Source organism: Phycodurus eques, chromosome 3 (assembly GCF_024500275.1).
Source record: "Phycodurus eques isolate BA_2022a chromosome 3, UOR_Pequ_1.1, whole genome shotgun sequence".
Lineage (NCBI taxonomy): Eukaryota > Metazoa > Chordata > Actinopteri > Syngnathiformes > Syngnathidae > Phycodurus > Phycodurus eques.
This window is the reverse complement of record NC_084527.1, coordinates 28,943,184-29,087,362: the sequence shown is the minus strand read 5'-3', so window position 1 is coordinate 29,087,362 and position 144,179 is coordinate 28,943,184. Positions and strand designations below refer to the sequence as shown.

General features: G+C 41.9%; 2 protein-coding genes across 2 annotated transcripts in view; one reads left to right on the top strand and one right to left on the bottom strand.

Moving 5' to 3' along the window:
* Window positions 1-20,901, bottom strand: part of piwil2 (piwi-like RNA-mediated gene silencing 2) — a 76,517-nt gene extending 55,616 nt beyond the window's left edge. The window contains exons 1-5 of the mRNA XM_061671040.1: window positions 20,841-20,901; window positions 13,045-13,389; window positions 12,873-12,978; window positions 4,045-4,162; window positions 271-446 (exon numbers count right to left, since the gene is read on the bottom strand). Of these exons, the coding sequence (XP_061527024.1) occupies window positions 271-446; window positions 4,045-4,162; window positions 12,873-12,978; window positions 13,045-13,362 (718 nt within the window). The 5' untranslated portion in view covers window positions 13,363-13,389; window positions 20,841-20,901. The remainder of the gene's footprint in view (window positions 1-270; window positions 447-4,044; window positions 4,163-12,872; window positions 12,979-13,044; window positions 13,390-20,840) is intronic.
* Window positions 20,902-25,575: 4,674 nt separating this feature from the next.
* htr7c (5-hydroxytryptamine (serotonin) receptor 7c) lies at window positions 25,576-74,791 on the top strand. The gene is made up of 3 exons (XM_061671039.1): window positions 25,576-26,034; window positions 57,778-57,838; window positions 74,438-74,791. The coding sequence occupies exons 1-3, from the start codon at window positions 25,685-25,687 to the stop codon at window positions 74,726-74,728; spliced, it is 702 nt and encodes a 233-aa protein (XP_061527023.1). The 5' UTR covers window positions 25,576-25,684; the 3' UTR covers window positions 74,729-74,791.
* Window positions 74,792-144,179: the final 69,388 nt, after the last annotated feature.

The window sequence follows — 144,179 nt, the reverse complement described above, 5'->3', positions numbered from 1 at the left end:
CATTCATACCGTTATATGAATTTTAGGCCATATCACACAGCCTACATTCTTGCTTTACACCTCTCACCCAAAATCAGATCAGACAGGCTACACCTCATCCAGCCCTAGTGTGGATAATCAGTATAGAAAAAGAATGGAGTGACGCCTTATTATTGATGAATTGAAGGAGACATTTCTGTAGTCCCATCTAAGATAGAATGCGTTTAATGCGTTGGATGTTGTCCTTCTCCTACAGGCAATTAAGACCAAACAAAATTTTAGGCTTATTACCCGTGTCCGAGATGTTAGAGTGATCGTATGCTGTCGGCTCAGAGGTAAGAGAACCAGTCTGAACACTTTCAAGAGGAAAATTGGAAAGAAGTAAAGGGCTTCCTCGTCCCATTCCAAGCGCAGGTGCTCTTCCAACTCCCACCATCACGCTAGTCGAAATTTCTTGGCCAAGAAAGCTGTAACAGGTCACAGGCCATGCCAGCCATTAGTATAATTTATAGTGATAACAGAGCAAAAATTACATTTAGTACGTAATGGGGAAAACAATTGGTGACTAGGAAACTGGTAGCCTAAAATCCTTCAATTACACACCAACTGTACTTCAAAACTTTATGGTAACATCATGAACTGTCGCACTACAGATAGTGTGACACTGCACTTCCGTGTTAATTTAAATTGTAAATGCACGTTACACCATTTTGTTAAGCATCCTAAACATAACACGCAATATTAAAAGTTTTCTAAAACTTAATAGAAATTGTTTTTTTTTAAGGAATTTTCAATTTCCATTACTTTTCCAGGTCTTCCATGACCGTACGAACCGTGTATAATGTTTTTAGTTCTTGTGGTAGACTTAAAAAGATGAAGAAATAAATGAATTAAAAAAAATCTAAATAATAATAATAATATATATATTTTTTTAAATCCACATCGGCTCAGAGAATGAATGGCTGGATGGATATTCAGGTAACATTATTAGTGGGCCTGCTGTAACTCGTTGACAGCGTAAACTTGAAGGTGGCGTCTCGGGTTAGGGATGATGTCTGCAGGTGTTAAGTAATTTGTAAAGCGACAATGCAACAGCAACTTCTAATGTCTGTAAATTGAGCATTTTGCGTCAAACTGAGATTTCTGTTGTTCATTTCAAACTGGACAAGTTCGTCTATATTCCGACCTACCCTGAAATGAAATTTGATTTGTGACTAAATGTGAAGTGACTTTTTAGAAGTGGAGTTAAGCGCTCTAGTTTTACTTCTACAGGGCTGCGCTTTGTGAAACGGACTTAACTGCCCATTCAAGATTATGTACGAGAATTATTATTATTATATATATTTTTTTAACTGCACGAAGTGGAATCTGACATTAAATTTTTTAGATTTTTGTCATTTACAAACACCATTTACAATTAAGTTGGGACATGTATTACGTAAATAGAAACAGAAGTCAATGATTTGCAAATTATTATTTAAGAAATATTCTGATGAATGCCACTTTTTTGCAAAAGTTCTCTCATTTTGAATTTGATGCCTACAACACATTCCCAGAAAGACAGGGGGAACAAAAAACTGGGAAAGTTAAGGAATGCTACTTAAAAAATAAAATAAATAAATAAATAAAGTTTGTAACATTCCACAGGTGAACAGGTTAATTGGAAACAGGTGAGTGTCATGATCGGGTATAAAAGGAGCTTTCCCGAAAGGCTCAGTTGTTCACAAGTAAGGATGGGGCGAGGTTCATCAATTTGGGCCATATTTTCCCATATGCTTAAGTCAGAAAATGTGCTTTTCTGACTGCACCCATTCTGCCATCCACTTAATTCTATAATTTGCACACCTCCTGGCCATTTGCGCACACTGGGTGGAGTAACCCTGAAGTCTGGGCATGTGAGGCCTATTCTTCCAAACACTTAAGCGCGTTTCCTCATCCGCACTCCTGAAGCTGTAATAAGTCTAGCACCACGGGAAGTTGAAACATCTTCATATTGCATGTTTTGAGTAGGTCCAATGCACCGAGCCTCTGATGACTGGTGATAGGGTGGCGGCTGACTTGGGCCCATATACTGTACGCTCACAGACTGCCCAACGGCCGTAAGGTGTCCCTATAACTTTACGCCGATCGACAGCTGAATATTGACATATTAGGTCACATTTATTGGCAAAGACGAATTCAGCGGCAGCAGACATTACGTGTTGTCTGTCTCAGACGTGTTGTCTGTTCCAAACCGCTGACATTTTCTTTTTAAATAACTTTATTGGCCGTCAGATATTTACAGGACTACGCCAAAAGACACGTGACAAGGCTAAAAATAAACTAGCTTTTGGATTCAAATATACTGTGCATGATCGCGACGTGGCGTAAATGTCTTTTGAGGAGCTGATCAATGACGTCATTGATCGGATCGGCGAATTATGACAAAGCTGATCAGCATAAAATGCTAATTATCGGCCGATACCGATAAGGCAGAGAAAATCGGTGTGAAGTCTATAAATAATGCATCTTTGTTCCTCTATTTATGCCAGTGAGGCATAGTGACAGAGAGAACAAATGAATGGTCTTCTATTAGATGGCAGGGAGTACATACAGTAATTAATGTATCCACTTTTTGTGACATTTTTGTTTGTTGGTGTGCCGTGAGATTTTTCAATTGTAAAATATGTTCCTTGGCTCCATAAAGGTTGGAAATCATTGCTCTAGTCAGATGGTGTATTCTAATCAGTCAGGTCAAACCAACATTACATGACAGAAATAATGGGTGCTAACTTACTGTAATTAAATTGCTTTATTTTTAATTAAATTACTTCACCCACACCGAAACTTTTGAGCATGATTCGACAGAACGGCAGCATGTTTACGTCCAACTGCTCGTGCTACCACTAGGTTGTTAGGCTACATAACATATTATTGCCTGCTTGTGAGCCGTATCATATTAAAAAGCAAGCCTTAAAAGAACGTCCTTTCCTGTCCTGAGCACCGGTGACAACACACGTTTCCCCCCATTTTGTCCTTATAATATAGTCGGCGCGATCCACTCGTCACAGTAACGAGTGTATCCGGTCGCATTTGAGTTGACAAGATAAAGCCCAATGATCGTAAAAAACGGGATGCGGTGGTATCGGAATACAAGATTTTATGGTAGTAGTCGGACAGTGCAATAGTGAAAGAGCTAATTTTTCTTGTAGTCTGATCCGTGCGTGATGTCTGTCACACCGCCAACGTTTTTCTTTTAAAATTTTTTTTAAATAACTTCTTTGGCCGTCAGATATTTACAGTACTATGTCAAGACACGCGACAAGGCTAAAAATAAACTAGCTTTTGGATTCAAATATACTGTGCAGGCGGCGACGAGGAGTTAATGTCTTTTGCAGAGCCAATCAAATCGGTAAAAAGTCTAATAATTAATGAGAAAATGGTGACCTGTTAAATACTTATTTCAGCCACTGTATATCCAGCCATAGATACACTGCGGTGCAGATGTTAAAATTTCTAGTTGATAAAATATAAATATTCTGACAATTATCAAATAATGTAAAGTAATGCTGAAAGAACAAAAAACGTAAACGTGAGTGCAGCGGTCACCTAACAATGTGTCACACAAAGAGTACTGTAATTAAGTGATAAGGTTGTGCCATATCATACCGTCCATAATAATAATACAGGTAGTTTCTTTACATGATACAACATTCTAATGACTAACGTGTAAAAGTAAATAAGAACTTTTATCGTGGGTGCACAGTTAACAGGTTAAGCCACATGTCTGGCAGCATAGCAATTTACGTTTTATCAGAAGGCTGGCGACCTAATACTCACAATTGGGTCTCTATAGTCAGAGATAATTTTCAATACATTAAAAGGAGACAATGTTTCTTCCGACAATGTAAAAAGGTTCCCAGGTTTCTAAATGTCTTTGACAAGTCATGACAAAAAGATGGTTTAAAAAAAATTTTTGGGATAAAGCTGCACCCAAATAAAAGTGAAAAATGTGAATGGGACTACACTGTAGATTATGAATCCATTGCATGTAGGTGCTGGAGTACGTCATTTTCTCATTCCTACCTGCGCCCTCTGCCAATCACTTTTGGTGGGAGCCCACTTGTCTGTGGGCTACTGGCTACCACTCCTACAGCCGTACTTGGCTGCTCCAACTCTTTCATCTCCCCAACTACTTCTCTTCCTGCAAAAAATATTGAAATCAATCACAGTTAAAATTGGAACAGAGATAGGGGAAAACAAGAAAATTCCAAAGAAATGTGCAATGCATTTTCCACCACTTATCCTTTGTGAAGTAGGCTGTACGTCTATGACATTTGGTTTGTCTACACACACACACATCGGAATTGTTCAAATTTTAAAATTTCGGTTCCATGTTTCGATGCCTACAGTCCGCTGACCCCAAAGAAGGAAGTGGCGAAAACCAACAAGGAAGAACTTCCACGAAGACGTGCTTGTTCCCAACGGTGGTGACGAACGAAAGTATGTCTTAACTTTGTTAAAAAATAAATAAATGCTAATATTAAAAGGGTATCTGCGTGCTAGTGACAGAACACGAAATCAATCTGTATGCTGATGATATTCTTCTTTATTTACAGGAACTTAAGTATTCTCTTCAGGCAGTCTTCAATCTCAAAACATTCACAAATATCACATTACTTCATCAACTGGACAAAATCAACAATGCTCCCAATAACTCCAAACTCATGGACTCCTGCAGATCAAATCCCAGATTACCCCATTCCTATCAGAAACATTATGTATTTAGATATTAATATTTGGCCAAAACTCACAGAGCTAACCGATCTAAGTTACACACAACTTCTGGGAAAAAAAAAAAACTCCTCTGATTTAAGACGCTGGAATAACCTGCCTATATCACTACTGGGAAGAATAGCCACAATAAAAATGAAAACTACCTCTAATAAATTATTTATTCTCAATTATTCAATTTAAGACCACATTTAAATGGTTTCAAACGTTAGATTCTGCTGTCATAAATGTTTATTAAAAAAATAAGAAAAATAGAATTAGTATATCCACTCTTCAGAAAAATAAACAGGAGGGAGGCCTAAATGCTCCCATCTTTAAACGCTATTATTTAGCTAACCAATTACAATACCTCATCAAATGGTTGCACCACAATGAGGAGTATCATTCTTGGCTAGAATTGGAGCAAATAGACTGCAACAACATAAAACTCCCATTTATTTATTATAGTCTTAAACGCCATAAATGCTTCAAGAACCTAATAATTGCATCCAGCTTAACGGCTTGGTGGAAAAGTTTAGAATCTACAGGATCTCAATTAGCTCCCAGTATGCTCTCCCCAATCTGGCGTAATCCAGATTTCAAAATTAATAATATACCCCATTATTTTAGTACATGGGAACAACATGGAATTGACCACCTACAACAACTATTGAACGATAATGTTTTTAGGACACGTGATGAACTTTTCCAAGAATTCCAAATAACAGATGGAAACTTTCTTCAATACAATAAATTAAAAGCAGCAATTATAAAAAGAATACCAACACTCCAGAGCACCCTCGAACTGCTGGAGTTTGTCAAAAAAATAGTGAAGCTTCTTCCGCCAAGTAATCTATCAAAAGTTTATAAATTAATTTCCATCCATCCATTTTCTGAGCCGCTTCTCCTCACAAGGGTCGCGGGAGCCTATCCCAGCTATCATCGGGCAGGAGGCGGGGAACACCCTGAACTTGTTGCCAGCCAATTGCAGGGCACATACAAACAACCATTCGCACTCACATTCACACCTACGGGCAATTTAGAGTCTTCAATCAACATGCATGTTTTTAGGATGTGGGAGGAAATCGGAGTGCCCGGAGAAAACCACGCAGGCACGGGGAGAACATGCAAACTCCACACAGGCGGGGCCGGGGATTGAACCCCCGGTCCTCAGAACTGTGAGGCAGACGCTCTAACCAGTTTCCACCGTGCCGCCTATAAATTAATTTCATGCACTAAATCAATGCACTTACCAATCACTAAATGGGAAGAAGACCTTTCCATGTCCGCTGACCGTGACTACTGGATAAAGATATGTAACAATACGTTTAGAATGACAAAAAAAACCCCACAAATTTACAGCTTATACAATATAAAGTGCTCCATAGATCACACTTTACTGAGTACAATATGCATAACATGGACTTCTCTCCATCTAATATATGTGCGCAATGCACCAAAAATACCCCAGACACCTATTTTCATGCAATACGGGAATGCACACCAATTCAATGCTTTTGGTCTTAAGTTACAAAGAAACTCTAATATTTTGATTTTCAGGATTCCACTTTCCCCAAGATTGTGCATAATTAGCGACTTAAGCATAATCGACCTCACTAATAAATATTCACAATCATTACTTGTCACGTTAGCTACCGATAAGAAAACAATTCTAATAAAATGGAAAAACAAACAACGTATTAACATCAATCACTGGCTAAATCTCATCATAGAATATATTGAATAAAAAACAAATCAGCAGAACAAAAAAAATCAATTACATACGGGTACGGAAAGTATTCAGACCTCCTTAAATTTGTCAGTCTATATTGCAGCCATATGCTAAAATCATTTAAGTTCATTTTTTTCCAAAATGTACACACAGCACCCCATATTGACAGGGGAAAAAAACAATTGTTGAAATTTTTTGCAGATTTATTATTAAAGAAAAACGAAAATATCACACAGCCATAAGTATTCAGACCCTTTGCTCAGTATTTATTAGAAGCACCCTTTTGAGCGAATACAGCCATGAGTCTTTTGGGGAATGACTTTCTAGAACTTTCTCCCATCTCCCGACTGCATCTTATCTCTGGAGCTCAGCCACAGTGATCTTTTGGCTCTTCTTTACCTCTCTCGCCAAGGCTCTTCTCACCCGATTGCGCTAGGAAGGGTTCTTGGTCATCCCAAATGTCTTCCATTTAAGGATTCAGATCTGTGCCTTGCCACAATTCTGTCTCTGAGCTCTTCAGGCAGTTCATTTGACCTTATGATTCTCATTTGCTCTGACATCCACTGTAAGCTGTAAGGTCTTATATAGACAGGTGAGTGGCTTTCCTAATCAAGTCCAATCAGTATAATCAAACACAGCTGGACTCCAATGAAGGTGTAGAACCATCTCAAGGATGATCAGAAGAAATGGACAGCACCAAAGTTAAATATGAGTGTCACAGCAAAGGGTCTGAATACTTACGGCTGTGATATTTCAGTTTTTCTTTTTTAATAAATCTGCAAACATTTCAACAATTCAGTTTTTTGCTGTCAATACTGGGTGCTGTGTGTACACTAATGAGGAAAAAAAATAAATGATTTCAGCAAGTGGCTGCAATATAACAAAGTGAAAAATTTAAGGGGGTCTGAATACTTTCCGTATCCACTGTATATACGTAGATAGCTGGTCACCCTTCCTCAACATGCTGAATCTACTCTTGATTCCTTTGCCTGGGTAGTGTGTCATCTGACAATAACAAGAATATTTTGTTAAGTGTAAAAATAAACTTGACTTTCGTATTCTTTGTTGTCGAGGTTGTTGTTTTATTATTATTCTTCTATTTGTCAGTCTCTTTATTTTTTCTTATTCATTTATGTACTTGTGTTTAGTTTTTTTAAATGTTGGCACGGTAGAAAACTGGTTAGCATATCTGCCTCACAGTTCTGAGGACTGGGGTTCAAATCCCAGCCCCACCTGTGTGGAGTTGGCATGTTCTCCCCGTGCCTGCGTGGGTTTTCTCCGGGTACTCCGGTTTCCTCCCACATTCCAAAAACATGCGTGGTAGGTTGAACACTTTAAATTGCCCGTAGGTGTGAATGTGAGTGCGAATGGCTGTTTGTTTATATGTGCTTGCGATTGGCTGGCGACCAGTTCAGGGTGTACCCCGCCGCTCGTCGTCACGTCAACAAGCATGTGTACAACTGCGAGGTGCCGTGTTTACGAAAGGAGCTCTCGTCATGACGCATTTGCGGCAATTTCTAGGATTTTGTGCAACAGGAGCAAATATTTTCTCTTTATCAGTTCTAAAGCAACTTTTTGGCACTGACTCTTGTCTGGTGCTTCGTCCGCCTTTTCCGTTTTGTGACGTTTGTTTTGTTTGATGTTTGCTGCGTTTTGATGACATATAAGTGGGGTTGCATGCCCCATGAGCACCACTACTGCCTTTTTCATATACATAACCAATTTATATCCACATATGAAAAAGGCCCAGGTCTGATGTGAAAAAAAAATAAAATAAAAAAAATAGAAATTTTTTTAAAAATCGCATCACACGGGGCAAAAATCTGAATTGACCTGCAGTGTGAACGTAATCTCCTTTTATTACACTCCGCAAAAAATATAGAATTGTGTAGCGAACATTGGGTCAGAAATTATATCGAATCTTGAACCCGTTGTATCATTCTAGCCCTAGTGGCAAGGTACAGACGGTTGTGTTTCTGTGAGAGAACACAGACTCGTATTCCGATTTATTGGTTTGTTTATTGTGGGCCTTCGGAATCCATCTACACAACAACAAGCGTGAGGGAGTACAGGTAATCTTTAATTGTAGAGTTCGCTGCGTGAACAGTTAATGGCTGCGTCAGGAGAAGCAAAGGGAGATCATACTTACAAAGGAACCCAGTTTATAATATAAGACAGGGTGTCAAACTCATTTTTGCCATAGGCCACATCGTAGTTATGGTTCCCCTCCAAGGGCCGCTATCACTGTTAACTCATACAAATGTATGCTCATCTAATATTACATATACGCAACAAATTGATGGATAACATATTTTGAAATCAGAAGCCAGTAAAAAAAAGTTGGTTCAATGATATTGATGATATTTTTTCTTTTAAAAGGTTTATTGGTGACAAAAAATGTTTACACTATCTCAATGTTATTAAAGGTGGAGACAAATTGCAATTTTGTATTTTAGCAAAAAAAAAAAAAAAAAAAAGCCACAAAAACGATGTCGTGGGCCAGATCTGCCCCCCGGGCCTTGACTTTGATATAAGATACCCGTTATTAATCTCACAATGGGGAAATTTACATCGCTTCAGCAGGATACAAGAAAAAACAAAATAGTATGCAAGAGAAGACATTTGGCAGCATCTCAACCGCTATTACAAGGTTGATGAAATAAATGCATTACAATAAATGCTGAAGCCAAAATGTATTAATCCCTCCTTGAGCAGTCACCTTATCGTGGTAGAGGGGTTTGTGTGTCCTAGTGATCCTAGGAGGTAAATTGTCTGGGGATTTGTGCCCCTGGCAGGGTCATCCTTGGCAATCAGGTCCTAGGTGAGGGACCAGACAAAGCATGACTCAAAAGACCCCGATGATTTATACAAATATTGGGAAACACTTTTCCTTGCCCAGACGTGGGTCACAGGGACCCCCTCTGGAGTCAGGCCTGGAGGTAGGGCTCGAAGGTGGCCAGGCCTGCATCCATGGGCCACAGCCAGGCACAGCTTGAAAGGGTAACGTGGGTCCCCCTTCCCATGGGCTCACCACCTGTGGGAGGGGCCATAAGGGTCAGGTGCAGTGTGAGCTGGGCGGTGGCTGAAGGCGGGGACCTTAGCGATCTGATCCCCGGCTACAGAAGCTGGCTCTAGGTACACAGAAGGTCACCTCTATGGCAGAGAAGTTCTGACTAGATATAGTCGGGCTCGCCGACACACATAGCTTGGGCTCTGGTACTAGTCCTCTCAAGACGGGTTGGACTCTCTTCCACTCTGGAGTTGCCCAAGGTGAGAGGCACTGAGCAGGTGTGGGTAGACTTATTTCCCCCCAGCTTGGCGCCTGTATTGGGGTTCACCCTGGTGGACGAGAGGGTAACCTCCATTCCGGCTTCGGTTGAGGGGACGAGTCCTGACTATTGTTTGTGCCTATCCACCAAACACCAGTTCAGGGTACACACCCTTTTGGGAGTCCTTGGAAAGGGTGCTGGAGAGCACTCCTGCTGGGGACTCCATCGTTCTACTGGGGGACTTCAATGCCCATGTGGGCAATGACAGTGAGACCTGGAAAGGCATGAGTGGGAGGAATGGCCCATGTTCAAGCGTAAGGGTGTCCCTACATGCAATTGGCACCAGGACATCCTAGGCCGCAGTTTGTGGTCGCGTCATCGGACTTGTGGCCGCATGTCTTGGACACTCGGGTAAAGAGAAGGGCGGCGCTGTCAACAGATCACCACCTGGTGATGTGCTGGCACCGATGGTGGGGGAAGATTCCGGTCGGACCTGGCAGGCCTAAACGTATTGTGAGGGTCTGCCCGGAACATCTGGCAGAATCTCCTACCAGAAGGAGTTTCAACTCCCACCTCCAGCAGAACTTCGCCCACATTCCGGGGAGGTGGGGGACGTGGGTGGTTGTACCCCGCCTCTTGCAAAGGGTCAGCTGGGATAGGCTCCAGCACAACCGCGACCCTAGTGAGGATAAGCAATATGGAAACTGGGTGGATGGATGGAAAAAAATAAGGACGGGCCTTATTTTTCATGATTTCAAAGCCATTTAAAAAAACAACAACTATCGTTTGTTGTTTTTGGGAAAATATCTAGTCTTCGAAAAACGTATCGTGAGAGGCCTAGTGACAATTTTAAAAATATGGAAATTCAATTAACTTGTTCTGGAAGTGAATTTCTATAGAATCAGAATCATCTTTATTTGCCAAGTATGTCCAAAAAACACACAAAGAATTTGTCCCCGGTAATTGGAGCCACTCTAGTACGACAACAGACAGTCAATTGACAGAACACTTTTGAGACATAAAGACACTGAGAAAAAAAGTCACTGAGCAATAAACGGTTGCTAGTTATCTGGTAATTCCGGTACATTTTTTTTTTTTTTTTTGACAATTGTGCAAAAAGATGCAGAATCCTCTAGCACTTAGAGCAGTTCGAATGACTAATATTGCAATATTCCGGTACAATGAACATTGTGCAAAGGGCGCCAAGACTTCAAGCGAGAAGTATGATAATCTGGGACAAAGTTGATTGTGCAAATGTTTCAGATAGTCCTCAGTCAGTGTGCAAATGGAGCAGATGTTACTCTGGCATGAGTGGCCAGTATTGGTCAACAACAGATATGCAAATAGTGCAGCGTGGTGAGACTACTACAGCGAGTGCACGAGTAATATATAATTGACCTGACAGAAATGTGACAACAAACAGACAAAAAATTGCCAGCTTGTTGCAATGGAATTGTAGGTTAGGTGTTTAAGAAGTTGATTGCAAGAGGGAAGAAGCTGTTGGAATGTCTGCTACTTCTAGTTTGCATTGATGGGTAGCGCCTCCCTGAGGGAAGGAGTTGGAAGAGCTGGTGACCAGGAAGTGGAGGGTCCGATATAGGTTGGCAGCTCTGCAGCCATGAATGCAATTTTACTAATAGTATTTTCTTTACTTTTCGGCTTGCAGCCTTCCTCAGTTTCGGTCAAGAATTTTCAGTTCGGTGAAGCACTAGTTTAAATGACAGCAACAACAAATATGATCACTCTGTTTTTTACTCAGTGCATTTAAAGATGAGAAATATAGTGCTTCTTAATTAAATACCACTTGTAAAAATATTGCAATCAGTTTTAAAATTTTCTATAATGCCAATTTTATTACAAAAATGCATTTTGCAAACACTGCAACTTTTTCAAAAAGATCCAACTTTTTTTCTTCCACTACTACAACAATCACAAAAATAAACCACAAAATCCTGGATGGACAATCACAAGGGTTCTCATTTGATGTGCATCCCGCATCTGAGACACACAAAAATTAGTAGGTATGCATAAATGAAGATCAATCTGCATCCAAAGACGCAATGCTATGGATTAGTATTCGGGCGGGGTGCTAGAAATCCGGCGTTTGAATGTTTTTGACAAGACAGGGCTCTAGAGTGTGACTAATTTAGTCACATGTGTGCCCTAATTTCTGAATGGTGCTGCTAAAAAAGTAAGAGAGGGGGTCCACATGTAAAAAAAAAAACACCTGTTTTTTTAAACCAATAAGAGATAGTGAAGGGCGGTGCAGGACCCTCAGAGGGAGCCCATCCTCCCTCTGATCAGCCGTGTGCGTGCCTAAATGTGCATGAGCCTTTGTGCATGCACATGCTTTTCAAAAGCGAGCAATAGCGTGATCAAAGCTCAGTTTTCTGATGGCGAATTGGTAGCTCCACAGTTACTGAAAGTTCAGCAGCATGAACAGAATTAGTTGCAAAGCCCAACGCCACCGCGACGATTTGGGAACATTTTTAATTCAAGCCAGATGAATGCAGCCATCCCGCTAACACCTACAAGCTGGTATGTCGAATTTGTATTAAATCGGAAGACCACACAAGTTAAAACCTCAGTGTGACAAAATCCATTTTAAACACAACCATCACACCAACATATTGCCTGTTAAGGCATAAAAGTGTGTAATCTGTGCCAATTTTTTTTTTCAAATGCAATTTTTGTGAAGAGATCCATAGTGTGTTTTCTTTTTTTTTCATCTGATATTTGATTCATTGTTCTACATTACAATGCCAATGATCAATATAGTCTAAGTTAATTGTTCTGAAAAAGGATGTACTTGATGATCTCATATCACTAAATTTTTGGGAAAATATATTGCCCTAAAAAAATTTAATTAAAAACTAAACAATATATTGCGAGAGCAATGGATACAAATATTGCACAAACAGTATAAAAAATAAGAGTAACAACTGTTATATAAATCTGCAATATAGTGGGACAGTGAAAAAACAACAGTGAAATAGCATAGGACTACTGTATCTGTACTGAATGATGATAAGTTGCAGGGACTAAGTGTTCCAGGGCTGGGACTCATTGTTTCTTGATACATGCATCCTGAGAATCACATAGTTTCAAGTGTAAAATGATCTATGCAGTTATATACACACCGACTGGTAATGTTCCTCTTCCCCATGAGGCCACTGAGGGTTCAAACCCCATTCCTCTGAACATTGAGACCAGCGTAGAACCTTGACCATTTGAAGGGGAATCAACCTGTAAACCAAGTAAAAAAGTAATTTTCAAAAACGATAAAGACAAAACATTTTTGCCTCCAATTACCTCTTTCGTGGTCAGGACTTCTGTAAGGTCTTTCCGAATCTCCGTGCTAGCCAGGATTGTCCCTCTTGACATGCCCATCTTGGATCCTGTTGCAGAAAAGAGCCCCACTCTTGCTCGACCAAGTCCTCCATCATCAGAATGAAGCCCTCTACCTTGTCGAGCTAAAGGCTCACAAGTGGGTACCCCGGGTGCTTGTCCTTGTAGTATATTATCAGGAGTGAAAAAACCTCTGGCTCGTCCTATATCACGTCCTCGACTGCGTCCCCGCCAGGGAATGCCAGCCATATTACTGAAGTCAAGTGGCCTGTTTGGATCCATTTTTCCACTCGAAATATTATGAGTCAACTGCAAAGGGGAGAAATTCCTATTAAGAAATCGATGTTTTACAGGATTTGTACACTGTTTTAGTTAGGGGTGGAACGGTTCACATCTCGGTTTTGTGGTGACGGTTTTCAGTTTGGTTCAGTATCCCTTGACTATTAAGAACATTGTTTGTACTGTTTGTATTTTAAATTCCATCCATCCATTTTCTGAGCCGCTTCTCCTCACTAGGGTCGCGGGCGTGCTGGAGCCTATCCCAGCTGTCATCGGGCAGGAGGCGGGGTACACCCTGAACTGGTTGCCAGCCAATCGCAGGGCACATAGAAACAAACAACCATTCGCACTCACATTCACACCTACGGGCAATTTAGAGTCTCCAATTAATGCATGTTTTTGGGATGTGGGAGGAAACCGGAGTGCCCGGAGAAAATCCACACAGGCACGGGGAGAACATGCAAACTCCACACAGGCAGGGCCGGGGATTGAACTCGGGTCCTCAGAACTGTGACGCTCTAACCAGTCGACCACCGTGCCGCCGTATTTTAAATTATTTTTGTTAATCAGAAATATTGTATCTTTGTTTGTCTAGCTAGCCAGCGGTGTTTAATGACAGGGAGAACAATTAAAATGCTCTGCCACTGGATGGCAAACGGTGCAATACAGCTGTGTATCCACCTGTTGCTATTCATAAAACAGTAAGTTGGCTTCCTGCAAATGTATCAGCTTTCTGTTCAACTAAACAAGATCAGATTTCACACAGAGTACATCAATCCATCCATCCATCCATTTTCTACCGTTTATCCGAGGTCAGGTCGTGGGGGCAGTAGCTTTAGCAGGAACGCCCAGACTTCCCCCAGCCACTACATCCAGCTCTTCCGGGGGGATCCCAAGGTGTTCCCAGGCCAGCCGAGAGACATAGTCTCTCCAGCATGTCCCAGAGGTCTCTTCTCGGTGGGACATGCCTGTAACACTTCACCATGGAGGCGTCCGGGAGGCATCTGAATCAGATGCCCAAGCCACATCATCTGGCTCCTCTCAATCTGGAGGAGCAGCGGCTCTACTCTGAGATCCTCCTGGACGACCGAGCTTCTCACCTTAACTCTAAGGGAGAGCCGGACACCCTGCGGAGGAAACTCATTTCAGCCACTTGTATCCGGGATCTTGTTCTTTCGGTCACGACCCACAGCATAGGTGAGGATAGAAACGTAGATCGACCTGTAAATAGAGAGCTTCGCCTTTCGGCTTAGCTCCTTTACCACAACAGACCGATACAAAGTCCGCATCACTGCAGACGCTGCACCGATCCACCTGTTGATCTTCCGTTCCATTCTTCCCTCACTCGTGAACAAGACCCCAAGATATTTGAACTCCTCCCCTTTCGGCAGGATCTCATCCCCGATCTGGAAAGGGCATGCCACCCTTTTCCGACTGAGGACCATGGTCTCAGATTTGTAGGTGCTAATTTTTATCCCAGCCGCTTCACTCTGCTGCGAACCGCTCCAGTGAGAGTTGGAGATCACGGCTTGATGACGCCAGCAGAACCACATCTGCAAAAAGCAGAAATGCAATACTGAGGCCACCAAACCGGACCCCCCTCTATGCCCCGGCTACGCCTAGAAATTCTGTCCATAAAAGTTATGAACAGAATCGGTGACAAAGGGCAGCCTTGGCGGAGTCCAACCCTCACCGGAAACAAGTCCGACTTAGTGAGGACCAAACTCTGACACCGGTCGTACAGGGACCGAACAGCCCGTATCAGGGGGTTCGGTACCCCATACTCCCGAAGCACACCTCACAGGACTTCCCGAGGGACACGGTCGAACGCCTTGTCCAAGTCCACAAAACACATGTAGATTGGTTGTCTGAACGCCCATGTACCGTCGAGGACCCTGCCAATACAAATCTGTTATGACTTTATACAGGGTTTTGCGCCCCCTAGCGGTCAAACTCTCCTCCATTTGTCTCACAATAGTTAATAATTTTGTTATTATAAACGCTCTGAGGTTTTCGAAACAAATTTCGTCAACCGACCACATCGAACGGACAGATAGACTGGACGTCCCTGTCGTGCTATTGGCCCAAAAAAGGCAGAAGGCTTTATGTCATTGGTTAACGCTACCTGCCAATCGTTCACTGCCAATACAAATCAGTTATGACTTTATACAGGGTTTGGCGCTCCCTAGCGGTCAAACTCTCCTCCACTTGTCTCACAATAGTTAATAGTTTTGTTATCATGTAACCGATAAGGCTATTGACTGTTGTCAAACATATTTTTAATGCTCCTGGAAGTAATAGGTCTATAATTACTCTTTTTTTTCCACACACTTGTTTTATTAATTGTTCCCACAAAAGCCAAACATCAATCACATTGACACACTACTAAAATGTTCTGAAATTACCTGACCTTTTGATGCTCTCGAGATGTGACTACATCATTGTATCACTATCTGTTGACGGATTAAATCACATTTTACAAATGACCGAGGATGTGTTGCCATCTACTGTTACACAGAAGTAACTACAACATCAATCCAAATTGAAAAACAAACCAAGCACACATGGGGGGATTAGCGCATTTTCATGATTATCTACAATGTTACATATGAAATAATCCAATAACATTTATAGATGCAAAGAAACACACACATACACACAATACAGTATATTTATTCTAAATGAAGGTCCTAAGAACAATACTATACTCAACATCAGTCAACATCAATAATTCGCTAAGCATGTTTTAAGAAACTTACACTAAAGCTATATTAACACGAGAGTGAGTCCAAAACATTGAAGTTTCTTTCCTTTCTCGTTCACTAGGTTGTGACCTAGGGTGCCCTGGTGCCTAGAGCATGTGTGGACACCCTTATGCTTGAACATGGTGTTCATTATGGACAATCCATGATGAGCACAGAAGTCCAATAACAGAACACCACTTCGGTTCTGATTGGGGGGGCCGTTTCTCCCAATCATGCCCTTCCAAGTCTCACTGTCATTGCCCACGTGAGCATTGAAGTCCCCTAGCAGAACGATGGAGTCCCCAATGGGAGCGCTCTCCAGCACCCCGTCTAAGGACTCCAAAAAGGGTGGGTAATCTGAACTGCTGTTTGGTGCATAGGCACAAACAACAGTCAGGAGCCGGCCCCCCACCCGAAGGCAGGCTACCCTCTCATCCACCGGGGTGAACCCCAATGTACAGGCGCCGAGCCGAGGGGGGTAATAAGTATACCCACACCTTCTCGCAGCGTCTCACCATGGGCAACTCCAGAGTGGAAGCGAGTCCAACCCCTCTCGAGAGGACTGATACCAGAGCCCAAGCCATATGTGGAGGCGAGCCCGACTAAATCTAGTCAGAACTTCTCGACCTGACACACCAGCTCGGGCTCCTTCCCTGCCAGAGAGGGGACATTCCACATCCCTAGAGCCAGCTTCTGTAGCCGGGGATCGGATCGCCAAGGTCCCTGGCTTCGGCCACCGCCCAGCTAACACTGCACCCGACCCCTCCCACAGGTGGTGAGCCCATTTGTGACATTTTTTAAAATTATTGTTTTGTGGTTAACCGTGTTTTTTTTCCAAATGTAAAATAGGTGCCTTGGTTCAGCAAAAGTAAACTGATCATATGTAAATGTGCTTGGATTACACATTAAGTTCACTCTATAAACATCTTTGGTTTACTAGCAGCATTGACTTATGCTTCTTGTCAAGCCCATAAACAGGGTCCATGTTGCGTGTTTTTGTTTGCACATTAAGGACAAATGTCTTTTTTTTGTTTTAATTCCCCATTTAAAAAAATATTTGCTCCTCTATTTATGCCAGTGAGGCATAGTGACAGACAGAACAAATTAATGGTCTTCTATTAGATAGCAGGAAGTAAATACAGTAATTAACGTATCCACTTTTTGTGACATTTTTGTTTGTTGGTGTGTCATGAGATTTTTCAAATTGTAAATTATTTTCTTTGCCTCCATAAAGGTTGGAAATCACTGCTTTAGTCAGATCGTGTATTCTAATCAGTCAAGTCAAATCAACATTACATGGCAGAAATAATGGGTGCCAACTTACTGTAATTAAATTACTTTATTTTTAATTAAATTACTTCACCCACACCGAGAGCATGATTCGACAGAACGGCGGCATGTTTACGTCCAACCGTTCGTGCTACTGCTAGCTTAGCAGGCTACATAACATTTTATTGCCTGCTTGTGAGCCGTATCGTATTAAAAGTACGTGAACATACCACAAGCAAGCATTAAAAGGAACGTCCCCTCCTCTCCTGAGCACCAACACACGTTTTCCCCCATTTAGTCCTTATAATACTGTCGGCTTGTAGTGGTACACTCGCCTGACTTTGGTGCAGGCAGCGTGGATTCAGTTCCCACTCAGTGACGGTGTGAATGCAAATGGTTGTCCGTATCTATATGTGCCCTGCGACTGACTGGCGACCAGTTCAGGGTGTAGTCCGCCTTTCGCCCAAAGTCAGCTGGGATAGGCTCCAGCGTCCCGTGACCCTAACCAGGATAAGCGGTGTTGAAAATGGATGGATGAACGGATAATACTGTCGGCTCGCCCCCCTCTTGTTGTCGTCGCCACGGTAACGAGTGTAGCCGGTCGCATTTGACTTGACAAGATAAAGCCCAATGATCGTAAAAAAAGGGATGCGGAATACAAGATTTTATTGCAGTAGTCTGACAGTGCACTCGTGAAAGCAAATTTGTCTTGTAGTCTGATCCGGCATTACGTGTTGCCTGTCTCCGACGTGTTGTCTGTCCCACACCGGCAAGTTTTTTTTTGCATTTATTATATATTTTTTTAATAACTTCTTTTGCCGTCAGATATTTACAGTACTACGTCAAAATACACGCGAAAAGGCTAAAAATAAACTAGCTTTTGTATTCAAATATACTGTGCACGCGGCGACGCGGAGTAAATGTCTTTTGCGGAGCCGATCAATGATGTCATTGATCGGATCGGCGAATTATGACATTAAAACAAATCATCATAAAATGCTAAATATGGGCCGATACCGATCCGGCAGATCAAATCGGTGTAGTCTACTGTCAATCTTTATTATGTACAAAGCTACATTATGCCAATTACATAAGACTACACTACATCATGCATGGTCCAGTTCTATCAATGGAAAAGTTATTGTAGAGCCTTGTATTTGATTTTACACTAATTCCTTTGTGTTTTTTAATTTCTTTATGTGATTATATTTTTTATTGAAATACTTGAATTTGTTCAAGTTATTCGGTAAGTGTTCGTTTAACTTTAAACCCCGCCCCAAATCCCCAGCCAGCCACTGGATACGCACCACCAAAAATAGATTTTGGTCCTGTGGGAAGCACTGCAATGCCATATTGTTTTAATTGAAGTAAGAGCCAATCAAAATCAGCGATGACCTCAAAAGTGAAAAATCTGTTGGCAGTGCAAATGCAACTGGTAGATTTTGAAGCAAAATCTTTTTTTTTTTGCCAATCAGATTTTCCATAAATTGTTATTTGAAAGTTGGGATACAGCATAGTGTAAAACAGGAAAGAAACCTCATGCCATTTTGATTTTGTGGCAATAGGAGCAATTTAAAATCAGCGTTTTTTTAACTAGACGAAAAAAAACGATCATCTGTAGCCGTGAAAAACTGTGGCAAACAATGCCAACTGTAGGGTAAAAAGCACTATTGCAATCTTTTAAGGTGGAACGCAGTCTCGAATACAATGGGTCGCGACTGTGGAGCCAACTTTAGCATCGTAATAATAGTAAACCAGGGACTTGAACGTGTGATTTTCTACACCAAACTCGGGGAACAGTTTCATCTTTGTCAGAACCATGATTATTATAGTGTATGAAAACGAACAAAACTAAAACTGAACACATTTTTGTCTACGAAATAGAAACGGGAAGGTTTCTTCTTCATCTTCCGTTACGCTTATCCTCACAAGGGTCACGGGCGTGCCGGAGCCTTTCCCAGCTATCTCCTAAAATAAAATAACTAAATGAACCAACTAAAACGCCATTTTACATTTGCAAATCTAACTATAATAACATCAAAAATTTCCTCATTTTTCATCTTTGTCTTTCGGCATTATTAGTAAAAGTATTTATTTCTGATAAATACATAGATACATAACGGATACGGAAGGAGGGTCGAACAGTCATTTGGAAATTGTAGTTCACTAACTGTCACCTAGAAGTGACGTCATTGGGCACCGCCGTCGTATTGACTGTTCGCCAGACTGACAGCCACACCAAGCGCAGGTTTTGCCACAAAGCCAACTTTTACGTCCAAGCTGTTTTTGTTGCTACAAGTTGCTGACGGAAATGGCTTGACGGATACCGAATAGCTAGCGCCTTCACGGAACCAGCATGTTGGTTATTCATCTTTTGGAGGAAACGCCACTGTTGCCACCACGAAAGGCAAATGTGAAAGCAAAAAAAGGAGGTGATTGAACTACTGCAACAATAGGACAATTTCACAGCACTACTTGGAAAACTTGAAAAGCTTTGTCACAATAATTATCAACAACAATTCAAAAAAAGACAGGTAAAAGCAAGCTTACTTCCAATCTATCTGTCCATCTAACAGTCACAAATTTGAAAGTCCACTTGAGAAGTTTTCCCATTTAGCAACAAAGGATGGAAAACACGCCTAATAAAACTTGATTTTACACATAAAAAAGGCCATACTACAGCATGTGTCTCGTGAATGTTTATACTGTATGTTGTGATGCATCTAATCTAATCTAACAGTAGGGTTAGAACAAGGGTTTGGGTTAAACTAACCAACCTGCTCTAAAAGCTAATTAAAACTAACTGAATTTGAAAATGGAAAGTCAAAATGAAATTAAAAAAATATATAAACTTTATAGAAAATCCCCAACTATTATAACCCTGGTCAGGACCACATAAAAAATCTCATGTGAATTAAAAATGTCAAAGACAAGGTGGTAAAGGGATTTCCTAACAACGGAATCTGAAAAGAACAAGGATTACCTTGCTCGAAACAATGAGAAAACGCGATTTTGGTGCCAAATCCACGTGCCCGAAATCCGGCACAGAAAAATGGAAAGAAAATGGCGGCTCTTTTTCAGGATTTAGTAACATACCTTGAACATGCGCCAAGGTTAGTGGCGCCATATTTAGTCCACGCCTTTTTGTTTTTATAACCCTCAGTTTAGATTAAAAACAAAACACCCGTATGTTAATTCCCCATTCTTTCCTTACGTTTAAATTTTATGAATTGCGTAGATTTAGTCTTCAACATATTTCTCATTCGTTGTCAAAAAATTACCACAGCTGGGCTGTGACATTAGCGTCAGCTAAAATGAACATGTTGAGACGGGTGGCCGCCGCTGTTGACTAGGCAGCAAAGTTTGCAACCGTAACCTGATACACTGAACTAACTACTAAATCTATTTCAGTGTCCATCGGTAAAGGGAAACAGTCTCGAACATTTATAAATGGGTAATGAAACTTACATTTAGTTGCCAGTAAACGTTCGGAGGTTTTCAAAACAAATTTCGACAACCGACCACATCGAACGGACTGATAGACTGGACGTCCCTGTCGTGCTATTGGCCCAAAAAAGGCAGAAGGCTTTATGTCATTGGTTAACGCTACCTGCCAATCGTTCACTGCCAATACAAATCAGTTATGACTTTATACAGGGTTTGGCGCTCCCTAGCGGTCAAACTCTCCTCCACTTGTCTCACAATAGTTAATAGTTTTGTTATCATGTAACCGATAAGGCTATTGATTCTTGTCAAACATATTTTTAATGCTCCTGGAAGTAATAGGTCTATAATTACTCTCTTTTTTTCCACACACTTGTTTTATTAATTGTTCCCACAAAAGCCAAACATCAATCACATTGACACACAACTAAAATGTTCTGAAATTACCTGGCCTTTTGATGTTATTGATGCTCTCGAGATGTGACTACATCATTGTATCACTATCTGTTGACGTATTAAATCACATTTTACAAATGACCGAGGATGTGTTGCCATCTACTGTTACACAGAAGTAACTACAACATCAATCCAAATTGAAAAACAAACCAAGCACACATGGGGCGTTTAGTGCATTTTCATGATTATCTACAATGTTACATATGAAATAATCCAATAACATTTATAGATGCAAAGAAACACACACATACACACAATACAGTATATTTATTCTAAATGAAGGTCCTAAGAACAATACTATACTCAACATCAGTCAACATCAATAATTCGCTAAGCATGTTTTAAGAAACTTACACTGAAACCTAAAGCTATATTAACACGAGAGCGAGTCCAAAACATTGAAGATTCTTTCCTTTCTTGTTCACTAGGTTTCATTAAAAATCAGCCGGATCCTGATGCTGCAACAAACAGACTGACTGTTAAGGATGATAATTCAGTCACAGAGGATGACTCCAAAATTGGCCAAGTAAAAGTCGCCTTCAATCCAAATTTACAATACAATATAATCAAAATTTATTGTCTCTGCGAGTGGTACAATCAAAATCAGTTTGGCATCTCACAATTTACAGCTCTGAGGTAAAAAATATAATTGACCAACAACCACCTTGAGAATTAAGAAGGTGACTTTTAAACAAATGTCACATTAATTTCTGGCCACCTATGGACTGTGGAAGATCAGAACAAATTGTTTTCACTACACCACAGCACAACAGCTTCACCAGCTGTGGCGTAATCTCATATAATACCTCTCTTTAGTATTGTGTCTCAATATTCTGTTTATTTTTAGCCTTCTTATTACGAGACCCAAAGAAACACTGAAAAAGGCCCTGACATGCAGAATGGTTGCTTTGTGTAAGCAGTATGAGTTAGCCTCACAGTCTTATCACCCTGGAAGTCTGACCCATCTTCCCTGACATATACAGATGATTAATAACCTTAAATGGACCTGTAAATGGACCAATTTTTCTTGACAGCAGGAGGCCTGAGAATTGTTTTTATTTATCTGGTGGGACAGTCATTACAAACACGCCTGTCGGACTGCAAAGAAGATATTAAGGAGTCAGCAGCTGAAGCTGTTGTGGCCTGCGTCTTCAGGTGAGGAACAGAGACGACAGGCAGGATCGTGGGTCATGCCACAACTGCTTCTGCCTGGATGTTAATAATAGCCAGTCATAGTTGTACACCTTCATTGGAGTACAGCTGTGTTTGATGATACTGATTGGACTTGATTAGGAAAGCCACACACCTGTCTATATAAGACCTTACAGCTCACAGTGCATGTCAGAGGAAATGAGAACCATGAGGTCAAAGGAACTGCCTGAAGAGCTCAGAGACAGAATTTTGGACTCCAATGAAATGAAGGTGTAGAACCATTTTAAGGATGGTCAGAAAAAGTGGACAGTCCCTGAGTTAAATATATGAGTGTCACAGTAAGGGGGTCTGAATACTTATGGCTGTGTGATATCTAAGTTTTTCTTTTTCAAGAAATCAGCACAAATTTCAACAATTACGTTTTTTTATGTCAATATGGAGTCCTGTGTGTACATTAATGAGGAAAAAAATGAACTTAAATTATTTTAACAAATGGCTGCAATATAACAAAGAGCGAAACATTTAAGGGGGTCTGAAAAATTTCCGTACCCACTGTATATATATATATCCATCCATCCATCCATCCATTTTCTGAGCCGCTTCTCCTCACTATGGTCGCGGGCGTGCTGGAGCCAATCCCAGCTGTCATCGGGCAGGAGGCGGGGTACACCCTGAACTGGTTGCCAGCCAATATATATATATATATATATATATATATATATATATATATATATATATATATATATATATATATATATATATATAATATTAAATATTAAATAAGTGGCTCACACTCATCCCTTGGACTAAAAATGCTGAGGCAGATTTTATCCAACGGAAGAAACTCCTTCAATTGCCAGACGAGTCAAAACCCTTCACTTGTTATTTGCATGCCCTCGTTTTGACACACACAGAGGTTTTCGGAGGAAAGGAAAAGTACCTAGCTGGAGATACTATTCCACCCAAATTTTTGTAATGTGTCGAGAGCACTTTTGATGTATTCACATTTAGTAATGTTTTGATTATCAGTCTCAATGATAATGATAACATACAAATGTATTAGTATAATGCTGATAATGGATAGTGGTTTTGACCATATTGACGCTATACTGATAATGTATATAATGAAATAAAGATTAATGCGCTTACAAAATACTGTCTAGAGATGGTAGACATGTTTCAGTAACAATTGAAGTAAGTGGTAGTAGCACAATTAACCAAAATTATTCTCAAGAATTTTATTACAATTCTTTGAAAGCTTTCCTCTGACAACAGCTTTCTGACAGATTACAATTTGAACTCAGAACACATGGTAGCTACCACCCGTAAAAAAACAATACTGGGAAGTCAATTAAATTAGGTCAAGTATATATGAGGATGTGTGTGCCCCCTATTCCTTTTTGAGATTGTTTTTGCAGGCACTTCATTGGACTGGATCCATTTGGGTATACCAAAGCCAGATCTGCCGATGGGCATACAAATCATTCAGGTATTGCACATTATCAACTAATCAATTTCAGGAAACAAGTCCAATCAGGACTCCTAAGGCTGGGCGACGGACCCTAGCATAATATCAAACCTGGTGATTTTGTGCTGATTAAAAACGTCTGGCGGAAAACGTGGAGACATCAGCGCTAGCTGCGACCTTTCCAAGTCCTCCTCGTAACCAACACTGCAGTGAAAGTCGCTGAAGAGCTACGTGGGTTCATGCGTTACACTGCAGGAAGGTCCCAGCGCCTCCTATGGTCCCGACTCCTCCACTTCCCTCACCTTCTACGACGGATGACCGTTTCCCTCAATTCGACTGCTTGGATGACAATGACGACTCAAATGATGACCATGGTTCATATTCCTCCATCTAACTTTGTTGCATAACTGACTTACAACCTGCTTATGAAGGATTTTCTTAAACCTGAGCTGTGAATTTCTGGATGACTGTAGGGTTGTTTTGTTAATACATATTATACTTTGATGTAATTTTGATTAACTTTTAATGTTTTTAATTACTTAGTGTTTAGCCATATTTAGCAATTGTTTATGCAATTAGCAATTAGTAAATTTTAGCAATATTTAGTTTGATTAACTTGTGTTTTGATTCCTTAGTGTTCAATTTTAGGTACTTAGGATGTAATAATGTTTAGTGATTTTCCTTTTTTATGTGATTAATAGTAGATTGTGAGATATAATTAAAAGGGGGGCAGCTGAGTTGGAAAATGTATGCTTCATATTTACCAAATATGACTTCTTTTAGTTTATACGACCTTCACATGCTTTATTGTTCTATGTTGTGACTACTAGCTGTTTTTGATAAAGATAATTTGAGTGCAGCTGGACAAAGATAATTGGTTTTCTTTCCTTTTCTTCTCTTTCTCTCTCACTTCTGTATATTGGAGGTGATTGTTTGCTTGGACCTTTTCCTCTCTTTGCAAAGACCTTTCTTTTGTCCTTGTAATAAAACTCCACAGACGAGATTGCCTTCTTACTTATTCTGTAAGGAAATATATATATATATATATATATATATATATATACACACACACACATGCATATGTTTGTACGTTTTTTTAAAAATTATTATTACAACATATTTAGGGGGACTTGACAATATATTAGGGGGGGTTTCAGCCCCCCCCCCCCCCCCCCCCCCCCAATATAGGCCTGTCGTGATGGCACTGCATCTTTTTCCACTTTCCCATCCGTATTTGTAGTGTGCTCTCTCGTCATCATATGAATCACTGAGAGAGAGAGAGGGAAAGAGAGAGAGAGAGAGAGAGAGGCAGACAGAGAGACAGACGCAGGGAACGAGAGCAGCACTTTGAGGCGCTTTGTGACCAAGATTTTTGTGTGTGTCAAGCTCAGCTCTTCCCATTCTCTTTCCCATTGTGTTGCTTTGGCGTTGAAGTGACCCTGTGGAGGTGCGGAACAAGGTCACGCGCTCCGCCGAATGGACCATGTTTAGACCGAAATGAAGCCATTAGCAGCCCAGCCCAATCTGTGTTCTGCTTCGATATAGTGAACGTGCAACTGGCTGGAAGTGAAAGCACGGACTCGGACTGGGAAGCAGGTCACAGACATCCAAATATGCGCGTTGGTGTGCGCTGGCGAGTCGTCCCTTTACTTCATTCAGTGGTCGCGTTGTCGTGATGTTCAACACTTCAGGCACTGAGCTCCCTTTGATCAAGAAAGAGCCTATTTCTGAAGTTATCAATGGCACTTTGCAGCTTCTTTACAACGTCCTGGAGAACATCGGTCCCGCAACCATGCGGAATGAGTCGTGCGGGGAGCAGCTGCTGGTTTTCCGGCGCCCGGAGAAGATCATCATCGGGGTGATGCTGGCCATCATCACAGCGGTCACCGTGATGGGAAACACGCTGGTCGTGATCGCGGTGTGCGTGGTGAAGAAATTAAGGCAGCCCTCAAACTACCTCTTGGTTTCTTTAGCTGTGGCCGACCTGTCCGTGGCCATCGTGGTGATGCCGTTTGTGATAGTGACCGACCTCACCGGCGGCAAGTGGCTTTTTGGCGAGGTCTTTTGCAACATATTCATCGGCATGGATGTAATGTGCTGCACTGCCTCCATCATGACCCTGTGCGTGATCAGCGTGGACAGGTAGGATATCATTCAACGTCAATTGCGCGCGCCTTCCTTTCGAGTCAGATATTACCGACACCTCCTAGATGACCTCGATGAACCGCTAACTCCCGAACTGAGGGTAAGCGCAGTTCATCTGCCATATCAAATAATGAGCCGTGGTGTCCAATCCATCCAATAACGGGGCGCCACGCGATGCAAAATGCAAGATCGGCTGATATTTACTTATTACAGTCACCGGAGCAGCAAATGCGCACGCAGGCTGTGATTCTTCATTCATCTGCTTGACCAGATCATGGGAAGTGTTTAATCAGGCATTTAGAATCCGCTGCCAGGACTCTGAAAGATGATTTACGACTGTCCTACATTTGTACTCGGGACATAGGTCCCACCTGCATTTCCAATTCATATATGAATTGGAATTGCATTGAATTGACGTAGTGCAATCAAGTTCTAGCTATTTTTTTTTTCACTTATTGCATACATCAATGCAAGTTTCCTCACTGACAAAACAAATCAATTATTAAAATGGCTAAAAGTGCAGCGTAGCTGAGTTGCAGCCAGCACTAATAATTGGGAAACTGAATAATATTTGGTCTGCTTGTGACAAACGAGTCTCCTTTCCCCGCTGTAATTCGTATAAAAAAGAAAAGTCAAGATATTAGTATTTAATCAGTTGTGCCCAAAGATTTTCCGATCCAAATTGAAAATCCAATTTCGTAACACTGTTGCACAAATATGTGAATTTGAACAAAAGGAATCAAGTTTTAATGAGTGGGTTGGTAAGGATTCTAGAAATGTATGTCCGACTGTCTCTCCGAGTAAGTTAACGGTATGGACATCATGGAGTCAGAAGTTGACCCCTTGTGAATAGGCCCAATAAATATTTAATCCCACAGGCTTACATGGCTGTTCTCCAAGAGAGCACTGTGGTGGAATTCAGCATCACTGATCTTCCCTGCACAAGCTAATGACAGCCAGATAATACCACTGAGATCCTGAGAGAATAGCAAACTATGGCCTCCGTAATCGGCACCAGGTCATCTTTAAGTAAATACATGTATTCGCAAAGGTGGAACGGTGGACGAATGGTTAGCACATCCGCCTCACAGTTCTGAGTTCGAATCCGGCCTCGCCTGTGTGGAGTTTGCATGTTTTCCCCATGACTGCGTGGGTTTTCTACGGGAATTCCTCCCAGATTTCAAAAACATGCATGGTAGGTTAATTGAAGACTCTATATTGCCTGTGGGTGTGAATGTGAGTGTGAATGGTTGTTTGCTTATATCTGTCCTGCAATTGCCTAGCGACCAGTTTAGGGTGTACCCTGCCTCTCACGCGCAGTTCGCTGGGATAGGCTCCAGCATACCCTTGACCCTAGTGAGGAGAAGCGGTGTAGAAAATGGATGAATGGTTGGATGTATTAGCAATGAAGGTGCGCCACATAAACATAAATATTGTACTGTGGATATTGGTATTGAAGTATTTTACAATATTTTAAAGAGACTTCTGGTTTGCTCCTTCCTGTTTTAATAAACAGGTCTTTTTCCCATTAAGTGTCCAAGGGGCTACAGGTAACTCACATTGTCTCACTTTAACAATCAGATAGATCAAGAAAATCACGCGACCCTAGTGAGGAGAAGCGGCTCCGAAAATGGATGGACGGGCATTATCTGTCAGGTACTTTCAGAATAGTAAGACAATAATTTGGCTCGGTTCATTAGAGGGATTCCAGAAAGGAAAGTGGGTGGAATTAAATGATTTTAGTCATCTGATAAATCATCCAATAAATCATCACAATGTCATAATAGTTCCAGACCGCAACATTATTCAACCCTGCACATCTAATGAAATACAACACAAAGGTTTCAAAACTTTACGGCTTATTAAATCAGCTGACACTATCAGTTATCAATTCATATTTTTATTGTTATGGAGCGTCAATGCATTATAATTGTGTTGCAGACTTCTGAAATACACAGTATCTTGTAACATCTATGTCAGAAGGGCATGACTAAAAAACACTCTTAAAATGACGCTCAGACAGTGTACCTGTAAATCAAAGCTATGAAGTGGTTATAATCCACTGGCGGAAGTTTGCATGGTTCTATGGATGCATATTAAGCATATTAAATTTTGTTTGGATCACAAATTTGTGTGTAAAATACTTGAGATCTCAACATGTGTGAGAAATTGTATCTCCTTGAATTAGGATTATTTTGTTTCCCTCATATATTTTATTTAATTGAAAAATCACTTTCTGGCCATACTGTGCACTTAGGGGAGGGGTTACAAAAATGAAAATGCCTCCACAAACGAAATTGTTATCGTTGGTCTGTATCATGTTTACTGACACGTAAAAAGGAAAGGAGACCAAAATCATCAAATATAAACAAACCCCAAAGAGTTATTGTTGAACAAAATTTTAAATCATAGTTACAGTATTTTGTCCTATTAAGACCCTTCTAACATTAGAGAATGAGTAAGCAACATTGAACATTAAAACAACAGGAGACTGTGAACATGAGTGGTCATTTACTTAGGCAATGTATTTCCCATTTGGAGTCACTAATGGCAAGGGTCAGCAACCTTAACCATGACGGCTGACGGTCTAAGTGGCGATTTTACTCAAAGAGCAATTTGGAGTGTCACCCCCCCCCCCCCAAAAAAAAACAACTAAAAGAACAAAAACAAAAACAAAAAATATAACGGGAGTCAGAAAACCCTTTCGACAAGTGAGTATTACACTGTAGATAGTTTTTCTTTTTATTTACTTGCATTTATAAAAACAATGTGTTGCATTTTGGGCATTAATAAACTGCTACAATAGGGCTGCACAATTAAATGGAATCCGCTTATATAGCGCTTTACCTACACCACCACAGTGTCCAAAGCGCTTTAGAAAGCCTCACATTCACCCATTCAATGCACCAATGGGCAGCTGCTGCCATGCAAGGTGATGCCAGGCCCACTGGGGCCAAATTGGGGTTCAGTGTCTTGCCCAAGGACACGTTGACATACAGACAGTCGGAGGCAGGATTCGAACCGGCGACCCTTCGGTCACTGGACGACCCGCTCTACCAACTGATCCACAGCCAATGAATCGAATATTAATCATGATCACGATTCTGGCTGCTACAAATGAATTAGCCTGTTGGTGATTTTAACAATTTTTGCTTTGCTGCATATGAACTTGAAGCACTTTCTCAACCAGTAGTCAGGCAACCACTATGGGGTAAAAGCATTATTATCATTAAGCTGCCTGAATCCTTTTGCCCAAAGTCAGCTGGGATAGCCTCCAGTTTCCTGTGACCCTGACAGAGGTGTCAAGTATTAAGGTGTACTTAAGTAAATTTTTCAGGTATCTGTACTTTACTTTAGCTTTTATTTTTCTAGCGACTTTTTACTTTTACTCCTTATCTAACACAAACATCTGTAATTTCTATTCTTTACAATTTAAAATTGAGCTCGTAACTTTTAAAACCTTGTAACATTAGCGATAACACGGCGTAAAAGACGGGGTTATAAAATAGCCTTCTTATTCCAGCGTTTATTTTCAAAAAAGACCTTAATTCCTATAAAATGGGTATTTTCAAATGGTGGGCATCGTCAGGCGGACATATTTTTCTCACGTACGCCGCTGTAAGAGTCTATAGTCTATATTCATTATTATGGTAGTTGTTGTGATCAAGTGACCATAATGAGTCAATCAAATAGTTTGCTTACCAGAAGAAATTTGTGGACTTGCAGAAGCGGGATGCTGTATTGCCGGTTCAAAAGGAAAGTTAACTCAGAAAAGAGAGTTTTAAAAAATGAATGGATAGATCTGTACTTTTCTATTCTTCCAAAGCCAGCTAGAAACTGTCGTGTCTCATATGTTGCGAGTTCGCAGCTTTATTAACATTAAGCAGCTCTTCCAAATGGTAAATGGACTGCACTTATATAGCGCTTTATCTCCACCATCACAGTTCCCAAAGCGCTTTACAAAACCTCGCAATCAACCACTCACCTCCACATTCATACACCAATGGTTGGCTGCTGCCATGCAAGGCGTTGCCAGGTCCACTGGGCAGCAGATCAGGGTTCAGTGTCTTGCCCAAGGACACGTGCAGACAGTCGTAGCCGGGATTCAAACAAGTGGCCCTTTGGTCACTGGACGACCTGCTCTACCTAGTGAGCCATAGTTCAACCAAACATATCCAATGAACCCGGTGGCAAGAAAAAGCAAATGAATGTTCCTTCCGGATAGTGTGGAATTTGGGGCAACAATGAGCATTTAGGGACGTTTTGGTCATAAAGGAATGTAAAGGAATGTGCTAATGCACCTCTCGAGACTACTCAAACACAGGTAAACCTAATAATTTTTGACTTGAAATGTGCATCAACCCTTGTGAGGACAAAGCGGAACAGAAAATAGATGGATGGATTGTGCATCAATGAATAACTTATTCTGATTTACTCGAGTGCTGCATGTTTAGTGTTACTTAAAATTTAGGCTTGTTATGCCTGTGCTGTTTAACTTAAAATGATTTAACTCCCGAGATGCTGCCATGACATTAGTATGGGATATTCCCATTCCCATTTTTTTTTTTTTTTTTTTGCTGCTGTGTCACCTCCTCCTCCTTAAAACAAGCAAAGTTAGGGCTTTCTTTTCCAACAATGACATATATTATAACATAACATATACATTATAAGTCAAAAGTGTATTACCGCACATGTGGCGAAAGCAAATACTGTTCCCACCATATACTGACAGTAAAAAAAAAAATCACTGAATTGAACTTTAATTGTTAATTTTGCACTTTAAAAGTATAATTTGTATTGATTATTTATTGAGGTTATTTTTCATGGTTTTCTAATTTATTTTTTATTTAATCTATTCAAATATGCTTATGTGTAAGTTAAGCAGTGGTTATGTTAAAATTTAAAGATATATTTTGTTAATATTGGCTTAATTTCTTATTATTTAAAGTTACTTTATGTAACCCATTAGTTAATAATAAATGGTGAGTTTTTCTCATACCTCCTGTTGCTGATTATTGTTCTCTGAGTAATGTCACTTGATCGAGCCTTTTCTAACGTTCTATACTACAAAATACGATAAGTATGCATGATTATTGCTGATATCGGATTGGACCAATATCTGTATCAGCCAAAACTCAAGGCTGCAAAATTGGTATCGGATTTGAAGTGAAAAAATAGGATAGGGACATCCCTTTTACAAACAATTAAGAGACAGCCAAGCACAGACAGGTATCAGCACGCACAGGTGTTCATAAAGAAACACCTGTCAGCAATACAAGTCGAAATCAGAAAAATGTACATATATAGAATTATAAACAAAATGGTAATCTGTGGCCATGTATTTCTATTTCAACAGGTTGTAATGGATTTCCCACATCTAAAAAAAAATACACACAGGTTAACTGAGGACTCTAAATTGTCCATAGTTGTGCATGTGAATGTGAATGGTTGTGGGTCCTATGATTTACTGCTCATCAGTCCAGACCACCTTTCTCTCCCCAAGTCAGCCGGGATAGGCTCCAGCACAGATATTTTTTTTTAAAATTTGGAAATCATTGTAAATATGATATTACTTTTTAAATTCAACCATATCTGTTAAATAATGATGAATATGATTATTATGTATTAACCAGGCGGCACGGTGGACAACTGGTTAGCAACCGTGTTGAAATCCGGCCTCCACTGTGTGGAGTCTGCATGTTCTCCCCTTGCCTGCGTGGGTTTTCTCCCTGGGTGCGCCGGTTTCCTCCCACATCCCAAAAACATGCATGATAGGTTAAGTGAAAACTCTAAATTGCCCGTCGGTGTAAATGTGAGTGTGAATGGTTGTTTGTATGTGCCCTGCGATTGTCTGGGCACATACAAACAACCACTCACACTCGCACTCACAGTTACACCTACGGGCAATTTAGAGTCTCCAATTAATGCATGTTTTTGGGATGTGGGCGGAAATCGGAGTGCCCGGAGAAAACCCACACAGGCACGGGGAGAACATCCAAACTCCAAACAGGCGGGGTCGGGGATTGAAACCCGGTCCTCAGAACTGTGAGGCTGACGCTCTAACCAGTCCTCTTTCAGACACAGAAGAAGCATTATGTGCCTGTGGTATCGTCATTAACATTGCACTTTGAATTTTAAGAAAGTTCGAGATGTATTGAGAGCCACCCCCTTAAAAAGTAAACATTTGTTTTGGCTTTACTTTTTTTTTAACCTTCCCTGTGAGTAATATGTTACACATTCAATAATTCAAAAGTAAAACATGAATGATTTATTCAGAATGTTGGGAAGAGATGGTGCTTTTCTGTAGTTCCTTGGATGTCTAAGAAAAGTAATGCTGAAAGAATGAAGGAGCTCGTGTTGCAGGTTGGATGATATTAAGTAAAAAATATCACTTAACTGTAAAAGTAGATAGACTCTTGGTCACACTCAGCACGGTAAATCAAACAAGTGAAGACCTCTAAATGGTATTTGGTTGAGAAATTAACCTTCACGTCTTTTGTGCATATATGCAGCGTCAATAAGAAGCAGTAATCATGTTTAAAAAAAATTGTGAGGCAAGTAAGCTTGTTCCTGCAGAGAGAGTGCAGCTGGGGAATATCCACCCCCAGGAACACACACACAAGACTTGACATAGCTGACATATCCTCAGGTAATGTGATGTGATGCCCAAGCTCTGCTCTCAGGCAATTTTCTTTTCCAAATTCCACCTCGTGAAGGATTGGATATTTTCGTGCAAGGCAGTTCATGTTTGGGAAGAAATTCTTTGAAAAATGTGTAAAGAGCGTGTGTTCTAGTCAGGAGATACAATATTACTTTGTATTCCTGAATCCTATGATCACAAGCATAGTTAATGCGACAAACAGTTATAACTATTTCATGCTGAGTACAAACAGTTTTCATCTTCAAAGGGGATACTAAATAAAATTCCATCGGTGCCTGGGAGCTTGTGGCAATCACTTGCAAAGTTCTGTCAATGAAAATATTTCAGATGTCATGAAATAAAAATGGTGGGAGAATGCATTTGGCTGGTTAATCATTGATAACTGCCAACTGCAGCTGTTTCCGTCCTGTTTGACTACCTGTTTGACTTTTATTACAAAATAACCTGAAGTCAAAGACAAATTGTACTCAGAGAAGGTGTGCACGTAGAACGGTTTGAAAATAGAAAATGAAAAGGTGACAACCAAAAGGCATAGATTGAAACCTCTGAAGTTGAACATTATCTGTTTTGTTTCACCTCTTTTTCAAAACCTTTTTTCTCTCCATAGGAAATAATGGAAAGAAAAGGGTCAAACATATTGTAACATTCTTAACTTTAATTCATCAATCACAGTTAATTTTAAGATTTCAAAAAGAAAAAGTCTTAACTTTAATGATATAGCTAGATATATGCAGCCGATCTAATTTTTAACATTCTTACTAGTCACACGAGTGTAAAAACAAGCTAACCACGATCAAATAATTAACAATACATTAACTTTGATTGCAAGTAAATATATGTATGGATGGTTAGACAAGTATTGCTCCTTTGAATGTGAGTAAATACTGGTGTATTTTTTTCTTTTTCTGTTATTGACACTTGTCCAGAAAATGTGTGGCGTGATGGAATTCGTTTTTGTTGTTGTTAAACAAATGTTTTTAATTTTGCTAGCGTGTATATTTGTCTTTCTCTGTGTGTCAGCCCTAAGATTAATAGTTGTTTAATCACACCACTTCTCACCGAGCAATACACATCAGATGGAATTTTATTTGATAATGGATGAATAATATTCATGATTTATTCTTTGTATGTAATTTGTCTTTATACTGTATGCTAGGAACTGCAGTACTGACATGGATGTAAAAATAAATAAATAAATCACTTAACTCCTAAAAATAAATAAAAATAAATCTTGCTCTTTGGACTGATGAGTGATGAATTTAGCACAATTTCATAGCGCTGGCAGGTTTCAATTCATTCATATTTAATTGAGCTGCAGATGGCCAATAATATGTTGTAGAGCAGGGGTGATCTCAAGTGGGCTTGACCAGTATATTTGTGGCCTAATAAGCTATAAATAATGACAATTCCAATTGTTTTCCATTTTTATTTTGCTGCAAATTATCACCAGTACCATTTGGAAAATATTCACATTTATTGATTATCTTGTTGCTGATCTGTTTTAAATCATATGCACAATCTGAAATTTCTTAACAAAATGAGTGCAATTTCAACATTATGAATCAGTGTTTTCATTTACTCATGAAACTTACAGATCACACTGGATTTACATACTGTATCGACCTATTTAAAACAACCTGTTATGATCTAGAAATCATTTTAAATTTACATGAATTTCCACATCCATCTGGAAATCTTGACAACCTCAACTCACTAACCCATCATATAAATTAAAGTGGGAACTTTTTAGGAAAGTAGGGAGGAACAGTTGTCCCCATGCCTCATAAATGTACTCATAAATATACAGACAAGTTGTGGCAGTGCATGAAAAAAAAAAAACACATAAAAGGGTGCCACCAAAGCAGTCTGTTTTGAACTGAAGCGGTTGACTGATATTGTCCAATGTTCAGTCTCTTAAAATATTTCTACAGGAGGTATTGTACTGTACTGTATTGTTCACTGTGCAAAGGTGGCACAGCATTTTATGATGTAGACTTACTTTGCTCCTGAAACATGACGTCGTTTAGCCTTAAAGTTGATCAATATCAGGCATCTAAAAGTCTTATCCATATTAGGCATCAAATCCTGAGCAACAGCCAATTTCAGAATATCATTTAAGTGGTGGTCAGTGCACCATCCAGTGCCCAAAATTAGCATCAACAGTTACTTTTCTTGAGCAATTGCAGTAAATGTGTTGTATTCCCACGGGCCGGCTCAGCCTTCTATTGGGCAGTCATTTACTGCAGTTATTAATAGTAGTCTGTCTGCAGGAGTGGTTTTCATTAATTTGAAACGTGCCGTTGTGCGAGCTTTGTTAAAAAACAATCTCAAAGGTCAATCATTGACAACCCGGGTGTAAAAGTGGACATTGATCTTTCGTTTGACACCCAAATTAAAGCAGTTGTTAAATCTAGCTTTTTCCAATTAAGGAAGCTGGCAAAAATCCAACCGGTCCTTCAGAAACGGCACTTTGAAATCGTAATCCACGCCTTTGTGACCACTCGGCTGAATTACTGCAATGCGCTATAAATGCGGGTTAGTGGGTCCGCCATTGCTCGCCTGCAACTGGTTCAAAATGCTGCGGGTTGTCTTAACTGGCACAAGAAAGTATTAGCGTATATCACCTATTTTAGCTTCACTCCACTACCTGCGTGTTCGTTTTAGGATTCATTTTAAAATTCTTTTATTTGCTTTTAAAGCCTTGAATGGCCTTGCCCCATCGTACCTCTCTGAGCTGCTGCACCCCTACATTCCCAGCCGCTCTCTCAGGTCAGCTGACCAGCTGCTCCTGACAGAGCCCAGAGCCAGGCTCAAATTTAGAGGTTAACGAGCGTTTGCTGTTGCAGCTTCAAAACTGTGGAATGTTTTTCCACTCCACATCAGATAAGCCTCATCTTTGTCTCATTTTGAATCCTTGCTTAAAACCCGTCTTTTTACCCTGGCTTTTAACACTAGTTAGGGGGTCTCATGTGATGTGTATGTGTTGTGTGGGCAGTGCATTTTATTTTATGTTGATTTTTCCTACTTTATTTGATATAGTTTTTATCTCATTTAATTTTATTTGATTGTTTTTATCATTATTTTGTCTTTTTGCTATGTTTTTATTGAATTGTACAGCACGTTGGGAACCTCATGTTTGTTTATATTGTGCTATATAGATAAAGTGGACTGGATTGGATTGGATTGGATTGGATTCTTCCAGGAGCATATTTGTGAGGTCACACACTGATGTTGGGCGAGAAGCCCTGGCTCACTTTCCACTCAAAATCAACCCAAAGGTCTTCTGTCAGGTTGAGGGCCGGACTCTGTGCAGGCCAGTCAAGTTCATCCATACCAAATTATCTCCTCCATGTCTTTATGGACCTTGCTTTTGTGCACTGGTGAACAGACATGTTGGAAGAAGAAGGGGTAACTTTGACCAAACTGTTTGACTGTCCAAAATCTTCATTACATTTTTTTTCACTGGAACTCAGGGGCTAATATTTTGGACATTTGCAACTTTGTGGGAACAGCTCGGAAATGGCCCCTTCCTGTTCCAACATAACTGTGGATGTGTAGGAACTTGACTAGCCTGCACAATCCTGACCTCAACCCTATAGAACACTTGTTAATAAGTTGGAGACTGAGAGCCAGGCCCTCTTGTCCAACATCAGTGTGTAACCTCACAAATTCCCATAAACCCACTCCTAAACCTTATGGAAAAATCTTCCCAGAAGAGCTGAAGCTGTTTTAACTGCAGAGGGTGGACCGATGTCATATTAAACCATATGGATTAAGAATGGGATGTCACTTAAATTCATATCTGAGTCAAGGCAGGTGAGCGAATCCTTTTGGGAGTATAGTGTGGGTTAGCATACTAGCATTTTCTTAACAGAGCAAAAACAAAAGAAACAAAATTAAGCTGATTAAAGTGACACAAACCTTGCAGTATTTTTACCAACTGATGAAAAATTACAGGTTAAATGAGATCATTTTTCTTGAAATTAAGAAGAGGAGAAGAATCATCTTTTATTGTCGTGAACACGTTTCCACATGTTTTTTCAAAATGTTTCCTCTGCATTAAACCATTTGTGGACACATCAAGCACACAACGTTAGTTACACACAGTGGAGCAGGGGATACTTAAGTGTTCCCGGGGTGCTGTTCAGGGTATGAAATCACACACTGGTAATTACTAGATTTGTATATGTCAGATGAAACCTTTTATTTATTAATGGGAACCATTTATTTTATAAATGGTTCCCATTTTTATTTCTAGCAAATAAAAGACAGACAGCTACACCATGAGCGGCAGCAGACTTAAAATGTTCCACTCTCTTGTAAAACTTGACAAAAAAAAAAAAAAAACTTGTAAAACTCGGATGATGGATTATTAACAACGGGCCAGCTAATAGTGATCTGAGTTTTATTTTACTATTGTCAACATACCACTCTATTTATTCAACAATCTCCGGGGACAGGAAGAATAAAAAGGGTGAAGTGCTGAGTGACTTCAGTGTTGCATAAATCAAGCTCCAAATTTGGCATTATAATAATGGGAACCATTATAAGTCGATACGAAACAAGAGGTCGACAAACAGTTACAAATCAGAGAGATAATAGGCTTTCTGAGAAAAACAATGCCATCGTACAAAATTGTTTCTTAGTTGAAGGTTGTTTACTTTTAACATGTCGCATATATTTGAATGCAACTTGGTGTGCAAAACTTTGTTTCATTAATATTTTCATTGTATATATTGGAAGGAATTATGAATATAAATAGATGTTTAAAAAAGAGTTACCCTAAACTGTAAGCATGCTTTCTTTACTTGGAACCTGAAAAGTTGGTGATTTTAATCTTTGGCATTAAACAGTTTATATTCTGCTGGTGAAATACAACATTGAGTTATGATGCTTACATTATTGGTCAACTGCACTTGTGGAAGACTGTGTACCTCAGAACTGATCTCTAACTGAGTTAATCTGTTGTAGGCCAGTTGTTTTAAACTGTTGTCACCCTGGGACCCACATTTTCTTATTGTTGCAAAGTCACGACCCACTTTTATAAAAGTTAAGAATAATAAAGCATTTTTTTTTTGTTTAAAAATAGCCTTTGAAAACACATGTACAGTATGTACATACCGCTAAAAGCACCCGCTAACCAGAGTGAGCTGATTTTTGGATTATTATTTTTTCTTTTAATGGATAAACTACTGAAATACAGCATTGATTTATAATGATTACATCATTGTCAACTGCGCTTGTGGAAGACTGTGCCTCAGAACTGACCTTTAACTGAGTTAATCTGTTGTAGGCCAGTGGTTCTCAACTACTGTCACCCTGGGGCCCACATTTTCTGATTGTTTCAAAGTCACAACCCACTTTTATAGAAGTTAAGAACAAGAAAGCATTTTTTTATGTTTAGAAATAGCCCCTGAACCACATGTACAGTACGTACATAACACCAAAAGCACCTGCTAGCCAGAGGCTGAGCTGAAATATTTTTTTTTATAGAGTAAACTAGTGACTAGAACAAAGTGAATAACATTTCCTGCCACTTATCTAATATGTTCCATGTAGGAACTTGGTACACCTCTGTATTGTAATGGAAAAAAAAAATCTGAATATGAATATGACCAATATAATTCTTTACTCGGTCTCCACGACCCACCCAAAATGGGTTCGTGACATTTGGGTCCCGACCCACCATCAATATGCAGCACTTTCCTATGAGATGCACAGGACAATAAACCCACTCTGGTCTCAAATAATGTCCAACATACAGTCTATCAGCAGTTGATAAGCGGGTTAATTATTCCATACTGTAAGATATACTAATGATGACTGGCAAGGAGTTTCACAATCAGGACAGTTGTAACAGCTTACTAACGGACCCCATGGTGAGATTGTCAGCTGTTGAAGCATTCTTGCACCACTAAACTCTTTGCACATTTCTTGGAGGTGTGAGGTCACAATATGTTCAGAAGTGCTAGCTAGGTCCCAACTTCCTGCAGAGAATGAAAAGAACACAAAACCAAACAGTAATTAGGAGATGGTCAGTAGTGGTGGTGTGCGATATTGCATATTTTGGTATCACTCTGAGACCAAGTAAATACTGGGTCAGTATTGCGGATTACAATATTATGCAATAATTAATCTAGATGCATTTCATATTGCTAAATCTCAGTTAATTATCATGATGTTTAAGTGTTTTTGTGAGTTTTTTTTTTCTTAAATAGTTGAAACCAAGGACATAGTTACGAGAAAGCTTATTGGTGAAGATACAATATTATAACTTTTTCTTTTTTCAGAAACAGTCGAACAGTAACAAAACATCCATCCATGCATTCTCAACACCGCTTATCCTGTTCAGGGTCACGGGAAACTGGAGCCTATCGCAGCTGACTTAAGACAAAAGTCAGACCAAACCATGAACTGGTCACCAGTCAGTCACAGGGCACATATAGACAGACAACCATTTGCTCTCACATTCACAGTGTCACTGAGTGGAAACTGAACCGATGCTGCCAAACTCAAGGCCTGGGGGCCAGAGCTGTCCCGCCACATCATATTATGTGACCCGCGAAAGCAAATCATGAATTGTCATATGGAATAAATATTTCCAACCATGTTTTTGTTACAAAACCTCTTTTTTACAATACAGTAACTTAAACAATAGTTACAAAGTATTACCCTTGAATTTCGATTTCCAAACTATTCATCTATCAATTTGTTGTCTATGTAATAATATCAGGAGGTGATTCAATATTTATATGATTTCAAAATCTTAACGGCCCTCTGATACAAACCATAACTACAATGTGGCCCGCAACACAAATGAGTTTGACACCCCTGCACTACACCATCAATGACTTAGTAACAAAACATTTTCCCCCATTCATTGTCATGTCTAGATTTTTTTCCCAAGTACAATTCCAGTACATTTAAATAACATTTCAATGGGATTAATGTATTACGTCAAGGTCTTAACATAATTTACTTTTTGAGTTGGCTAAAGTAACAAATGGAGAGTTTCACTTTGAAATTTAATTGCTGGTGGGCTGGCGGACCCGAGCTGGCAGCTTGCATGCTTCTTATCATGTGATGGCACAATATCGAAACACAAGAGGTGGGAGGAGGAGCAAAGTGTCCCTGCTCCGCGCCGAGACAGACATGGCGAGTCTGGCGTCACCTGATTGCTGAAACCGAAGCAGTGCATACAAAAGCGAAACTGAAACTACACTATATTTTCACGCTAGTATCGATCTGATACCAATACAGCTTTGGTATCAACATTTGGATCGATCCATCCACCACTAGTTAGGAAGTAATCATTGACCAACGAGTGTATGTATCCGTTGCTTGTTATTGTGCACAATCTGTAACATAAGCCATGTTACTGCATAGTCAACGTGTCTGGTCAAAAGGCTGTGACCTCTGTCACCACCAAATCTGTCTTTTCAATGTAAGTTTATATGATGTATTTAGATTTAGACGTCCTGCGTATGACATCACATTTGAGTTCCATTGGGGGAGGCAATACTTTGGATTCATAGTTGTCTATGAAGTACCATATCCTGTTCACGAGTAACATGAAGTGATTGCTTCTCCCGTGGTGATTTTTGTTCTCCTACCTTCACTTGTTGGTTGGCAGTGTTGGGCAGCGCTACATGTAATGCCCCCAAGCCATCCAACACATTCCAGGACACAGATTCAGTTGTTTCCCAAAGTCAGCAGTCAGTCAACAATCGCCAGCTAAGGCCTAGATCAGACTACAGGATTTTAGCCGCGTTAGTGGCCTTATATGCTATCATGGGCAATTTCCAAAATCGAGCCCAACATACGACAGAACTTCTTGTAGTGTGACATCATCCAATACCAACGATTTGGCCCTACGATAAGCCCTACGATGCCGAAATTAAAAGTCGAGCATGTGTAAGTTTTTAGAAATCTTCCGTGTAGTATGACATATCAACGACAACTCTCCAACAGCGCACCTTGACGTCGATCAATATGATTCTGTATTGTGGCACGCTTGCCGTTGTCAACATAATTGGTCGCCGTTGTCAACATTTATCCATGCGCACAAACCAATGTTTACCGAAGGTTGAGAGCGTGATTCAACAGAACAGCGGTATGTTTACATACAAACGTTAGTGTTAGCACTAGTTTGCGAGGCGAGATAATGTTTTGTTGCCTGCTTGTGAGCCGTATTATTATTTTTATTTTATATTATTAAAATTGAAATTTAAATTCTTGAATGGACAGCCCAAAACATTCTTTTCCGGGCAAGTTTTTTTCCCCTCTTTTGGTTCTTTATTTTTTTTCACATTCCATGGGCGATCCATTGTTTACAACAACTTGTCGCCTTGGTAACGGTTATATCCGGTTGCGTTGAAAGGTGACACGTTTTCTGGGCACGGCTCCCCGACAGTGCTTTTACAAGCTACAAACAGAACACAAGATAAAGCCCAGTGATTGTAAAAGACGGGATACGATGGTATCAGACTACATGTGTAGTGTTGCCACTGCCTGACGGAGATAAGGCAAGATTTTATGGCAGTCGTGTGACATAGTTGAGTCATGAAAGACCAAATTTTTCTTGTAGTCAGATCCAGGCACAAGACACTGACATTGGAGATGAAGCATGATTGTCCAAAAATTTTAGAATTAAGTGTTCATTTATACCCAAATAGTACAATAAAAAAAAATATTCTCGTAAAAGACTGACTGAAATTGCTTTCATGTGCATTAGCTACTTCTGTCATTATAATGTATCTTAGCTTGCCACATTTCTCTAGTGGCTAGCTTCAGTGTAGGGAAGCTTCATTTAACGTGTAGTATAACTTGTAGCGGAGCACTTTCCAAGTAGCTTGCCCAACACTGTTTGTAGGGAGGTGTATCAAAGTGTGCACCGCTGTTTTCCCCTGCAAGGTCAGACAAAACCAAATCAGAAGTCCATCCATCCATTTTCAACACCGCACATCCTGGTTAGGGTCGCGGGGCGCTGAAGCCTACCCCAGCTGACTTCGGGCGAAAGGCGGACTACACCCTGAACTGGTTGCCAGTCAGTCACAGGGCACATATAGACACGGACAACCATTCGCACTCACATTCACACCATCACTGAATGGGAACTGTACCCACACTGCCTGCACCAAAGTCAGGGGAGTGTATCGCTACACCATCAGTGACTCAAAATCAGAAGTGGAAATTACATTATTACAGTGAGACTGTGCACAAGAGTGCTAAAGTTTATCATTTGTAGCATTTTTAGCCATTTAATGTGTCTTTGTTGTCTCTGTAACTCTAAATGTGGTGTTAGCGTTCCTCTTGCAATATAATTTCCAATTTGCATAGACACACTTTGATTCCAAAATTCTGGACATATGAGCACATATTAATTCTGGGGGCGCAATGATTTATTAGAATATTTTTCCTTTGTGTTGTATTCTGGTCAAGTTTGACTGATTTCAAAGTTTTATGTCTGAAAATTGTAGTTTATTTTTTCAGATTGACCTAAGAGATCAAAGATATATCATTGTCTACAAAGAGGATTTGAACGCAGAAAATTAATTGTATTGATATCTAATTTTGTATTGATATCTAATTTTGTGAGTTTTATTCAACTTTTGTACACTCTTCTTCATGTTCACTGTAAAAAATTACTGGCCATTAGAAATGAATGGGAGAGTCAACAATTAGCGTGAAAAATTAGCTCAGGCACATCCTAATTTGTCAGATGGGGGATTACTGCCCCCCAGAGAATGCTGCCCTGGGCGGCTGCCCAAATCGGCTATATCAGAAAGCGTCCCTGGTTGCTGTCATATTCAAGTCAAAGAATGGGAACTTATCCTGGTCTTCTACCAATTGAAAATGTCATCAGGATAACCCCAGGACCTACGAAATATGCCGTATCCTGGACTGATGGCATCAAATCCTGCTTTGAACTCTTCCTGACTGAGTCCACTGTAACCACTGTGGTAAACTAATTTATAGGGGAAACATAGACAACTGGAAGTTTCTCACCCAGAGAGACACCAATGCAAACATGGGTCTTGGCTAGTGTGTACACATCCAAAACCAAATCTACAAGCAGTTTATGGAATACAGAGTCTTTTGTGGGGTCACCATTTCTTTCCCAAAATTCCACGTTGTCACGGGCGATTCGCTTTAACAACCTGGACAAAAGCCCAGGAGGAAACTGGAGTAGCCGGACAAAACCCAGGCAGGCACGCATGCAAACTCCACACAGGCGGGGCTGGAGTTTGAACCCCGGTTCTCAGAACTGTGAGGCAGATGTGCTAACCAGTCGCTCACTATGCCGCCTGCTATCGAACAATGCAAACTAAAACCAGCAGACATTCCAACAGCTTCTTCCTTCTAGCCATTAACTTCTTCAGTAGTTGACTTACAATTTCATCCATCCATCCATCCATTTTCTTTACCGCTTATCCTCACTAGGGTCGCGGGCTGCTGGAGCCTATCCCAGGTATCTTTGGGCGGGAGGCGGGGTACACCCTGAACCGGTCGTCAGCCAATCGCAAGGCACATAGAAACAAACAACCATTCACACTCACATTCACACCTACGGGCAATTTAGTCTTCAATCAACCTACCACGCATGTTTTGGGGATGTGGGAGGAAACCGGAGTGCCCGGAGAAAACCCATCCAGATACGGGGAGAACATGTAAACTCCACACAGGCGAGGCCGGGATTTGAACCCCGGTCTCCAGAACTGTGAAGCAGATGTGCTATCCAGTCGTTCACCGTGCCGGCCTTACAATTTCATTATAATTTAATTCAACGGGACACTTCTAGATTATTTGTACACTCACTGTTATATCACGCTGCACCCGCTTGCCATTAACTTCTTAAACAGTGAACTTAGAATGTCATTAGAACATGCTGCCAATTTTACACATCTGTCAGGACACACACATTCTACATTATTTGTACACTCAATCAGAATCAGAAACATTTTTATTTGCCAAGTATGTTAAAAAAAACACAAAAGGAATTTGTCTCCGGTAATTCGAGCCGCTCGAGGACGACAACAGACAGAGAACACTTTGGAGACATAAAGATATTGAGAAAAACAGTCACTGAGCAATAAAGGGTTCCGAGTTATCTGGTAATGCCGGTACATTTTTTTTTTTTGACAATTGTGCAAAAAGATGCAGAGTCCTCCAGCACTTAGAGCAGTTTGAATGACTAATATTACAATAGTCCGGTGCAATGACCATTGTGCAAAGGGCGCCGAGACTTCAAGCGGGTAGTACGATAGTCTGGAACAATGTTGATTGTCCTCAGTCAGTGTGCAAATGGAGCAGATGCTACTCTGGCATGAGTGGCCAGTATTGGTCAACTACAGCTATGCAACTAGTGCAAATAGGGGGGTACTGACAATCCTTTCAGCAGTTTTGATTGTCCGTTGCAGTCGGAGTTTGTCCTTTTTTGTAGCAGCACCAAACCAGACTGTGATGGAAGAACACAGGACTGATTCGATGACCGCTGTGTAGAACTGCCTCAGCAGCTCCTGTGGCAGGCTGTGCTTACTCAGAAGCCGCAGGAAGTACATCCTCTGCTGGGCCTTTTTGAGGACGGAGCTGATGATCCTCTCGTAGGTCCCTGCATTGTCGAGGTGTTCTAAGATGAAGTGCAGTCCAATGTTGACTGCATCATCCGCAGACCTGTTTGCTCGGTAGGCAAACTGCAGGGGTCCTTTGAGGCTCTTGAGGTGGTCCAGCACGAGACGTTCAAAGGATTTCATGACCACAGATGTCAAGGCGACAGGCCCCTAGTCATTTATACCCGAGATTGCAGGTTTCTTGGGGACTGGAAGGATGGTGGAGCGTTTGAAACAGGATGGAACTTCGCACATTTCCAAAGATCTGTCGAAGATCTGAGTGAAGACTGGAGCGAGCTGATCCACGCAGACTTTGAGGCAGGATGGGGACACATGGTCTGGGCCTGCCGCTTTGTTAATCTTTTGTTGTTTGAAGATGCGTCTTACTGTTTGCAGATGGCAGAAGTCGGTGGTGTGATAGTGGTCCGTGGTGCGGCTGGGTGGGTGTGGGGTGTGAAAGTGTCCTTTTCAAATCTGCAGTAGAAGGTATTCAAGTCATTGGCTAGTGTGATATTGTTCTCAGCTTTGGGGGATCGTCACTTGTAATTTGTCAGCGATTGGAATGCATGCCAGACTGATTTAGAGTCGTTAGCGCTAAACTGTTTTTCCAACTTTGCTGCAGAGTTCCTCTTTGCAATGTTAATTTCTTTAGTCAGATGGTTTCCAGCTCGATTATACAGGGCCCTGTCCCCGCTTTGATATGCGTCCTCCTTAGCTTGTCAAAGCTGCTTAAGTTTGACAGTGAACCACCCCTTGTTGTTGTTGAATGTGCAAAATGACTTTGTTGGTACACAAACCTCTTTACTGAAACTGATATAGGATGTGACAGTGTCCGTATATTCATCCAGGCTGCCAGTTGAATTTTCAGACACTCCAGTCTGTGCAGTCTAAACAGCTTTGAAGTTCCATCTTTGCTTCATTGGTCCACTTTTCCACAGTTTTCACTGTAGGCTTCAGGCATTTAAATTCTTGCCAGTACGTCGGTATTAAGTGAATTAAGCAGTGATCAGACGAGCCCAGGGCTGCATGAAGTTTGGCATGGAATGTGTTTTTTAGCGTAGTATAGCAGTGGTCCAAAATGTTGTTTTCCCTGGTAGGACAGTCGATGTGCTGCTTGTATTTAGGGAGTTCGTGGTTGAGTTTAGCTTTGTTAAAGTCCCTGAGAAGTGAGCCCGGGTGTTTTTTTTCAATTTCATTAACTTGTTGGGGGAGCATTAGCAGTGCGGCGTTCGTGTTAGCTTGGGGCAGAGTATAGGCGCCAGCGAGAATGAATGATGCGAACTCACGCAACGAGTAGAATGGCTTACAGTTCAAAAACAGCGACTTCAAATGCGGGCTGCAATGTGTGCTGAGCTCCGTGACGTCCGTACACCATTTTCCGTTGATATAGAAGCATATCCCGCCGCCTTTTGTTTTCCCCGATGATTCCATGTCGCGGTCTGCCCGGTGAAGATGGAAGCATGACGGTGCCATCGGGTACAGCGTCACAAAGCCAGGTCTCCGTAAAGCACATGGCGGCGGAACGTCCGAAGTCTTTACTGGTCTTTATCAGAAGATGAAGCTCGTCCATTTTGTTGGGTAGGGAGCGTACATTCGCGAGGTGGATCGACGGGAACGCCAGGAACTCCGACTGCAACGGACAATCAAAACTGCTGAAAGGATTGTCGGTACCCCCCTTCCCACCATTGAGGACTTGCACGCTGCCAGAACTAAGACAAGAGCGTGCAAAATCCTCTCGGACCCTCCGCATCCCGGTCACCGGCTCTTCCAGCTTCTTCCCTCAGGTAGGCGCTACCGATCAATGCAAACTAGAACTAGCAGACATTCCAACAGCTTCTTCCCTCTTGCAATCAACTTCTTAAACACCTAAACTACAATTTCATTACAACATGCTGGCAATTTTTTGACTTGAGTTTGTTGTCACATTTCTGTGCGGCCAATTATGTATTACTCGTCCACTGTAGTTGTCTCGCCATGCTGCACTATTTGCATATACTGACCACTCATGCCAGAGTAGCATCTGCTCCATTTGCACACTGATTGAGGACTATCTGCAACATTTGCACAACCAACATTGTCCCAGACTATCGCACTACTCGTCACTTTAAACTGCATGCAGTCCTTGAAGTCTCGACGCCATTTGCACAATGGTCATTGCACTGGACTATTGCAATATTAGTCATTCGAACTGCTCTAAGTGCTAGAGGACTTGAGGACAATTGTAAAAAAAAAAAAAAAAATGTACTGGCATTACCAGATAACTAGCAACCCTTTACTGCTCAGTGACTGTTTTTTTTTTCTTGTCAATGTCTTTCTCTCTCCAAAGTGTTCTGTAAATTGACTGTCTGTTGTCGTACTAGAGCGGCTCCAACTACCGGAGACAAATTCCTTGTGTGTTTTTGGATATACTTGGCAAATAAAGATGATTCTGATTCTGATGCGCCGAAGACCGCGGACGCCGCTCCGGTGAGTAACTCGCAGAAAAAAACTGAGCGGATTTGCGAAAGTTGGTGAAAGAAAGTCCGGAGTAACCTTCTTGATGGTTAGCAAGTCTCCCATTGTGTAAGTGAGTCGTGTAATGTCTCCAAAGACTAACGAAAAACATAAACACAAAAACAATACTAAAGCGCGTAACCGAGGCGACCACACTGGTAGGCGCCATTTTGGTACAATATCTATCACTGCACTATTTGTATACTGTTGTTGATTACTGCTTGCCACTGTGTTTGAGAACTCTGCAGCATTTGCACAATCGTCGCTATACCAGATCATTGCACTATTCGTCACATTAAGCTGCTGTAAATTGCTTGAGCACTGTGCATCATTTGCACAATCGCCATTGTATCAGTATCACCACTCAAGTGGTGCACTTTCATTGCTCAATGACTCTCCACACGCATTTTTTTTAAATATCCTAATGTTTCTTCATATTTGTTGTTATACTAGAGTGGCTCCAACTTTCGGAGACGAATTCCCTGTGTGTCTTGGAACATACAGTACTTGGCCAATAAAGCTGATTCTCATTCTGATTTTGAGCCTGATTAATACAGTGTTTATGGTGAGTTTTAGTGGAACAGTTATTTCTAACCGGGAACACCAAATTGTTTAACACGAAATGAATACAACACAAGAGTACATCCATTTTCAATTAGTTATAAAAACACGTAGTTTCTTTCTGATCAACACCGGGTGAAAACTACAAACTCAAATTTGGTTTAATGTCCCTTAACAAATTTCCCCTCAGCCAAAGTCTTCTGCAGGAAGCAAGGCAGGGCTGATTTACTGTATTTGCATACATACAAAAGGAATGCTTGGCCCATAGAGGGCGCATTTCAAAAACTGGGCTGAGGTATGGAAGCTGCTTCCTTGGACACCCCTGACCACTGCCCAAAAATTGTACCGTTTCCTTTACTATATATGGAACGGTGCATAGTGAGTTCAATACGTTATTAGAATCTTAGCTGCTTATCCATCATTATGTTGACTGCCTAGGCCTTTACTTCACTGGATCTGTATCATCAATGTATTCGACCCTCTTCACAGCTGTGTTTACATGTCTGTAATGCTGTGCTATTTGCCAGTCCATCTTTCAAACTGGTGTATGTGGAAATGAATCTGGAGAATGCATAAATGTGACATAGAGTGTTAAAATGTGCTTTGCAAGCTGAGTAACTATGAATCATTTTCATTTTTTGCTACACAGAGCAGGGATAAACATCAGAATATGCTGTTGTAATGAAAATCACGTCATCAGTCATTGTTTTGTGAGTAAACAGTGCTCAGACAGGAACATAGATTCCATCTCCATATTTAATGTACTGAGAAACATCTCTATTAATCGTGTTCCAGTATCCATGTGATTATAATACATTCCACTGCAAAGTGTAACAAGAATAACAAAATCAAAACTTAGCCATTCAAAACTAATCATTTAATTTTTTTGTAAATACAGACTTCTTTGGACACATCTGATCTAATTAGACTGTTCAGATGACATTTAAATGCATGCCAGACTTCAATTGTTATGTATTGGACTTTTTTTCCAAGTCAGAAAAAAGCAATAATACCATTGATCCATCGATCCATCCATCCATCCATCCATTCGCTTATCCGAGGTCAGGTCGCAGGGGCAGCAGCTTCAGCAGGGAAGCCCAGAATTCCCTCTCCCCAGCCACTTCATCCAGCTCTTCCGATGGCATCCCGAGGAGTTCCGGGGCCATCTGAGAGACGTAGTCTCCCCAGCTTGTCCTGGGTCATCCCCGGGGCCTCCTCCCGGTGGGACGTGCCCGGAACACCTGACCAGGGAGGAATCCGGGAGGCATTCTAACTAATCAGATGCCCAAGCCACCTCATCTGTCTCCTATCGATGCAGAGAAGCAACGAATCAACTCTGAGCCCCTTCCGGATAACTGAGCTTCTCACCCTATCTCTAAGGGAGAGCCCGGACACCCCGCGGAGGAAACTCATTTCGGCCGCTTGTATCCGCAATCTTCTTCTTTCGGTCACGACCCACAACCTGTGATGATAGGTGATGGTAGGAAGGTAGATTGACGGGTAAATTGAGAGCTTTGCCTTTCAGCTCAGCTCCTCCATTACCACAACAGACCGACCGATACAGAGTCCGCAACATTGCAGATGCTGAACTGATCCGCCTGTCAATCTCCCGCGCCATTCTTCCCTCACTCGTGAACAAGACCCAGAGATACTTGAACTCCTCCACTACGGGCAGGAGCTCTTCCTTAATCCCGAGAGGGCACTCTGTCCTTTCCAACTGAGGACCATGGCCTCAGATTTGGAGGTGCTAATTTTTATCCAAGCCGCTTCACACTCATCTGCGAACTGTTGCAACTAGAGTTGGAGATCATGGGTTAATGAAGCCACAAATACCACATCATCTGCAAAAAGTAGTAACATGATACTGATGTAATCAAACCGAACCCCCTCAACACCCCGGCTATAAATTCTATCCATAAAGGTAATGAACAGAATCATGACAAAGGGAAGCCTTGGCGGAGTCCAACTCTCACTGGAAACTAATCATACTTACTGCCAGCATTGCAGACAAAACTCTGACACTGGTCGTAAAGGGACTGAACAGCACGTATCAGGGAGTCCGGTACCCCATACTCCTGGAGCACCCCCTAGAGGACTCCCAAAGGGACACGGTTGAATGGCTTCTTCAAGTCCACAAAACAGATGTAGACTGGTTGGGCGAACTCCCATGCACCCTCGAGGACCCCGCTGAGGTTGTAGCGACAGCCAGGACCAAAACCACAGTGCTCCTCCTGAATCTGAGATTGGACTTCCTGACGGACCCTCCTCTCCAGAACCCCTGAAATAGATCTTACCAGGGAGGCTGAGGCAACCTCGCACACCAGCCCCCAGCCGCTCCTTCTTTGTCAGAGAGGCGACATTCCACATCCTTTAAGCAAACTTCTGTGGCCGGTGATCAGACCGCCACCCATCTCACTACACCCCTGACCCCCTTGGCCCCTCCCACTGGTGGTGAGCTCATGGGAAGGGGAACCACGTTGCCTCTACAGGGCTGTGCCCGGGCCGGGCCACATGGGTGCAGGCCCGGCCACCAGGCGCTCGGCTTCGAGCTCCACCTCCAGGCCTGGCTTTAGAGGAGGACCCGGTGACCCACATCTGGGCAAGGGAAACTGAAGTCCTTGTTTGTTCATCATTATCAGCTCAGAGCCTGTCCCAGCTGACGTTGGGCAAAAAGACGGATTTCACCCCAGATTGCTCAGCAGTCAGTCGCCAAGCACATAAAGAGACAGACAACCATTCATTCTCACATTCACAGTCACTGAGTGGGAGCTCAACCCACACTGCCTGTATCAACGTCAGGTGAATGTACCACTACAGTGACTCTAAACCCTTCTATATTATTTATAAATACAGTACTGTCTAAAAGTCTCACTAGCTTTGTTTATATGTGACTGATTTCATCGCAATCAATATGACTTGTAGTTTTGCATAAAAAATACAAAATCAATGTCAAGTCAACAAAACTTTGTAGAGGAATGGTGCATGAAGAAACAACTAATTACATTTAAACACCCAATTATATATCAATCCATTTGACCCGTTCAACCCTCAGAATCATGTTGGCATCCCCTGTCTGTTCTCCATCCTCCATTAATTCAGATGTAAGTAGCCGGATGACTAACAAACAACTGGACAAGCAAACCCAAAAACTAAGCTCGATGAATTGTTTTCATTTGTATTACTAGTTCCGCCTGAGTGGAGGTCTGTATTTGTATTAGTAGCCTTCTGGTTATAAACACTTCTCACAAAAGGTTAGGGATTTTCGGGTTAAATATCAGGTTAAATATCAGGATGAACCTAGCATGCAGTATAACCTTTATAGGTGAATTTAAATTGACCTTCTAGAGAACTTTTAATGCACGTCCAACTGATCAATGTTTCAGTCCTTTTTGCACCACTTGCTGTTCACTAACAAGGAGTTGAACGTCAGAATTCACAACAGGTGTTTGTTCCATGAATTAGAATTGGTATTTAAACAGTCTTCTTCATATTGCTGTTTTGACATAACGAGACCAGGTCAACAATTTATCAACAGTACTTCTGGCTGCAAACAGGATGTTCTGAGAGGGAAGTGGTCACTGAGCTTAGAGTGCCAATGTCATCTGCAGGTTGCAACAGAGGTACAGAGAGACTGAAAGAGTCACAGTTTGTTCTCCTTGGAAATCTATTGGTTGATTCAGGGGTGTCACTAGGTTTTATGGATAGGGGGGCTTAGCCCCCCAGAAGATGCACAGGATGTGAGTGAAAAAACAGTACAATACTGGGTAAAAGTTCAAAGGCACCGCTAGGTTTGCAGAGGTATTTAAATCTGTTTTTAATACAGTACACAAAAATTTGATGTATGTTTACAACATTATCCATCTTTTCAATTTCTCACCAATTTCCCTCCTGCGGCCACATCACGGGAGGTTGGCTACAGTCCCGTCGATCCGTGCAACTGTGGTCACAAGAATATCAAGCTGCTTGGAGATGGTCTTATAGCCTTTACCTTTAACGTCTTTGTCTATAATTTTCTTTCTAATCTCCTGAGACAACTCTCCTTCGCTTCTTCTGGTCCATGATTAATGTGGTACACACCATGTCACCAAACAGCACAGTGATCACTCTTTAAATAGGCCGACTGAGTGATTGTTTGTACATGAATCTATGGTCAAATTATTTTCAATCTTTTCTAGGGATATCATTTTTGTCCAGGGCTGTTTCATGAGTATAATAAATTATTTCTTTTAAACCGCAATTCGAAAGTAATGTGTGATTTCCATTGGTTAACTTTCATTATTTTTTAACTGTATTATTACTTTTATCAGATTCAATTTATTTCTGTGACAACTATGGGTTTTTCTGTTTGCTTTATTGTTTGTTTCTTTCTTTCTCTTTCTTTCTTTCTGAAATATCACACAGTCATAAGTATTCAGACCCTTTGCTGTGACACTCATATATTTAACTTGGGTGCTGTCCATTTCTTCTGACCATCCTTGAGATGGTTCTACAACTTCATTGGAGTACAGCTGTGTTTGATTATACTGATTGGACTTGATTAGGAAAGCCACACCCCTCTCTATATAAGACCATGTCAGAGCAAATGAGAATCATGAGAGCAAAGGAACTGCCGGAAGAGCTCAGAGGCAGAATTTTGGCAAGGCACAGATCTGGCCAAGGTTACAAAAAGAATTCTACTGCACTTAAGGTTCCTAAGTGCACAGTGGCCTCCATAATCCTGAAATGGAAGACGTTTGGGACGATCACAACCCTTCCTAGAGCTGGCCGTCTGGGCAAACTGAGCAATCGGGGGGGGGAAGAGCCTTGGTGAGAGAGGTAAAGAAGAACTCAAAGATCACTGTGGCGGAGCTCCAGAGATGCAGTTGGGAGATGGTAGAAAGTTCTAGAAAGTCAACCTTCACTGCAGCCCTCCACCAGTCGGGGCTTTATGACAGAGTGGCCTCTCCTCCGTGCAAGACACATGAAAGCCTGCATGGAGATTGCTAAAAAACAACTGAAGGACTCCAAAATGGTGAGAATTAAGATTATCGGGTCAGATGAGACCAAGATAGAACTTTTTGGCCATAATTCGATGTGTGGAGTAAACTAGGCACTGCTCATCACCTGTACAATACAGTCCCAACAATGAAGCATGGTGGTGACAGCATCATGCTGCGGGGGTGTTTTTCAGTTTCAGGGACAGGACGACTGGTTGCAATCAAAGGAAAGATGAATGCGGCCAAGTACAAAGATATCCTGGATGAAAACCTTCTCCAGAGTGCTCAGGACCTCAGACGGGGCCAAGGGTTCACTTCCAATAAAACAATGACCCTAAGCACACAGCTAAAATAACGAAGGAGTGGCTTCAGAACAACTGACTGACTGATCTTGAATGGCCAAGCCAGAGCCCTAACTTAAACCCAATTGAGCATCTCTGGAGAGACCTGAAAATGGCTGTCCACCAAAGTACACCATCCAACCTGACAGAACTGGAGAGGATCTGCAAGGAGTAATGGCAGAGGATCCCCAAATCCAGGTGTGAAAAACCTATTGCATTCCCAAAGACTCATGGCTGTATTAGCTCAAAAGGGTGCTTCTACAAAGGATCTGAATACTTGTGGCTCTGTGATATTTCATCCGTCCATCTATCCATCCATTTTCTGAACCGCTTATCCTCACAAGGGTTGTGGGCGTGCTGGAGCCTATCCGAGCTATCTTCAGGCGAGAGGCGAGGTATACCCTGAACTGGTCGCCAGCCAATCACAGGGCACATAGAAACAAACAACCATTCACACTCACATTCACACCTGCGGGAAATTTAGAGTCTTCAATTAACCTACGATGTATGTTTTTGGGATGTGGGAGGAAACCGGAGTGCCCAGAGAAAACCCACACAGGCACGGGGAGAACATGCAAACTCCACACAGGCGAGACCGGGATTTGAACCCCGGTCCTCAGAACTGTGAGGATGATGTGCTAACCAGTCGTCCACCGCGCCGCCCTGTGATATTTCAGTTTTACTTTTTTTATAAATCTGCAAAAATTACAACAATTCCATTCTTTTCTGTCAATATGGGGTGCTGTGTGTACATTAATGAGCAAAAAAATTAACTTGCAAGATTTCTCCAAATGGCTGCAATATAACAAAGAGTGAAAAATGTAAGGGGGTCTGAATACTTTCCATATCCACTGTAATATATATGTTTTTAATTTAATAATAATAAAAATGAACACATTTAAAATGATATTTTAATGCACTTAAAGTTGTCTAGTGTTGTCTAGTTGTCTTAAATAATGATGTGGTGAATTGATACACCACTACAAAATATGACCACAATAAAGATCCATGTATTCTCTGAACTGCTTATCCTCACTATGGTCATGAATGTACTGGTGCCTGCCTCAGCTGACTTTGGGTGAATTGCAGGGTACACCCTGAACTGGTCATATAGCAAAAAAAAAACATGCAGGTACAGGGAGAACATGCAAACCCCACAGAGGAACGCCGGATTTAAACCCGGGACCTCGGAACTGTGAGGTGGATGTGCTAAACCAGTCACCAACCGTGCCGCCCAGAGTAAACAATATTGTCAAAATAATACTGTAAAACTGATGTAGTGGATCACATTGGATTGCAGAAGTCCTTAAATATCCAAGTGAATGTTTCACTTATCAGCATTACAGTAAATATTTCATTCAAGCAACTACAATTATTAGTAGGACAGCGCCTGAATTTCCAGCAGCATTTCGAGGTGAAAGTTATTAGCATAATTTGTTGGTCTTGGCTGAACTGTTTTCACCACCAGATCAACAATATTTTCTTGTCTTAATTTAAAGGGTCATAAAAGCAATAGGCTGAATAAAAAACACAAAGCTCTACATTTGTCGATATATTTCAGACTTTCAAGACTTTTCAGATTTTCAGACTCAGTAGGAAGTTATACTCCAATCATCAGTGTCATGATAAACAACAAATTGATGACTTGTAGGCTACACAACTATTACAACCATATTAATGCCTGGGTAGATGCGTCTCCTATCCCTTGCTCAACATTTTTCCTTAAAGCTCAGGAGTAAATTGCGTGGACATGAAGTTTTCCTCCAAGCTTATTTAACGTTCAAGTTTTTCTTTGAGAAAGAAACCGAAGGGAAGGTGACAATGATGGCGGGGTGCTTCACACTCCCACGCTCACATTAATATGACAGGGAAACAGAGGAAGATGTCCTTGCTGGCTTCTGCATTTTTGCCTGTGGCGCAAATACTTTATTGAAAGACACGTTATTCAGCTATGATGTGAGTGTCCTTAATGGATTTGGTTATTTACAATCAGTTTGCAAAATTGAAGCAATAGGGGGATTTCGTTTCTTGCAGGAAAATGCAGTATTAATGGATGAATCAACATTTACATTCATTCTTTGCATTTTCCTCTGAGACAGCGTGGATTTCTGTTGTGTAAAGAAAGCTTTGGATACAGTGGGAATAGGCGACAAGCCCAACCGCAAATAGCAAATTATCGTGAATAATTGATGCTCACCTAAGAGATTATAATTGCCTACATCAATAGTTTAAACCATAAACTTTGCACAAACTATGACCCCAAAACACTTTAATAAAACTGTTACAAGCATCTTCACACATAGGTGTAAAAATACGGTAGGCCTACAGTAAACAGCTTACAGATAAGGATGCAGATATACATTGTACAGTACCTGTACGTACATCCATCCATCCATTTTCTGTACCGCGTATTCCTGACGTGGGTTGCGGGCGTGCTGGAGCCTATCCCAGCTATCTTCGTGCGAGAGGCGGGATACACCCTGAAGTGGTCGACAGCCAATTGCAGGGCACATAGATACAAACAACCATGTGCTCTCACATTCACAACTACGGGCAATTTTGAGGCTTAAATCAATCACCACGCATGTTTTGGGGATGTGGGAGGAAACTGGATCACCCGGAGAAAACCCACGCAGGCACGGAAAGAACATGCAAACTCCACACAGGCGGAGCCGGGATTTGAACCCCTGTCCTCAAAACTGTGAGGCAGATGTGCTAGCCAGTTGTCCGCCGTCCTGTACGTACATGTCAACAATTCTTATGCTGCTGATGATCATGACAATGATGAGTAATTGCTGTAGCGATGAGGTCCCGTGTAAAACAATGACAATTTTGACTGCACCGCAAACACCAGGGTTACATCGATGGTGCTGATGTTCTTGGGGCAACCTGTGCTGGTGGGAAACTAGACAGTTTCGTAGGCCGCTGGGTCTGACATAGCAGTTAGTGCTAGCATGGTCAGAGCTTCGGCGTTTACTTACAGTGACAACACAAATTGGTGAGCTGTTTTTACAAATTTCACTGGGTTTGATACAATGTCTTAGTTTGGCAAAACTATTATGAATCAAAGTAGCTACAACAAATATGGGTATCTATGTTTGATCGCCTTCCACTGACTGTTAATCACAAATCTAACAGGGCTGCAGTTAGATTTGTGATTGAGTGAGCGAGTTGGGGGCTGGGAGCGGGGCAAATGAGCATGTGTGTAGGCGGAACATCTGCTCGTGTCCAATCCATTATCCCCGATGTCTTAACGAGTTACATTGAACTTTTATCTTGGCATGCGGGACCAGCAGATTTTCAAGCTTTTTGGGTCAGTATCTTGAGCCCTGTACACAGGGGTCTTCTGATACCTGGGACTCCAGGTTTCTGGGGTAGCTGGTAATTGATTTATAGTCCGGGTGAAGACTCAGGATTCCTCGTCTCCACTTTGACTGGCTGGTAATTCATTTAGCGTCCGTGTGAGATAAACCAGGCATCCCCGTGGCCGTCTGTCTCGGCGGTGGAGCGGAGACAGGGAAAGCAGTCCCAGTCCGAGGTTGGGGGGTCATGGTGCCATCTGGCGAGAGCCTGTCTATTACCTATCCCCCCTTCGTCGGCTTGATCCGGCTCGATGGCAGATCTAGGTGACGTCTCTTTGGAAGATGGCACAGGTTGGCAGGAACACACAAAAACGCAGTTACCAAAGTACAACATTAGTGTATATCACTCCCCTTATGGCTATAACAGTTGTGCATGACCACTTCTTACTTACGGTGTGCAGCGGGTGGGCAGGTTTGGTAAAATGGCACTGACGTGCACTTTGCAAGGTCCAGAGAAGAAGTGCACGGAAAATCCGAGATCTCTGCGAAAAGACAAAACCCACATGTCCTGTGCTGTTGAAGCCATGCATATGTGAAAGTCACGAAAGAAGCAAGATGATTTACCAGCCATTGAAGGAGCGGGCCAGCTCTGTAGAGAAGTCACACACACACAAGCTCAGTGTGATGGCTGAATATGCGGTCCATCGTACCTGTTTGGCACCCGGCTGTGTGGAGTTTGCATGTTCTCCCCGTGCCTGGGTGTGTTTTCTCCGGGCACTCTGGTTTCCTCCCACAGCCCAAAAACGTGTGGTGGGTTGATTGAAGACTCTAAATTGGCCGTAGGTGTGAATGTGAGTACGAATGGTTGTTTGTTTATATGTGCCCTGCGATTGGCTGGCGACCGGTTCAGGGTGTACCCCCCCTCCCGCCCGAAGATAGCTGGGATAGGCTCCAGCAGCCCGTGACCCGAGTGAGGATAAGCGGTAAAGAAAATGGATGGATGGATGGATGGATGGATGATTATACCCTAATTTGACTGACGTTTGCAAAGTGCAGGTATGGAACCAGAACACTGTCATTAGGTTATGACATTAAAAGTAAATGTTGACATTGTTGAAAAGATGTAATGAAACTGAACATATTGGCAGTAAAAATGATTCTATTATACATTTTAATACTGAACTGTCTGTGCCATGCTTTCATCAAAATAACTCAAAGGTCAAGAATTAACGCAGACTTTATACACCCTATTTCTTTTGCTCAAATTATCCCATAATCAGGGGCCCACCTTTTCTCATTCAGATGAGCAACTGTAAACCCTATATACTGCTGAACCATGATGACTGGGGGAAGAGTCTGAGCCTTGTGACAAGAGTTGCTTTTATTTGGAGGAGCAAAGCCCAGAGAGTGGTTAAGAGGAAACACACAGCAAGAAAATAAAGGCATTTTTCATTGCATTTTATAGAGGCAGCACTTCATACATTACACTGTGTGTATGTTCCCCATGGACATATCAGCGAACACAAATAACTCCCAACACCAACGTGTCGACAACTTCACAGCACAATCAAGTATTTGCCAATTATCCAAAAAATAACCTTATTAGCTAACACTAATCTGTTTATCCAACAATGCTCAATGCAGTTCTGCTTACCTTTTGGCTTTGACAAGATAGAAGGGGCATCACACGCATGGGGAATGTTGGCGCTTTTGCATGATAGTGTTTCATCGGCCAGGATCGATCTGTCACTTGAAAGTGTCTCTGTGGCCATCTTCAGATTCTCCTTTTTGCTTCAGAACTTTCCGATCCTATCCGAACGAGATGAACAAGAAGTCTACAAAGCAAAGCAAAGCAAAGGTATTTATATAACGCATTTCATACACAAGGTAACTCAATGTGCTTTACATGATTAAAAGCATTGAAAAACAAAGAAAAAAAAACAGCTTATATGTCACGGTTGGTAACCAAACAATATTGGACTGGACCCAAAAGCAGACTGAGACTGAGGAAGCAGTTGGTAGGGGTTTATTCGGGTGGAGCGCAGGGTCAAGAATTCCAAGGCTTGAACTGGGTCCGGAGGAGATGGGAGCGTGTGGGAGACTGGAGCGTGAGCAGGTGAGTGAGCTTGGCAATGTCGTTGGGGCAGGCGTCGTGGTAGGAAGCACAGCAAGGCACTGGAGGAGGAAAACAGAGAGTAAGTTCAGGAACGGGTAATCAGGGAATGTTTTCTTACTAGCAGAAGTAACAAGTCAGCCGGTGTACCACGTGGAAACGAGAATACTCTGGCGCTGGAACTCTGGATCTGGCAGGCTTAAGTGCAGGCAGTGATGAGTGCTGATTGGAACCAGGTGCACAAACGAGGAGGTGATTAGTGCTGGAGAGAGAGATGGAAAAAAGCAGCACAAAGTGCCACCCATGCTCTGCATAGTAACTGCAGGGCACAGATCATTACATTATAAACATTTAAAACATAAATTAAATATGTTCTGACGTTTTTGTTCTGGTCAGAACCCAAGCTGCAACATTCTAAATGAGCTGCAGCTGTTTAATGCTCTTTTGGGGCAGGCCAGTCAGAAGACCGTTACAATAAGAGTCTTCTTGAGCTAAAAGCATGGTTGACCTTCTCCTGGTCTGCTATTTTCTTTATTGCCATTTATTTAATTCAGTGAAGAAAATTTTGGCTCATCCAGTTATTTACTACCGTAATTGTAGCCAGTAATAATTGTTTTAATTTATTGTTTTCACCAGGATTTTCTGCTTATTTATATAGCACACTTACAATGTCCACAGTCGCACAAAGTAATGCATGGCTATAAAAATATATAACATACACATACCATTCATATACACGTGAAAGTAGTGCTATCAAGAACAATATAAAAAGTGTACCGCGATAAAACACTTAAAAAAAGAATTAAATAAAACCATATTGAAAAATGGCGGCACGGTGGACGACTGGTTAGAGCGTCAGCCTCACAGTTCTGTGGACCCAGGTTCAATCCCCGGCCTCACCTGTGTGGAGTTTGCATGTTCTCTCCGTGCCTGTGTGGGTTTTCTCTGGGCACTCCGGTTTCCTCCCACATCCCCAAAACATGCATTAATTGGAGACTCTAAAATTGCCCGTAGGTGTAACTGTGCGTGCGAATGGTTGTTTGTTTGTATGTGCCCTGCGATTGGCTGGCAACCAGTCCTGGGTGTACCCCGCCTCCTGCCCGATGACAGCTGGGATAGGCTCCAGCACGCCCGCGACCCTAGTGAGCAGAAGCGGCTCAGAAAATGGATGGATGGATATTGAAAAATCAAAATGCCAATGACAGTTTTGCACAAGGCCACTTGAATATGGACTAGGGAAGAAATAGGAGGCCTGTTGACTGTTTTGCCATTATTTTGTGAAAAATAATCATCAACTTGTCGATGCTATTTTCAACATCACACAAGGTAGTGTTGACCAAAACTTGTTTTGATACACCTTTCTTTTTTTGGTTAACCCTAACCCTAACCCTAAACCCTTACAAAAGAAAGGTGGCAAATTGTATGCCTTTGAGTTGTTAATTTTAAACCACAGAGCCTTTGGGCTGTCCTCTTGACATTGCAGCAGGTATAAGAAAACCTTGGGTTTTCTAGTGTTAAAATGGTATTACTGCTAGTTTCTATTAACCACATTTCATTTAGTAGCAAAAAGTCTCGAAGAAGATATTTAGACAGAAACCGTCTGCCTTGTAAAGATGTTCCAAAAAACACTGAATTGTCAATGCAGCTCACGGATAGCTCAGTACACACTTCTTTGAGCCACTTATTTAATTGACTGAGCCGCCTGAAACGTTCATCTCCAAATCATACCATTGGGAGAGGTGCACTTTTGTAAACCTCAGCATCTAAACATTGCACTTTCTTTCGGAGATCAATGAAATCTCACTTCAGTACCTCTGATCGCTGCTTGACAACAACCAGAACCCCTGTGTGTATAATGACAGATTTTACAGTTGGGTTCTCATTAGTGATCGCCAGGATTTTTTATTTATTTATTTATTTTTTAAAGATATCAGACACCATATCATTGAATGCAGCCCTATGGGGGGCACAAGTCAGTGCAAACTGTAGGCCGGTCCCAAGCCCGGATAAATGCAGAGGGTTGCGTCAGGAAGGGCATCCGGCTTAAAACCTTGCCAAACAAATATGAGCGTTCATCCAAAGAATTCGATACCTGATCGGTCGTGGCCCGGGTTAACAACGTCCGCCAGCGGCGCCGTCAACCTGCGGGGCGCCGTTGGAAATTCAGCTACTGTGGGTCGAAGTCAAAGAAGAAGAAGAGGTGGAAAGCGGGTTCTTCATCAGAAAGAGAGGAGGAACGCACAGAGCCTAGAACTGAATGTGGGGACTTTGAATGTTGGGACTATGAAAGGAAAATCTCAGGAGTTGGTTGACATGATGATCAGGAGAAAGGTTGATATATTGTGTGTCCAGGAGAGCTGGAAAGGCAGTTAGGCTAGAAGTTTAGAGGCAGGGTTTAAATTATTTTACCATGGTGTAGATGGGAAGAGAAATGGAGTCGGGGTTATTTTGAAAGAAGAGTTGGCTAAGAATGTCTTGGAGGTGAAGAGTATCAGAGTGAGTGATGAGGCTGAAATTTGAAATTGAGGGTGTTATGTGTAATGTGATTAGTGGCTATGCCCCACAGGTAGGATGTGACCTAGAGGGGAAAGAGAAATTCTGGAAGGAGCTAGACGAAGTACTTCTGAGCATCCCAGGCAGAGAGAGAGTCGTAATTGGTGCAGATTGTAATGGACATGTTGGTGAAGGTAATAGGGGTGATGAAGAAGTGATGGGTATCCAGGAAAGGAACTTGGAGGGACAGATGGTGGTAGACTTTGCAACAAGGATGCAAATGGCTGTAGTGAACACTTTTTTCCAGAAGAGGCACGAACATTGGGTGACCTACAAGAGCGGAGGTAGAAGCACGCAGGTGGATTACATCTTGTGCAGACGATGTAATCTGAAGGTGGTTACCAACTGTAAGGTAGTGGTAGGGGAGAGTGTGGTTAGACAGCATAGGATGGTGGTGTGTAAGATGACTCTGGTGGTGGGGAGGAAGATTAGGAAGACAAAGGCAGAGAAGAGAACCATGTGGTGGAAGCTGAGACAGGACGAGTGTTGTGCAGCTTTTCGGGAAGAGGTGAGACAGGCTCTCGGTGGATGGGAGGAGCTTCTAGAAGACTGGACCACTGCAGCCAAGGTGATCATAGAGGCAGGCAGGAGAGTACTTGGTGTATCTTCTGGCAGGAAAGGAGAGAAGGAGACTTGGTGGTGGAACCCCACAGTACAGGAAATCATACAAGGAAAAAGGTTGGCTAAGAAGAAGTGGGACACCGAGAGGACCGAGGAGAGGCGAAAGGAATACATTGAGATGCGACACAGGGCAAAGGTAGAGGTGGCAAAGGCCAAATAAGAGGCATATGATGACATGTATGGCAGGTTGGACACTAAAGAAGGAGAAAATGATCTATATAGGCTGGCCAGACAGAGGGATAGAGATGGGAAGGATGTGCAGCAGGTTAGGGTGATTAAGGATAGAGATGGAAATATGTTGACTGGTGACAGCAGTGTGGTAGCTAGATGGAAAGAATACATCGAGGAGTTGATGAATGAGGAAAATGAGAGAGAAGGGAGAGTAGAAGAGGCAAGTGTGGTGGACCAGGAAGTGGCAATGATTAGTAAGGGGGAAGTTAGAAAGGCATTAAAGAGGATGAAAAATGGAAAGGCAGTTGGTCCTGATGACATTCCTGTGGAGGTATGGAAGCATCTCGGAGAGGTGGCTGTGGAGTTTTTGACCAGCTTGTTCAATAGAATTCTAGTGCGTGAGAAGATGCCTGAGGAATGGAGGAAAAGTGTACTGGTGCCCATTTTTAAGAACAAAGGTGATGTGAAGAGCTGTGGCAACTATAGAGGAATAAAGTTGATGAGCCACACAATGAAGTTATGGGAAAGAGTAGTGGAGGCTAGACGTTGGACAGAAGTGAGTATTTGCGAGCAACAGTATGGTTTCATGCCTAAAAAGAGTACCACAGATGCATTATTTGCCTTGAGGATGTTGATTGAAAAGTACAGAGAAGGTCAGAAGGAGCTACATTGTGTCTTTGTAGATCTAGAGAAAGCCTATGACAGAGTACCCAGAGAGGAACTGTGGTACTGCATGCAGACGTCTGGAGTGGGGGAGAAGTATGTTAGAATAATACAGGACATGTACGAGGGCAGCAGAACAGCGGTGAGGTGTGCTGTAGGTGTGACAGATGAATTTAAGGTGGACGTGGGACTGCATCAGGGATCAGCCGTGAGCCCCTTCCTTTTTGCAGTGGTGATGGATAGGCTAACAGATGAGGTTAGACTGGAATCCCCGTGGACCATGATGTTTGCAGATGACATTGTGATCTGCAGTCAAAGCAGGGAGCAGCTGGAAGAACAGTGAGAAAGATGGAGGCATGCACTGGAAAGAAGAGGGATGAAGATTAGCCGAAGTAAAACAGAATACATATGCATGAATGAGAGGGGTGGTAGGGGAAGAGTGAGGCTACAGGGAGAAGAGATAGCAAGGGTGGAAGACTTTAAATACTTGGGGTTAACCGTCCAGAGCAATGGTGAGTGTAGTCAGGAAGTGAAGAAACGGGTCCAAGCAGTTTGGAACGGGTGGAGGAAGGTCTCAGATGTGTTATGTGACAGAAGAGTCTCTGCTAGGATGAAGGGCAAAGTTTATAAAACAGTGGTGAGGCCAGCCACGATGTACGGATTAGAGACACTGGCACTGAAGAGACAACAGGAAGCAGAGTTGGAGGTGGCAGAAATGAAGATGTTGAGGTTCGCTCTCGGAGTGACCAGGTTGGATAAAATTAGAAATGAGCTCATCAGAGGGACAGCTAAGGTTCGATGTTTTGGAGATAAAGTTAGAGAGAGCAGACTTCAATGCTTTGGACACATCCAAAGGAGAAATAGTGAGTATATTGGTAGAAGGATGATGAGGATGGAGCTGCCAGGCAAGAGAGTGAGAGGAAGACCAAAGAGAAGGTTGATGGATGTCGTGAGGGAAGACATGATGGCAGTTGGTGTTCGAGAGGAGGATGCAGGAGATAGGCTTACATGGAAAAGGATGACACGCTGTGGCGACCCCTAACGGGACAAGCCGAAAGGAAAAGAAGAAGAAAGAAGAAGACACCATATCATTGGTAAAACCTAGTACTTTGGTGTTCTTCTCACTGCAAAAAGTTATACATCCTTGGCAGCTCCATCACCAACTATTAATCTTTGGGGTGCCATTTTCTTCTTATATGATTTAGTTTCATGCCTTTCAGTGGTGGGGATGAGCATTCATGGCCAGGGTCTTGTAAAAGTGGCTCGAATCTATTTTTAAGTGATGTCAATCTTTTGCATTGACTCACGTCCTCTTTTCTTGCCCTTTGCTGTAGTGACCGTCTCGGGGGTTGAGGAAGAACGCAACGCAGGCCAGCCGGATTCCTCGGTAATGCTGCTGGTGTTCTGCTCTGCCTTTTTGATGTTGTTACATATATGTAGGCTATGCTCCCAGTAAATTCCATTGAGAACTACTGGAGGATCCATTAGTTTCCACGGTCCACATCCATCCTCTTTGTGGAGCTAAGTGGCTGTCTGTTAGCATGCTTCTGCTCATCATTTTGAGAGATCGGTGGAGTGGTTTCATTCCCTGACTGTCCATTTATATTCACATATAAATGGACAGTCAGGGACAGTCAGTCTCCAGGACTGCCATCTTATGTAGCAGTTTGTGATAGTCTTCAGTGGAAAAAGGAGGCATCTTGTTGCTGGTCTCGTTGCTAATAGCAGGCTTGTGCTAATAAGCATGCCACGTTCACGTAATGGTAAGGGGGTATAAAAAAATATTGGAATATGGCAACAACAGACTGTATCTACAAAAAAGGACAGTCCCACAGGTTTAACCATATCCAGGAGTCGCTGCTTCTAATTTCTTTGGAAGAAGAATAACAAGCTTATCAGCAAGAAACAGAGGCGAAGCAAGCAGAGCGAATAGAAAAGTGTTTGCACTGTACGAGAGCGTCTTCTACAAAAATCTTAGGAAAGGTGCCTCGATGCCACCTTTAAGCCACACTCTTGAGCAGGCGGCACGGTGGACGACTGGTTAGAGCGTCAGCCTCACAGTTCTGAGGACCTGGGTTCAATCCCCGGCCCCGCCTGTGTGGAGTTTGCATGTTCTCCCCGTGGGTGTGTGGGTTTTCTCCGAGCACTCCGGATTCCTCCCACATCCCAAAAACATGCATGGATTGGAGACTCTAAATTGCCCGTAGGTGTGAATGTGAGTGCGAATGGTTGTTTGTTTGTATGTGCCCTGCGATTGGCTGGCAACCAGTTCAGGGTGCTGCCCGATGACAGCTGGGATAGTCTCCAGCACGCCCGCGACCCTAGTGAGGAGAAGCGGTTCAGATAATGGATGGATGGATACTCTTGAGCAGAGGTGGGTCGTAACGCTCTACATTTACTCCATTACATTTACTCAAGTAACATTTTGGATAAATAGTACTTGTCAGCGTAGTTAAAATGCACCATACATTTTACTTTTACTTGAGTAGTTATGTGAAGAAGTTGGATATATGGAGATATGGACAAAGTAGGTACAAAACTGGGTCAAACAGAAGTTGTTAGAGGGGCCATATGACAAAACCAGTGTTTTTTTTAAAATGAAATTGACACGTTTATACTAAGTCACTCTATGGGAGTTCTAAATAGCCAAAATACGGGACCTTTAATGTCCAGTAAGAAATTAAGACTATGGTTGAATACATAAGTCCTAAAAGTGAAAGTAAATTTTAAGCGTTAGATTGCGTTCTTTACTCTTGTAGACCTGAGTGATGCAGGAAACATGCTCTCTTGCTTTTTTTCAAATGCACTAAAATACGCTGACCCAGTTTTAACAGACAGTGCTCAAGACCTGAATGGCCAAATCACACAGTTTATGTGAGCTACAGTGTTCCATAAATCATACACGGATGAAGTAGTGCATACAAAATAAGTGGTATTAAACCCGAAGATAAGAAGATCACCAGCTGTGTTGTAGTATTTCATATCTAAATCCTCTCGTAATAGGATAAATACAACCTAACGCAAAGCAGTTGTTCATACTGTAGATACAGCAGTTCAGATGAATGCTAGCTAGACCAATGATCCATGGATCACTGATCATGCGGTTTGTGTGACTGCATTTAAAATATCATGATGTTGAGAAGAGTTCAGAGATGCTCTCTCAGGCTGCCATTATTAAAATAGAAGGATCAAGACCTCAGTGAAGTATCAAGGTCTGAGGATGTTGTCAGAGTCCACTGGGACAGGAATTCTGAAGAGCGACACAAAACGAACAACAAAAAGTTAAATAACGTGTGTGATGGGAATTATCATTGCCCTTTTCTTTATCCATCAATTTCCTAAAAGGTGTGGCCTCTCATTAGTGTCAGAGGTGAGCTTGAGCCTTTCTTAGCTGATTTTGGGCATCTGTTTTTGCTGTATATTAACATCATGACAAATAGAGCAGTATGTTTCAACATGTGATTTGTCTTGGTGACCACAAGGTGTAATGACAAATACAGACACTCAACACAATATTTCCTATGCACTTCAGAAAACCAAACTATCGGATTAAATCGATTGAAAACAGATTTCAGAATACTGTACATGCCAACACTTTATTGTGACCTTGATCAACGATTAGACGTGGATTAACACAACCAGACTATTCAATTGGGAATCAAATTAATTTTGCAAGTTACACTTGGATCAATTGGAAATCGGATTAGTCTTTCACATGTCCCAGTTTCTGTGGCAGGACATTTAATTATACAGTCACAGAGTGGTAATCATTTCCACACTGGCTGCCCCAAAGTCAGCTCTTTGTACCACTCCACTATCACCGATGTGGAAGGAAACGAGACTTGTTTAAAGTGTGGTGGAACTTTGAGAAAAACTCAGTTTTTAAACGGACACCAAGCAAATATCCATCCATCCATTTTCTACCGCTTATCCGAGGTTGGGTCACGGGGGCAGTAGCTTTGGCAGGGACGCCCAGACATCCCTCTCCCCAGCCACTTCATCCAGCTCTTCCGAGGGGATCCCGAGTCGTTCCCAAGCCAGCCGAGAGGCATAGTCACTCCAGCGTGTCCTGGGTCGTCCCCTGATGTGCCCGGAACACCTCACCAGGGAGGCGTCTCGGAGGCATCCGAATCAGATGCCCCAGCCACCTCATCTTCCTCCTCTTGATGTGGCGGAGCAGCATGTTAGATGGAAATGAACGAAACACCAAAACGGCATTTTTAAACAAAACAGACAGAAAATAGTCCCTACCATGTCCATGACCATTATATATGAATATTTTTTTAAGAAAATGGCTCCTTTAAGTACAGTAGTCTGTTAAATCAAACTTTATTTAGTGAAGAATGACCCTGATACAACAAATGAGTGAGGATCTTGTGGAATTGATGGAGTCTCTAACGCATTCAACAATTTTTCTATGCCTTTGTGTCATTATAGCCACAACAGGCAAGGCGGAGCCTATTTGGACAAAAATCTCAATATTAACGTCCATAGTATATTTACAGCATCTTCCTTTGGAAAAAGAAACACAAAGAGGAAAGTGAAGTTTGACCAGAGGTTAACGACATTAATTTGAGGCACTACATGTAAACTGGGAAATCAATGTAGCGTATATTGGTTTTGGATAAAAACGTAATTAATTTTGGACAAAGAACACGCCAGAAATAAACTCCTGCCTCACTTCCGGTTTAGTTCGATTTACGTTTTAACATTAGAATCAAGCTCTTTTTCTTGTAGATTTTAGGAAAAGTGACAAAAAACCTCTGTCTCATAATCTGAAGTTTGCTACGGGAATGAAATATGAGTTCTTGATTTCAGCGGTTTTACTATTAAACTCAAACACACACAAAAAACACAACAGGAAATGGAATTTTACAGAAAATTGAGTTAAATTTAAAAGGGGAAACTACTGGGTAACATATAGAGGCACTCTACCACAAAAAGAAAATAATTATGGTAATAGAAATAAAATAGGCATATGTAAAGAAAAATAGGACAATGTGTGTTGTTGGACTAAAAATGAATAGGTTACAGCGTGTTGAGCAAGTACAAAGTTAGAACTTGTGTGAAGCTGGTATTTTACCCCAAATTAATAGGCACTAATTTTGTACATTCTGGCAACGATTGTCATGCATTACTCACGACCATAGATCAGTTGGCCCTGGTGAAGGTCTTTCGCTGAGCATTTCAGGAGGAAAGGGGGCAGGTTTAGTTGAAGAAGAAGATGCACAAAAAAGAAAAACGCAAAAAATGCAAAAGGGAAAGTTGTTGTCCTGTTGGGGCACGCTTGTATCTTTTCCTGGCATTTTGAACTTTTGCGGGCCCCACTCTTGCTCTCAACTGGGGGCATGACCGGTACGGAATGTCAGTAGTTACTTATTGAGGCTCCGCCAACAGATCTAGACTGGGAAAACGGGCAAAGCCACATGACTGGCTTCCTCGATTGGAAAACGTCGCCATCTTGATCCGGGGACGAAGCCACCCCGTAGCTGAAGAGATGTTAGCCAGGAAGAAGAGCCAAGAGACCAAAAGCGAGAGAAGGTGAAGGTTAAGGGTTATATCTAAGGGACAGGAAGTAGAGAAGACCACACCCATCAGCTTGAATTTAGTCTACAATTTTGACCCATAAAATGGGTTTAAAAATCATATATATATCTAAAACACTCCCACCTTTACACTCTTACTCATACTGTAGACCAAGCATATAGAATGATTGTCTAAACTTTAGTCTTGGCAAATCAACTAATTGTTCAATACATCATTTCATACTTTGCGTTCAAATCAAGAGGAACAGTCTCACAGCTGGACCTGTAAGATTGACACAGACCTCAAGGCATACATTTAGAATATTTCCAGAGGTTTGTTTGTTACAAACAATGTCCACAGGCAGTGTCTCTAACCTCCACTGGGGGGTGAGCGTGTTCCAGCACTTGTCCAGCAGTCATCAATCACTTCCTTCCCCTCCCTCACCCATGCTGTGCCAGTCATTGAGGAGACATTTATAGCTCCAAATGATACAAACCAGGTTTCCTGTCTTTTGTTGAAGCAAACTGGCTGGTTGAGGTTCAGGATGCAGGAATGCAACAGTTTCAGTTCTTGAGAACGAATGTCAACTGGGACATTGGGCGTCGTCACTACATCAGGCTAACAAATTATTAGAGAACTATGTCTATACCTAAATGTTTGCATGTATGGATATGTACTGACTGTTTATGATAAGTTTATAAAAGTTTAGTCCTACTTAACATAAAAATCCCTCCTTGCTTTGCCCCACCACACATAATTGCTCTCAATTCCTAAACCCCATCCCAGAAGCTGCCACCATCTGACACTGGCCTGCTCTCTCGAACGCCATACTACAGACGTTCTGTGACAGAACTTTTCAATGCCAAAGCGGCGACATATGTGAATGAGGTGACAGTCAAAAAGGACTATGAAGGTAGAATAGCAAAAGTGATTTTGTACATGAACATGAACATGTAATCATGTTGTCATCTCTGATTCAGAATATAAAGCAAAACACGGGGGGGGGGGGGGGGGGGTCACTTGATCTTAGAAAATCAATGCACATTGCAGGTCGCTAGTAGATTCAAACATATGTTATAATTATGGGTGTTGGCTCTGACATGCAATGTGAGCTGTAAGGTCTTATATGGACAGCTGTGTGGCTTTCCTAATCAAACAATTCCATTTTTTTCTGTCAATATGGGTTGCTGTGTGTACATTAATGAGGAAAAAATCAACCTAAATGATTTTAGCAAATGGCTGCAATATAACAAAGAGTGAAAAAATTAAGGGGGTCTGAATACTTTCTGTACCCACTGCATATATATATATATATATATACATATATATGCTCCAGCAGGATGTCAGGACATAAAAAGCCATCGAGACATGAGTAGTCCGATTTGGTTTAAACTGTAACTGCAAATCATTTTAATACATTTCTAATGCTCAGTGCATAATCACTACCGTAGTTGTAGTACATGCAAAGAAGTCCTTACTTGCGTCATGCACGTGCTGCTTTTCCCATTACCATGTCGGCACATTCCAAGTTACATTTATCAAATAAACTGCTGCATAACTGCTATAAAATCACCTCCAAATGGCAGTTGTAAACCTTAACTGCCAAATTGCCAAAGGGGTTCTGGAGGTATCAAGATATTTATTTATTTTTTAAAAGCTTTGCTCTTTCACCTTTAAACTAGTATGCTGCTACTTGTATTGCCACAACTGCCCAACACTGGATGAGTGTGTACCTACAATATATCATCTTGACCTTTATATCTTAAATCATTTTGGATTTATTTATAGCTTTCTAGTTTGCCCTATTCATTCTTTTCTATTTCACTCTAATTTGAAAATGTTGCGGTTCCAGCACAATGTTTGCTTTGTACACCATGGAGACCAGGCTGACAGTGATGTCAGTCATTGTAGCTCTAATAGTTGTCATCTCTATTACTATGGGAGCCAGTAAAATGCTGATAGGATGGTTTACAGGACAGGTAGTGAGCTTTACTACAAAGACTCTCAAATACATACACTTACTCCTTTCAGCTAAGAAGAGGAATCAATGAAGCAAAATAAAATAAGAAGAGCAATATGCAATATGTTGTCATCATGCAGTGTCTGCTGTCAAGGACAGTTTATAGCAAATACACAGTGTAAAAACAGTATGAAACTAACTACTATACAACACTAAAGGGTAATCTTATACTCGGACATAGTCTGGGTAGTACAACTTTATGACTGTGGAACAAATATCAGTAAGGATCCATTCATCCATCCATTATCTTTACCGCTTATCTTCACTATGGTCGCGGGCGTGCCGGAGCTTATCCCAGCTATCTTCGGGCGGGAGGTGGGGTACACCTTGAACTGGTCGCCAGCCAATCGCAAGGCACATAGAAACAAACAACCATTCACACTCACATTCACACCTATGGCCAATTTAGAGTCTTCAATCAACCTACCACGCGTGGTATTGGGATGTGGAAAGAAAGCGGAGTGCCCGGAGAAAACCCACCCAGGCACGGGCTAAACATGCAAACTCCACACAGGTGGGGCCGGTATTTGAACCCCGGTCCTCAGAACTTGAAGCAGATGTGCTAACCAGTCGTTCACCGTGCCGGCTCAGTAAGGATCTTCAATCTAAAATAAGTAGTGTCAATGACATCTATCACAAAACATTTATTGTTAAATAAAACCAAGCATGAGAAAATGTTGGCCACTTCTCATTTTCAAAAGCACATTTAGCTCTCCCCAGTTGCCATTATAAGTCTGAAGTGAAAATATGAGTCGAAGGTTTCTGTGTAAGTAAATGGACTTTCTCTCTGCCCTTATCCTCTTTTTGCTGTTCTAAATTTACCACACTGCCACCCAAACCAACCGCAGCTCTGTAAATATTTCACTGAGTATTCCCTCTCAGACATAAAAGGTTTGAGAGATACCCCGAGAGAAAGGAGGCTGTAACACGCTATGGCCGATTACAGTGTTATGCCGCAGAAAATAATTTACTTCACTGTGCCCTCGCTGGTAGTCCAATGGAAGTAATGAAATTCTCCATTAGTTTAGCTACACTTTTGTTCTGTGACAGGAGAATCCCTGTGGCTTCTGCATGAATATGTCCCAAATCTTTGTGATACATCTAAAAAAACAAACTTCTTTTGGTCCAGACTGCCAATGTGTGTCACTCTGGGGGAAGCTTGGCTCAGGATGAAGAATGGTTTTCTCTTTCTCGTCCGCCTTTCGCCCGGAGTCAGCTGGGATAGGTTCCAGCACCCCGTGACCCTAACCAGGATAGACGGTGTTGAAAATGGATGGATGGATGGATCAAATGATGAGTATGCGGACAGAAGATCAACATTTGATATTTTAGGAATTTGAACCAGTTACCCTTCGGTCACTGGTCGCCCTGGTCTACCTACTGACCCACAGCTACCCAAATCATTTATGAAGAATAAGACCAATTTTAACTTAAGCTACTAATGACTGATTCCCCTCAGAAATATTCCCGGTTTGTAGTTTACGTTTTTGAAGGTTCATTCAAAAGAGTTTGGTTTAAACCTTTCCGCTTCCGGTCAGCCATTTTGGAAATGACGTCATTGTTGGATGCCCATCAGAAGCAGAGAGCATTTCTTGCTTTACACGGGGAACCGCCACTTAACATTTTCAAAAAGTTGCAAATTGTGAATGGTTCAATGTTCAAGTGTATTCAGAAACATGCTCAAATGTAAAAATGAAATAACATAAACGACACAATCAGTGGACATTTATCTCCACTCACGAGTGACCAGAAGTCCTCACCTCAAGCTCTTGCATTCAGTGTTTGATACAAAACCAACTAATTGACTCATGCTTTGTGCCTCCATAAATCTGTGAACAAATTATGTTACTAATTGGTTCAGACAGCCACACTCATTGAAATTAACTCACCGTCTTGTATGGTTACTTGTGGTAATAAAAGGCTAACTCGGAAAGAAACCCCTCAATGGCGCCTCCAACTGAATATCTTCATCCTCCTCATCATTGTTGATGGCAGAGATGGGTGGCACAACCACAAAAAAAAAGAAACTTCCGAGTAGATTGCTAATAAAAATTAGATTAGTCTAAACGTGATTTATAATAAAAAGTAGATAAAAATAACATGAAATATTTTTCACAAGATTATAAAGTACAGTCCCCTCCAAATGTATTGGAAGGGCGACATGAATACCTTTGTTTTTGTTGAATAGTGAAGACATTTGGGATTCATATCAAAAGTTGAATATGACACAAAAGTTCAGAATTCCAGCTTTTATTTCATGCTATTTACATCTAGATGTTAAACAACTCAGGACAGAGCACCTTTTGTTTGAAGCCACCCACATTTCAAGTGTGCAAATGAATTGGAACATGTGACTGATGGGCGTTTCTAGTTGCTCAGGTGTTGCCTTTTAGATTGATTGCTGGTGGGCGACTGGTTAGAGCGTCGACCTCATAGTTCTGAGGACCGGGATTCGATTCCTGACCTCGCCTGTGTGGAGTTTGCATGTTCTCCCCGTGCCTGCATGGGTTTTCTCGGGGCATTCCGGTTTCCCCCCGCATCCCCAAAAACATGGATGGTAGGTTAGTTGAAGACTCTGAATTGGCCGTAGGTGTGAATGTGAGTGTGAATGGTTGTTTGTTTCTATGTGCCCTGCGATTGACTGGCAACCAGTTCAGGGAGTACCCCACCTCCTGCCCGATGATGGCTGGGATAGGCTCCAGCACTCCCGTGACCCTAGTGAGGATATGTGGCTCAGAGAATGGATGGATGGGTTTTAACAAATGGCTGCAATATAACAAAGAGTGAAAAATTTAATGGGGTCTGAAAACTTTCTGTACCCACTGAAAACCTTCTGTACAGGCATTAGATGAATACAGTGTTTGTTATGTGAGATTAGGTGAACTAATTTCAATCAAGATGTCTTGGAGACACGTTAATAATATCATTTGAAGCTGCGAGTGAATACACACTTGCTCAAAATGTTAGAATCATATTTTCAGGAAATCGTTATAACGATCAGTATTTTTTCTTGACAAATGATTTAATCCTTAGACCTGATCAAACTTTTTCCACAAATGCATTTAAATAGCAATTAACAAAAGATTGTGTCTGAAAACAAATACAAAATATTCCAACTTGTAGGTTTGTGTTTTTCAATGTGATAATGTTTGTATTCCGTGTACTGTTAATTTGCTTGTCATTTGATCAAATCAAAGTAAAAAAAATAAATATTGAAAATCCCTGTATAGGCTGTGTCAAAAATTGAGATTTGCATGCGCTTTTAATAATGATAATGATGATTGTGATGATGATTTGGTCACGTTGCAGGAAAAGGTCTGATCCAGAAGAGATCTTTGTAGAATATGAAACTGATCAGGAAACTTACGCTCTTTGTAGGATGGGGCGGGGGGCTCTTAATTGGGTGCTTTCAGCTTCCTTATGCAATTTTTGTGATATAAAAAAAGGAGACTGAGATAAATAACTTTAAAACTGTACATAAAAGTTGTGGTAGGCTTTTCCTGTCATTTTTTTTGTCACATCTTAGAGGACAAGGCATGGTCCCAAGAGAACTTCCACAGTATCAGAGGAATCTCATTGTTCAAAGGTATCAGTCAGGAGAAGGTTACAAAATGATTTCCAAGGCATTAAATATACCATGGAAAATGGTCTTCATCACATTTTGAAAATTTGGCAACACTTTGACATTATCAAGAACTCGCCATCCCTTGTAACTTGCTGAAAAGACGAGAGGAAATCTGGTCACGCAGGCTACCAATAGGCAGAAAGCAACATTGAAGGAGCTGCAGGAATTTTTAGAAAGTACTGACTGTTTAGTACACACACTGCTTTTTTTTTTTTAACCGCAGAGCTGCTTACTTGATTGATAGCTCCCTCTTTAACAGCAATGCGCATTCATTCAGTCATAGAACTACTGCTAATAGTCCTCATAGCAATTCTAGATTGCATGATGTCTTGAATGTACATGTGTGTTTGACGCTGCACTTTCAGCATTTTTCTTAAAAAAATTAAAGGTGAGAGATTGGTTTGACCCACATAATGAAGACAATGTAGTAAGGTACAACCCCAATTCCATTGAAGTTGGGACATTGTGTTAAACATAAATAAAAACAGAATACAATGATTTGCAAATCATGTTCGACCTATATTTAATTGAATACACTACAAAGACAAGATATTGAATGTTCAAACTGATAAACTGTATTTAATTTTATGGCTGCAACACGTTCCAAAAAAGCTGGGACAGGGTCATGTTTATCACTGTGTTACATCACCTCCTCTTTTAACAACATTCAATAAAAGTTTGGGAACTGAGGACACTAATTGTTGAAGCTTTGTAGGTGGAATTCTTTCCCATTCTTGCTCTATATTGCATATATTGTGGTATTGTATTTTTGTATTTCAGATTGCACTTCATGATGGATAATTTACCTTAGGTAATGATGAAAGGGGTAGGATTTAAATAATCCTTATCCTTTTCTGATGGGCAGTACACGGTGTTTTAATATGGGATATTTATATTGTAAATTTCGTAACTTCTTTTTTTGTAATGTATTATGTTCAAAATAAAAATGCTTCTGGGGTGTTTGAAATCCACTGTACGAAGTTTGTAATCCCTACTCAGTATTAACAATTGAAGTACTAGCCTCGAATGTGGAGTTCAAAACATGGTGTGCATGGGTACAAAACATTTAAGGGCACCACCCCAGGGACATGTCATTGTACTTCATAAGGTCCTTTTTTTCTGAGCAGAGTCAATTTGTAATGCTGTTTTTGTGTCCCTCTCACAGGTATCTTGGGATCACACGGCCCCTAACCTACCCTGCCCGACAGAATGGTCAGCTGATGGCAAAGATGATCTTGGGCGTGTGGTTGGTGTCAGCATCCATCACTTTGCCCCCCTTCTGCGGCTGGGCCAAAAACGTCCACACAGCCGGCGTGTGCCTCATCAGCCAAGACTTTGGCTACACCATCTATTCCACAGCCGTAGCCTTCTACATCCCTATGCTGGTAATGCTGTTTATGTATTACAAAATATTCCGGGCAGCCCGCAAGAGTGGTGCCAAACATCGCTTCACTGACCTTTCCCGCCGCGAGCGCCTCGAAACAGTGGCTAAAGAGGCGCTACGAATGCAGGGCCTAAAGCCCCCTGGTGTGGCAGAGGAGTGCGCTGCCCTGTCCCGACTGCTGAACCGTGAACGGCGAAACATCTCCATTTTCAAACGAGAGCAGAAAGCGGCCACAACACTGGGGGTTATTGTGGGGGTCTTCACTGTGTGCTGGCTGCCATTCTTTATCCTGTCCACTGCAAGGCCCTTTATCTGTGGGGTAGTGTGCAGCTGTGTGCCCATCTGGCTGGAGCGCACGCTGCTCTGGTTAGGTTACGCCAACTCCCTAATGAACCCCTTCATCTATGCCTTCTTCAATCGAGACCTGCGCTCCACATATCGTGACCTTCTTCGCTGCAGGTATCGGAACATCAACCGCCGTCTGTCGGCGGTGGGCGTGCACGAAGCCCTCAAGGTTTAAAGACGTTTTACAGCTGACATTGACTCACAGACTGAGACGTGTTGGCCCTGCGCTAGTACTCGCGCACCTCGTGGATTGTGGCGTGTATGCAGCAGGCCTGTAGATTCAACACATTCTGACAGAATGTGAGTCACTGTTGGTAGCTCTCTGGTCCCACTGCAAAGGCAGATCGACAGCGTTATCATTTCTGTCTGTGTGTGCATGTGTGTTTGTAAGAGCGAGTGAGACTCAGTTATGCTATTTTTGGAAAGAAAATCATAGACTGAATTTTGTGAAATGTTCAAGTCGACACTGCTTTTGTGCATTTGTTGTTGTGGGGCACAAGTTGGGTTACCCAATCAATCATCTTGTGGATTTCAAAGATAATTGAGGCTAATCAATTTCTGTATAATACAAAAATCATGTTCAATAAGGAACCTTGGTCGAGCACAAGGCATACTAAGTTCTTCTGTTGAACAAATCCTGTATATTTTACTGTGCACTTAAGTATCAGCTGCATCAAGTCCTAGTTTCAAAGTGGTTGTATCACTGAATTAATGAAAGAACATGATAAATGTTTCACATTTGTTGAAACTGTGGTGATGAAGGATGAAATAGATTTTACCTGTGAAAATGTCTTGTGGTCTGTTGGGTGCGTGCCTGAAAGATTTGTCCCACATGCTACTTTTAGATTTTAAATGCCCAAACGTCACCATAAGTGTCCCATGTTTCACACTGTCACACACTTGAATTCTGTCTGTCTTGAGTTTGTTCACTGCTGTTATTTTTCACACCACAATTGTCTTGTTGACCTTGATAAAACAGAAAGTAAACTTTTCGCTGTAAGACATAATATGATCCAGAGACTGCTCCACTGGTAGTCAACAGTGTCTCTGGCTTGTGTGTGTGAGATGAACAGTCACCGGACAACACTCCCATTTCAAGTCTTTGGTGACTTATACAAACTTGTGTCACATGCCATCAGTCAACCAGTGTGTGCTGATTCTACCTCGACTTTTGAGGTACTTTTCTGTACATTACCTCCAGGCTGATGTGACTCAATATTCTTCTTTTTGTAATCAACAGCTGTTTTTCAGTCATGTCAAGTGGATCTCCAACTGCTCTGTAATTGCCCTCGTTCAATGCTTTGACATCAGCTAATGTGGCATAGCATCTGTTAACTTTGTAAATAAAGAAATTCCCTGGTCATAATGTCACTGTGCTCCCGACCAATTTTCTTGTTATTTTGATTAGTGCATCTCACCCCCCCCCACACGCACAGTCAAACTCCAGACACACTCCACAGAGGGGATATCTATCCTCTGTTGTTATTCCCACAGGAGCTTGTCGTTATCTTGATCAAGATTACCTTCATATAAACTTAATCACTCTTCTAGATGAGATTGATGGATTCGTACAGACAAAGGCACACCTAAAGGCTTGTTTGATGTGTTTGACAATATTCACCCAAAACAACCGCCCTTATTATTTGGTTTGCGTGCAACTAAATATTTATATTTTATGGGTGACAGCTGTCTGCTAGTTTTTTGATGAAACTATTTTGCAGTGCATGCAGTAAAAGGAAGTGGTTTGATATGTATTGCGGTTTGATTTGTGCAGAAGTGCTTTTCAAAACCTCCAGCAAGCGGGGAAAATGTCACACTAAACTTCAAATACTGTCTTCAGCGCATCACTCAGGTGTAATCCTGCTGACTTGCATGTTTAGTGTGAGGATTATGAAACATACAAACAAAAAGCAATGTTGCTCAGCTTTGTTTGGACATAGCTGCAGTGTCAGAAACCTTAGTTGCTGGAATATGACCCTTCCCTGTCAGTTAACTAACAAATACGTAAAGGAGGGTTAGAGGGTTTTTTTTCCACAATGACTTTCTCCTGCAGTGCTTCCCAACCTTTATTGAGCCAAGGCATCCAGTTTACTGTTCATGAGTAAAAAATTCACAGCAACCCACCAGACAAAAATGTCACAAAAAGTATGACTACTGATGAGGATGATGAGGATGTCGTCTCAATGTACTTCACAAATTGACATGCTCAATGTGAAATGTTGGCCTGTTTAATCGAATGCAAAGCTGATATACTCGCAACAGGTTTATTGTACATTCTGCCATCTAACGGAAGAGCATCCATTTTTTCTGCCTGTTATGTCGCTGGCATAGATAGATGGACAAAGTTATATTTGTAAGTAATAAATAATAATTTTCGGACAATTTATTTTAAATGTAATTATTTCGCACCCTGTTTAGGAACCACTGCTCTACTGCCAGAGTGGTCTTGGGGATGTAATAAATGCATAAATGTGATACATATGATAAATGTTCTAAAAGTGTTGTTTTGGGTTGCCAATTTTTGTGTTTTAAATGAGGAAATAAGAACTTATCAAGTTATAATTTTCTGCTTCACAGTGAGAATCTGTCCAATTCCAGGGAACACATTTATAAAATCCCTATCAGAGTTTTTATGGGCAGTACTTAAAAGACTAGCGTCTAGTTTGATGCTTGACTATTTGGGGCAGACTGACATGGAAATATTTGAAAGTCCCTGAAGTGTAAATTAGGGACTTCTTCTGCCAACATGTCTTCTGCCAACATGTTGACATTTTGCTTGGGTACATGAAATAGCAGGCTGCCTCAATGCACCTTGTGCAGTCCCGTGACAATGTCTAATCTCCAAGCATCCATGTCAACAGGCATTACACTTCGGCGAATGAGCGACACTGCATTTGACTTGCGGTGAATGTGGTTTGTATCCTGAGCCAGCTCTCAGTGCAGTGTGTGTTATTGTGGGAAAAAGTGGATGTGATGATGTATATTCAGCGTAGAGGAGCAGAAAAGTAGCAGATGATTCTTGCACCCACTGGATGCTGCCCAGAGGCATTACTGACAGTGCTGACATGCTGACAAGAGAATGCTCATACTCACTTTTTGCTATTTTTAATATGCTCCTGTAATTAAGTGAGGAAGATTTTATTATTTTTTGGGGGAAAAGAGAGCTCTGTTAGTTGACTATCTTGCACTGGGACACAGGGCAAAATAAGAAGAAGCATTTAGATTTAGACTGTTGTGATAAGAAAGTATGCAGTAAGGGTAATTTGATCGAATGATTTTGTGTCGGAACAACAACAATAATGATAATATTTGGTAAACTTTTATACATTTTTGCGTTCACTATTCCAAATTAATAATGAAAACATGCAAAGATTTCAGAGTGAAAGGGCATATGAGCTGAATTTGGAGTGCATTTGTCAACTTCCATCCATCCATTTTCTGAGCCGCTTCTCCTCACTCGGGTCGCGGGTGTGCTGGAGCCTATCGCAGCTATCATCGGGCAGGAGGCGGGGTATACCCTGAACTGGTTGCCAGCCAATCGCAGGGCACATACAAACAAACAACCATTTGTACACACAGTCACACCTACGGGCAATTTAGAGTCTCCAATTAATGCATGTTTTTGGGATGTGGGAGGAAACCGGAGTGCCCGGAGAAAACCCACGCAGGCACGGGGAGAACATGCAAACTCCACACAGGCGAGGCCGGGGATTGAACCCGGGACCTCAGAACTGTGAGGCAGATGCACTAACCAGTCGGCCACAGTGCCGCCCATTTGTCAACTTGTCTCTCATTAAAACATTGAATGATCTTAAAAGCAGATCAAGTTTAGGCATGAAATAAGGAAGACAAAATGTTTTTTGCTGTTGAATAGATAGAATATTTAAATTAACTCAACCAGAACCAAAACTCATAGAGGCTAACACGTAAGTCATCTTGCACTTCATCTGAAAGTAGTGACAATCAAAAGTGATGTTTGCAAAACCATGAATGAGAAGGAGTGGATTGAATGATGTTGGTGTGAACTGCAAACCAAAAACAGTTACTGTTTTTGGTTTGCAGTTCTGTACTTGTGGTTTAAACGGCAATCAATCAAACCTTGGAAAAATAAATCTGTCCCACAGCAATGACAACACATAGTCGTTTCTTACCCTGTCTACACAGCACAGCCTTTTGAATTTTTAAATGGCTGGATATTTTCCCCTGAAACAGCTTCTTCTTCTTTTCCTTTCATCATGTCCCGTTAGGGGTCGCCACAGCGTGTCATCCTTTTCCATGTAAGCTTGTCTCCTGCGTCCTCCTCTCGAACACCAACTGCCCTCATGTCGTCCCTCACTACATCCATCAACCTTCTCTTTGGTCTTCCTCTCACTCTCTTGCCTGGCAGCTCCATCCTCATCATCCTTCTACAAATATACTCACTGTTTCTCCTTTGGACGTGTCCAAAGCATTGAAGTCTGCTCTCTCTAACTTTGTCTCCAACACATCTAACCTTGGCTGTCCCTCTGATGAGCTCATTTCTAATTTTATCCAACCTGGTCACGCCGACAGCGAACCTCAACATCTTCATTTCCACCACCTCCAGCTCTGCTTCCTGCTGTCTCTTCAGTGCCACTGTCTCTAATCCGTACATGGCTGGCCTTCATCCTAGCAGAGACTCTTCTGTCACGTAACACACCTGACACCTTCCTCCACCGGTTCCAACCTGCTTGGACCCGTTTCTTCACTTCCTGACCACACTCACCATTGTTCTGGACGGTTGACCCCAAGTATTTAAAGTCCTCCACCGTTGCTATCTCTTCTCCCTACAGCCTCACTCTTCCCCCCTCCATCCCTCTCATTCATGCACATATATTCTTTCTTACTTCGGCTAATCTTCATTCCTCTGCTTTCCAGTGCATGCCTCCATCTTTCTAACTGTTCCTACACCTGCTCCCTGCTTTCACTGCAGATCACAATGTCATCTGAAAACATCATGGTCCACGGGGATTCCAGGCTAACCTCATCTGTCAGCGTATCCATCACCACTGCAAACAGGAAGGGACTCAGAGCTGAGCCCTGATGCAGTCCCACCTCCACCTTAAATTCTGTCACACCTACAGCACACCGCACCACTGTTCTGCTGCCCTCGTACATGTCTTGTATTATTCTAACATACTTCTCCGGCACTCCAGACTTCCAGTTGGACAGTTCCTCTCTGGGTACTCTGTCATACACTTTCTCTAGACCCACAAAGACAAAATGTAGCTCCTTCTGACCTTCTCTGTACTTTTCAATCCATCCATCCATTCGCAACACCGCTTATCCTGGTTAGGGTCATGGGGCGCTGGAGCCCATCCCAGCTAGCTTCGGGCGAAAGGCGGACTACACCCTGAACTGGTCGCCAGTCAGTCGCAGGGCACATATAGACACAGACAACCATTCCCAGTCACATTCACACCGTCACTGAGTGGGAACTGAACCCACGCTGCCCCGTACCAAAGTCAGGCCAGTGTACCACTACACCATCAGTGACCCACTACTTTTCAATCAACATCCTCAAAGCAAATAATGCATCTGTGGTACTCTTTCTAGGCATGGAACAAGACTGTTGCTCGAAAATACTCACTTCTGTCCTGAGTCTAGCCTCCACTACTCTTTCCCATAATTCCATTGTCTGGCTCATCAACATTATTCCTCTATAGTTCCCACAGCTCTGCACATCACCCTTGTTCTTAAAAATGGGCACCAGCACGCTTTTCCTCCATTCCTCAGGCATCTTCTCACCCGCTAGAATTCTGTTGAACAAACTGATCAAAAATTCCACAGCCACCCCTCCTAGATGCGTCCATACTTCCACAGGAATGTCATCAGGACCAACTGCCTTTCCATTTTTCATCCTCTTTAATGCCTTTCTAAGTTCCCCCTTACTAATCATTGCCGCTTCCTGGTCCACCACACTTGCCTCTTCTAGTCTTCCTTCTCTCTCATTTTCCACATTCACCAATTCACCAAAGTATTCTTTCCATCTGTCCAGCACACTACTGGCACCAGTCAACGCATTTCCATCTCTATCCTTAATCACCCTAACCTGCTGCACATCCTTCCCATTTCTATCCCTCTGTCTGGCCACCCTGTCGAGATCATTTTCTCTTTCTTTAGTGTCCAACCTGGCATACATGTCATCATATGCCTCTTGTTTGGCCTTTCCCACCTCTACCTTTGCCCTCCGTCACATCTCAATGTATTCCTCTCTCCTCTCCTCTCCTCTCCTCGGTCCTCTCAGTGTCCAACTTCTTCTGAGCTTACCTCTTTCCTTGTATGATTTCCTGTACTTTGAGCTTCCACCACCCAGTCTCCTTCTCTCCTTTCCTGCCAGAGGATATACCAAGTACTCTACTGCCTGTCTCTCTGATCACCTTGGCTGTAGTGGTCCCGTCACTCTCCCCTACCACTACCTTACAATCGGTAACCTCCTTCAGATTACATTGTCTGCACAGGATGTAATCCACCTGGGTGCTTCAACCTCTGCTCTTGTAGGTCACCCTATGTTCCTGTCTCTTCTGGAAAAAGGTGTTCACTACAGCCATTTCCATCCTTTTTGCAACGTCTACCACCATCTGTCCCTCCAAGTTCCTTTCCTGGATGCCGTACTTACCCATCACTTCTTCATCACCTCTACTTCCTTCACCAACATGTCCATTACAATCTGCACAAACCACGACTCTCTCTCTGTCTGGGATGCTCAGAACTACTTCATCTATCTCCTTCCAGAATTTATCTTTCACCGCGAGGTCACATCCTACCTCTGGGGCATAACCGCTAATCACATTATACATAACACCCTCAATTTCAAGTTTCAGCCTCATCACTCGATCTGATACTCTTTTCCCTTCCAAGACATTCTTAGCTACCTCTTCTTTTAAAATAACACCTACTCCATTTCTCTTCCCATCTACACCATGGTAAAATAATTTTAACCCTGCCTCTAAACTTCTAGCCTTACTGCCTTTCCACCTGGTCTCCTTGACACACAATATATCAACCTTTCTCCTAATCACCATCTCAACCAACTCCCGAGACTTTCCTTTAATAGTTCCAACATTCAAAGTCCCCACATTCAATTCTAGGCTCTGTGCTTTCCTCTTCTCTATCTGCCTAAGAACCCACTTTCCACCTCTCCTTTATCTTTGACCTACAGTAGGTGAATTTACACCGGCGCCCTGCAGGTTAACGGATGTTGTTAACCCGGGACACGACCGATCCGATATGGAATTCTTTAGATGAAGGCTTATATTTGTTGAGCAAAGTTTTAAGCCGGATGCCCTTCCTGACGCAACCCTCTGCATTTGTCCGTGCTTGGGACCGCCCTACAGTTTGCACTGGCTTGTGCCCCCCATAGGGCTGCATTCATTTCCCCTGAAACAGCACAATGTATTAATCCTAGTGGTCAATACAGTGTTAAAAAAGGACTGATGTACTTATTGTAGATCCTGATCATATTCGCTTAGACCATCTTGAGTCACTCTCTCTCTGAATTTGACGAGACAGGTCAAAATGTTGTTATAACAGATTCTATTCTGCTTTGAAATGTCTCCTAATGCAGATTATATTGTCAGCCTGACTGTTTCACTTCCCAGAAGACATAGAAAAGTTGATGCACACCTTTGTCTGAGGTTGGATTGTTGTAACAGTCTTCTGTTTTTTTTTCTTTTCTCTTTGCTGTTGGTCACTTCCAGCCCACACAGACTGCCGCAGCAGCACATGTTCTCGGCCCACAATTTTCTTGTCTTAAAGCCTTTGCATTGGTTGCCTGCATTGTTAACCTCAACTTGTAAAATAATGTTTTGTGTGTGTGTGTGTGTGTAATATTGTAGAATACGAAGTTTTGCACTGATAAAGAAATAAAGTATGTTGTATGTTATAAAAAATATTGCGTTGCTTATTTTTTCAATACATAAGATACATATTGTTAGATGCCACTAAGGGTTACAATTTAGTTTGCATGAACATAGAGAGGTATACTACACTCTGATGGAGTTAATGATTCCATCCCGGGTTTGTAGGCAGAACGTTGATTGCTGCATAGGATCTGTAAATAATGTGACATCATGGCTGTAGGACAAAGTGTACCCGGCCAGTAAATTAAACAAAAAAAGAATAAACACTGTAGTGTGGAGTGTGCGGATATCTAGAAACACCGACATCTTTAAATCATTGTTGTAGTCCACAGCGTTTTAAAAAAAATATTCTCCCATTCTGTAGCATCATCAAGTTGCACGCAAAGCTAGATCGGATTAAAAAAGGGTTTTTATTGTGAAGGAAAACAAAACTGAGTTCTCTCAGTTCCATTGAAAAATCACTTTAATAAGTGATAAATTATTAATAAACAAAATTCAACAAAACAAAAATACGGTACAGCTCTGCTGCAACACTTAATTTTAATAGTCTTCGGCAGAGACTTTGTGCTTGTTTCCATTGGACTTGCTTGTCAGGCAGGTGCATCTATTGTTTGTGATTGTAAATTGGGGAAACTAAACAATATATCTATTCTCTCAGATCACTTAGTCTTAAAATATAAAAGATATTCTGAGGAGATCGTTCAAGAATTTTAAGTGTTGAGAAGGGAACTCCGAGCAATGCTGTACTACAGAGTATATCACAGAAGAATCAGTAGGATCTTACACAACAAAGGATGCACATTGTTTTCAGTGAAGACATATTCGCATCTTGTAAAATCTCAGACAAACCTGGAAAAAAGGACTGAATACGAATGAAGGAACATGAAAAAGACAGAACATGCAGTGATACACGCTGAAACTACAGTGCCGTGTAGAAACAGATTACCTTAAAGAATTTCTGCTCATGGAACTGTCATAGTTGAAGCAGTCCTATATTGAGTATAGCTCATTCTTGGAGTGTTACAAAAATAGAATAAAATTAATTTACTGTCTCAATCAGCCATTTGATTTGAAGATCTGTTGGGGTATTCAAAATTGTCCAGTATGATGGGGTAATTAGGTACACAAAGCTTGGGGGTAAACGTGATTCTTACAACAAGCATCCAGAACAACCAACAACAACAATGCAATCAAAATGGCACTCTGTAGAACATATATCCCTCCCACGGCCCAACGCCCCGCGTCAAATACACCACTCATATTTTATATATGTATTCCATCCTGCTGCAGTTTTAAAGGTGGCGTCATGTTTGGCAACAAACAAAAATGCATTTGTCTCCTGTATTCTGTTTGTTGACCACACGCACATCCCACTTACACAGCCAATAGCGATGCTACGTTTATACTATGTCCCTGGCAGCCACGGCAGCCCTGTTTGAGGCCGCTGTGGAAAGAATGCAGGGTAGACGGGATGGGAAAACGTGACTGACCATGATTGCTGTGGATTTCTGGCGAGAATTTGTCAAATAAATTGCCACTGCAGTTGCAGATGAGGAACCTAGTCGGGCGTAGTATAACGGGGTGAACGTAACTAAACTCGACAGTCCGTAGTAGTCATGGCCCTGTGTTTCCAATTGTTTTTCATTGTGTTGCAGTGTCTGGGTGAGCGAAGGTGGGCGTTGACATCGGTGACGCACCTGTCATGAATTGTAATCATCAGCCTTTTTAGGGGGCACCGTGACAGTGTGTGGGCATCGGACGGAATATTCACTCGTTTTTGCCTCGTTTGCTGCCGATATCTGTCCTCTGTCCCAATTTAGGTTCTCTACGATTATACCACACGGACCTTTTGTCGTGTCTCCCTGGGTTATATGTTTTTTTTATTATCTCTGGTTGTGAGTCCCTTTAGTAATTTCGCCATCACATGCTCTGTCGTTGAATTAACATTTTTCAGACTTCTTACCTACAGTCTATTTTTTAGGATCTGCCCTTACGGCATTGCCGTCCATGACAGAATATTCCGACCAAAATGGATCCCACAGACTCAGACTCTTTTCGCCACGCGTTGGCAAGTCAGGGACACTTGGTAGCAAGACACAAGACATCGTTACACGAGCTCGTTAACGACCCATCGCAATACGCTGAGTTCTCGGGTTCATCTCTCGGTGTGTGCACTTGGATCGTGACTTCACTTGGACTTGAGCCCTTTGGCTAAAAAAGACTTTTTACCAAAGCAGAGAGAAACGTACACTCTACTTGCCACTTAATTTCGATGACAAGAAATTACACATTTCATAACCATGACAATTATGTTCTCACTGTGTCCACCCAGGTGGAAATGTCCCATGTTATAGGTATTAATACCCTCATGAGGCTTATTTTATTGTAACATCCTACACCCCAATAAGCTCACTAATGTAGATGCATTGAGCAGGAGGTCACTGTTTCACACACTATCTAAAGTAAAGGTTTCATTCAAATAAAAGACACAGCGCAACATAAATCCATCCATCCATTTTCTGAGCCGTTTCTCCTCACTAGGGTCGCGGGCGTGCTGGAGCCCATCCCAGCTGTCATCGGGCAGGAGGCGGGGTACACCCTGAACTGGTTGCCAGCCAATCGCAGGGCACATACAAACAAACAACCATTCACACTCACAGTCATGCCTACGGACAATTTAGAGTCTCCAATTAATGCATGTTTTTGGGATGTGGGAGGAAACCGGAGTGCCCGGAGAAAACCCACGCAGGCACAGAGAGAAGCATGCAAACTCCACACAGGCGGGGCCGGGGATTGAACCCGGGTCCTCAGAACTGTGAGGCTGACGCTCTAACCAGTTGGTCACCGTGCTGCACAACATAAATCAACAATAAATTTAGAGATGTCAAAAGTACTGGCATTCAATACTTACTTTAAGTAAAAGTACTGATAGTCATGCCAAAAAACAACTGGTAAAAGTACTGAAGCCACTCCCTTACCTAAGTAAAAGTAAAAAGTACACACTCATAAGTGTACTTAAGTAAATAAGGAAACTGTAAATTGATATTTTTCAACCCAGTAATAAAATGCATATAGTGAGATTTTTGTACCTCTCCAGATGATTGGCATGATTTCACTGGGGGCAACAATAGACAAAACAAGCACAAATTAAAACAGGTAGGCTTAAATGAAAAGACGAACATTTATTTGTACTATTGAAATACAGTATAGTTATATACATCCATCCTATCCATTTTCTGAGCCGCTCATCCTCGTCAAGAAGATGCAGCTGAGTTTCCGCGGAAGCAAGGCAAGGTGGCCCGAGTTGGAAGACCAACTCGAGCAATGGATTAATGAGCAAAGAACAGCCGGGAGAAGCGTCTCTACAGTCACCATTCGACTGAGTCGAAGTTTTTCTGACTCGGAGTTTGCCGTCATTCCGGGAGGCCTGACGAAGGAACTCCAACCGCTGGACATCGGTGTAAACAGGGCGTTCAAAGTGAAGTTGCGAGTGGCGTGGGAGCGATGGATGACGAACACAGCTTTACTAAGACTAGGAGGCAGCGCCGGCCGAGTTATGCCACAATTTGTGGATTGTGGATGCTTGGGCTAACGTGTCTGCTTGCACTGTTGTTCGAGCTTTCGTAAAAGCCGGCATCATTTCTGAGGAACCGCACGGCTTCTGAGGAGCCGCACGGCAACGAGACTGACTACGACGAGTACGAGAGGGAACCTGGCTTGTTTGATTGAGAACTTGCCTAGCTGTTCATTTCGGATACAGAAGATGAGGACTTTGATGGATTTGTGGATGAGGATTGATAAAAAAAAATAACGTGAGTACATTGTTAAATACTTCAATAAAGTACAACCGAACTCCTTTTTAAAAACATTGTTTTATCGTCCATGCATGCTACCATATGTTTTAAGGTAGCGTATGTTTTACCATGCCTGCCCCCAATAATACTGTGTGCCTTGTGTATGTCTTAAATACAGAAATAGACCCCGTAACAGAGACTGTGCCTTTTAATACAGTGCGCCTTATTGTCGTGAAAAAACGGTAGTCAAAAATAAGCAAATTATGGCTATTTTCACATTTTTTTACAGTTTTGTTTTGGCAATAGACAAATGCATTGGAAGCATTATATATTAATGCTCAAACATGACAATTTACTGCCAGCAAGCCAGACTTCAACAAGAGTGCTTTCTAAAAAACTAATGTGGTTCATTAATTGCAGGCACCTTTGAACTTTTGAAAAAAGAGCCCCAAAAAAATTATTAGCCATGGAAGGTTATTCCCAGTTCAGAGTTCCCTTGTTGTGATGGTATGTCTTGTGAGCAATTTTATGCAGCACAATGTGCAGGCAGCTTTGTTATTTTGGTTTCCGACCGTGCCATCCACAAACATGGACTGCGCCGACACTTTGACCCCACTAGCTTAGTGTCGCCGTAGGAGAGTGATCAATGACTCACTTACCTCTGGTTTTTTGGTGTTCTGCTTTTGACGTGGCGTTGTCACTAAGGTGAATCAAGAATCTCAGGAATTTTAAAACTCGAGTATAGAGCATTGGTTCTTAAAGTGTGGTATGAGTATACCACCAGTGGTACTTACTACTCAGTCTCCTTCTAGTTGAGTGGGACATCAAAGAATCACTGAGTTATGAGTATAAATAAAGTAGCTCGAACTTTTGTTTAATCCTGTATAGTATAGTATTTGTTAAGTACAGTTCATCTTGATTTAGCTTTTAGGGACAATACATTTGTATTTAATGTTTTCCAATGTTAATTTAGGTACAATCTTTATTTAACTTTTATGTGAAATACATTTAAATTAAGTCAGTATTTAAGTACAGTTATTTTATTTTGCTATTTCTGCCTTGTTTTTGATTAACACTATACGCTACTGTATTTATTATCATTATTCTTATCACTATTTTACCCTTTAACTCTATTCCATCTATTTTAAAGTGAATTTTAGATCATTTTTATCCATGCACCATTTAGGTAGTTATTGTGGACTGAGCTACACTACAAATATTTTTTTATATATTTTGTTGTTCTCAAATAAATGGTTTGAATTGTTTTCAAGCCTCCTGTAACTCCTTGGTCACCTGAGGCTGTATTTTCCTGTCTAGCACAAATATGGGACAGCGCATGGCGTAACTTTGCAAGTGGGCATGTTGGAGAGGGTTTTTATAATCTCTCAGTCGCGTGCATATTTAACAAAAGGCTGGTGTCTGCGCCGGTGGGTGTAAACACATCCGACTTTATTCGCCGCCGAACAAAGCTTCTTAATTCATTCATTCCCTTTAAGTGAGGCCCAATGCATGGAGAGAGCAATCTGTGCTGACTGGTTGTTTGCCTGCATGTAAAATTTATTTATATAGCGCATTTCACACACAAGGTAACTCAATATGTACAACGATCAGATTCACCAATTTTGCGTTAGATCCCCTGTGCCACAACTTAGATGTGGTATGAGCAGACATAGGTTTAGGTAGGTATTTTTACCTGGCTTGTCTCAAAAATGGGAACTGAAATTGTAGACCTGCATAGAAATGTAGTGTTACTTAAAGTGGAATTAAACCCCCATTTTTTTTGTGTTTGTTGTTGTTGTTGTTGTTGTTGTTGCAAGAATACATTATATGTGCCACCAAAAGTCTAAACACAGTATTTTGATTGATATTGTGTTAGTGGAATAAGAATTAAACTGATTAATTCATCAATTTGCATCCATTTTAGGGGGACACCATGTTTGGCAATATCGCCCTCTGCTGTCACCTCGAATTACCATCACAACTTCACAACCCATTCAAACCATCATGTCATTAACCGGTAGTTTTCTTAGTTATCGCAGCACACACAAGGGAGCCCACTACCTATTTTCCTGGTTTGGTCACATGACGTTTGCAACGCCAGCACGAGAGCAGTTGTGACGTTAATTTTAGTTGACAGAAGAGGACGGTAATTGCCCAATCGGACCCCTGAGTTGGGAAAATTGCTTAAGTAATCTGTTTAATTCTTATTCCACAAACACAATATCAATCAGAATACAGCGTTTAGACTATTGGGCGCACATGCATCCCCTCAATTGTACTTTTTGCAGGCACCTGCCCTCCTCTGCTGTCCACAAGCCCGAGTGCACACAGAGGCAATATTGTTGGTACACTTCTGTTAAAGAAAGAAAATGGTTTCCGTTTAATAACATGAAACAAACAGGACTGAAATCAGCATTACAAAACACATATAGGCAAGCTACAATGCTTCTGAGAGAATGTCCTTTGGACAGATGAGATAAAACTACAGCTTTTAAGCAAGTCACATCAGCTTATTGCTTATAGATGGAAAAATGAACCATACCAAGAAAAGAACGCTGTACTCCACTCTATTATTTTTTGGGGGTACTTTGTGTTTTATAGTGTTTCTTGAATCTGTGCAGAGTACCGTGTTCCCCCACTGTATTGTGGCTCATTCTTGGCATCGTGGCAATGTGTTTAAAGTGTCCGGCAACAGTAAAACTACGTAAAAAAAAACAACATTTATCTGACGTCTCTAAATTGTGGATTTCACCTTCAAACTTGAGACAGCTGGAGCAGTTTACTGATGAGGGGTTTGCCAAAATACCAGTCGTTTGATTGCAGTGATTGCCTCAAAAGACCTTAACATCAGTTGTATCCAGGCCAGCTTGATTATTTGATTATTATTATTATTATTTTTTAATAATCGCACGTGACCACAAAAAGAAATGTCTGATTTTCATTCATGTTGAGCTTTTTCTTTCATATATTCTTACTTGTGTTACCTCAATCAGTGACCTTTATTTACTCCACTTTAAAGGAACGATTAAAAAAAAAATAATTGTCTATTTGCATTTGTATCTGTTCATACTTTGCTTTAAGAGGTCACTTATTCAAACATATCTGTGAGAAACATTTCATGAAAAATTAGCTTTGCCTTATCGAACTAATTTCAACACAGAACAACACAAATAAAATCAGATAAGGTGGTGTGTGTTATGATCAGCGAATCTCCTCTGCGGAGTGTGGGCGGCGCCCTGTTCTTCTTTCTCCCTCCCTCTCCAGCACTGATGGCCTCCTCGCCTGCGCACCTGCCTCCTATCTGCACTAATTACACCCTGCACTTAAGCCTGGCAGTGCCCGTGTTCCAGCGCCAGAGTATTCAGTGCACCTCTGTGTCCCTTCCTGTGCGTCCTGACCCGGCGCCTGCCCCAACCACACCGCTTAGCTCCATCACCTGCTCACGGTCCCGTCTCCAGCACGCTTCCTGCTCCTACGGACCACCATCACGCCTTGGAATTCTAGACATCCCGCTACCCCCAATAAAACCCATACCAACTGCTTACTCCATCTCAGTCTGCAATTTAATAAATCTGGTTTCAAACCATGACAGAGTGGGCACATTTCAAGCTAATAGTTATTTCCTCAAATATCATATGACAATGAAGGTAACCTCATTACCCACTTTTCAGTCCAACGGAAACTATAAATACCCTAGTAAACATGTCATATACGTGCTAATCCAATTTTTGTTTCATGTTCTGAAATATCAACTTCCTCCCACGCCCACTATAAGCGGTCAATCACAGCTTGAGTGACTGCTCTTAGCTCATACCACTTCCTTCACTTAGCTCATACCACTTCCTGCAGCAAATTAATATGCAGAGAAGTGTCAACCCAAATAATTTATTTTCCCACCTTTTTTCTTGAAGCAGCTTTCTGTAATTAGCGTTTGCTGGAAGGTGTATGCATGCTTATTAAGGTTGCCAGCATCAAAGGAGCGACACATGAGGCCAAGCGGCCTGTACACTTCAAAGTGAACAGAGTATATTTCCTCATGTGTTATATTCACTTCAACGCCATATACGGTTGAACCAAAAAAAAGTCTCCACACTCCTGTTCAAAGGCCAGGTTTTTGTGATATATATAAAAAAAAATTAGACCGAGATCATTTGCAGTACTTTATTACACCATTAACATGACATATAACGTGCAAAATAATTGAAAAAAAGAGAAATCTTTCAGAGTAGAAGTAAAAATAAACAACTGAGATTATCTAGTTACATACACATACAGTACATATACACATATACTGTAACTGGTGGAGTGGCTTTTTGAGGATTAACCAAATCACATTCATATTCATGTTAAATTGGAGTCTGAATTCACCTGCCACAATTTAAAGTACCTCTGATTATCAACAAATAAAGTTCAGATGTGCGAGAAGGTCTTTCCTGAAATTTCCTGACACAAGCCATGGTCCGCAAAGCTTCCACAGCATTAGAGGCAACTCATTGTTCAATGGTATCGGCCAGGCGAAGGGTACAAAAGAATTGCCAAGGCATTACATATGCCATAGAAGATAACCATCATCATATTGCGAAGAATTTTTGAGTAGAAACCAAATTCCTCTCGGATGTACAACCCCAATTCCAGTGAAGTTGGGACGTTGTGTTAAACATAAATAAAAACAAAATACAATGATTTGCAAATCATGTTCAACCTATATTTAATCAAATACACTACAAAGACAAGGTATTTAATGTTCAAACTGATAAACTTGATTGTTTTTAGCAAATAATCATGAACTTAGAATTTTATGGCTGTAACACGTTCCAAAAAAGCTGGGACAGGGTCATGTTTACCACTGTGTTACATCACCTTTTCTTTTAACAACATTCAATAAACGTTTGGGAACTGAGGACACTAATTGTTGAAGCTTTGTAGGTGGAATTCTTTCCCATTCTTGCTTGATGTACAGCTTCAGCTGTTCAACAGTCCGGGGTCTCCATTTTCGTATGTTACACTTCATAATGCGCCACACATTTTCAATTGGAGACAGGTCTGGATTGTAGGCAGGCCTGTCTCGTACCTGCACTCTTTTACTATGAAGCCACGCTGTTGTAACACGTGCAGAAGGTGGTTTGGCATTGTCTTGCTGAAATAAGCAGGGGCATCCATGAAAAAGACGTTGCTTGGATGGCAGCATATGTTTCTCCAAAACCTGTATGTACCTTTCAGCATTAATGGTGCTGTCACAGATGTGTAAGTTACCCATGCCATTGGCACTAACACAGCCCCATACCATCACAGATGCTGGCTTTTGAACTTTGCGTCAATAACAGTCCGGATGGTTCTTTTCCTCTTTGACCCCGGAGCACAGGACATCCACAATTTCCCAAAACTATTTTAAATGTGGACTCGTCGGACCACAGAACACATTTCCACTTTGCATCAGTCCATCTTAGATGAGCTCGGCCCAGAGAAGCCAGCGGCATTTCTGGGTGTTATTGATAAATAGCTTTTGCGTTGCATAGTAGTTTCAACTTGCACTTACGGCTGTAGCGCCGAACTGTATTTACTAACATTGATTTTCTGAAGTGTTCCTGAGCCCATGTGGTGATATCCTTTACACATTGATGTTGGTTTTTGATGCAGTGCCGCCTGAGGGATCGAAGGTCACAGGCATTCAATGTTGGTTTTCGGCCTTGCCGCTTACATGCAGTGATTTCTCCAGATTCTCTGAACCTTTTGATGATATTATGGACCGTAGATGATGAAATTCCTAAATTCATACGTTGAGGAACATTGCCATTAAACTATTTTCTCCCGCACGTGTTCACAAAGAGGTGAACCTCGCCCCATCTTTGCTTGTGAATGACTGAGCAATTCAGGGACACTCCTTTTGTACCCAATCATGGCACCCACCTGTTCACCTGTGGGATGTTCCAAACAGGTGTTTGATGAGCATTCCTCAACTTTCTCAGTCTTTTTTGCCACCTGTCCCAGCTTTTTTGGAACATGTTGCAGCCATAAAATTCTAAGTTTATGATTATTTGCTAAACATAAGTTTGAACGTTAAATATCTTGTCTTTGTAGTGTATTCAATTAAATATAGGTTGAACATGATTTGCAAATCATTGTATTCTGTTATTATTTATGTTTAACACAACGTCCCAACTTCATTGGAATTGGGGTTGTATACACATACATCAATTAAACAATAGAGCCGGCTTTCAACTACAACATTTAATTCACAGGAGAAGAAGAGGAAACCGGGTTCCTTGCGAATCTGAGATAGTGAAGAAAATGCAGTGAACATTTAAAAAAAAACCTCTGCTGTGAACTGTGTAAATTCAAGAATCCACATGCCAACTGGGCTTATTTTTAAAAGAGTGTTTGACTACTCACTATTGAATAAACAATATCAAAATAATACTTAATAATAATAATATTTTTGTATTTAATTACACTTTGTTAGCCCATGACAAAAAATAAGACCAGTAATCAAACACGTGTTACTTCATCTGTGGCTCTCATTACCCTCATGAAAATTTGTTGTATAAGTGGTCAAATTTATTGTGTTAAAACATTCCAGCAGCATTCAGAATTATTGTCCTTTATAACTCACACTTGCAAGAGATAGACAGTAAGTTCACAATTTAGTTAGTTGCACCGCCACCTTATGAAGCACTTGCGCATAAGTTACTGGTATATGTAGGATTCGTGCCTTAAGTAACTCATGTGCGTGAGATGCTCACGGTAATGAGAGAGTTTCAGTTGTGCGTGTGTGAATTAATCCTGAATTATGTCCCTGACGACACAACGTACAGTGGGTACGGAAAGTATTGAGACCCCCTTGAATTTTTCACTCTTTGTTATATTGCAACCATTTGTTGAAATCATTTAAGTTCATTTTTTCCTCATTAATGTACACACAGCAACCCATATTGACAGGAAAAGAACAGAATTGTTGAAATCTTTGCAGATTTACTAAAAAAGAAAAACTTAAATATCATCCCATAAGTATTCAGACCCTTTTCTGTGACACTCATATATTTAACTCGGGTGCTATCCATTTCTTCTGATCATCCTTGAGATGGTTCTACACCTTCATTGGAGTACAGCTGTGTTTGATTATACTGAGTGGACTTGATTAGGAAAGCCACACACCTGTCTATATAAGACAGTGCATGTCAGAGCAAATGAGAATCATGAGGTCAAAGGAACTGCCTGAAGAGCTCAGAAACAGAATTGTGGCAAGGCACAGATCTGCGCGGCACGGCGGCCGACTGGTTAGAGCATCAGCCACACAGTTCTGAGGACCCGGGTTAAATCCCCGGCCCTGCCTGTGTGGAGTTTGCATGTTCTCCCCGTGCCTGCGTGGGTTTTCTCCGGGCACTCCGGTTTCCTCCCACATCCCAAAAACATACATTAATTGGAGACTCTAAATTGCCCGTAGGCATGACTGTGAGTGCGAATGGTTGTTCGTTTCTATGTGCCCTGTGATTGGCTGGCAACCAGTTCAGGGTGTACCCCCCCTCCTGCCCGAAGACAGCTGGGACAGGCTCCAGCACGTCTGTGACCCTAGTGAGGAGAAGCGGCTCAGAAAATGGATGGATGGATGGCACAGATCTGGCCATGGTTAAAAAAAATATCTTCTGCACTAAGAGCTCAGTGGCCTCCATGATCCTTAAATGGAAGACGTTTGGGACGACCAGAACCCTTCGGAGAGCTGGCCGTCCAGCCAAACTGAACAATCGGGGGAGAAGAGCTTTGGTCAGTGCAAGACACATGAAAGCCCGCATGGCGTTTGCTAAAAAAAACACCTGAAGGACTCCAAGATGGTGAGAAATAAGCATCATGCTGTGGGTGTATTTTTCAGCTGCAGGGACAGGACGACTAGTTGACATTGAAGGAAAGATGAATGCGTCCAAGTACAGGGATATCCTGTACGAAAACCTTCTCCAGAGAGCTCAGGACATCAGACTGGGCCGAAGGTTTACCTTCCAAAAAGACAATGACCCTCAGCACACAGCTAAAATACCGAAGGAGTGGCTTCAGAACAACTCCGTGACTGTTCTTGAATGGCCCAGCCAGAGCCCTGACTTAAACCAAATTGAGCATCTCTGGAGAGACCTGAAAATGGCTGTCCACCAGCAGTCACCATCCAACCTGACAGAATTGGAGAGGATCTGCAAGGCGGAATGGTAGAGGATTCCCAAATCCAGGTGTGAAAAACTTGTTGCATCATTCCTAAAAAGAATCATGGCTGTATTAGCTCAAAAGCGTGCTTCTACTAAATACTGAGCACAGGGTCTGAATACTTATGGCTGTGTGATATTTCAATTTTTCTTTTTTAATAAATCTGCAAAAACTTCAACAATTCTGTTTTTTCTGTCAATATGGGGTGCTGTCTGTACATTAATGAGGGAAAAACCCAAACTTAAGCGATTTTAGCAAATGGCTGCAATATAACAGAGTGAAAAAATTCTGAATACTCTGAATACTTTCCGTACCCACTGTACCCACTGAATTTGGTTGTTGGCAACCAAATTCTGTATATGGCATATTTCCTTTGCGTACAAAATAAACCTAAACAAAAACGTTGTAGAGAGTAGGTGCAGGATGTAGAGAGCAACCAATATACTCGGTCGATTTATCATTTTTTAACCTACAGGTATGAATCAAGGCCCAAACAGAATAACTGTCAAATGAATCCACAAAGAGGCCCTTTGAATCACTTTTGAGGCAATGTTGTGATTCAGTGTTTGGGCAACTTCAGTACAACACATAACCCTCAACTAAAGAAGAAAAGTAATATTAAAAAAACATTATCACAGAGTAAGACATGTAAATACTGTAATGCTCCAAATATCTGTGTTTAAGGTTACTATCTGGTCATACTGTAAGTGGCTTATCCCCCCCCCAGGAGAGAACATCATATTTTTAATCTACGTTTTGTTTTTTTGTTTTTAAATCTATCTTGCTTGCGTTTCTGGAGCTGGGAAAGCAAATGCATACGTGTTGAGTTCATGGATAATAGATGACCTTTTGCACTCAGCAGCCTCAATCCACTGCTTAAGAAAAGAGTGAAACATGAATATTATATGTTGTAAATAATTCCTCATAAGTAACTGTCTGCCAGACTAGATGGCGATGTTAGCAATGCAGAGGAAAAGTCAAAACACATCAGGTTGTATAATGCAAAAACTGCTTATTGCATTGTTAAAACCAATGACAAGTGTAAGACATGATAGGAGATTTAATCCTTCATAACTCAGCTCACAGGAGCTTGGACGTTCATTTGACATGCAGCACAGAGCAGACTAGTATGATGCACTTTCTCATCACTACATTATTTACGATGGCATTTAAATGAGTTTTTCCTCTTCTTTCTATAGTATTTAATGTATGTATCCAACTTTAACTTCATTTACATTTTGAATGCTTGTTAGCCAAACACAAAGCAACTTTGACCTCTTCTTGAATAATATTTTACACGCAACAGCAAACAATTCCCATCTTACTTTCCTCAGGCTTCCCCCACTCATTTATGTAAAGAGAGTGCCGAATAATGTGCGCATTACTCAAACCATTTATCATATCCAACCAGGACACTGAGCATCTTTTTACATTTACACCATTTTTTTTATTTACCATCCATCCAATGAACTGGCATTGTGTGTACAGACTGAGTATGTGCCTTGGTACAAGTTGTGTGGGGACAATTCCTGAGGGTGGAGGGCATCGTGATGTAATAGGAAATCTGGCTTCCTAATAAGATTTAAAATGAATAAAGGACAAAGAGTTCGGTGAGCATGTCACGTTTGTTATTTCAAGAATAAAATGATATACAATTTAGGTGGAACATGTCGTTTCAATTTTAACCAGTACTCTTAAGATACCCCTGCACACTCACACGATCCAATACAAAACTCGACCAAATGTTCTACCTTTACAAAGATAATAATACTCATGCATCCTGATCCTTTGCCATTTGCAGCATGCACCTGACCCAACATGTAACCCCCTCCACCCACGAAGAACCAGGCACGGGCACATACAGACCCCAGTGATGCTCAAGAACCTGCCCTTTGCCGTGGCTGAAGATAGCGCCCTTTTTGCTGCAGCCCTTTTTCTTCAATCATCAATATTAAAAAATATAAAGATTAGCCTGTGTGTCATCAATTCCATCAATCAATCAATTGATATCTGACAGGCATTTATTTGAGTCCTTTGGATAATTATACATATTGTATGATATGATATATATCAATGCTTTGGAATTTTTGGGGTATCATTTTTTCCTGACTAATATTTTTGAACAATGAGACCCCTCTGATGCTGTGGAAGTGCTCTGTGGACCATGGCTAGTGTTTGAAGATGTGACTACAAAAATGTCAGGAAAAGCCTGCTAGATCAGATGAGATTTATTTGGGGTTAATCAGAGGCACTTTAAATGGTTGCAGTTCTGCGGTGACTCCCAGGTGATTGCTTCATTCTGAGCACAGCCACAACTTCATTTATAAGAGGGTGTGTAAAATTGTGCAACCACATTATTTCAGTTTTTTTTTTTAACTTCCCCTCTTTACAATGTTGTATTGTCTTTCAATTGAGTTGTATGGCATAAACCGTAAATTAACTAATAGTGGAAAAAGTGTGAAAATGAGTTTTCATTTTTGTATATCATGAAAAATCTACCATTTAAACAGCGGGGTGTAGATATTTTAGTTCCACTGTAGCTTTCCTTTACCTCCTTTGTTAATAGTTGCATTATTGACAGGCGCTGAAATTAATACTAGTGATGCACTGGAATTTCAGTGGCCAAAATGTTTCGGCTGAATGTAGCCTAAGAGTGCCTTTTCGGTTTCAGATGTGAAAGACTTTTATCACTGAAATAAAACAGCCAATATAGTACCTTGTTTACTGCTGCTAACTCATAGCTTTGCCGCGACCGACGCATGAGCTTGTACACTTCACAGTTAAGAAATGTTTGCTATGAACAAGCAACGCACATTGGACTTCACTGACTATGTAGTTGAATTGACTAGGACGTTATTATTTTACACACAGCCTACAGTCACGGTTTCATAATGCCATAGTCGTGCACCATAAATCAACCATAAATGTGGCAATTCAATTAGGCACACATTCAATTAGTAGTAACAAAAATACACATTACAACAAAAATGAACATCTTTATTATGGCAATAATTCCAATTTGCATGTCACAATGAATTGTGGGAACCACCTGGCTTTAAGGTCATTATGGTAGCGGCTAGCCCAAACTGCAGGGTCCCTATTGTCATCCACGCTTGCTGCTTTCCGCTGTTTGGCCACTAAGGTGGAATGCTTGTTGCATTTTTTATTATTTTTTTTAAATCAGTTTATTTGAAAGGGGACAATGCAATTTCATAAAACACATGAAATACACATGGTTAAAAAAGCCAGAATTAGCCAGAAGGCTAGTTTTCATCTGTAGTCCCCTGGCCATGATGTAAAAAAGCAGTAAAATACATCTACAAGACAATAGAATACAGGATACATAATCAAAGACTTACTAGACTATTAAGAGAGAATAAAACCACAAATCATTTTGATCATAACAAAAAAAAAAAACCATCATAACATACTTGTTTTTTACTGTTGGCAGCTATAGGTGTTAACTAACCACATTTTCAGTTTTTTCGTGAAGGCCTTGTATGTTGTAAGCAGTTTAACCTCCTCAGGTACTGAGTTCCACTCACCAGCGCTCCTCACTGACCAGGCTGACTTACTGAAAGTGCTCCTGCGCAGAGGAATGAGACAGTCACCTCTGACAGAGCCTCGAGTGACACGCTCAGAGCTGTTTCTTTGGCTGATGAACTCAGCCAGAGGAGCTGGGGCCAAATCATGCAGTACTTTATAAATCAAATTTAAATCTGCAAATATGTGAAGACTGTCCCAGTTTAAAAGACTGTATTTTTTTTAAATTGCACAGTGATGATAGTGCCTTGGTTTTTTATCCATCACTTTAATTACTTGTTTGTACAAAAATTCCAATGGTTTTTTTGCATTCTGACCAGCCTGGGACCAAAAGGTTATGTAATAGTTAAAGTGACTAAGAATAATTGAATATAAGTACATTTTTGCGGCTTCAGTTGACATTTAATTTCGAATTGCACGAAATTTTGCGAGGTTTAATTTTATATTTCTACACAATTTGTCAATATGGGCTTTAAAGGAAAGCTGTGAATCTATTATTAACCCAAGATATTTGTATTGGATGACAATTTGCATTTTTTCTCCATTAACAAGTATGTCGGGGTCAGGTGATACTTTGTTTTAGTGAAATACATGCCTACAATTTTAGAAACGTTTAGCTGTAGACAGCACTCCTGCAACCAAGTTGTGACACAGGACATTGTATTAGTGAGTTTAGCAGCAACAGTATCTTTGGAGCGACCATGAACAAAGAAAACCGTGTCGTCTGCATACATTACGCACTCTGCTTCAGAACAAACAGTGGGCAAATCGTTGATAAAAAGACTAAATAAAAGGGGGCCTAATATTGATCCCTGAGGGACTCCGGAGGTTAGCCTAAGAGACTCTGATCTGCAGTTGTTAACTGATACTGATTGTGTTCGGTCATGCAGATATGATTCAATCCAGCTCACAGCTTTGCGAGAGAAGTTAAATTTTGAGAGCTTGGTAAGAAGAACAGAGTGATTTACTGTATCAAAAGCTTTCCTGAAGTCCAAGAACACCGCCCCTACAACTGCACCCTTGTCGAGAGAAGATTTTATTTTCTCAATGAAGAGGCATGTAGCCATTTCAGTGGAATGCTTGGATCTGAAACCAAACTGCATGGCGTGGAGAGAGGGGGAGCTGCTGTTTAAATAATGGTCAATCTGCTCTGACGCTCATTTTTCTGCAACTTTGGAAATGGTCGGAAGAATGCTTATAGGTCGGTAGTTATTCAGAGAAGTTGAGTCACCGGATTTAAAGACAGGGGTAACAATAGCAGATTTCCAGGCCTTTGGAAAGTGACCAGATGAAATTGAAAGATTAATGATTGAGGCAATAGGAGTAGCAAGAGTTGAACCTAGATCTTTGAGCATGTTTGTGTCCATTCCAAAAACATCCTTTGCCTTAGATGGTTTGAGTGAATGAATTAAATCGATAACTTTGGTCTTAGTAATATTTGTAATAGTAAAGAACTGTGTTGCAGACAATGCAGGGTATTCCTTCCTTTGTTTTAGTGCAAACTTAGAAGAGATTTCTGACACAGATTCAATGAAGTAGTTGTTAAAAGCATCAGCCATCACTTGAGGTTCCGTCGGGATGTTTCCATTTAATTTAATTTGCATTAGTTTTGTTTTGTTATTTTGTGTATCACCCAATAATTTTTTAATATAATTCCAGGTTGTTTTTGAATTTCCCTTTGCACTATTCAAAGCAGTAATGAAAAAGTCAGCTTTAGATTTTCTTATTTCTTTCACTACCCTATTTCTCAGTGAAATAAAGTGGTGTCTATTGTATCCTGATTTGACCGACAACTTCAAGTAATGATCGCGTTCTTCCATCAGTTTCAGAATAAATGTGTTTAACCAAGGAAGGCCATTCTTTCTAGCTTTTAGTTTAATTATCCGTATAAATTGTATAATAATTTATTGTATTTTGTTGGTAAATTTAGAAAAATCCTCATCTAAATTTTTACCAGTAAGTAATACATCCCAGTTTACTTCTTGGATAGAATCTTGGAAATTTTGTTGTTCATGTTTTGGTATCCTATTGGATTCAGTGGTGGCCAAGGGTTTGAAGCGCTTTTTATTTAATTTTCTTGTGACCATTATAAGATTGTGATCAGACAATCCTGTGAGCATATTGTAGGGCTTCAAGATCCTTTCTGGCCTATTAGTAAAAGCTAGATCAATCTGAGTTCGGGTGGAGTTTGTAATTCTCATAGGGCCATTAATTACCTCAGTCATATCCATATCATTCATAACCCTTTTCAATTTTTTCCTAACTTTGTTAACTTCCCAATTAACATTTAGGTCACCCAATATTATCACCTATTTTGGAAGATTGAGTTGTTTCAGTAAAATTTCCAGCTTTTCATAAAAAGCGGCATTTGATGAGGGAGGCCTATAAATAACTACAAGAATAAAAGACATTTGCTGTGACAAAGAAACAGTTAGTCCAAGAAATTCTAATCCATTCTAATCTGTAACATGTATTTCATTACAATTAAAAGTGTCCTAGGCATAAATCATAACACCTTCTCCCTTACAACCCTGTCTGTCGTTTCTAAACATTTTATAACCAGGTACAGATAGTATTGCTGAGGGCGAAGATTCATGGAGCCATGTCTCAGATAGGCAGAGGAAGTCAATATTTGAGTCAGTGAGAAGGTGATTGACCTGATCACTTTTTGTTAAAATGCTTCGTATATTTAAGTGTGCACAAATAATGCCTTTTGGTTTACGTGTTGAGTCCCATATTAATTTAGCGTTATTAACGGTTTGGAACACCCTGCATTTCCAGTGCTTTAGTATTGCGGGGTTTGGAAGCCCCCTGTTTCTTTTATTGGCAATGTTTGCATATAGCTTTATGCTGCCAGCTTCCGCATCAGCCAGCAGTGGTGGAGGCCCAGCCGGCAGTGGTGGCGGCCCAACCGGCAGTGGTGGAGGCCCAGCCGGCAGTGGTGGTGGCCCAGCCGGCAGTGGTGGAGGCCCAGCCGGCAGTGGTGGAGGCCCAGCTAGAAGAGGTAGAAGCCCAGCTAGCAGAGGTGGAGGCCCAGCCAGCAGAGGCAGAGGCCCAACCAGCAGAGGCGGAAGCCCAGCTAGCAGTGGTGGAGGCCCAGCTAGCAAAGGTGGAGGCCTAGCTAGCAATGATGTTAGCTGATCTAACATTGGTGTTAGCGCAGCTCCTCGAGGTAAAGGCCCAGTTGGCAGTGATGTTGGCCCAGCTAGCAGTGGTGGAGGCCCAGCCGGCAATGGTGGAGGCCCAGCTCGCAGTGGTGGAGGCCCAACTAGCAGTGGTGTTGGCCCAACTAGCAGTGGTGTTGGCCCAGGTGGCATTGGTGTTGGCCCAGGTGGCAGTGGTAGAGGCCCAGCAAGCAGAGATGGAGGCTTAGCTAGCAATGATGTTAGCTGATCTAACATTGGTGTTAGCCCAGCTCCTCGAGGTAAAGGCCCAGTTGGCAGTGATGTTGGCCCAGCTAGCAGTGGTGGAGGCCCAGCCGGCAATGGTGGAGGCCCAGCTCGCAGTGGTGGAGGCCCAACTAGCAGTGGTGTTGGCCCAACTAGCAGTGGTGTTGGCCCAGGTGGCATTGGTGTTGGCCCAGGTGGCAGTGGTAGAGGCCCAGCAAGCAGAGATGGAGGCTTAGCTAGCAATGATGTTAGCTGATCTAACATTGGTGTTAGCCCAGCTCCTCGAGGTAAAGGCCCAGTTGGCAGTGATGTTGGCCCAGCTAGCAGTGGTGGAGGCCCAGCCGGCAATGGTGGAGGCCCAGCTCGCAGTGGTGGAGGCCCAACTAGCAGTGGTGTTGGCCCAACTAGCAGTGGTGTTGGCCCAGGTGGCATTGGTGTTGGCCCAGGTGGCAGTGGTAGAGGCCCAGCAAGCAGAGGTGGAGGCTTAGCTAGCAATGATGTTAGGTGATCTAACATTGGTGTTAGCCCAGCTCCTCGAGGTAAAGGCCCAGTTGGCAATGATGTTGGCCCAGGTAGCAGAGGTGGAGGCCCAGCTAGCAGTGGCCCAGGGTGTAGTTCAACATCACCAGCCAAAAGAAGTATCAGCAAGAGATTAAAAACACCCAGGAGTGGTTTGCCTGTGACAGCCTGTTCCTGCTCACCTGGGGGTGGCCTTGCATGGCCATAGTCCAGTACCCTTGTGAATAGCATGTGCTGACTCCATCTGGCTGGATACTAGGTTAGAGTGCCCCTTTTTCTTGGACATGTTGAATTTAGCAGAAGATAGAAGGTTATCCAAACAGCAAAGGAATACGTTGATAGCATAATCCATGGTCCTATTTGATCTTTGGATGACTTTTTAAGCAAACGCACAGGACCTGCCAAACTGTGTGGCTGCACCCCGGCAGCCATCTTGTTTTTTTGTCAACGAATTGTGTTCAAATATCTAGTAACATAAGTTACTAACCAACCAAGTTCAAATATCTAGTAACATAAGTTACTAACCATCGCCTCCATGACAGCGGTTCGGTTTAGGGTTATATTTGACAAGTATCATTATGATGAAGGACTGAGGGTGGATAAAACGGGAGACAGACGGTAGAGAAGCCAGTTGCTAAGTTATCAAGGCCTGAAGTCGCAAAACACCAAATTAAGTGATTGTGTGGCACAGTACACTTGTCACAAAGATCTGGCTGGAACCGCATTACAGTGGATATTAGCCAACTTTGAAGAGCAAAATAGTAGGCAAATTAATACGTGTCTAAATGGGATAACGCTCCACTGCTACAGTACATGACACCGGGACCACAAACCGGAAATGAAATGGAACTTCACTGTTGCTACCTCACTTGAGAAAAATGGTGTATAAGTTTAAGTCCTTAAATTAATAAATATTTAGAGTATAAAATAACCTTTATTAATCCCACAATGGTGAATTTGCACCATTTCAGCAGCACAATGGATACAGGAAATACAAAAAGAGCATTCAAGACATTTGGCTGCAAATGCATCCGCCATTACAAGGTTGATGCAATAAATACGGTAAAATAAGAAATATTGAAGCCGTAATTATTCATTAACGATTAGGATTATAGTGTAATGATTATGTTGTAGGACATTTATATTGTTTTTCAGCTGCAGGGACATTATTATTATATTATTATTTATATACATTTTTAGAATGATTTCTACCTACTACATAACATACTGCAATAACTGTCCCACAGTAATGTTCTTGACATAATTTAAAAAGTATGGGAATTCAGACATATTGTTCTGGAAGTGAATTTCCATAGGTTGGCAGCTCTGCAGTCATAGCCATAAATGCAATTTCACTAATGGTCGGCATAGTTTTATAATTAATAATTGGCGGGTTTGATTTCTTTTTATATTTTAATTAATGTAAAGCACTTTGTATTGCATTTTTTGTTGTTGAAAATTGCTTAAAAATTCAGTTTGATTGATCATTTCTCTTGGTGTTTCAGCTTTCAGTTTCCGACCTTAGCTCGCCAGTTTTGGTTTTCGGTCAAGAATTTTCATTTCGGTGCATCACTAATAAATACATAAAATATATATATTTTTTCAATTGTATGAATAATTTTAGTGAGGCGGCACGGTGGCCGACTGGTTAGAGCGTCAGCCTCACAGTTCTGAGGACCCGGGTTCAATCGCCGGCCCCGCCTGTGTGGAGTTTGCATGTTCTCCCCGTGCCTGCGTGGGTTTTCTCCGGGCACTCCGGTTTCCTCCCACATCCCAAAAACATGCATTAATTGGAGACTCTAAATTGCCCGTAGGCATGACTGTGAGTGCGAATGGTTGTTTGTTTCTATGTGCCCTGCGATTGGCTGGCAACCACTTCAGGGTGTACTCCGCCTTCTGCCCGATGATAGCTGGGATAGGCTCCAGCACGCCCGCGACCCTAGTGAGGAGAAGCGGCTCAGAAAATGGATGGATGGATTTTGGTGATGGGTACCCTCTTTTGGCTTGAGCACCATCCCCCAGAAATGTTACAAGTTCCTAAATGCTTAGTACTATTGTATTAGACTCTAAATTCCCTCTTGGTAAAAGAGCAGTTTTCTGGCTCTGTGTGTCAGTTGTGTGAACGATAGGTGATCAGTTCCTCATGATTATGTAAAACTCCCTGGACTGTCCTCTCATTTGCAAGTCCCTACAGGTATTTAGGCACTGGATAACCACATTTCTAGTGGTTGGAAAGCGTGGGCGGCACCACTGGACAGGCTTCTGAGGTAGGAAGGAACTAGCTCACCTTGCCCATAATAATATGTTACAGGTCGGCCTGTGCATCATGATGAGGACTGACAGCGACCAGTCTATAAGTGTAAACTCGAGTACACTCAGGTGCTCTGTGCTGTCTAAAGCACTTATAACAGCAGTCAGCCGGCACCTGCCTCGTCACTCCACATTATTCCTGATCCGTGGTGCTGAGCTTGTCTAAAAGTTGCCGTCCCAGAATGTTGTCTGACTGCTGACAAATCTCACCTCTATTGGGTCCTGTAATTCCCACCACACGATGTCCTTTGGTCGCTCACCTACGGTAAGCTATGAGCCATTACAGGTCCCTTATTTTGATATTTAGACCTCCATAGAGTCACTCTCTATAATGGAGTTAGTATAAAAGTGTCAATTCCATTTAAAAAAAAAAAAAAAACACCTTTTCTTTTGTCATACGAGTGTCCAGGAAAGGCCTGTCTGACAGCTACTTCTGTTTGATCCAGTTTTGTATGTGCCTAGCCCATATATGGCGACAACCTCTTCCTTTACTCTGGTTAGTTGTTTCCATGTAAAAGACCCAGTTGTGAGAGCACTTGTGTGTGTTATGTTGAGAGTGCTGGCTTGGGAGTGGAGAGGTAGGCAGAGATCTTCGCTTGTAACGCAGATAAGCTTGAGAAATTAGAAATGTGTTCAGTGTTTACATTACACTTTCTTACATGGAGACAAACATGCAGTACACCTTATAGTTTATTTAAATAAATGTCTTCCATATGCAGCTCAGACAAATGAGTCACAATTTATCACTATCCAAATGGGAGCGTGACTTACTTTCCAGCAGAAAAAAAAACTCCAGTTATTTTTGTTTTTTCATCATTGATTTCCTGAAGGCGTCACAGTGGATGACTGGTTACCACATCCGCCTCACAGTTCTGAGGACCTCGGTTCAAATCCCGGCCCCGCCTGTGTGGATTTTGCATGTTCTCCCCGTGCTTGCGTGGGTTTTCTCCAGGTACTCCGGTTTCCTCCCACATCCCAAAAACATGCGTGGTAGGTTGATTGAAGACTAAATTACCCGTAGGTGTGAATGTGAGTGCGAATGGTTGTTTGTTTCTATGTGCCCTGCAATTGGCTGGCGACCAGTTCAGAGTGTACCCTGCCTCTCGCCCGAAGACAGCTTGCATGGGCTCCAGCACGCCTGTGACCCTAGTGAGGAGAAGTTGTACAAAAAATGGATGGATGGATGATTTCCTGAAACCCTCTTGCTTACGCACTGATGATGACACATTCTCGCTCGGTGATATTTGTATTACAGTTTGGACGCGTTGCGTGGGTAGCAGAGCTTTGCAGATGCTGAATGTAACTTTGACAGTCCAAATCAGCTTCAAGAGAGGGTATAGTTCAACACTGTTCTCATCTTGAGATTTCGATGCTCTCTGATGCAAGATGCTGCTCTTCTTTTCTTCAACTTCATGTGGCACAATCAGGTGAGAATTATATATATGAGAATTGAAAGCACTGAAGCAGCAAGGGCAATTATACTGTATGACTGAGCATTAGGCTTTAGAGTAGAGCTCAAATAACTGTTCTCCACCTGGAACACAGTGACTGCCTGAAGTGTTTTTGGAAAATTATTTGGGTTGCAGTTATGACCAAAAATAACCACCTCTTCATTTAAGTGCTTCACACAGCCTGTGAGGTGACACTGGTTTTCTACACTAAATGCCTAACCCATCACAAACTCAACACAGATCTTTCATTTTACAGTGGTAGTTTTTCATACTGCCTTTTTTTCCATTGAATTTGCATTCGTACATGTATAGTAAGTACAAATTCTTGGCTTATTTAGTTTCAGAAGGATGGTGTGGATTGAGATGAAGCAGCATTTTTCCAACCCAATAGATGTTAGAATGCTGGGTGCATCCGGTCAAGGTATGATACAGACACTCCCAAAGCAGCAAAGAGTCAAGGAAAAGGGCAACAGGATGCCTGTTTAAGCCCTCAAGGAAACCATTGAGCGCTGTCGGCTGTGGTTGAAGAAAAAAGACCCAGCTGGCCCAAAAATCCAGCACAGAGAGTTGCTATGAGTTGGCTATCGCCCACATGCAAACCTGATTAGTCTGCTTCGAGCCGGCCTCATTAAAAGTCACACCAACTCAACACATGGCAGTTGCGTGTTGTTGTTGCAGCCAGTGTACATTTACAGAGACACATTAGTCACATAACTTAAATTCTCAACCTAAATTTACACTGAGTACAGTTCTGAAAATTTGGATAAGATCGGGAGGGCAAGCAGTTAATGCTCGCATGGGCACAGGATGCAAATGATGTTAAGGTCACCTGTACACAAAGGTTTTCAGAAAACAACTGTTTTTATACAATTGTTCTTGTGGAGACATGCCCTCAGATGACTTGTTCTTTCTCAAGGAATGTGAACCATGTCTTGAACTCAGAATCATGTGTATAGTGCAATGCTCAGAACTTCAAGGCCTAATAGTATCATAATAATAATGATGCATTGCATTTATACTGGATAGCGCTCTTCAAGGCACTCAAAGAAACTTTACAATTGCACACATTCCTCATTCACTCCACCGTATACACACACACACACACACACACACACACACACAAACAAGCGCACAGTTTCTACTAAAAAAAAAACAGCATAGGGTGTACAAACGAGGGCATAAGTGGCCTCAACCTTACTAAGAAGAAAGTTAAAAAAAAACCTCACACACTACTTCTGAAGCCTCCAGGGAATCTGGTTGTGGCGCATTTAGGACATGATTCATTGTGCTGAACAAAACGCTTGTTACAGTTAGACGTAATAATATCAGAAAAACGCTTCATTTGAGCAGCTCTCACTGTTCTCTGATAAACACGCCAACTGTCTCTTAATATTTCAACGGACACCTGTAATTTGTCTTTCTTCCACTTGCTCTCAGCTCTCCTGTATTCCTGTCTGGCTTCCCGTGTAACGTCATTAGAACGATAATCAACAAAAAACAGCATACAGACAATCAATTTTCGGAGAGACAGATGGCCGACCACATACTATCTTGAGTGTCTTAACTAAATAGAAGGTAAAGAATTAAACAGTTTTTGCCACATTTTTGTTGCGTTAATTCAATAGACATAGTGTTGCTCCTTCTGGTGTGGAAGCCCTTGGCCATGTGAGGGCAGTGTAATATAGACATATGGCTATAGATGTCGCTGTTCAAAACCTCTCAGTAAGCCACAGATTTAGTCGTTCTTCATAGAGGATAGAAAATAGCGTTCATATCTCAAATTGTTGGTTCGCAATTCAAAGCAAAAATTTGGCTGAACGACAGCTCATATCTCAAAACTCTTAAGTGAGGTCACTCATGTCTTAAGCAGTTTTGGTTGGTGTGTGTGTGTGTGTGTGTGTGTGTGTGTGTGTGTGTGTGTGTGTGTGTGTAAGGGGGGCGGCTGGCTACCAATGTTTGTAGTCAATTCAATTTCATAGACAGGACAGGAGGAGGGTCAAGCCCAGTTCCCCCCACCCCCACCCCGCTCCGAGAAGCGCCACTGGTCGTAAGGCATCACTGTACTGCATATAGTACTGTGTAAGTGGGAAAAGTATGGTTCTGCATCTGCTACATTTTGAAAGTGCCTTGAAATAATATAATAATAATTAACTCAAGAACATTCTCATTACACCTTTGGCCAATTGAGATCAATTATCAACCTAACATACAGGTATATAGATTGTCGGAAGAAGCTGCACATGCCGAGAAACATGAGTGGACATCAAACAACAGAACATTTGTGTTGTGTACAGTAGGATAAAATGTATGTTTCAGTGTGTTCAAAGCTACAGTATGCCCTGACTGTCAGATGTGTAATTAGAACATGTGGTTGGTTCACAGTGAACATCAGCATTTTTAACTTTACGCACACATTATCACCTTGAGAGCTGCAGCAGGAGGGAGTACATTTATCATTTATAAGTGGTTTATTGATTAAATTAAATTCTGTTGGGCCTTGATGGAGTTATGTTTTCTAGTGTCATTCTAGTTTGCTGTGAGTTTATTTCTTTTACTGAATGCTGGTTGACAAAAACAAAAACAATTGCCAATCATGGCATCAACTGCTCAGAATCAATAGATTATCATTTTCAAATATTTGCTATTTTCAAGCGCCAATGGACAAAACACCACACATTCCCATTTCAGTTGAAATTCACTTATAGAGTTAAAATTGTGTCCTATAGATGTCACCTAGTATTTAGGGTGACGAAGTGAAAGCCTGTATGAAAACGGTTCACGACCTTCATTTAAAGTGACATGATTATTGTAAACATTTGACAACCCAAAAACCTTTTCCAGAGAGCAATGTATAATGACCCAGTCCCCTAAACTAGAATGATGTTGATGTTTTATTTGTTTCGATGAAAAAAGTAGCACTTTATTGGATAAGACCAGTGGCAAGTGCATCGAGATGTACTTTCTAATAATTTATTGAATACCATATGCTGGTTTGATCTCTCATTCGCCAAATTATCTTTGCCAAGTTATCTTGGTTTATTACTGAATTCAGAGAAGTTGATCATAGATGACACTATATAACACAAAGCACTTGTCTGAATTGTTACTAAGGAGACCCGCCTGTCAAAAACACTTGACTGTCTAAAACCACAAATAAAGGCTGGTAACATGGACATTAGAATCAGGCTGGCAGTTAAACAATGATTATCGGATTATAATCTCTATCACATGTCTGCACAGCATTGGTAGCTATTGGAATAACAAGGTTTGAGAGAAGTACTGTAATTTCTCGTGTATAATGCGCACCCATGTATAACGCGTACCCCCAAAGTTGACCTCAAAATTCTGGAAAACCCTTCTACCTATGTAAAATGCATTTTTACAATGCATGATTTTGCTTCTACCCATATGATCAAAACGAAGAATTTTTTTCAAATAATTATTCTGAAGTTAAGCACTTTACTTTAACATGTAATGCTTTTTTATTTACTTGCTCTTATTTTGAAATTCACAGCCTTACTTTTATTTAGTAAATGAGAAAAAACACAGTTGTGCTCATATGTTTGATTACCTAGGCAGAATTTGTAAGATACAATTCAAAAGATGAAAACATGAAGGGCTAGACAAAACACGTTAAATTTTATTTTAATGGGATTCAAATTAAACTGTCAAGCATTTCAGAAAAACATTATTATTAAACAAAACATAACCATAAAGAAATGAATGATGGTTGTTGTTCAGTCATATTTAAAAATATATATATTTCACCAATTCTGCCAGGGTATGTAAACGTATGAGCACAACTGTACATACAGTATATGCAGTCATAAATACACCTGCCATATTGGAATGAAAGTGTAGGCTACACCTTTTTCATAACCTCTAGGTGGCGGTGACATTGATATGAAAGTGTACAAGTTTTTCATAACCTCTAGATGGAGGCATACATTTATAAAATGTGAAAGCTTTTTCATTTCCCCCTATAGCTATGTATAATGCGCACTCTTGACCTTTGACAATTTTTTGGGGTAAAAAAATGTGCATTATATACGAGAAATTACGGTATTCAGTTATTCTATATCCACTTGCAATAACTTTAGCTTGGCACCTTATTGTCCAATATCTGAGCTGTCCATGATATAATCTACTCTTGAGAGTGATATTTACGCTCGTCACACTTCCTGTTCCTCTTACCTCTGTCGAGTTTGCACGCAAAGCTTTTTATTGCTAGTCTAATGTACGAGGGCAAGGCAACAACGATTGATTTTTGTTGTTTTAATCAAAATTCAGCATTATCTCAACCCAAAAGGGAACATGGATGATGTGAAACCCTCTCGTACTCACTTTGCTGTGCTAAGATTGAAAGTAATTGACCAAACAATCATTACTTCCAGTCCAGTCTTGGTTTTGCCTTTGTGTTACAAGCAGCAAACAAAGCCTTTTTTTTTTTCTTTTGTTAAACAAAATGTGCATCAATGAGTGTTTTTATGTCAACTCTCCTCAGAGACTCTTCACTGGAGGGCAGCAATTAAATCACTGACAGCAGATCAATTAAGAGACCCTCATGACACAACAAACACAAAGGTTTGGATTTCTTTGGGTTCTATCATGATAGAATGTATTGAGGTAATTTTAGTGGTGTTGATAGTGGACACAATTTGACTATTTATATTTGTGCTTGCTGTGCTGTCAAAAAAAGCAAAATAAAAAAAGGAGCTGTAATGAGTTCACATCTGGTGTTCAGTCACACGTTGCAAATGTTCATACACTACATTTTAAGTGAGGTAAATCTCAGTGCGAGAATCACTACTTGTATGGAGTGGCACTAAAAATATAGCACATTTATTTGCTGCTGCTGGCATCACACATAACATATTTGACACCTACTATGCTTTAAAATGAATATTGTGAAGCGTGTCTATTTGTAAACTACAAATACGAGCAGGTTTTAGAAAGTGAAGTCCATACATTGTACTTCCGACAGATGATCTGATGGAATTGGACACAGAACTGCACACTGTACATTGCTTGAAGCTATATTGTCTTACGCGAATAAAAGCAAAGAGCTTTCCTGAATTGTCTGTCCACCATAAAACAGTGGCCATTATTTAGCTATACATCTCACACTATATACACCAGATGACTTGTTTAATTAATTTCTTGAAAAGAGCTGTTTGAAGACATCCATCCATCCATTTTCTGAGCCGCTTATCCTCACAAGGGTCGCAGGTGTGCTGGAGCCAATCCCAGCCATCATCGGGCAGGAGGCAGGGTACACCTTGAAGTGGTTGCCAGCCAATCGCAGGGCACAAATAAACAAACAACCATTCGTGCTCACATTCACACCTACGGGGAATTTAGAATCATCCAAATAACCTACCGTGCATGTTTTTGGGATGTGGGAGGAAACCGGAGTGCCCGGAGAAAACCCATGGGATTGAACCCCGGACCTCAGAACTGTGAGGTAGACGCTCTAACCAGTCGACCACCGTGCCGCCTCTTTGAAGGCAATACCTCAAATGTATTTGGTGGACTGCTCTGTCTGTCTCGTCTGTTATGGGCATAACATAACATCCATCCATCCATTTTCTGAGCCGCTTATCCTCACTAGGATAATTCCCGCGAGGGCATGCTGGAGCCTATCCCACCTGTCATCGGGCAGGAGGCGGGGTACACCCTGAACTGGTTGCCAGCCAATTGCAGGGCACATACAAACAGACAACCATTCACACTCACATGCACACCTACGGGCAATTTAGAGTCTCCAATTTATGTATGTTTTTGGGATGTGGGAGGAAACCTGGAGTGCCCGGAGAAAACCCACGCAGGCACGGGGAGAACATGCCAACTCCACACAGTCGGGGCCGGGGATTAAACCCGGGTCCTCAGAACTGTGAGGCTGACGATCTTACCAGTCGGCCACCGTGCCGCCCATAACATAACATAATATACATAAAAAAATAAATTATTGCTGAGACATTGTAAACAGAATACTATAAACATCATATGCAATCATACAATAACTGTATCTATAATTATACATACTGTACATACAAAATAATTACCTTTATTTTCTGATACACTATTTTATAAATCAGCAAGCACAAGAGTAAAGTCTGATAGAGCTGCCACAACTTAAATTGCTTTCAACACATTTAAATCATCCATCCATCAATTTTCTATACTGTTTCCTCTTATTAACCTATCCGAGCTGCCTTAGGCGAGAAGCGGGGTACATCCTGGATTGGCATCAGTCAATCGCAGACATTTAAACCATATCGCTAAATAATATGTTGTATAATATGTATAATAATATGTATAATAATAATTTAACCAATATAACGCTAAATTTGTAAGTAACGGCATATAGTAGTTGAGTCGTTAATCAGTAAACAGCTATTCAGACAACATCCTACTTCAGTGGTGGGCAAAGGGGGCGGCGGAGGGGGCGATGGCCCTGGACATCCACCCGGAGAAGGTCATCAAAGAACACCCCCCCATTGACGAATGGCTTCATGGGCATAAAAGAAGAAGCTTCTACTGTTTTATAAAGCTGCACTATTTGCATACTGTTGTTGATTACTACTGGCCACTTAATGTGTTTGAGAATTCTCTGCACCATTTGCACAATCGTCACAGTACTAGATCATTGCACTTGTAGTCACTTTAAATTGTTCTAAATTGCTTGAGGACTTTGCATAATTTGCACAATTGCCATTATATCAGCATCACCAAACTAGTGGGACACTTTCATTGCTCAATGACTTTTTTAAATGTCCTAAATTAATATTTTGTCATAGTGGCTGTTTGTTGTCATACTTGAGTGGCTCCAACTACCAGAGATAAATTCCTTGTGGGTCTTGTAACATACTTGGCCAAGCTGATTCTGATTCTGATAAAAGATGCAGATGATCGTCTTTTGGGAGCATCAACACCAGCTGTGCATCGATCCCCCCACCCAGCAATCGGCCGGAGGGGGCATCAAAGGTGGCTGTGCATCACTCGTAACCCCCCCGCCTATCCCCCCCTGTCGACAAACTGTTTTCGGGGCATCCGCTTTCCCACTGCACTACTGCCTGATCTTTACTGGTGCTCTTCCTGCGTACATTGTGGCGATCGGTAGCGGCTTACCAGCTCACTGGCGCGTCACCATGTCCAGCTGGCACAGCAGCAAAATATTCAGTAACCTTGGATACGAGTCTTCTTATCAACTTAAATTCCGGTGTATGTTGTTCTCCTCTTGTCGAGGCTGGTCCCTCAGTTGTGTTTGCCCAAAATAGAAAAATAAACACGCATTTTAAAGTGTCACTTTTGTAGCATATCGTTTGTGTTTTGTGTGTGTAATGCTAAATTGTACATATTTTGTGGTATTCAAATTTGGACATTCAACTATAATTAAATATGTTATTATATTCTATAATTATTTATTATAATTTTAAAAAGTTGTGCATGATTACTACAAACGTAGGTGCTACAAATTATGATCTCTTGCTAACAGCTGACTGATCCTGGTTCCACAGACTGCGCACATAGTGTTAAAATGCTAAAGAGAATGACTCACACAGTCACAGGGAAAAAAATAACACCTCTGTTTGACACCCTCAGTTTTCACACTTGCGGTTGCAAGAAGAATATCACAAATCACCCCAGTTTTTTCTCTGGTAAGAGGTGGAAAATGTTCAACAAATGACACTAAACGCAGCCAAATGACAGAGTCATTAATAGGGACTGTGCCTACATCTCTTCCTACAGACTATCTGGTGGAATTGGACACACAACTTCCTGAAACTCTCTCCTGTTCATTAGGCTGTAGAGGGCAACAGTTGGAGTCCCACTATGGATAAAAATGTAAAAATCTCAACGAGTTGTTGTAGGTGCTAGTCTGCTTGCTGGCTACTGTCGGGGTTCCTTTGAGCAAGGCGCCATCCCCAACCCGCAGCACAAGAGTTGCAGCATTGTTTGCGCGTCACTTTTATTCTGAATCTCTCTTTGTATGCCTGCATGTGTGTGATCTGGTCTTTTGTGTGGTGTGCATCACAATGTTTTTTTTACAACAGAGTGTGATTTGAATTTCCCATTGTGTGATTATAATGAGTACAATAGATTAAAAACGTTAAACCTTGCTCAACCCCTCCTTGAGCCGTCACCTTGTCGTGGTGGAGGGGTTTGTGTGTACCAGTGATCCTAGGAGCTAAGTTGTCTGGGGCTTTATGCCCCTGGCAGGGTAACCCATGACAAACAGGTCCTAGGTGAGGGACCAGACAAAGCACGGCTTAAAGACCCCTAATGATGACGACATACAATGGACTTCGTTTTCCCTTGCCCGGACGCGGGTCACCGGGCCCCCCACTGGAGCCAGGCCTGGTGGTGGAGCTCGAAGGCGAGCACCTGGTGGCCGGACCTGCACCCATGGGGCCCGGTCGGGCACAGCCCGAAAGGGTAACGTGGGTCCCCCTTCCCTTGGGCTCACTACCTGTGGGAGGGGCCATAGGGGACGGGTGCAGTGTGAGCTGGGCGGTGGCCGAAGGCGGGGACCTTGGCGATCCGATCCCCGGCTACAGAAACTGGCTCGAGGGACGTGGAATGTCACCTCTCTGGCAGGGAAGGAGCCCGAGCTGGTGTGTGAGGTCGAGAAGTTCCGACTAGATATAGTCGGACTCGCCTCCACACACAGCTTGGGCTCTGGTACCAGTCCTCTCGAGAAGGGTTGGACTCTCTTCCACTCTGGAGTTGCCCACGGTGTGAGGCGCCGAGCAGGTGTGGGTATACTTATTGCCCCCCGGCTCGGCACCTGTACGTTGGGGTTCACCCCGGTGGACGAGAGGGTAGCCTCCCTCCGCCTTCGGGTGGGGGGACGGGTCCTGACTGTTGTTTGTACCTATGCACCAAGAGAGGGTTGAAGGGTTGAAGAGAGGGGCGGAGCTGTCAACTGATCACCACCTGGTGGTGAGTTGGCTCCGATGGTGGGGGAAGATGCCGGTCCGACGTGGCAGGCCCAAACGTATTGTGAGGGTCTGCTGGGAACGTCTGGCAGAATCCCCTGTCAGAAGGAGTTTCAACTCCCACCTCCGACAAAACTTTGCTCATGTTCCAGGGGAGGCTGGGGACATCGAGTCCGAGTGGACCATGTTCCACGCCTCCATTGCTGAGGCGGCCGACCGGAGTTGTGGCCGTGAGGTGGTCGGTGCCTGTCGTGGCGGCAAACCCCGAACCCGTTGGTGGACACCAACGGTGAGGGATGCCGTCAAGCTGAAGAAGGAGTCCTATTGGGCCTTTTTGGCCTGTGGGACTCCTGAGGCAGCTGATGGGTACCGGCTGGCCAAGCAGAATGCAGCTCTGGTGGTCGCTGAAGCAAAAACTCGGGTATGGGAGGAGTTCGGTGAGGCCATGGAGAAAGACTTCCGGAAAGACTTCGAGGAAATTCTGGTCCACCATCCGACGTCTCGGGAGAGGAAAGCAGTGCACCACCAACACTGTGTATCGTGGGGATGGGGCGCTGCTGACCTCGACTCGGGACGTTGTGAGTCGGTGGGGAGAATACTTCGAAGACCTCCTCAATTCCATCCGACACGCCTTCCCATGAGGAAGCAGAGTGTGGGTTCTCTGAGGCGGGCTCTCCTATCTCTGGGTTTGAGGTCACCGAGGTAGTTAAAAAGCTCCTCGGTGGCAGGGCCCCGGGGGTGTATGAGATTCGCCCGGAGTTCCAAAAGGCTCTGGATGTTGTGGGGCTGTCCTGGTTGACACGCCTCTGCAACATCGCGTGGACATCGGAGACAGTGCCTCTGGATTGGCAGACTGGGGTGGTGGTCCCCCTTTTAAAGAAGGGGGACCGGAGGGTGTGTTCCAACTACAGGGGGATCACACTGCTCAGCCTCCCTGGTAAGGTCTATTCAGGGGTGCTGGAGAGGAGGGTCCATCGGGAAGTCGAATCTCAGATTCAGGAGGAGCAGTGTGGTTTTCGTCCTGGCCGTGGAACAGTGGACCAGCTCTATACCCTCGGCAGGGTCCTCGAGGGTGCATGGGAGTTCGCCCAACCAGTCTACATGTGTTTTGTGGACTTGGAGAAGGCGTTCGACCGTGTCCCTCGGGGAGTCCTGTGGAGGGTGCTTCAGGAGTACGGGGTACCGAACCCCCTGATACGGGCTGTTCGGTCCCTGTACGACCGGAGTCAGAGTTTGGTCCGCATATCCGGCAGTAAGTCGGACTCGTTCCCGGTGAGGGTTGGACTCCGCCAAGGCTGCCCTTTGTCGCCGATTCTGTTCATAACTTTTATGGACAGAATTTCTAGGCGCAGCCAAGGCATAGAGGGGGTCCGGTTTGGTGGCCTCAGTATTGCATCTCTACTTTTTGCTGATGATGTGGTTCTGTTGGCTTCATCAAGTAGTGAGCTCCAACTCTCACTGGAGCAGTTCGCAGCCGAGTGCGAAGCGGCTGGGATGAGAATCAGCACCTCCAAATCTGAGACGATGGTCCTCAGTCGGAAAAGGGTGGCATGCCCTCTCCAGGTCGGGGATGAGATCCTGCCCCATGTGGAGGAGTTCAAGTATCTTGGGGTCTTGTTCACGAGTGAGGGAAGAATGGAACGGGAGATCGACAGACGGATCGGTGCAGCGTCTGCAGTGATGCAGACTTTGTATCGGTCCGTTGTGGTAAAGAAGGAGCTAAGCCGAAAGGCGAAGCTCTCAATTTACCGGTCGATCTTCGTTCCTACCCTCACCTATGCTCATGAGCTGTGGGTCGTGACCGAAAGAACGAGATCCCGGATACAAGCGGCCGAAATGAGTTTCCTCCGCAGGGTGTCCGGGCTCTCCCTTAGAGATAGGGTGAGAAGCTCGGTCATCCGGGAGGATCTCAGAGTAGAGCCGCTGCTCCTCCGCATTGAGAGGAGCCAGATGAGGTGGCTGGGGCATCTGATTCGGATGCCTCCCGGACGCCTCCCTGGTGAGGTGTTCCGGGCACGTCCCACCGGGAGGAGACCCCTGGGGACGACCCGGGACACGCTGGAGAGACTACGTCCTTCGGCTGGCCTGGGAACGCCTCGGGATCCCCCCGGAAGAGCTGGATGAAGTGGCTGGTGAGAGGGAAGTCTGGGCGTCCCTGCTAAAGCTACTGCCCCCGCGACCCCATCCGGATAAGCGGTAGAAAATGGATGGATGAAACCTTGCTCAAGACAAGGATAGAACTAAGTGGCAGGCAGGCAAACGTTCTTTAGGAAAAATTTTAAGTTGGACCAAAAACTGAAACATATACTTTTTAGAATGAGGCCCTCCCCCACTACATAAACATCAAGCGCCATTATTCCATGCAAGGGGCCATTTCCATGCAGGGGCCACTTCTTCATTTCTTTTAACCTGCACTCATTACTACCAGTATAGCATGCAATACATCTTTCCTGAAGTGTAATTGTGTTTTGTGTTATTTGGGCTGCAGTGTCTCTCCTGTCTGACTCCTTGCACGTTGTGTTGCGAGGCAGCGGCGAACCGGATGGGATCCGTCGCTCCGCCAACCCTTGCCAGCTTGACAGTGGTTAAAGTAGCTGCCGGAGGTCTGGCACAACAACGTTAAGGCGTTGTCGCGCTGAATTTCAGAGGAGCCAAAATTGTCCTGGCAGCATGGCTTATGGTCTTTATGCCAGCTCAGGCTGCTTCTCTGCAGCACGTGAGAGTGTGTGCAATGTCTGTCGCTGGGAATTCTCCTCTCCCCGCTTTGGAACCGTGAAAGAAGGCACTTATTTGATTGACAGCTAAAAGTTCCAGGGAGCCAGGTTTTCAGAGCGTTCATCGACACGCCCACAGCGACAGCAAGTTGAACGAATTCTTCAATTCTTGACAATTTTGAAGCCTGATTTCACATACTTTGCATTTTTTTATTCAGTCATTCATTGTCTGGCTTGTTAACAAGACTTTTTTTTGTGACGTGTCAAATTTGTTAAACATGTTTTTGGTCTATTTGGTTCAACTTTAACTGGGAATGCCTTTAAATTTCTCGAGTTTGAAAGCCATCAAGATATAATTACATTTCAAGTAAACTGTGGGATCATAGAAAATAAAATAAACATTTTTTTTATTTTTTTTTTACATGACAGACTTATGTGTATGTATTTATGGAATCCTCTGTCGACTCTGCGGTTGGAGGACTGAGGAAGGACATTGCATAGCAGGACCTACAGTATATACAGCATACACGATGTGGGGGCTAAACAGTGCAGAATGGCGTAGTCACCGTGGCAACTTGATCTGATCATCTTTAAAGCATAGCTTTAGGTTGCAAAGTTTTTGTGCAACTGAGTTATTAGATCTCACATTGTGTGGTCTGCTTCCTTGTGATGGATTAGCAGGTCACAATGAGGTAGCCATTACTATCTGTCATTTAGACTGCAGAAAAGTACACTAGCCTAATACCTGGCAGAATATTTTTTTTACAGGCTGTGGCTCAGTATGTAGAGCAGGTCGTCCAGTGAGGGAAGGTTACTTGGTTTGAATCCCAGGCTCCAACTGCATGTCGAAGTGTCCTTGGGCAAGAGACTGAACCCTAGTTTGCTTCCAGTGGGCCTGGGAGCGCCTTGAATGGCAGCAGTCGCCGATTGGTCTATGAATGTGTGTGTGAATGGGTGAATCTGAGGCGTTGTAAAGCGCTTTGGGCACTGTGATAGTGTAGATAAAGCGCTATATAAATGCAGTCCATTTACAGTGCCACCAGAATGTATTTACACCCCTTCACGTTTTCCACATTTTGCTGTGTTACAGACTTATTCTAAAGCTGATTTGAGTTTTTCTTTAAAAAAAAATCGACATAAAATATCCCATAATGACAAAGTAAAAACATATTTTAAGACACTTGTGTAAATTGATAAAAATGTAAACATTCAAACAAAATACAGTAAGTACATACGTATTCACACCCTTTGCTGCGACACTCAAATTTAAACGCAGGTGCATCTGATTTCCACTGATCATCCTTCTACAACTGGAATGGAGTCCACCTGTGGTAAATTCAGTTGATTGAACTTGACTGAGGTATTCCCAGGATTCAAACATGGGCAAAAAAGGAATTCATCCATCCATTTTCTATTATCCTGTTCAGTGTTGCTGGTATGCTTGAGTTGATCCCAGTTGATTTAGAGTGAAAAGCAGACTACATCCTGGAGTAGTTGCCAGTTAATCTCAGGGAACATATGCAGACAGATGACCTTTCACTCACATTTACACCATCACGAAGCTGGAAATGAACCCACGCTGCCTGCACACTATCAGTAAAAATAATTAATGGAAGAATTTTTGTTTAGATTTTTTTCACCACTTATGGCATTAAGTATTTAATGTCAAATAATTGATAAAAGGGAAATAGCGAGGTTTAACCCTTTTTTACTTTATCTTACTGATTACCTTTGAGTGATAATGTGTGTAGTGTGTCATTGATTTTCTTCTTATTATCATTATTATGCATTTCGGACCCGGGCCTTCGGTGGGGACTTAAATGACCTAATCCCCTAATCCCCTAATGTTTTGTTTGTTTTGTCTTCAAGTCTGAAGGCCCCGGGCAGATTACATCGGCAACATGGCAACACAAAAATAATCTAACATACACACTACTGGCAACTGGGCAGCCAAGAGAATGGCTATGAAATGAGGATAATAGACTATAGGGGGGAAAAAAAACATTTGTCATTTAAAGTTGTAAATGTCGGTCAGTGCTTCTGATTGTGTTTAGGCCAGCAGAGGCCTTGTAGCCCCTGACTGTACACCGCTGTTATTACTAGAGCAGAGCAGAAGACTTTCAACTCTTTTGTTTGTTCACAGCTCATTATGCGAAGGGAAAGGGAGACTTGAGTTGAAGCATTTTCCATAAGATTAACACAGTGATGAACTTGATGTATTTATACAAATGCAATTAGAATAGAAAGTTCACGCAATAATGACATGTCTGAGCTCTTCTTTCCAAATACGAAAATGTTGTGAGAGCTCACTGAAATTGCAAACGTCCCCACTAAAGGACTTTATTATGCTATTTATGATGGAGGCACCGAGTGTGTAACGTGTTATCTATTTCATAATGTGCTCTGTAGGCGTGGGACGGTAGGCTACAGGTAGGCTAGCTCGATTATTGGGCCGTAGTTCAGAACATTTTCAGTATGTTTTTGTACCTGATGAGAACTTTTCTTTTTCTTTTTACTTTGCTTGTCAGCAAAAACTGCATTTCGAAGTCCACCGAATAATAAAACTTGCTTTATTCATTTATTTATTAAAAAAATAAGATTTCACGAGGTTTTATGTTCTATTGTCTAACATTTATGTTTCTGAATTGTAAGTGAAGGCATCATTAATGTGCTGTTTTTTGTGTGCCTTCTATGAACGTAACTCGAGTCTAACCACACCTCATTTTACATTTCTGGCCTACGTACTTTGTGTAACTTGCTTGTCATGAAGCACCCACCAGCTGATGTAATAGTGTGATGCGACTTGACGCAAAGTGGACTAATTCTCCAAACGGCTCTGCGAAAGTAAAACAGTAAAACTAGCTTAATTTGTTTAAATTTTTTAACGGTGTAGATGCCGAAGCTTTGGCTAGTTAGCATGTTATGCTAACAGCTAAGTCCATAGCTAACACTGCTGTTTGTAGGACTATTTGTGTTGGCGCAGCATAAAAACTGATTAGATAAACAAACATATCTTAATTGATTGTCATTTATTACTATTAACTAATAAATAGCGCTTGTAGAACTGTTGTTCAAAAAAAGCAATATCACACTCCAGGCTGTGATGTTAGGGTGTTACAACAGCTTGTGAACACTTATTTGGACTTCACTAAAGTGATTCCTTCATTTTGAGCTGCATGAGTATGCAATATTTATTTATTTATTTGCTTACATTGCAAAATATGAATGACTTTTACATACTGTAACGAGGACTGGGGATTTGAGCCTATGATCCCACAAATTAATTGAAGAAATTTAAACAATCCATTAATTACATTAAACATCCATCCATTTTCTATTGCTCTGGTCCTCATTAGGGTCGGAGGCGAGCTGGGGCCTGTAGCAGCTGACTTTGGGCGAGAGGTGGAGAACACTCGGAAATGGTCACCAGTTTCAGTATGTTTAACATATTTTTATATTAATTTTAGATGACTGATCATTCTAAGGAAAGTGTTTTATTTCACAAAGATGATTCAAGAATAATCTTTTAAAGTGGGCAACAGGAATACCGTAGTATTAATAGTAGTATTAATATCATCGTCCTTTACCTCGATTGTCAGGCGATGTGGTGGTTCACTATGCTGTCTGCAGTGTATGTGGTTTGTGCAATAGACGGTATAAATCTAGCCGACACTATAGATTTAGACTCTACTGACCAGTCGTTATTACACTTGTTAATGTTGTCATCATATTTGCTCAAGTGTGAAAATGGCTCCAAGCACATCTGACCCTGGAAGACCTGCCAACCATATGTGCATCTACGTCGAACAGTCACCCATTTGCCCATTCAACCAGCTTTACCAGCTGCTCGGAAACTACTGGGGATAGGCTAGGTGCTAAACTAACTTGCTCTGCACCAGCTGGCTCGCTAGATGTTGCCTACTCAGCATCCATTGCAGCCTTGTCATTCTGGAAGGGGGATCCATCCATCTGTGAGTCCATCCCAAGGTTTCTTCTTTTTTCATCCAAATTGTTTTTCTCAGAATGTTTCCTTGCTCAGATATTTTATATAATTTGCCAATTATTTTATATGATTTCCTTTAAATTCAAGTTATGTTACGCCAAACAGTAATATCCGCAACAACAAAAAAGCAACCCCCCGACCTCAACGCTTGATAGCCATTCTCTGTATTGTGTGTGAACAACCTTGGATAGAATGACAATTTCACACACAGCTTGAGAAATTAAAAACCTTTCAAAATGTGACATCCTTCTCAAGAAAAAGGAGGCAGATTCATGCAACTCATTACTGTACTTTTCAAACTCTATGCATGCAGTATATTTCCTGCCATTTGGAATTTGTATAGCTGTTTATTGTCTGAAAAAAGCCTCTGCAATATAATGCTTTAGAATACTCCAGTCAGCAGCTCTTGACAGCTCTTGACAGCTTGACAGTTATTGTCCATGTAAAGCTCAGACATTGGTGAGACATTTTTTTTTATATTGGAGCCATTTGTTAAAATAATTTAAGTTCATTTTTTCCCTCAATGTACACACAGCACCCCATATTGACAGAAAAATAAAAACGGAATTGTTGAAATCTTTGCTGATTTATTAAAAAAGAAAAACTGAAATATCACACAGCCATAAGTATTCAGACCCTTTGCTGTGACACTCATATATTTAACTTGGGTGCTGTCAATTTCTTCTGATCATCCTGAAGATGGTTCTCCACCTTCATTGGAGTCCAGCTGTGTTTGATTACACTGATTGGACTTGATTAGGAAAGCCACACACCTGTCTATATAAGACCGTACAACTCACAGTCCATGTCAGAGCAAATGAGAATCATGAGGTCGAAGGAACTGCCTGAAGAGCTCAGAGACAGAATTGCGGCAAGGCACAGATCTGGCCACGGTTACAAAAATGATTTCTGCTACACTAAAGGTTCCTAAGAGCACAGTGGCCTCCATAATCCTGAAATGGAAGACGTTTGGGACGATCAGAACCCTTCCTAGAGCTGGCCGTCCGGCCAAACTTAACAATCGGGGGAGACAATCCTTGGTGAGAGAGGTAAAGAAGAACCCAAACATCCCTGTGGCTGAGCTCCAGAGATGCACTAAGGAGATGGGAGAAAGCTGTGGAAAAGGCACTTACCTCCCCCAAGAACCGCGACTGGGCAAAATGCGCATTATACAAGAGAAATTACGGTAATCCATTCCAGTCCCCCGAAAAACACCACCATTTTTCAAATGTTTTTAATAAAGAAAAGAAGGAGTATATTGTAAAATATAGTCATAAAATATAATAGAAGAGAATGTAAATATACTAACTGGTTTTATGTAGTGTAAACAAGCCAAAAGTCTCTCTCTCTCAAGGTCTCTCACACATACAATGTAGTACATTCATGTGCTTTGCCTTTAAATGCTCTCTCTCTCTCTCTCTCTCTCTCTCTCTCTCTCTCTCTCTCCCTCTCTCTCTCTCTCTCTCCCTCCACTCAATCACACAGTAACAAGATTTGTACCCCCACATAACCTGCATGTTATGCGACTTAAAGACTCTGCTGTTGTGTGCTGCTGTTCTGCTGCTTTTGAAGAATACTCTTTGTCACCGTATAACTTATCCGGTGTATAGGATCGCATGTGATCTTTTTTTTTTGTGTGTGTTATGTTTATTGTTATCCTGTGTGACTGTGGTTTTTTTCACTGTATGCTCGATGGAGACTATGTGGTTGTTTCCAATAATGCCTGGGTTAGTTTGACAGTAAACGCTAGCTGATAGTGGCAATTAATGGCTTGAAGCCTCTTTTTTGAAGAATATTTGCCAATTATAGACCTACAATTCCATTACAACATTCTGGCAATTTTTTGACGAGAGTTCGTTGTCACATTTATGTGGGGCCAATTATACATTACTCGTGCACTCACTGTAGTTGTCTCACCACGCTGCACTATTTGCATATACTGGCCACTCATGCCAGAGTAGCATCTGCCCCTATTTGCACACTGATTGAGGAGTATCTGCAACATTTGCACAACCAACATTGTCCCAGATTATCGCACTACTCGTCACTTTAAACCGCATAAACTCCTTGAAGTCTCGGCGCCCTTTTTACAATGGTCATTGCACCGGACTATTGCAATATTAGTCATTCGAACTGCTCTAAGTGCTAGAGGACTCTGCATCTTTTGCACAATTGTCAAAAAAAAATAAAAAATGTACCGGCATTACCAGACAACTAGCAACCCTTTATTGCTCAGTGACTGTTTTTTTGGTCAATGTCTTTTTGTCTCAAAAGTGTTGTCTGTTGTCGTACTAGAGCCCCAACTACCGGAGACAAATTCCTCGTGTGTTTTTTCGGACATACTTGGCAAATAAAGATGATTCTGATTCTAATATCAGCAGAACTGCTACTTTTTATGAAGTGAGTGGTGCCACCTACTGCCATACAGCACTCATATCTCAAGTTTGGGCTCGCAAAGCAAGAACTCAGACGATCGATGGTCTCAAATCTCGAAAAACCCGCGCATCGGGTAACACATATCTCAAGGCACTTGTCATGATCCATGCCCTGCAGTTCCTCCTTTGGAGCTTGGGTGACGCCTTGCACCTTGTCTCTCACTCGCCCCCTCTCTCCCCCCAGCAATCAGGATCACCTGGGCCGCGCACCTGTCTTCAAGCAGCACTCATTACTGCCTGCATTTAAGTCTGTCTTCTGTCTCCAGTGTTCCCTCTGTTCCTTCCCCTGCCTCGCTTTCTACTCCAGCCACCCTGCCAAGCTACCCCACCTGCTCACGTTCCCGTTTCCTGCTCGCTCCTGGTCCCGACGGTCCACCATCTCGCCTTGGGCCAATCCGTAATAAATCATTCTAAATCTACTCCCTCCAACTCAGTCTGCTCTTGGGTCCAATCCAATTCACATACGATTTCGAATCGTGACAGAATACTCAGGCCACGATGGACCCAGCAACTACACAAGAGTTGAGAGAAACTCTCACCCACCAGGGCGCCCATATCCATATCCCATATAAGATAAAGCCCTCTGTGAGATCATGGACTCCCTGAATTCTCTCATGCAGCAATTTTCTCTCCTGTCCTCCCTCCTGTCCCGTGAGTAGTCTTCCCGAGCCACACGTCTGGTGGCCCAGTCTAGCTAAAGACATCCGAGAGTTCATCCTAGCCTTCTCCGTCTGTGACCGAGGTAAGACCTCTCATCAACCCCCAGCTGGTCTGCTGTGCCCTTTACCCATTCCGAGCCGCCCTTGGTCCCACATTTTACTGGACTTCGTCACCGGCCTACTGCAAGGCGGTGGGGGCAGCAGCCAGTTTGTCTTCCGGTTACCACCCCCAAACCAGCGGCCAGACGCAGCGGGCAAATCAAAACCTAGAATCCGCTCTTTGCTGCGTCGTTGCTCGCCATACTGCCTCCTGGTGCACCTTCCTCCCATGGGGGGAATATGCCCACAACTCCCTCACCAGCTCCGCCACTAGTATCATTCCCTTTATAGCATGTTATGGTTTACAACCTCCTTTGTTTAAGTATCAGGAGCATACAGTGGCGTTTCCCGCGGTGAGGGAGCATCTTCGACGGGTCCAATATATGTGGAAGGATGTCAAGGCTGCTCAAACTCGGTCTACGGAGAAAAATAAGCGGCTGACAGATCTTCACTGATCCCCCACTCCAGGTTAAATGGTTTGTCTCTCCTCCCGTGACTTCCCACTCCAAATGGAATCCTGTAAGCTCACTCCTCGGTACATTGGTCCATTTCCTATCACCAAACTCATCAATGCCACCTCTGTCCAATTTAAGCTCCCTCAAGATCCATCCAACATTCCACGTGTCTCTGCTTAAACCGGTCTCCACCAGTCCCCTTAGCCCTCCAGCCGTATCCCTGCCACCCCCCCACTCCCCGTGTCATCGATAACCATTTTGTTAATAATAATTAATATTAACAATACATGATTACTTTTATGTATTATTATTCATCCATTTTCTTCTGCTTATCCAAGGTTGGGTCGCAGGGACAGCAGCTTAAGCAGGGAAGCCCAGACTTCTCTCTCCCCAGCCACTTCGTCCAGCTCTTCCGGCGGGAGCCTGAGGCGTTCCCAGGCCAGCCGAGAGACGTAAACTTTCCAGCATGTCCTGAGTCGTCCGTGGGGCCTCCTCCATGCCCGGAACACCTCACGATGGCGGCGTCCGGGGGCATTTCCGCCTCATGTAGCTCCTCTCAATGCGGAGGATCTCACCTTATCTCTAAGAGTGCGTGCGGACACTCTGCAGACGAATCTCATTTCGGCCGATTGTATCCGCGATATTGTTCGTTCTGTAGCTGAAAGTAGCCGACAGGGTCGATTACGTGGGCCCAACTTGGTACAAGCCTGACACCCAGATGTTTTAAGACTGTCAACTGGAAGCTAACCACTGACACTCATTTATTTATTAAAAAAGGACCCGAATGAACCAATGGCGCCCCCAAGAGCAAGATAAATGGCATAAGCACCAAATAACCTCAAGACACCATTATAAAGTAAATATGTAGTATTTAGTTATATTAGAAAACACCAGACCCCATTAACAACTAAAATACATTAAGTTATATTGCATGACTCGGTTATATATAAAAAGTCCATAAAATATGCTGAGACATGATTGAAAACCAACATTATGGGTAATATAAAATACCAAGCCTGCTGAGACACAATTAAAAACCATGCCATCTTAGGAAATCTTGGTTCTAGCCAATCAGGACCAAGAGGTGGATTCAGAACAAGGTGGGTGAGTCCCAGAAGACTACATATAAAGAGATGTTTCCATTGTGCTTATTCAGTTCTTTGTCATCTTGGCAAATTACTCTGTTTGTTTGAGGCCTCGAATAAACATTCAGTGATCAATGATCAATGTCTTTTGGTTTATTTAAGTATTCAAGTCTCAGTATAAGTTTGCTTCCTGATAACTTTGTTTAAATTAAAACCCAGTCCATCATTTGACCACCCTCTTCTGAGGAGGGTGGCCTGGGGTGCAGAAAGACAGCGGGCGCAGGCCGAGACTGCGACCCACCAGATGGGCATCAGCCGACCCAGAAGCGACAAATCAAGACACAACAATGGACCAATACAGAGTGCGCATCACGGCAGACCCTGGACCGATCTGCCTGTTGATATCCCGCTCCATTCTTCCTTCACTCGTGAACAAAACCCCAAGATACTTGAACTCCACCACTTGGGGTAGGATATTTTCCTCGACCCGGAGAGGGTACTCCACCTTTTTGCGACCTTTGGACCCTGGTCTCAGATTTGGAGGTCCTGATTTTCATCCCAGTCGCTTCACAATCGAACCGCTCCAGCAAGAATTGAAGATCACGGCTCCATGAATTTTTCGGAACTGCATCATCTGCACAAAGCAGACATAATACTGATGTCACCAAGCCGGAACCCCTCAATGCCTTGGCTGTGCCTCGAATTTCTGTCCATGAAGGTAATGAACAGAATCTGTGACAAAGGGCAGCCATGGCGGACACCAACTCTCACCGGAAACCTATTCGACTTCCTGCCGGACTTCAAAGACAATTATTTTGAATTATTCTCAAAACCAGTCAAGACCAAAACTGCAACGTTTCACCCAAGCAGTGTATGACTCATGTGCGAACATAAAGACCCACACAACACAACAAACTATATGAAATTATGCTAAGAAAGGTGGGCAAGTGTGTAATTAACATATTGGTGAGGTACTTACCTTATGAGGGGCTGTGGCATGCTGGAGAAGATGTCCACCACGTTCTTTAATAAAATTAATCTCACTAAACTATAAAAAAAATTATTTCCAAATGAACATCTCAAAGAAACCACACAGCTGTGTCAAAAATATCCAGCGCAACTTGCTGTTATTACAAGGAGCCCATCATTGCCACCGAGAGAGGAAACATTTACCTGTACGTAAACTAGCAAGCTTCATAGGTTTCAGTGGTCTGCATCTCTGTAACAGCGAGCCTCGGACCGCTAGTTAATGATGCATGTACTGGCTATTTGTTTCTTACCAAATGTAGTCCCAAATAATGGCAGTATTTTGGGAGACAGAGACATGCTGACAACATGTTTTTTCCAAAATTACATTTTAGCTTGGGATAAGGAAATGTGAAACTGCCATGTGAAGCTATTCAGAAAATACCCATCTACTTGTTAACTGTGAAAAAATGAGTACACGTTGAGGTCTCGCTCACTTGAGGGAAGTTTGATAGCGGAAGGTGGCGATACAATCATATTCTGCCACTTAATTGAAAATTAGAATTCTTACTATGCACACTATTGATATTGCTTTATCATAAGCTTTGAGTTTCATTATGCAGTGGTAGAAGAAAAGGGGCTCCTGTCAGTGGGTGACAGGTGTCAAACAGACAGCTATTGCACCAATTACCCAGAAGCAGTTCTGCAGACTACACTTGCCAAGGCAACAATTATCAGTAAAGCCATTATCAAGTCCTTCATTCTTAAATGTAGTTTGCCCCTGTCAATTGCAGAAAAAACATTTTAAAGACTCTCATGAGGCAATGGGTTGTAAATACACACCAATCTCCAGAAAAATATTGACATTATTTTTTCCAAAGAACATGATTTAGCTATTTTCATACTGACAGATTACTGCACAGGCATCTCCAATATCCTAGAATCTAGATTTAAAGTTGCTTTAGAGTTGCTCTACAAGAATCCCTCAGAATGGTCAAAATACTATGTTTTCTTAACACTTTCCGATTGGATATTTTTTTAATGTAAAGAACAAAAATATAGACTCTAATGTTACAGATTTATAACTTGAATAACTCTAGCTTGGCTTCCTCCACAACTCCAGCTTGGCTTCCTCAAAAACATGCACAGTAAGTTAATTGAAAACTCTAAAGCCAGCCATACAACAAACAACACGGCTTAAGGTGTTTTATTTTTCAAGCTAAAAGACACCTAGTTACCAAGTAAAAATGAACTATAACTTAAAAATTAGCCTGGGTATCCTGCGCCAAAGGCAAGTTAGTAGTTTGGACCTCTTAAGACATATCATTACTTTTCACCTGAAATGATAAGGCATACAGATCCACCACATTGCATGATGAAGCAGCCAACGGGACTGTTGAAAAAAACAAAAACATAAAAAGATTATGCTGTGGTTTTGCACGGGAAGCACCACTATAATGCTGTCGCCTGGAGGAAGTGCAACCCTATCTTGTGGAAACAGATGCTCAGGCTTGGGGGATAATGGTATACATCTGACAACATGAAAGCCCAGACAAGTACAACCCCAATTCCAATAAAGGTGGGACGTTGTGTTAAACACAAATAAAAACAGAATACAAGGATTTGCAAATCATGTGCAACCTATATTTACCGTATTTTCACGACCATAAGGCGCACTTAAAAGTCTTAAATTTTCTCCAAAATGGACGGGGCGCCTTACAATGCTGTGCGCCTTATGTGTGCACTGAGTTCCAAAATCTGTAAATGTTGTTGTGTGACTTTGATGAGCGCTCTGCTTGACTGACTGGGAGCAATTCCTGCCGACACATTGCTTATATAGAAGGGTGCGCATGAAAGAGGACGCTAAAGGCACTGGTATGCGCATTGTGCAAAACATCGGTTTGACTAAGGACCCCCGAAAATGGCACCTACGAAGAGACACGCTTACGAAGCACAGATTAAACTGCAACCTATCAGTTACGCGGAGGAACATGGGAATCGAGCAGCCGCAAGAGAATTCAAGACCAACAAATCCATGGTTCGCAAGTGGAGGAAGCAGGAAAACAAGCTTCGCCAAGTCAAGAAGACGAAATGCCGGGCGAGTTACGCCACCATATGTGAATGGATTGTGGATGGCTGGGCTAAGGTATCTGTTTTGACTGTTGTCCGAGCTTTCGCGAAAGCCGACATCATTGCTGAACAGCCCTCCAGCAACGAGACTGACTCCGACAATGACAAGAGGGAACCCGGCATGTTTGATGGAGAACTTGCCCAGCTGTTCATTTCGGATACAGAAGATGAGGACTTTGATGGATTTGTGGATGAGAATTGATAAAAAAATAACATTGTACATTGTTAAATACTTCAATAAAGTACAACCGAACTCAGTTTTGCTCCCGTTGCCTTTTTAAAAACATACGCTCGCATTCATGCGAGCGTATGTTTTAGCGTGCATGCATGCTACCGTATGTTTTAAGATAGCGTATGCTCTACAATGCCTGCACCCTGCAATACGGTGTGCCTTATGTATGTGTTAAATACAGAAATAGACCCCGTAAATGAGACTGCACCTTTTAATACGGTGCGCCTTATGGTCCTGAAAATGCGGTAATTGAATACACTACAAAGACAAGATATTTAATGTTCAAACTGATAAATGTTATTGTTTTAGCAAATAATCATTAACTTAGAATTTTATGGCTGCAACATGTTCCAAAAAAGCTGGGACAGGGTCATGTTTACCGCTGTGTTACATCACCTTTTCTTTTAACAACATTCAATAAACGTTTGGGAACTGAGGACACTAATTGTTGAAGCTTTGTAGGTGGAATTCTTTCCCATTCTTGCTTGATCTACAGCTTCAGCTGTTCAACAGTCCGGGGTCTCCGTTGTCGTATTTTACGCTTCATAATGCACCACACATTTTCAATGGGAGACAGGTCTGGATTGCAGGCAGGCCAGTCTAGTACCTGCACTCTTTTACTACGAAGCCACGCTGCTTGTAACACGTGCAGAATGTGGTTTGGCATTGTCTTGGTGAAATAAGCAGGGGCGTCCATGAAAAAGACGTTGCTTGGATGGCAGCATATGTTTCTCCAAAACCTGTATGTACCTTTCAGCATTAATGGTGCCTTCACAGATGTACAAGTTACCCATGCCATTGGCCCCATACCATCACAGATGCTGGCTTTTGAACTTTCACTAAATTCCTTGCAATTGTACTTTGAGGAACATTGTCCTTAAACTGTTTGACTATTTACTCACGCACTTGTTCACAAAGAGGTGAACCTCTCCCCATCTTTGTTTGTGAATGACTGAGCAATTCAGGGAAGCTCCTTTTATACCCAATCATGGCACCCACCTGTTCCCAATTAGCCTGTACACCTGTGGGATGTTCCAAACAGGTGTTTGATGAGCATTCCTCAACTTTCTCAGTCTTTTTTGCCACCTGTCCCTGCTTTTTTGGAACGTGTTGCAGCCATAAAATTCTAAGTTAATGATTATTTGCTAAAAACAATCAAGTTGATCAGTTTGAACATTAAATATCTTGTCTTTGTAGTGTATTCAATTAAATATAGGTTGAACATGATTTGCAAATCATTGTATTCTTTTTTTATGTATGTTTAACACAACGTCCCAACTTCATTGGAATTGGGGTTGTATATACTATATACTGTAAATAGAGTATTTATTAGCATATTTGATATTGGAGTTATCCAAAAGTAACTGAAAGCATCAACTTACATTACTTTGATATTATGGTACATGGATTACGTTAATAACTACATTTTTTAACAGGTAATTAGTGACTATCGGAATACATTTAACCCTTCCAACTCTGCCCTCGTAACGCTGCGGATGCTGCTGTGGAGGATAATGGTCATTAGGGTCGCGGGCGTGTTGGAGCCTATCCCAGTTATATTCGAGCGAGAGGCGGGGTACACCCTGAACTGGTCGCCAGCCAATCGCAGGGCACATATAAACACACAACCTTTCGCACTCACTTTCACATCTACGGGCAATTTATAGTCTACAATTAACCTACCATGCATGTATTTGAGAGGTGGGAGGAAACCGGGGTACCCGGAGAAAACTCACGCTGGCCCGGGGAGAACATGCAAACTCCACACAGGCGGAACCGGCATTTTAACCCCGGTCCTCAGAACTGTGAGGCAGATGTGCTAACCAGTCGTTCACCGTGCTGCCTTGCTTGGGTTTCAGTTATAGAATTTTTTTATTTTTCATACAGTTTATCTCTTTTTTTCTTTACTCCTCAAAATCAAAATCTTGAATTTGTTTCAGTTTATGTCTTAGTGTAGTTTTGAATACAACACTGCCGTTGACCAGTTTTATGTGAAGTTAACTGACTCAGAGGACAGTATGATAATGGTTCAGTTTTATGTGTTTGAAGTGTATTGTAGAGCTAAGCGTGGTGACATTCATATAGAGTTTGTTATATTTGTCAGCATAGAATGAAAGGAGACAGATCCATCCATCCATCCATTTTCTGAGCCACTTCTCCTCACGAGGGTCGCGGGCACGCTGGAGCATATTCCAGCTATCATTGGGCAGGAGGCAGGGTACACCCTGAACTGTTTGCCAGCCAATCGCAGAGCACATACAAACAAACAACCATTCACACTCACATTCACACCTACGGGAAATTTAGAGTTTTCAATTAACCGACCATGCATGTTTTTGGGATGTGGCAGGAAAGTATCTGGAGAAAACCCACGCAGGCACGGGGAGAACATGCAAACTCCACACAGGCGGGGCCGGGGATTGAACCTGATCCAAAGACAAAAACCAGAATGGCACGATGTAATAGTTTCAAGGGATGTATCAAGCCCCTTTGATGTCTATGAGTGCATGTGCAGAATACAGAACAAAAAATAACTCCTGACCTTGACAGACAGCTCCACATGTGCATATGCTGCAACAGTTCCATTGATTTGTATTAAATTGATACATTGACAACAAAATATATTGTCAGGAGCTTCACTCAGTCATGAAAACATAAAACACATTTATCTAAAGTATCATCTTGTGTGTAAAATAATAAAATAAAATTAATATATGGCGGCACGGTGGACGACTGTTGAGAGCGTCAGCCTGACAGTTCTGAGGACCCGGGTTCAATCCCCGACCCCGCCTGTGTGGAGTTTTCATGTTCTCCCCGTGCCTGCGTGGGTTTTCTCCGGGCACTCCGGTTTCCTCCCACATCCAAAAACATGCATTAATTGAAGATAAATTGAAGACTCAAAATTGCCCGTAGGTGTGACTATGCGTGCGAATGGTTGTTTGTCTATGTGTGCCCTGCGATTGGCTGGCGACCAGTTCAGGGTGTACCCCGCCTCCTGCCCGATGATAGGTGGGATAGGATCCAGTACGCCCGCGACCCTAGTGAGGAGAAGCGGCTCAGAAAATGGATGGATGGATGGATGGATGATATTAATATAGTTGAAATAGTGTCTCTTTCCTCAACAGACAGTACAACGATCTCAAGTCTCACATCAACTGAGACAGATTGGACTGAAATGAACATCTGGTCATCCCCCTAAGGTGAAGCTTGAACACACTCCAAAAGTAGCTGGAAAAACATTGCCCATTAATGTTGCATGAGCGCACATTTGCTAACAGTGCAGTGATTCTGGGTACATTAGCTTTAAAATATAGCATCATGTATAACTGTGTGTAGTGACTAAAATTATTCCTTGCCAAGTACAGGGGGCAAACCCTGGAGAATGCATGAACATATGCCTCAGAGGCATTTTGGTGGTATAGTTTTAGATCTGTATACAGCTGCACCCTCTTGAACTTTCTCGCTGTGCTAAAGGAGGATGCAGCAGAGGCGTATTGCAAGACAGGGAGGCAGTAAGTCATCATGAGAGGATTGCTGCGTGTACATCCCTGGCAAAATCTGACCATGTGAAGTCCATGTTCATTTGTGACATTCTCATCGCCAAGATGCAAGGCTGTTGCATTGAATAAAGGGTGATGCTAAAAGACAAAAGGCATGAGGACGGATAAAGCGTAATGTGAGGTGTTTGATATGAGTGAAAGTGGCGGCCACTGAATAGCATCATAGAATCTTGGCTTTGCCAGGTTGTACACTGGAGGACTTGAATGTCCCACTGTGGCTTCATGCCTGGTTTGACCCTTCTGTGTGGAAGAGCTCTGCCTAATTGTTCATTACGACATCAAAACAATTTAATAGAAAATTGTGTGACATTTTAAGCTCTCTAACCGCCGCAAATCACTAACTGCTGTACTGTATATGATTTTAATGATTTTTTTTTTAATGATTTTTAAATAATATTATATATATATATATATATATATATATATATATATATATATATGGTTAGAGCGTCAGCCTCACATATCTGAGGACCGGGGTTCATTCCCCGGCCCCGCCTGTGTGGAGTTTGCATGTTCTTCCCATGCCTGCATGGGTTTTCTCTGGGCAATATCGATACGTGTGTCAAGATGATCTAGTAGTATATTGTGATCAACGGTATCAAAGGCAGCGCTGAAGTTGAGTAATAATAGTATTGATGAGTTGTCGCAATCCATAGCTAGTAAAACATCATTCGTCACTTTTCAATGGCCGTTTCAGTGAAGTGGTCTGCCCAGAATCGAGACTAAAGAAGTTCAAATAGATTGCAATAGGCCTTGTAATCATTAAGCTGTTCTACTACAATTTTTCAATAATTTGTTTTAAGAAATGGGAGACATAACTATAACTATACAGACTTTCAGGGTCAAGGTTGGGTCTTTTGAGTAAGGGTCAAATAACAGCTGTCTTGAAAGCTGCAGGTACAGCACCGGAGGAGAGTGATGCATTTATAATATTTAGGATTGAACGTCCTAAGATTAAAAACAGCCCTTTACCGAGTTTCCCAGGAAGAGGGTCGAGCACGCATGTTGTTTGTTTTGCCACACTAATGGGGTTTGTGAGTCTGTCAAGGGATACTTCCTCAAAATGAGAGAGTATAGCCGTACGGGTATCGGCAATAGTGTTCATATTAGTCTCATAATTTAAGAATTCAACCGGGCTTGAGAAATCTCATTCCTCAATCTCATTCATCTGAAAAGGAGCTGTAGGAAGTAGACTGCTTTGGGTTAGCATTGTATCAAATAAGTATTTATGGTTATTTTTATTAAGACAAATTATCTTGGAAACAGAATTAGTTTTAGCTGAAACAAGAGCTTGTTTGTATTTCAGTAAACTATCCCCTCATGCCTGACGGAAGACCTCAAGTTTAGTCGCACGTCATTTACGCTCATGCTTGTTTTAGTTTTCTGGTTTCATCTGTGAACCAAGGAGTAAATTTACAGAGTAGAGACATAGCATCCATCTATGGCATTCTGCTGGGGTGAGATGCCCACCGTAAAGTTGCATGGTATCCTCCACTGCAATCATTGGTTCGCTCGTGAACATCCATCCATCCAGCCATCCATTTTCAACACCGCTTATCCTGCTCAGGGTTGCGGGGCGCTGGAGCCTATCCCAGCTGACTTTGGGCGAAAGGCAGACCACACCCTGAACTGGTCGTCAGTCAGTCGCAGGGCACGTTCGTGAACATCATTTCATCTGAATTATCGATGACGGTGTCCTACCCAGCTGCTGTCCAGCTCTCCATCTGAGCTGTACCTAATGGTTGTTCATGCACCTCTATTCTCCAGTCTCCTTGTCGTTCCGGCATTTTCTACCTAAATGGCTATGGCGATCAACTCCTAGAGCGCCCAGTTTATCTTTAACTTGTGGATTTAATCCATGCCGAAAAATTCCACATAGCGCAACATCGTCAAATCTGCTCTCTGCTGCCAAAACTTGGTAGGAAATGGAGATTTCAACCACAGATGAATCTGCCTGGGTTAAATCGAGCAAACGACTCCCCTTGCCTTTTATTTGCTGATCAAAAACCATAATTTCATGAGGAATGCCGATAGGGACATACCTAAAACTGGTTTCGAATTCTGAAACGCCCAAGCTGCTGCTTTCTTTGTTAGGAGACTCATTATAAAAGCAATTTAGCCTCATCTTGTGTGAGGCAAGTGTAGGATATCTGTTTCACGCATGGTCTGAGCGCAGGAAAACTACTCCAAGGAAGTAAGCAATAGGATTTGTCCGACCATTTTTTCCACCACAGCTGCATCCAAAAACCAGCTGTTTGGCAAATGAAAAGGCAGTGTGGCACTAGGAGACTTAACCCACCAATGCTTACCATGGCAACTGGAACACAAAACACAAACTCAATCATGAACTTGACATACAGTGTACATTGTCATGGGCAAAATGTGATCCCTTAATAGACAAGAGACAGGACAAGCACTTTGTGAGAAATGAGAGATATAATTTAATAAAAACTTGCATACAAGGCGACAGTTGAAATACAATGAGGTTGGCAGTTGTTAAGAAGTGCCTGACTATTTTTTCTTAAGCAAATGTCATATATGCTGGACAAACATGAACAGATAGTTATCTTTTGCCTCATGTAACAGGCGCACTCCCTCCCCAGACATAGACATCAGTGATAAAATACAAAAAAAAAAGAAAATAAATTGAGATGAAGAAGTATGTCAATGCTAATAATTATTAAAAAAACAAGTAAAAATGTTATCTTGAAGACACCTCAGTCTCAATGCATGAACATTTTTTTTTCTTTTACATTTTACAAACTGGTGCGAACTGGTCAATCACAATGCTGAAACAAGCAGCTGAAAGTATTGGGCATCAGCACAGACATTTGGTGCCTGCTTCCTGCATATTGTGTGAAGATCTTGGTATAACTCTAGGATTAGTTGGACACCATCTGAACTTGGTTTGTTTAAATGCACCCAATTAGAAAAGCCTCTGCCACCACTGCACAAACTAATTGGATAGGCACTTATCATACATTGCATAGAAGCTCACGGTAGGACAAGCATTAAGTGACCACTTTGCAGCAGTGAGTGTGCAATTTTGAAACAAAAACCCCAGGTGGCAGGCAGCAGCTGTGGTAAAGGTGTAATAACAAGCATCCTTAGCAGTGATTTGAATTCTGAGCTTCATGCAGTAATTGAGGGAATCTTGACCCCAAATATATGTGAAATAATAACTACAATATTTTGTTAGGGCCAAACACAGAAGCTTGGTTTTAGTGTCCTATTCCAGATTATTGACTGCAATGATGTTTTTTTTTTTTTTTAAACAGTGAGGATAATTCAAGCAGTAATTTATTCAAATTAAATGATCAAATTCCATTTAGAATATAGAATGCGCCTGCACTTCGAAGGTTATAACCCCCCCCCCCCCCCCCAACACACACATACACAAACACACACTAATACACACGTTTCAAGTTCAGATTTAATTTTCTGCATACCCTGGCAAGGTTTATACATTTCACATGAATAACATAGCTTAATGTTGAACACTACCCTACTCCTTGTAGCCTATGCAATCACAGTTAACAAAGTTTTTATTAGTTATTTGACAGTATACATTTATTCACAGTCTTTCACACAATCTAAATCAGAATCAGAATCAGAATCATCTTTATTTGCCAAGTATGTCCAAAACACACAAGGAATTTGTCTCCGGTAGTTGGAGCCGCTCTTGTACAACAATGACTAATATTGCAGTAGTCCGGTGCAATGACCATTGTGCAAAGGGCGCTCAGACTTCAAGGAGTGTATGCGATTTAAAGTGACGAGTAGTGCGATCATCTGGGACAATGTTGGTTATTATAAATGTTACAGATACTCCTCAATCAGTGTGCAAATGGAGCAGATGCTACTCTGGCATGAGTGGCCAGTATATGCAAATAGTGCAGCATGGCGAGACAACTACAGTGAGTGCACGAGTAATACATAATTGGCCCCACAGAAATGTGACAACGAACTCAAGTCAAAACATTTCCAGCTTGTTGTAATGGAATTCTAGGTTAGGTGTTTAAGAAGTTGATCGCAAGAGGGAAGAAGCTGTTGGAATGTCGACTAGTTCTAGTTTGCGTTGATCGGTAGCGGCTACCTGAGGGAAGGAGCTGGAAGAGCTGGTGACCGGGTGCGGAGGGTCCGAGAGGATTTTGCACGCCCTTGTCTTAGTTCTGGCAGCGTGCAAGTCCTCAATGGTGGGTAGGGGGGTACCGACAATCCTTTCAGCAGTTTTGATTGTCCGTTGCAGTCGGAGTTTGTCCTTTTTTGTAGCGGCACCAAACCAGACTGTGATGGAAGAACACAGGACTGATTCGATGACCGCTGTGTAGAACTGTCTCAGCAGCTCCGGTGGCAGGCCGTGCTTTCTCAGAAGCCGCAGGAAGTACATCCTTTGCTGGGCCTTTTTGAGGATGGAGTTGATGTTGGTCGGCCACTTCAGGTCCTGAGAGATTGTAATTCCCAGGAACTTGAAGGTCTCGACGGTTGACACAAGGCAGCTGGACAACGTGAGGGGCAGCTGTGGCGAAGGATGCCTCCTGAAGTCCACGATCATCTCTACAGTCTTGAGCGTGTTCAGCTCCAGGTTGTGTCGGCCGCACCACAGCTCCAGCCGCTCCGCTTCCTGTCGATATGCAGACTTGTCACCGTCCTTGATGAGGCCGATGACAGTGGTGTCATCTGCAAACTTCAGGAGTTTGACAGTCGGGTTCGCTGAGGTGCAGTCGTTCGTGTAGAGAGAGAAGAGAAGCGGAGAGAGGACACAACCTTGGGGCGCCCCAGTGCTGATGCTGCGTGTGGATGAGGTGGCCTCCCCTAGCCTGACCTGCTGTGTCCTGCCCATCAGAAAGCTATAAATCCACTGGCAGATGGCAGGTGAGACGCTGAGCTGGAGAAGCTTGGTTGAAAGGAGTTCAGGGACATTTATCCGATGTGATATTTTTATGGTGGCTAGGAAAACGTTTACCAAAAATATCGAGATCCATTTTCTTTGCATGCTGGCTTTCAATGCTGAGGACAGCTATCATTCTCCTAACATTATTTTGTCTCATTACTTGTCTCCAGACTCATTATTCTTGTTTATTTAACTTGTTATACTATATACTAACAGTAATTCCTTTGCTATAGTGCAAAAATTCAAGTCAAAGAACACAGGAACACTCTTTAAGGCAACGCAGGCACAGTATGGACAGCCAAGTATACCATGGGAATACTGGTTAGTTTCGCTCACTCTGCTAGTTGATATGGTAAGATGATTTATTTGTCTGAGCAGCCTCTGTAATATGTTTTAATTTGAAATGTGTACATTTCATTTGAAGAGAGGCGAGTATCAAAGATTATCTATTTTTGCATTGATGTCTGTATTTGTATGGAGTGGACCTATTTTATTATTTCATGTTTGGGACTGTAATAATGGAACGGTATTGCGAAGGGTAAGTAAAAAGGACGAGAGTCAATGCCAAACATTGACATCAGACTTACAAATAGATTTGAGCCACTTTTACAAGATGCTGGCCAATAATGTTCATCCCCCACCACTACTGAAAGGTATGAAGCTAAATGATACAAGAAAGCAATGGCACCCCAAACGTTAATAGTTGGTGATGGAGCTGTCTAGGATGTGAAATGTTTTTGCAGTGAGAAGAACACCAAAGTACTGTTTTACCAATGACATGGTGTCTGTAAACAAATCCTGGAGATCACTAATCAGCACCCAACTGTGAAATCTGTCATTACACACACAGGGTATGAGGTATGAATGGTATGAGTTGGAGATGAACATTTCAGTAGGCTCAGTCAAATAAGTAAGTTGCTCAAAGTAGTGTGTACTGCACTATCCGTGAATTTCACTGTCAATTTCCACTTTTTTTTTTTTGCAGCGCAGACATCTTTACAAGGCAGACGGTTTCTGTCTAAATAGACAAGGGGTTAAGTTGCTGGCTGACAACATTTTTTTTTACTGTGTACGTCATTCAGCGGCCCGAAAGGAAAACACTGGCTTTATTGACACGGCTGAAGGACAAAAAGATGCAGTTCACAAACAAGGAGGAACAAGAGATAAGGCGACACGAGGCGCAGATGGATTTATCAGCGTCACTCAACCAATCGGAGGAACGAAATAAGATGAGGAGGCACTTTCAGGAGGCACCCCTCCCTGCCCCATTGGAGCAAAGCCCAACCCAAAACTCACTCTCTAAAAGCCTAAACGCCATGTTAGCTCTGATGGACAGGGTGAAGGCTCTTGTCAATATTGGAGTCCAGCCCACACCACGCCAAGATCTTCCTCCCATCCCCCCTCGCCTGAAACCACAGTTCACTAAGATGCAAAGGGTCCCTCCTCCACCCATGAAGAATCTTATCTGTGAATCTGACTGATAGCTGTGGGGTCTTTTCCAGAATACGTCAGACTCCTATGGAGATCAGGCATTTTTCATCCCTGTAATTACAAGGGACAGAAAGTTGGTCAAAGAAATATGGCACAAAATAAGTAGAACTACACACTTAGTGAGGATAAAATGTGAATCTATCAAACCATTGTCTCCAGTTATCTCTGCGAGACTAGCTCTTTTCAATATCAGGTCACTGGGTCAATGTTGATTAATGACATCATTACAACCTATGATCTGGACTTTTTGTTACGAAATGAAACATGTAATACCATTTTAAATGAGGCAACACCAGCAAATGAAACGTGTAATACCATTTTAAATGAGGCAACACCAGCAAATTATAATTTTATGAACAAGTGTCGAAGAGTGAAAAAAGGACTGGTATTGCTGGTATTTTAAAGTCATTATTTCAGTGTAAAGAAATGATACTGGGTGATTTTAGCTCTTTTGAATATCTCTGTTTTTTAGTCAAAGGTGACCCAAAGGTTATTGTTTTAATAATTTATAGAACTCCAAGATAAAATATAAAAATTATGGAGATTTTTTCAGAACTGCTGTCAGTTATTTGTACTGACGACAACTACTTTGTCATAACGGGAGACTTTAACATTCAGGTTGACAATAACATGGGAAAAAAATCTAAAGAACTCTCTGCTATACTAGACACATTTGACCTCTCTCAATATATTAAGAGTCCAACCCACATTCAAGGTCACATCTTAGACCTGGTCATCTCTAAGGATGTTGAAATTTTATCAATTGACATTGAGGATATGGCTATTTCTGAGCATTTTTGTGCATTTTTTGAATTACAGATTCTTCCAAAAGTTCAAACAACCTCGATGTCTATTAAGAAAACTTACATAAATGAGAGTACCGCCACTAAGTTTATAGAGACCATTGCTCTGCCACAAACTGTGAATGCTGAGACAGTTGATGAACTGTTGGATAATTTTACCTGGAAAATCTAAAATGTCATTAATACTGTCACTCCTATTAAAACTAAGACAATCTTGAGGTGACCTAGAACACCATAGAGGAGCACTATGATGGTAAAGACCTCTAAATCTAAGTGTAGGAAAGCAGAACGTAAGTGGCAAAAAAACTAAACTCCAAATTGAATATGACCTTTACAGACAAAGTCTTTGTAATTTTAACCAAGAGTTAGTCAGGACTAGACAGCAACAACTTTCTGAAATCATCAGGAAGAACTTCAACAATACTCGCACTCTGTTTGCTGTGGTTGAAACAGCGTCATGGGAGCTGCAGATGCAACTGATTGATCTCCACTGTGATACTGTCTTAAAAGGGAAGTTGAACTCTCTAACTGGATGAGTTTTATGCTTCATTAAGCGCAGACAAATTTCCAAAAATCCAGAAGATGACACAGAGGATGCTGGTGGTGTTTGCTTCTACATATGCGTGTGAACAGACCTTTTGTGTGATGAACACCAACAAAACATCCTACAGATCCCAGCTGTGTGATGAACAGCTCAGATGTGTTCTGAGAATTGCCACAACAAAACTAACACCAGACTTTGATGCACTAGGAAAAAAAGGTGATCAACAAAACAACATTGTTCCCATTAAAAGTAAATCTAAGTATTAACACTACAATGCCTTTTTTTGGTTTATGTTTTATATGTCAGCATCTGGTCCTGGCTTGGGCCACCTGTCAAATTATTAAAGTCAATGTGGCTCCTGAGCCAAAAAGGTGGCCCACCCCTGATCTACCCCTTCCCGTCAGCTCTTTTCGGCTGTGACATAACAAATGTGACATCCTCTTTTAATTCGGTGTTAGCACACGGTTTATTGCCACATATTTTGCAACAGTATTTTATAATGTTTTATTGTGTGGCAGCGCTTGCTCTGCTATAGACCCATCTCAAATCTGCCTTTCATAGCAAAGATTGTTGAGTAAGTTATTTTCATTAACTTTTTTATCATCAACTCAGCCATTTCTTGAACATAAATGGACTTTTTGACAAATTTCAATCAGGTTTCTGAACTCATCACAGTACAGAATATGCTCTTAAAGTGCTAAATGATACAAGACTCGGGAAAGGTGTCAATTCTGGTCTTGTTGGACCTCAGTGTGGCTTTTGATATGGTAGATCATAATATACTGCTCAACAGATTAGAATGTGCTGATACATTCTGACCTTTAACCTTTTGACCTTTAACTTTTAACTTTCAACAATTAAATCAAATCAATTACTAAAACTGCCTTCTACCATCTGAAGAACATATCCAGAGTGAAGGCTTGCATGTGTCAAGCAGACCAGGAGAAGCTCATCCATGCTTTTATCTCAAGTAGACTTGACCATTGTAATGGTCTTCTGACTGGACTCCCCAAAAGAGCATTAAACAGCTGCAGCTCATTCAGAATGTCTTTACACTGGGTTTCAGTCAGCTTTAGAATAGATTTTAAAGCTCTGCTACTGGCCTATAAATCACAAAATGGTTTAGGCCCTGAATACATGAAAGAAACGCTAATGGAATATTAACCCAGTAGGGCTCTGATATCGACAGACTCTGGTCAAATAGTGGAACACAGAGTCCAAAGAAAACAAGGTGAAGCAGCATTTAGCTATTATGCAGCACACAAATGGAATAAGTTGCCCCAAGTGTTAATGTTTTTAAGTCCAGGTTAAAAACTCTTGTTTTTTCTCATGCTTTTTTGAGCATTTCCACTTTTAAATTACATTTCTTGCACTGTATGCTGTTTTATTTATTTTTGCTGTTTCTTTTATTTTTATTTTTGTTTTAAATGTTTAAGCTCTTTTTCGCTCTCTTTTTAAATGCTTTTAATCATGTAAAGCACATTGAGTTACCGTGAGTATGATTTTTTTCGCCTCTTTTAAATGGAATATTTTTACATTGTGCCCCCTTGTGTTCTGCCTGAGATAACACAATTTGATCAAATGAATGTTTGATGACAAACTTGCGTTCCTCTTATTTTAAATTAATTTCTTATATTGTTGATACTCACAAGAATTTCTGTCACGAACGGATGGAGAGTGGACCAAAGAGTTTATTGAAACAAAGGGAAATGTAGATTGTCTTTGAGATGCGCTGACGGGTTGTTGAGGCAGAGAATGCATGGCAGGTAGTGACGGGGACAGGCGGCTGGCTTGGCGGCAAGGTGGCAGAAATCCACTTGGTGAGGGACACGGAGATAGAGGGCGAGAGGGTGCAAAGGGCCACCCAGGCTCCAACAATAGTACTGCGGGGCAGCTCATGACAAATTCCAAGTTTAAACTGATATCTATGTATATTTGTGTTTAATATTGCCTCCATTGAATTTAAGAAGAATACTGTTGATTATCTAAAAGAAGAAACTACTTTGTCATTCATTATTAAGTGAAATGTCTCATTTTCTCTTGTGTATTCATAATTGCTCTTTAACCAAGCAAAAATATATTTTATCGTTATACTTGATTATTCTAATAGAATTGTCAGTAGAATACTAAATGAATAATTGCAGCGCTATTCGATGCAAATACTTATGACAGGTCTGTTTAATGTCACTTCAGAAATACAGTGAGAAAAAGTAAGTCATAGCATAGCATTTTCATAAGATAAATGAACACCTACTATCCATTGGTTTTGAAGGTGCAATAAACTAAGCCCCCCCCTTGACGATTGGCTTTGAAGGTGCAAAATTTTGATCAGCCCGCTAGTTTTCTTACAAAGGTTCAATGCACTTGTTTATCAAATTTGTTTTGATAAAAAAATGGACTTTAAAATATATAAATGCAGTATATAATGCATATATATTAATTAAATATAAATATATTTATTAAAATATATTGTTATTTTGTTGCCGGCACGGTGGTAGACTGGTTATAGCATCTGCCTCACGGTTCTGGGGACCGGGGTTCAATCCCCGGCCCCGCCTGTGTGGAGTTTGCATGTTCTCCCCGTGCCTGCGTGGGTTTTCTGCGGGCACTCCGGTTTCCTCCCACATCCTAAAAACATGCATGGTAGGTTGATTGAAGACTCTAAATTGCATGAGTGTGAATGTGAGTGTGAATGGTTGTTTGTTGCCCTGCGATTGGCTGGTGACCGGTTCAGGGTGTACCCCGCCTCCCGCCCGAAGAAAGCTGGGATAGGCTCCAGTACCCCGCGACCCTCGTGAGGATAAGCGGTAAAGAAAATGGATGAATGGATGGATGTTATTTTGTTGGTAAAATTACTCAAAAGGACTCGAACTCTGAGTGTAGGACTTGCGACTTGACTCGGGACTTTCATGTCTTGACTTGAGGCTTGACTCAGGACTTGCCTGTCTCGACGGGACTTGACTCGGGACTTGCGGGCAAAGACTTGTGACTTGCAAAGCAATGACTTGGTCCCCTCAAACTATCGTTTAGTATAGCCAGGAAGCTAGTTAGCCAGCAAGCATAACCTCGTACGCTAGATAAAGTTATACCTGCCAT

Bases quoted from the DNA above. Each gene is read 5' to 3' on its own strand.
- htr7c (XM_061671039.1), top strand. From the start codon at position 25,685: ATGCGGAATGAGTCGTGCGGGGAGCAGCTGCTGGTTTTCCGGCGCCCG. The intron at 26,035-57,777 runs GTAGGATATCAT...TTTTTGCTTCAG, and splicing joins TGCGTGATCAGCGTGGACAG to AACTTTCCGATCCTATCCGA. The intron at 57,839-74,437 runs GTATTTATATAA...TCCCTCTCACAG, and splicing joins CAAAGCAAAGCAAAGCAAAG to GTATCTTGGGATCACACGGC.